The sequence below is a fragment of the Lynx rufus genome, unplaced genomic scaffold (assembly GCF_022079265.1).
Source record: "Lynx rufus isolate CCGP_SWC_20201006 ecotype Redwood Valley unplaced genomic scaffold, mLynRuf1.p SCAF_2, whole genome shotgun sequence".
In the NCBI taxonomy this organism is placed as follows: domain Eukaryota; kingdom Metazoa; phylum Chordata; class Mammalia; order Carnivora; family Felidae; genus Lynx; species Lynx rufus.
This window is the reverse complement of record NW_025814834.1, coordinates 51,256,384-51,400,562: the sequence shown is the minus strand read 5'-3', so window position 1 is coordinate 51,400,562 and position 144,179 is coordinate 51,256,384. Positions and strand designations below refer to the sequence as shown.

Sequence of the window (144,179 nt, the reverse complement as noted above, 5' to 3'; positions counted from 1 at the left end):
GGAAACCAATCACATATCAATGTGTCTCAGTCTCTAATGTGTCTCAGTCACTATACAATAGAACTGCAGTTGTATTGTTTTTAAATTTGCCCCCAAATTCATCTTTCTTTACATGGATAGAAAAGCACTCTAGAAAAACACAATGAAACAGGGTCCCAGCCTCCTGTAAACCATCCCTTAATTATCCCCTTGAAATTCTTATTACTTTAATCTATGTCCAACTTTAATTTATAGTAATATCGTAGCTGTGTGTGTGCATTTGGCAGGTAAAAAGCCAATACCATCTCTATTAATATAAAATCTTAGGATGCAAAGCCTAGAGCAAAATAAAAGTTGACACACAGTTCTGAATTTCATCACATTTATTAATCACAAAGTTTCATTCCTAGACCCATTTATACCCTACCCAACCCAGTCCCGTACACAAACTTGTCCATCATCTTTTCAGAATTGCCACTTCTCATCATAGTGAAATATGAAACAAATTCAGTGGTAGATTCAAAGGCATATACTCAAAGAAGTATCATTTTCACAACCACTTATACAAAACTCAAGAAGCCTGGTTTCCACGTACAGTGCTTCTTCTGTACATTCTTTTTTTTTTTTTAATGTTTATTTTTGAGAGAGAGCTAGTTGGGGAGGGGCAAAGAGAGAAAAACAAAGAATCCCAAGCAGGCTCTATGCAGTCAGCAAAGAGCCCGATGTGGGGCTTAAGCTTACAAACCGTGAGATCATGACCTGAGCAGAAATCAAGAGTCAGACGTTTAACCAACTGAGCCACCCAGCTGTTCCTTTCTGTACATTCTTGACAGCCTATTTTATCAAATGACGCTCAGTTAGGCCCAGGAATTATCTTCTCCTTCCAAAAAAAAAAAAACAAAAACCACTCATTAAAATGGTAATAGGTAGAAACGTGCTCAATCTATCACATCTGTCAATCTATCAATCTATCCTGAAAGCCAGGAACTTATATAACGGAAAAATACTAGAACCATTCCTTTAAAAGACAAGAATGAGACCAAGATAAACACCATCACTACTATTTCACAGCGTATTGGAAGTATTAGTTTTAATTCCATTAAGAAAGAAAAGGCATTTAGGGCATGTGAATTGGAAAATTCTCTCAATGCCTTCTCTTGCTTAATAACATAATTATATGATCTGTTATTATACATACTTGAAAATCCCAAGAAAATCAGTAGAAAAGCAACCACAAACAATAAAATAATTTATCATGGTAGCCAAATGTATAATTAATACACAGAAATTAACAGAATTAAAACAACAAACATTTAAATGATATAACGGAAAGTAAAATCTCATTTAGCATCGCTAAATATAAAATATAAAAATATAAAAAATAAAATAGTAGAAATATGCTTAAGAAATATAAAACTATCAGGGGTGTTTGGGTGGCACAGTCGGTTAGGCCAACCAACTTTGGCTCAGGTCATGATCTTGCAGTTCGTGGGTTCAAGCCCTGCGTCAGGCTCTGTGCTGACAGATCAGAGCCTGAAGCCTGCTTAGGATTCTGTGTTTCCCTCTCTCTCTGCCCCTACCCCGCTTGCGCTCTGTCTCTGTCTCTGTCTCTCTCTCTAAAATAAACATTTAAAAAAAAGAAATATAAAACCCTCTATGAGAAAAAATTGTCAAAACACTTCTGAAATAGATAAATAGAGACTTGAACAAATGGAAGGCATTTTCTGGAGATATTTCATGATGAGGAATGCTCAATATCAGAAACGTGTCAGTTCTCTTGGTATTGATTCATGAATTTAATGCAATTCCATTTAAATTATCAACATCTTTCTTCCTAGAGATCATGAAATTCATTCAAAAGTCCATATGAAAAAATAAGCAAGCAAAAATAGGACCAAAAAACCCCTAAAATATAAAAATTATGTGTGGGGCATGTGGGCATAAGGAGGAAGATTAGCTAACTCTACTAGATATTAAAATATTATCAAGACTCAGGGTGCCTGGGTGACTCAGTTGGTTAAGCATCTGACTTCAGCTCAGGTCATGATCTCATGGTTTGTGAGTTCAGTCCCCACCCCGAGCTCTCTGCTGACAGCCCAGAGCCTGGAACCTGCTTTGAATTCTGTGTCTCCCCCAATCTCGCCACCACCCTGCCTTCACTCTCTCTCTCTCTCTCAAAAATAAATAAACATGAAAAATTTTTTAATAAATAAAATATTATCAAACCTCAAAAATTAAAATAACATGGCATTGGCATATAAGTAGTTAGACTGACCATGAAACAAAATTGCATGTCAGAAATAGAAAAATTACATATACAAATTTAAAGATAAAAGCAATATTTCAAATAATCAGAAAATATGTGTGATCAGTTCTGCTGTAACAGAAAATATATGTTCCCAAAAATCTCCCCATTGTGCAAAATCTCAGAATAAAAAATTATAGGGCTTATGGTTCAACACTCAAAAACTTCATCAGTGACACATAAAAAAGATAGGAATTTAATTTTTAAAAATACAGCATAATTTTATACATGCTAAATGATTAAGAAATATGTACATACTGTAATAAAAATGGCACTCAACCTTGAAAAAGACCTGAAGTTTGCTTGTAGAAGTGCATTTGGGAAGGGTTGCAGCCTGTGACTCACTACGAGGTAGTAGAAAGAGAATTATCACAATTTATGATGTTTTACATCTTAAATACTTAAATAGCCTGTTTTTCTGCCTTTGAGACAGAGACCTTTCAAGAAGTGCATTTTTAATAGGTACTTGTTTCATCAAAACTGCAATGTCCACACTGTATAGCCTACTTCTTCATTGACATCTGTCTGTTTAAATGCTGGAAATTCTTTCATGGCTTTCTTGTTTGTTCTCTTAGCTTCGCCAAATAGCTTACGACTTTGAAACTATAGTCATTTTTCAAGTCACCAAACCAACAGTCTTAAAAAAAAAAAAAAGAAGTCACTTTTGCAGGATTTGGCAATGTCTGTTTAAGGCCTTATATATAGATTATGCTTTCTCTTTGATTGTGAGAAAAGTTGTTGACAACACGGTTTAGTCTTCAAACCATATTCCACAATCTTTCCATTTCTTCCATTTTGTTAAGATGTTGTTCTTACTGATCACACAGCACTTGAAATTGTTCCAGCCATAGATGCTTCTTTCATATTTGTGGAGTCTCTTCATTGTCAGCAATGTAAATTCCTTAATGCCTTTTGCTTGAATCACATACTTTCTCATTTCTTTGAAAATCATTACTATTTCAGGTTTTATAGTTTTCCTCTTCTCTGCACTGCTTGGCATTTTTGAACCATGATATTTACACATATTTGAGATGTGGAATGAGCGTTTTTTTTTTTTAACATAGAAAGTTTACAGGGGCACCGGGATGGCTCAGTCGGTTAAGCGTCCGACTTCAGCTCAGGTCATGATCTTGCTGTTCACGAGTTTGAGCCCCGCGTGCTGACAGCTCAGAACCTGGAACCTGCTTTGGATTCTGTGTCTCCCTCTCTCTCTGCCCCTCCCCTCCTCTCAGAAATAAATAAACATTAAAAAAATTTTTTTTTAAGTTTACAAATGTGTAAAGTAATAGCAAAACACAACCTTGTAGGATAAAACATATGGTGAACTGGAGTAGCTGGTAGATAGTTGAGGGTTTTCTGTGCATGCGCATTGTGTACTCCTTAATAGTGTAACTCAGATCGGCTGGGTAATTTTCTATGTGCATTTAGTATTTCCCATAGAAAAAAACTGTTCATTCGCAAATGAAAAACTTAGTATTATGTTCACACTGTTCCCTAATATATCAATTTCATTGGAACAACATGTGTCTTCAAGTCAAGTACTACAGTCAAACTAACTGCAATTTCTAAATACAGAAAAATAAAAACTGAGTCCACAAAGATAAACTCAAAATAGATCAAACATCTTAATTAAAAAAAAAATAAATAAACTATACAATTTTGGGGAGAAGACAAAGCTATGCTGACAGCTCAGAGCCTGGAGCCTGCTTTGGATCCTGTGTCTCCCACTCTCTCTGCCCCTCCCCTGTTCATTCTCTCTCTCTCTCTCTCTCTCTCTCTCTCTCTCTCTCTCTCTCTCTCTCTCAAAAATAAATAAACATTAAAAAAAATTTTTTAAGTCACATGGTCTATAGACTGGGCCAGCCAGGCACTCTGTGCATTATTCAAATTTTTAATTGTAACCAAAAAAGAGCAACCAGTGGAAAATAAATAAACAGGCAGAAAAGCTTGCAACTTTTCACTGACAAAGGGCTTAACCACCTTCTAGAGATTTGAAGAACAAGAAACAAAGAAACAAACAAGTAGAAAAATAGACAAAGACACAATCAGCATAGGGGTGCCTGGGTGGCTCAGTGGGTTTAAGCCTCTGACTTCAGCTCAGGTCACGACCTCATGACCCTTGGGTTCAGGCCCTGTGTGGGGCTCTGTGCTGACAGCTTAGAGCCTGGAGCCTGATTCAGATTCTGTGTCTCCCTTTCTCTCTGCCCTTCTGCTCACACTCTGTCTCTTTCTCTCAAAAATAAACATTAAAAATTTAAAAATAATTTTTAAAAAGACACAATCAGCATAGAAAAAGTGAACTAAATGAAATACAATTGGCCCTTAAACATATGAGAATATGCTGGACCTGATTCATAACAAAAAAAATGCAATTAAGATATCACCTCTTACTCTCAGATTGGTGAGCAAAGTGTGACAACACCTTCTATTAGTAAGGCTTTGAGCAAATTGCTGATAAGAATGAAAAATGGTACAAGACAGGATCATATTTACAATATTTTTTAATTACATATATTTTTAAATTATATGACAAGCCAAAACTATTTCTAAAACCTCATTGCAAAGATAAACTGGCAAAAAATTAAGACAAATGGTTTGATATACTCATATATATATATATATGTTACATATTAAATATTATATATTTGTTTTCTTTTCTTAAGTTTATTTATTTTGAGAGACAGAGAGTGAGCAAGGGAGGGCCAGAGACAGAGGGAGATAAAGAGAATCCCAAGGAAGCTCCAGCCTTTTAGCACAGAGCCCGATGTAGGGCTTAAAACCATGAACCCACATGAAATCATGACCTGAGCCTAAATCAAGAGTCAGATGCTTAACCAACTGAGCCACCCAGGTGCCCCTGTATCTTTTATTTTCTGATCAATATAGACTTCTAATTAAATATACGAGAAAAATAAACTATGTGGACATTTAAGCTAAACAATTCCAATGAAGAAAAACTCACTAGTTTATTTTTTATTCTGCTTTAAAGTAGACTACAAACCCAATCTGGAAACTCTTGTGTAAGTAATCACCCTCAAGGACTTCAAAGACAGGCTTTCCTGAAGAAGCGATCTTTATAGCTTTTTTAATGCAAAACATGTAATTTTTAATCCACCAGACAAATATAAAAATCATGATTTGTTAAATGACATACCAGAGAGCTTATATCTGTGTCCTTTATATTCACATAAAACCCAGAGAGAGAGAGAGAGAGACAGCAAAAATGTGTGTGTGTGTGTATATATATATATATATATATATATATATATATCTAGAAACTGTGTAAAACCTTGGCTATCAAACAGAGGCAGATGGTTGGCCTGGTTTCAAGGCTTAATGAAACTTACATACTAAAGAAATAGAACAATCCCTACTGGCTGTTTTTCCTCTTTGTGTTTGACAAAAAGGACATTTTCTACTTCTACATTTCACTTAAGTTTTGAGTAAATCAGTTAAGGAAATATTCATATGCTTTGTATAATATGTTTATGCAATACTCATCTCATATTCTCATTACTGAAGAAAATTATTTCATGGACTATTCTTTCCCTTAATTACTTCAATGGAAACAATACTGACTTTAGAGACAAATTTGGAATTAACATTTGGCTTAGCATTTGAAGAGCTGGGTCACCTTGTGCATGACAACGTCCCTGAAATTCAGTCTTCTCATCTATAAATTCTGAACATAGTGCTTGCTATTACTAAAATGCCTGTCAGAAGCTGGGGCCATGGAAGTCACTTCTTGAATGCTAACTCTTCTCCTGTCTGCCCATCCTCTGAATCTACCCTTCCCTTTCTCATTGAGGCCTCTGTGATTAGAGCATAGACTTACGGACTCACCATAAGCCAAAGTATTAGGTCAGTAAACTGATCTCCTGAAGTACTTTTGCCTTCTTGATGGTGCACTTTTCTCTCCATCTTTAGTATCCAGTATATTTTTCCTCCTCTCCACTTCCCTAACGGTGTAACTGTTGTAACTGGCAAATGAAGCTGAATATATTACCCCTGCCAAGATCATTTGCATTTTAATAAGACACAAAATCTATTCCATTAGTCATTAGAGCAATCTTAATCATTATATATCATATCATGATTCCGTACTACATAATGAACTTGATTTGAACCAATTTGAACTTGATTTAACTGGCCTTTGCAACCTGCTTTTCTAGAGGAACTGTGGAAGATTGTCCATATTCTTCCTTTATTTAGTCTTCTCTATACAAGTTTATGGACTGGAAAATTTTTTGAGTAGTCCAAAAGCTATCTGCAAACTGGGTGAGAAATGAGTTAAAATATACCCTCCAAATACGCTAGCAATACCAAAAAGAGGAAAACATCAGTTAATATAATTACACGGTGTTTCTTTAATCACCTAAGGTAATAATTTGCATTTATACATTTCCTAACGTTATACCATCTCTTGGGGCTCCTGAGTGGTTTAGTTGACTGAGTGTCTGACTCTTGATTTTGGCTCTGCTCATGATCTCACAGTTCATCAGCACAGACCTCACTTTGGGATTCTCTCTCTCTCTCCCTCTACTCCTTCTCCACTCATATTCTCTTTCTCAAAATAAATAAACAAACATTAAAAAAAACTATCTCTCAATGCTGAAAACCAAAAAAAGTCACTTTTTATTCTTTAATTTGTATTATTCTTTAATACATTGCTGAATTTAATTTGCTACTGTTTTATGATATTTTGTGTACATTCATATATATTCATATATATTTTGTTTGAATGATTCTTACTAGTATTCAGTATTAAGGTTGTCTTTGAAAAATTAATTGTGGTTATTTTGCATGCACACATGAACTAGTTTTTAATTTTATTAAAAACCCTGTGGTCTGAAATAGTTAATAATAGAGGAGTTATGTCCTTTGAAAGTCAGGTTGAATTCAGGTATAAAGCAATCTGGACCTGGTGACTTTTTATGATTATCTGTAAAAACCTTTCCCATTTCCTACACACTAATCAGTGCAAACATGTCTACCTCTTCTTGGGCCATTTCAGATAATTTATATTTTTCTAGATATCTATGACTATATCTTACCTAATCAGAGATTACTTATTAGTTTTTTCATAAATCCATTTTCCAGCTCTCTTTCAAAATTCCTTTCCTAGGGGGAAAAAGTAAAAGTCTTGTCATGTCATTGCCATTTATCCAACTCATCTGTTTCTGGACTGTGGCTTGGAACAGTTTTTAATATTGATGTTTCATTTTTTAATTGAGATAAAATTCACATTCCATAAAATTCATCCTTTTAAATTGTACAATTATGTGATATTTAGCAAATTCACAAGCTTACTCATCCATCACCACTATGTAATTCCAGAACATTTTCATCAGCCTAAAAAGAAACTCCATACTCATTAAAAGTCACTCCCCACTACCCTCGGCAGCTTCTTCCATTTCTAAGGATTTGCCTATAGTACACATTTCATCTAAATGGAATCCTACAATTTGTGCCCTTTTGTGTCAGGCTCCTTTTCACTAGGCATAAAGTTTTCAAGGTTTATCCATGTTATAGTATGTATCAGAACTTCTTTGTATGGCCCAAAAATATTCCATTGTATGAATATATCACATTTTATCATTCATTCATCAATTGGTAAGACTTTTGGATTGTTTCCACTTTGGGGCTACTATAATGAATGCTGCTATGAACTCTTGTGTATAAGATTGTGCATGTATGTATGTTCTCATCACTTTGAGGTATATCCCTAAGAGTGGAATTATGGGATGATATGGCAACGTTTTAACCTTTTGAGGAACCATTACGAAGTAACTGCATCTGTTTACATTCCCACCAGAAATGAGGGTTCTGATTTCCCTACAGCCTTGTCAACATTTGTTATTAATCTTTTTTGTTTCAGCCATCCAAGTGTATGTGAAGTGGTATCTCTGACTTTATTTGCATTGCCCTGATGGCTAATAATGTTGAGCAATTTTTTAATTGCTTGCTGACCATTTTGGATCTTCTTTGGAGTAATATCTTTGTTCACTCTTTAGTTGGGTTATTTGCCATTTCATTGTTGAGCTGTAACAGTTATTTATATATATTCTGGATACTAGACCCTTATCAGATATATTTTTTTCAAATACTTTCTCCCATTCTTGGTGTTGTCTGTTCATTTTCATTTTTTTTCTTTCTTTTCATTTATTTTATTTTACAGAGAAGAGTAGTCTGAATTGGGTTATGAGACTCTCAGCTGGGATACCTTATCTCAGCCATTGAACTCACTTTGCCAGGAGAAAGTCTGTTCCAAGCTCTGGCTTAAGGAGGCACCCTCTAGCACACCCGCCCCCCCCCCCCACCAAGGGCAGGGTTCATGGCATGTCTGTTCATCTTTTTTTTTTTAATATTTATTTATTTTTGAGAGAGAGAGTACACACATGTGCAGGGGAGGGCAAAAAGCAGAAGGAGACAGAATCTCAAGCAGGCTCCATGCTCAGCACGGAGACCAATGTGGGGCTGTGTCCCACAACCACAAGATCATCCCATGACCTAAGCCAAAACCAAGAGTCAGATGTTTAACCAATTGAGCCATCTAGGCACCCCTGTTCATCTTCTTGATAAGAGTCAAACTTTTTAATTTTTAAGAAGTCCAATTTATCTATTTTTATTCTTTTGTTGCCTCAGTTTTTGGTATTATATCCAAATATCTAGAAGACCATTTCCTAATATAAACTCACAAAGATTTATACCTGTATTTTCTTCTAAGAGTTATATATGTAACTTAGCTCTTGCATTTAGGACTTTGATCCATTCTGAGTTCATTTTTGGATATGGTGTGAGTAAGAGTCCAATTTCACTCTACTCTATGTGGGTATCTGGCTGTCCCAGCCCCTATTTAACTGTTTGGCACCTTCATTGAAAACCAATTGGCCATAAATGTATGAGTTTATTTCTGGACTCTCAGTTCTACTCCATTGATATATATGTCTATTTTTATATTGGTATCATACAATATAATGATACAATAGGCTCAAATGGATGCTGTGCATCTAGTGGGCTTATGTTGCACCTGAGGAACACTTAGCTTAGGGAATGCATTGCTTGTACAGCAACCAGTAAGCAAGCCTGATCTTTGTCTAGAGGAGAATGTATGTCACCTCCTCACATATTAGATGCATAAATAATCCATGGGAAATAACCCAGGTGAAAGAGCAGTCAGGGTCTTGCAGTGTGGGACCAAAAGATGAGAGATCTCTCCTAACAGGAGGAAGTCTCCTTACATAGAGTTGTGATTGCTATAGCTGTCCCGAAAGTTACAGATAGATTCATCACTTGAGAAATGCCAAAGGCCAAACTGACCCAAACCTCAATTCATCTGGTTTACCAAAAGGTCTGAAATTCCCACCATAAGAGTTGCTTCTCAATGGTAAGACATTACATATTTAAAAAGCCTCTATTAAAATGAGAATGGGAGAGCGGTGCGGTGAGATTCATGAAGACAATAGTGCTCAACAGCTCAATGAAAAGAATGTGGGCCTTGGGGTCTGGGTTTGAACATTGGCTCACTTGCTGCCTGGCTATGTGAACTTGAGAATTGCTTAACTTATCTGAATTTCCGTTTCCTTACCGACAAATAGGATTCCAATCCTTATAATATTCTTTTGAAGACTATTTGTAATAATTTGGGAAATTAAGGGATCCAGATCCTAGTTCCCTTTGTCACATTTCCACGAGGACACATGTTTTCTATACCCCTCCCTCGTCAGGACAGGAGGATTGGGTGACCTGATTGGTTTACAGAAAGGCCGTTCCCCATTGGTCCAAAGTAACCAAAAGACATTGCCATGTGGACAGGAGACTGCCTTTTGTCTTCTGGGGCTCTCCTGTTCTCTTACACAATGGGCACCTGTGTTTTTAATCTTTAAATAAGCAGGCCAAGAGAGCCTGCTTTCTCAACTCCAGCTTCTCACCTGTAAGCAAGTAGATAAGTGACAGTCCTATGGATTCCAAAGTCTAGGTTTGGAAGGAAACTGGAGGTGTTTCACACCTTTTAATCCAGCTTTACCAGTAACATGGCTAAAATCTGGAGCACTGTTATACTCAGGTCTCTGATACTATATTCTATTGACCACAACCATAAGGGGAAAAAAGATGAGGGGTAAATCGAGGCAACAAACCCTACCATGTAACTCCAACAATAATACATATAAAAATGGAAGCACTGTGCCTGGACCAAGAAGGCACTCAACAAATGCTAGTTTCCCTTTTTCTCCTTAAAGAATTTATCAAGTTGAAAATATGTTCTTTTCTGTTAAACTCCTCTACTGCATCAGAAGAGCAGCAAAGGTCAACATTTTCTCTTAGTAACAGTGGTGGTTATTATCAGTGACAGAATGCAACTTCCATATACAGGTCTTATATGCCCTGTTGCCATTCCTAAAATACAGCTTCTCAGAACTACCTTCAGGTGCCGGATATTAGAGATCTGATTGGGTTTTTATTAGGAGAAAGTTCTTTGCCCCCTACTGAAAATGTCTTGTGGGAGTATACTTTGACCCTAAATATACCTTGGACCCTAAAATTCAACTCTTAAGAATCTATCTTAAGGTAAGAAATATGAAGCAGCAAAGATTCTATGCAGAATGATACATCAGCATTATTTACATTAGCAAAGGGAAATCTAAAAACAAGTTTAAAAACTGAAAATAACCATTGGGTGACTGGTTAAATAACTTATGCTAAATCCATTTAGTAAAATATTATGCACTGCACTGTCATTAAATATATATTTATCAAGATTATAACATTAAAAATACTTATAGTATGATTTTAGAGTAAAAAGAATAAAACTATTTTTTCAATATTTTGGCAGATTTGTAAAAACTAAATGTGTTAATAGTTATTATGTTGGGATGGTAGGCATACAAGCAATTTTTCTTTTTCTACTCCTTTTTATGCCTATGTCTATCATGAAAAAAAATTTTCCCTTTAAAGCCCAGAGACATTTGCACACAGTGAGCAAAAGACACACCCCATCACTAAAATGAAGGGATACAACTGCTGGGCAATGACCTCATCTCCCCTTTAAGGTTGTTCTCGCTGTTCATTTCAAGCTGATTTCATCGCTAAATATACTCATGTGGGAGAACATGAGAACATAGTGTATTTGGCCCTGTGACCTCTAGTTCCAAAGGAACCTCTTCAGGCACTTGGCAATACTATCAACTAACAGGAGGACTAGGCAGTAATATATTGCAATTATTCTTAAATATTAAAAAACTGTATGTCTATTCCTGACATAGCCCATTATCAGTAAAAATGTTGGAATCTTGACCCCTGTTTGACTCAAATATCTGTGATTATTCATTTTTTTAAGAATTTTATTTATTTATTTATTTTGAGAGAGAGAGAGAGAGAGAAGGGGAGGGGCAGAAAGAGAGGGAGACAGATAATCCCTAGCAGGCTCCATACTCAGTGCAGAGCCTGACATGGAGCTCGAACTCACAAACTGTGAGATCATGACCTGAGCTGAAGTCAGATGCTTAACTGACTGAGCCATCCAGATGCCCTGATTATTAATTTTTAATTATAACTTGAGGATAAAGAGATAAGTGGTAATATTCAGGCTCCACAGCCCTCACCCTGAACCTCCCCAGAGGAACCCAGACCGGGAATTGTATTCATCAGGATAACTTATGCTTCTACATAAAACTCTGTACTACCCGCTACCCACACTACTATCCACAATCAGGAAGCAAGTCACTCTTTCTTTTCTCAGTAAGGAAATGGGTATGATCTGCTGATTGTTTCAGACTCACAATGTGCTGCATTTTGATACATATGCCAAATTTCAGGATTGAATTTTTCTTACTTTTTAGTTTCTGAAAACTGATTCCATCAGTTCCCTGAGGGGATAATAAAGTGCTGCTGCTTTGGATGAGTGTGATATATTTTACAAGAAACTGAATTAAAATCAAGAATACAGATGTACGTATGATTTTACACTGCATGATACTTATCTGACTTGAATGAATTCATCTTCAAAAAAGTAATGGAACCTAGGTGGTTTCTTAGATTAGAGTACTTTTTGATGACCGTTGCAGGTTCTTAAGAGATATTTCAGGGCACCTGGGTGGCTCGGTTGGTTGAGCATCTGATTCTCGATTTTGGTTCAGGTCATGATCCCAGGGTCATGGGATCAAGCCCCACCTCCATGCTCAGCATGCAGCTTGTTTGAGATTCTCTTTCTCCCCCTCTGCCCCCCCTCCTGCTCTCTTTCTCTCTTTCTCTCTCTCTCTCAAAAAAAACAAAAACAAAAGAGAGATTTTTACTAAGCTAAAATAGCATGAGGAAATACCATTCTCTGCTTAAGGAATGTTTCTATAGAAAGAACAAGTTTGTTTTTTCCTTTGTTACCATTGTGAATGTTTATTATGTACCAGTCCTTTTAAAAACATGGTCTTTTATAATTCTCAAAAGAATCTCTGACAGCATCATTATGACTATTTTACAGATAAGGAGAAAAGGAGTTAACTGATTTGTCCAGGACTAAAACGGCACACCTGGGATTCAAACCCAAGTCTGTCTCATTCTCCTGTGACCCTGCTTTTGATCACGGTGCTCAGGCTGCTGCTAGACTGCTGGTCATCTGATTCTGTGTCTCTCCTGAAAAAACAAACAGACAGACAAGACTTTATTCCTTTATTCTCCTAATTTCTCTTCTCATGAGGAAAACTACTTTTCTTTGCCGCTGTACTATCACTCCTCTTGTCAACGCAAGCACTTTTATAGTAGGTCATGTTTCCCAAAATATAAACATCAGTGGCTTACTCAGGTTGGCTGCAGTGTGAGGATACCTCACTCTTGTCCCTAAATGTCTCCAAAATACGACATATGAAACTTAGTTCTGGGGGACTTTCCCATTAAAAAAAAGTAATCCATGGAATGCATAGCCTCATTAGTTTTCACTAAAGGAAATATGTCTTTCCCGACACAAATACTGTGTTTACTTTCTGCCCGGTTTTAGTTATATGTTATTTCATCCTACACGTGAGGTATGTTCATCTTTTAAACCTGTGTCCAAATGACAAAGAGTACTAGATCTGTCTGACATTACCTATTCACTTTCAGTCTTCTGTGATTCGAGGCCATCTTCAAAGATATGACAGGAGATGCAATCTCCACGGTATGATCAAAGAACAGAACTTTTATGCCAGCAAAAGTAATTGACAGAGACAATACTATTAATACCAGTTTTAATCATTGTTTAGGAGGTTCCCTGCACTTTATGTTAACACTCATTTAAAGAATATAAATCAATAAAGAAATAAATAAAATCTAAGCAAGATAATTAAATTTGAGGCTCTAGATTCTAGATTTCTCTAAAGAAACCAATATAGAATTAAGATTAAAATTGTGAGAGAAACGTTAGCATGTGTGATGAATAATAATTTATTCCTATGAATATTTATTGGACATATACAATATGCAAAGCACAGTACTGCTTTTGGTGAGGGAGGCAAAGAAGAAACAGCAGGTTCTCTGGCCTTATGAGTTTGCACGCTAGCGGGGGAGGGGGAAAATGTGCACAGGAAGTTAAATGTGATACACATCATAAAATATGTACAACAGATTAATAAATGAGGTCAGAGAAAATAGACACTCATCTTATTTTTCATAATTATAAAAGCTATAAAAATATTTCTAAATAAGGAAATATAGAAGAAATTGATATTAAATCAGAAAATACTTTTATTTTTTTAATGTTTATTTTCTTTTTGAGAGAGAGAGATACAGAGTGTGAGCTGGAAAGGGGCAGAGAGAGGGAGACACAGAATCTGAAGCAGGCTCCAGGCTCTGAGCTGTCAGCACAGAGCCCGAGGCGGGGCTCCAACTCACAAGCCGCGAGATCATGACCTGAGCCAAAGTCGGACGCTTAACCAACTGAGCCACCCAGGTGCCCCAAATCAGAAAATACTTTTAAAAGTTATTTTCTTAATTTTTTAGATTTTTCTGAACTTATTTTCATATGCTATCTTAATCGCTTTTACTTGAATGAGTCTAAACTCTTTATTAGCGGTGTTGGAAAAACTGGACAGCAATGTGCAGAAGAATGAACCTGGACCGCTTTCTTATACCACACACAAAAATAAACTCAAAATGGATGAAAGACCTAAATGTAAGACAGAAAACCATCAAAATCCTAGAGGAGAAAACAGGCAACAACCTCTTAGACCTCAGCCGCAGCAACTTCTTACTTGACATGTCTCCAGAGGCAAGGGAAACAAAAGCAAAAATGAACTATTAGGACCTCATCAAGATAAAAAGCTTCTGCACAGTGAAGAAAACAATCAGCAAAATTAAAAGGCCACTGACAGAATGGGAGAAGATATTTGCAAATGAAATGCCAGATAGAGGGTTAGTATCCAAAGTCTATAAAGAACTTATCAAACTCAAGACCCAAAAAAACAAATAATCCAGTAAAGAAATGGGCAAAAGACATGAATATACACTTTTCCAAAGAAGATATCCAGATGGCTAACAGACACATGAAAAGATGCTCAACACCACTCATCAGCAGGGAAATACAAATCAAAACCACAATGAGATACCACTTCACACCAGTCAGAATGGCTAACATTAACAACTCAGGCAACAACAGATGCTGGCGAGGATGCAGAGAAAGAGGGTCTCCTTTGCACTGCCGGTGGGAATGCAAACTGTTGCAGCCACTCTGGAAAACAGTATGGGGGTTCCTCAAAAAATTAAAAATAGAACTACCCTATGACCCAGCGTTTGCACTACTAGATATTTATCCAAAGGATACAGGAATGCTGCTTCAAAGGAGCACATGCACCCCAATGTTTATAGCAGTGCTATCAACAGTAGCCAAAGTATGGAAAAAGCCCAAATGTCCATTGACTGATGAATGGATAAAGAAGATGTGATATATATATACAATGGAATATTGCTCAGCAATCAAAAAGAATGAAATCTTGCCATTTGCAATAGTGTGGGTACAACTAGAGTGTAGAGTGTATAACTAGAGTGTAGAGTGTATAACTAAGTGAAATAAGTCAGTCAGAGAAAGACAAATATCATATGAACTTCACTCATGTGGAATTTAAGATACAAAACAGATGAACATAAAGGAAGGGAAGCAAAAATAATATAAAACAGGGAGGGGAACAAACCATAAGAGACTCTTAAATATAGAGAACAGACTGAGGGTAGCTGGAGGGGTTTGGGCTTGGGGGGATGGGCTAAATGGGCAAGGGGCATTAAGGAGGACACTTGTTGGGATGAGTACTGGGTGCTATATGTAGGGAATAAATCACCAAATTCTATTCCTGAAATAATTATTACACTATATGTTAACTAACTTGGATATAAATTTTTTAAAATAGTAATAAAAAAAGAAATAAAAATATAAATAAATAAACAAACAAACAAACTATTGGCAACGTGGCTGGTGTTACTCCCCTACTACTGTTGATGTAACTGGTTTAAGTTAAAGTCTTTTCCTGCTGGAAAAAAAATGAGTAAATAGCAGCTAAAATATATCAGTTTGGATTTGTGTGAATTATTCACTCTTTTCCTTGTGATCTTTCAGATATAGGAAAGTCACACAAAGTACTTTCTCAAAGGATAACCATTACTTTTTAAGATTTTAAATTATAATGGCAAATAGAGATGAAAGTTAATGACATGAAACTGTTCATGTACTTTAAGTTGATTGTTAAAGCAGAACTGAACAACCAAATTGTTCTAAATAGACAATGAAAGCAAGATAGAATTTCCTTGAAGGGGAGGGTGTGGGGAAGTAATTCAAGATGTATATTTCACGTTATGTAAAAAATCCTACTTGGTACTTGATCTTTATTTCTAATAGCTCTTCAGTCTCCAGTGGCAATTTATTTTTAAGTTCCTCTTAGATTAATTCCAATTTACATTCTGGAAGAAACAGGCCTGTCTTCACTCATTAATTTTTTCAGCCCTTGAAAGGTCAGTGACTCTCCATGATAAAAGATCTCTGATTGCAATGGTTTTATGAGCAGAGGGAACAGTTAGAAATTCTGATTCTGATCAGAGAGCTGAAATGATCTGAGAGAAAAGAGAAAGAATCCTAAAACTGCTAAACAGAACTTAACTCTTAAGTTGGGTCAAATCTATGCCTCCATTCTACAAAAAAAAATGTATTTATTAAATGTCTATTATGTTCCAGATCTCCCTCATTGTAAAATCTAAAGGAAAAAAAAAAGGAATTGAAAGATACCTTTTGTTCACCCGGACTGGCAGGGAATCCTCACTCGGCAAACTATCTGTGCTGCCTTGAACAAATCATTTCCAAAGCTAGGTTTCTTCACCCATGAAATGAGTCAATTATGCAAAGCTCCAAACTGTAGGATTAAAAATAAAAAACAAAGTAGCTAATAGAATATCTAACATATTATAGACCATCCATAAATGGTAAGGTTCTAGCTCTGGTCAGTTCTTATTGCCTTGGTTACATGAATATAGGAGTTACAAGGAAAATGTTACCAGTTATAAAATCACAGTTCTTTGAAGCTCACCCTTTGTACTCTTATCTTCTCATACCTTTCAAGGAATTTTGCCTCTCAAGTCACCAAGTTACTGCAGGTATTCAGGACTCTAAATTCAGGATCTAAGGTAATTGACCTCACAGTGAATCTAGAATTGGGGGTGGATGGGGGCATAGAAAACATGAACTAGAAATGGAGTTGAAGTCATTAAAATGATTAAAGATGTTAGGCTAAAATTCAAGTGCACAATTCTCAGGATATAATGATAAAAGTAGGGAGTTTTCTTGGCAATTGGATCAATTAGTCATTCCCAAACATTTGTCTCAAGATCTTTTTACACCCTTAAAATTATTAAGGACTTCTAAAACTTTTTTTGTGTGTGTGTCCATTGTGTCTACTGATAGTTACCACATTAGAAATTAAACAGAAATTTAAAATATTTATTAATTCATTTTAAAAATAATAGATCCATTATGTATTAACATGTTTATGAAAACTTTCCCTAAAAAAAATTAATGAAGATGATAGTACTCTACATTTCTACAAGAGTTTTTAATGTCTGTCCCTTATAAATGAGAGCTAGATTTTCCTACCTGTTTCTACATTCAATCTACTGTGATATGATACATCACATAGCCTCCAGAAAACTTCACTGGACACTTGTAACAATGAGCAAAGCACATTAATATCCCACTGTTATAAAAATCATTTATATACAATTTAATCTTACTATTATTATGAGTGCAATTATAAATAATTAACATGTCATTATTATCATACAAATGGCTTTGACCTCCTTGGATATCTGGAAAGAATTTGGGGTCTCCAAGAGTCCCTAGGTCATACTTCATGTTCTGATGATTAATTGAAGTATTTAAAGAGTTTTTTTTCTCAGATATGTCCTAGATAATGTGGCAAACTGTAGTTTTCTTGCTTTTGCAACTGTCAAACTGATAAAGCAGAATAAAAATCAAATAAAAGTTTGTGTTTACTTTATGAATATAGAAAAAAATGAAACTCTCCAGTTATCTTTAGGACCAAATATCATGTATGATAATGTTTCAAACAGAAATTCTATATGAAGTCTTATTCCCTGGAAAGATATTTTTCCTTGGCAGCTCATTTTGCCTAATTATTAGTGGATGGCACCTTTCGCTGGCTCAGTGGCATTTTTACGAATTGAACAAAAACAATAATAATGAGACAGGAGGACAGGCAGAGTGACAGTATGTTTGCTGCCAAGAACTTGGTGACAATCTGCCCCTTAGCTTTGTAAATTTAAGAAAAAGTTATTCAACTAATTAACATTAATAATTAATGAAGGAAAAGGCATCAACGAGGACATTTTTACAAGGAGTAGATTAGGTCTTTGGGATGTAAATTAATCTTGATGAGGACTAAGTCTTCAAGTGAAAAATTTATGGCAGTAGACTTAAACAGTAATATTTAACTGCAGAATATTGCTGATTTCACTACTATGCTATAAAACTTTCTTATAAATGCAATAACTGCGCCAAAGTAATCACTGCTGTTGAGAAGAACAGATCAGATTTTTGTGCTCAGGCATGCCAACAGAATTTTTTAATTTAATACTAAGCTCTTGTTGAAAAGTCTATTCTAGAAACTGAAACTTTTCAGTGGAGAACAGGTAGAAACCTATATCACAATGTGAGAGGTCGGCTGTTAAGGTATGAAAAGTTCAAAAGATCTCATCACCAGGTCAGACACTTATACCTAGACAAACAGGAACAGTGGTTCAGTGTTTAAAAATCTCAAAGAGCCCTTCAGTGTCCACTCCCTTCCCTGAAATTCTATTCCCTCATTTAGGGACACAGGATTTTGTCCTATCTCTTTAGCATCCAGATTCAACATGGAGGATGGTCTTTTGCAGCATATTAGTGTGGCAGCTGAAGTTCTAACATTTTCATGTAATCTTAACTTTGAATGTATTAGTTTGGGCAAGAGGCACATTAAGTTCTGTTTGATGTTTTATAATGTTGAGGAAAGAAAAGGAAAGGAAAGGAAATGGTCTGGAAACACCATTTAGTAAAAAAAATTCTTTTAGGTATAAAATAAATTCATTGAGGGGTACCAGGGTGGCTCAGTCCGTTGAGCATCCAACTCTTGGTTTTGGCTCAAGTCATTATCTCCCAGTTGGTGAGTCAAGCCCTGCCGTCAGCAGGGAGCCTGCTTGGGATTCTCTCTCTCCCTCTCGCTCTGCCCCTCTCCTGCTCACGCTCATGCGTGCACATGTACGCTCTCTCTCTCTCTCAACCAATAAATGGATACATTTTTTAAAAATAAATAAATAAATTCATTGAGAAGGAGAGAGTCATTTAACTTGAAATTGGTTCTGAGTAACGCATTCCAAGGTAGACAAAGTAAGCTTTTCTGATTGAAAAAGACAATCAATGAAGCAACAAGGTTTTAAAAACAAACCAACAGGGGCGCCTGGGTGGCTCAGTCAGTTAAGCGTCCGACTTTGGCTCAGGTCATGATCTCGCCACCCGTGAGTTCGAGCCCCGTGTCGGGTTCTGTGCTGACAGCTCAGAGCCTGGAGCCTGTTTCAGATTCTGTGTCTCCCTCTCTCTCTCTGACCCTCCCCCGTTCATGCTCTGTCTCTCCCTGTCTCAAAAATAAATAAACATTAAAAAAAAATAAAAACAAACAAACAACAACAGCAACAACAAAACATATACCTGTGTTCTTTTCTTGTTTTCTTGTTCTGGGCACAGAATTTTAATGGGCACGCAGCAAGCAAAAGTTACAAAAAGAAGTTGTGGCTCAGGGCACGTGGGTGGCTCAGTAGATTGAGCGACCAACTCTGGATTTCAGATCAGGTCATGATTTCATGGTTCGAGAGATGGATTCCCACATTGGGCTCTGTGCTGACAGTGTGGAACCTGCTTGGGATTCTTTATTCCTCTCTCTCTGCCATTTCCCAGTGTGTGCGAGCACGCACTCTCTCAAAATAAATAAATAAACTTAAAAAAAGAAGGAAAAAGAAAAAGAAAGTGTGGTTCTCTCTTACTCACTGAGTCTGGTTAATTAAACAAACCAATTATATATTAGTACTATAAGAAAATCTGGGCCCTTGAAGCATTCCTATTTCACACTAGTAGTAACAAAGGGGTATGAAAGAGTAAGCAGGGTTTATAGTAGCAGAGATAAGAGAATTTAGACCCTCCTTAAAACAGAATGAGGAAACCCAAAGGTAAATTTGGAGGTGAAAAATAATAGCTGATGCATAACAACTATTATTTGTCAGGCTCTATTCCTAAGCACATCACTTCTGCCATGGTCTATTCACTTCTTCACAAAAATTCTTCCATATATACCCTAGTGTATTCTCCTTGTTACATCTAAATAACCCATAGGTCAAAGAAGTATTATAGGAGACATTAGAAAATATTTTGAACTGAATGAGAATAAAAACACAAGGTATCAAAATTTATGGGATAAAATAGTACTCAGAACTTAAAAGAGGAGGAAGGATCAAGATGATGACCCAGGAAGCTCCTGAACTTTGCTCCTCCCAGAAATGCACCAAAGTTACACACAGAAATTCCCTCTGAAAGAAATCCAGAAACTACTGACTGACTCCTGCATATTGTGCAAATGAGAGCATACCCACATCAAGATGGCTAGGAAAAGCTGAGACACATTCTCACCACAAACTCCACCCTGCCATGGCACCATATAAATAGGAGGGAACCCCCAGCTTCCAGCTTCTCCCTGAGAAGTGAAGAATTTTGGTCATACATCTAACACCCAACTTTAAGACTCCCATCCAAAGAACAAGACCCCAAGTTATCTGGCTTTTGAGGGCCAATAGGGCATGCATCATAAGACCCATGGGATGAAGGAAAGCAAAGAAGAAATTCTTAAAAGGTGCATGAACACTCACCACAGCTATCAGCCTCAGGGCTCAGTGCAGAGGGAGCAGGCAAAGGCACCCACTTCTCATGGCTTGCTCCAACCATAAAACAAGGCTGCCAGTATCTCTTTGGATGGAGCTTGTACAAATGTCTGGAGGCCCCCCCTTTCCCAGCTGCCTGAGGGATGGGACCTCAAATTGCTAGGCTCTGATAACCAACATGGCTTGCATTCATGAGTTCCACAGGACTGTAGCTAACAAAGAAACAGTTTTTAACAAGTGTGTACATGACCACTTGCCACAGCTCCCCTAAGGCTCAAAGCAGAGGGGGCAGGCAAAAACACCCATCCCCCAGTTGTTCCCTAAAATGGATCTAACTGCATACTTTACAAGCTGTTGCCTCAGGGTCCAGCTTCTACTTTGACATGCATCTAGGGACTGGCTGCTATCTTCCGTGGAGACTGGGGGAACTAGCGGACACATCACCCACCTTTACCATCCAGCTCATTCCAACAACAAAATCAAGTCCCTAGTATCTCCCTAGAAGGCATTTGTTTATATAACTAGCACCCCAACTTTTTTTTTTAATTTTTTTTTTCAACGTTTATTTATTTTTGGGACAGAGAGAGACAGAGCATGAACGGGGGAGGGGCAGAGAGAGAGGGAGACACAGAATTGGAAACAGGCTCCAGGCTCTGAGCGATCAGCCCAGAGCCCGACGCGGGGTTCGAACTCACGGACCGCGAGATCGTGACCTGGCTGAAGTCGGACGCTTAACCGACTGCGCCACCCAGGCGCCCCTAGCACCCCAACTTTTATAGCTGCAACCCAAAAGCCAGGCCACCAAATCACCTAGCCCTAATAGCCAACAGAACTTGCATTCACAAGTCCCATGTAACTATAGCAAAAAAATGAAGCAGTTTTTAATGGTGCAGAAGCAATTCCCACAGCTGTACACTTGGGGTCCAACAGACATAGATCATCTCAGGTAACATTCTTCTAATACATAGATCATTCTACAGGATAGATCATATGTGGGGCCACAAAACAGTTCTTAAAAATGTAAGAAGATTGAAAGCATATCAAGCATCTTTTTGAACCACAATGATACGAAACCAGCAATCAATTATAAGAAGAAAACTGAAAAATTTATAAATGTGTGGGGACTAAACAACATTCTCCTAATCAAGTAATGGATCAGAGAAGAAATTAAAAGAGAAATCAAAAAAGACCTTGAGACAAATAAAAAAGGAATCACAAGATACTAAAATTTATGGGATGATGAAAAGCAGTTCTAAGAGCAAAGTTCAGAGTTATAAATGCCTACATTATACCCACAAAAAAGATCTTAACCTAACTTTCCTCAAGGAGCTAGAAAAAAAAAAGCCCAAGATTAGTCAAAAGAAAAAAAATAACAAATACCAGAGCAGAAATAAATGAAATGGAGACTGAAAAGATCAATGGCTCTAAAAGCAGCTTTTTTGAAAAGATAAAGGAAATATATAAGCCTTTAGCTAGACTTGCCAAGAAAAATAACTTTATAAGTTATATTATAAATGTTATATTACATTATATTATATTAATAATATAGTAAGTTATATTATAAAGGAAATAAGTTATATTGTATTATACAATGTTAAGTTATTTTATAAAGGAAATAAGTTACATTATAAATGAAAGAAGAGACATTGCAACAGATAACACAAAAATACAAAGGTCATAAGAAATTACTGTGAAGAAATCATATGCCAACAAATCAAATAACCTAGAAGAAATGTATAGAATCACACTACCTACCAAAACAAACCCATGAACAAATAGAAAATCTAATCAGACCCATTACTAGTAAGAACGTCGTATCAGTAATCAAAAACCTCCCAACAACAACAAAAAAAGGTTGAGGACAACATGGCTTCACAGGTGAATCTACCAAACATTCTAAGAATTAACAATAATCTTTTACAAACTCTTCCAGAAAATTAAAGTGATGGGAACACTTCCAAATTCATTTTATGAGGCCATTATTAACCTCATACAAAAGCCAAACAAGGACACTACAAGAAAAGAAAACCACAGGCCAGTATCCCTGATGAACATAAAAGCAAAAATCCTTAAGAAAATATTAGCAAATCTAATTAAACAGTACATTAAAAGGATCATACACCATGATCAAGCGAGATTTTTCCTTGGGATGCATAGATGCTTCAACATATACAAATCAATAAATTTGATATGCCACATTAACGAAAGAGAAAAATCACATGCTCGCCTCAATAGATACCAACAAAGGACTTGGCAAAATTCTACATTTTTGTGTGGTAAAAACTCTCAAGAAACTGAGTGTTGAAGGAACACACAATAACATAAATAAAGGCCATATATGACAATCCATAGCTATTGTCATATTTAATGGTGAAATGCTGACAGCTTTTCCCTGAAAATCAGGAATAAAACAAGTTTGGCTACTCTCACCACTTTTATTTGGTATACTACCAGCAGTGCTAGCCTGAGCAATTGTGCAAGAAAAAGAAATAAAAGTCATCCAAATTTGAAAGGTAAAAGTAAAATCTGCAGATAGAAGTCTCTATTTGCAGATGACATAATATTATATATAGAAAACCCTAAAGACTCCATCGAAAAAAAAATGTTAGAACTAATAAATGAATTCAGCAAATTTTCAGAATATAGAATCAAGACATAAAAATCAGTTTATTTTTATATGCTAACAATGAGCTATCAGAAAGAGAAATTAAGAAAACCCATTTATAATTGAATTAAAAAGAATACAGTACTAAGGAATAAATTTAACCAAAGAGGTGAAAGGTCTGTATCCTGAGAAATATAAAACATTAAAAAAAGAAATTGAAGACACAAATCAATGGAAACATGTTCTGTGCTTATGGATTGGGAGAATTAATATTGTTAAAATGTCCATACTATCCAGGGGTCCCTGGGTGGCTCAGTCCGTTAAGGGTCTGACTCTTGTTTTCGGTTCAGGTCATGATCTCACAGTTCATGAGTTCAAGCCCCACATCAGACTCCATGCTGACAGTGCAGAGCCTGGTTAGGATTCTCTCTCTCCCTCTCTCTCTGCCCCTTCCCTGCTTGCTTGCTTTCTCTCTCTCTCAAAATAAATAAATTTTTTAAACAGCTTTAAGAAAGTGTTCATACTATCCAAAGTGATCTATAGATTCAATGTAATTCCTATCAAAATTCCAATGGCATTTTTAACAGAAATAGTAACAAAAAGACTTAAAATTTGTATGGAACCTCAAAAGACCCCAAATAACCAAAGCAATCTTGAGAAAGAACAGCAAAGCTGGATGCATTGCACGTCCTGATTTCAAACTACACTACAAAGCTATGGTAATTAAAACAGTAATGTGTTAGCATAAAAACAGACTCCTATTCAGTGGAACAGAATAGAGAACCCAGAAATAAATCCATGCATGTATGGTGAATTAATTTAGGACAAAGAAACAAAGAATATATAGTGAGGAAAGGACAGTCTCTTCAATAAGTGATATTGGGAAAACTGGACAGTGAAATGCAGAAGAATGAAACTGGGCCACTATCTTACATCATACCTCAAAATTAACTCAAAATGGATTAGACTTTAATTTAAGACCTGAAACTATAAGACTTACAGAAGAAAACATAAGTGGTAAGCTCCTTGACATCAATCATGGAAATTTTTTTTATTTGCCACTAAAAGTGAAGGCAACAAAAGCAAAAATAAACAAGTGGGACTACAGCAAATTAAAAAGCTTCTGTACAGCAAAGAGAACCATGAACAAAATGAAAAGACAGTCTACTGAAAGTGAGAAAATATTTGCGAACCACATCTCTGATAAGGGGTTAACATCTAAAGTATACAAGATACATAACTTACTAGCTAAAAAATAATAATAATACTAACCCAATAATGAAATGAGTAGGGGTGCCTGGGTGGCTCAGCTGGTTAAGCACATGACTCTTGATTTCAGCTCAGGTCATGATCTTGTGGTTCATGGGATCAAGGCTCACTTCAGGCTCTGTGCTGATAGCGCAGAGCCTACTTCGGATTTTCTCTCTCTCCCTCAGCCCTTCCCTTCTGTTCACACTCATTCTCTCTCTCTCTCTAAAAAATAAAAACAAAAAGTTAAAAAAAATTCATAAAATGGGCAAAAGACCTAAATAGACATTTTTCCAAAGAAGACATACAAATGGCCAACAGGTACATGAAAAGGTAATTGAAATCACTAATCATAAGGGAAATGCAAATCAAAACCACAATGTGATATCACCTCACTTTTGTTAGGACGTCTACTATGAAAAAGACAAGAAATAACAAGTGTTGGCAAAGATGTGGAGAGAAGGGAACCTTTTTGGTAGGAATATAAACTGAAACAGCCACTATGAAAAATGGTGTGGAGGCTCCTCAAAAAAATTAAAATAGAACTAATACGATCCCATTTCTGGATATATGAATATACAAAAGAAATAATTTTCTCCAAAAGATATACTCCCATGTTCATTTCAACATTATTTACAATAACCAAGGTATAGCAACAACCTGAGTGTCTGTCAATGGATGAATGGATAAGAAAATATCACATACACACAGACATACAAACACACAATGGAATATTATTTAGCCTTTTAAAAAAGGATATCCTGCCATTTGCAACAACATAGATGAACTTAGAGAACAGAGCATTATGCTAAGTGAAATAAGAATTTTTTTGAATCTTTCTTTTTCTTTTTCTACCCTTATATATTGGATATTTTGGGCTCCTCACAATGATGATCCCAGAACTCATCCCTACCATTTCTTATTCTTTCTAGGCCCAAAACATTCTAGATCTTATTTATTCAAGGCCCAACATAGTCCGGATGGAGCAGTACAAGACCTGCTTCCTCAAGAAATAGTGTGCACACAAAATGAGTTAGAAGAACTGCCAATTATTAGTGCAGAAACTGGCAAAATCCAAATAAAGTCTGTAGTAGAGTTAATGGTATAGTACCAATTTTTAAACATTAGATTCACAAATGTCCCATGATTATGGAAGGTGTAAATATTTGGGTAAACTAGGTGAAGAATATACAGGAACTCTCTGTACTATCGCTGTACCTTTTCTATAAATCAAAATTATTCCATTTTTTAAATTTCATAGAAAAATGTAAAAATTTTAAAAATAATAGAAGTTCCAATTCATATTGACCAGAGCCCAGGAAGCATGTAGAAAAATGAGTTCTATTTAAACCAAGAAGTCTAGAATATACTATTCAGTAGGGCCAAATTCACTGACATAAGTGCACTCACTTAAGGGTATCATGTCTAATATTTTGGCATCAGCACCTGTTAATAATCTGTTAGGTTAGCTAAATGAAGCCTAGATTAAATGATTTCTTGTAGTTAAAGAGGTCGAAATGTCAGAACTTTCCTGGAATACTATAGAGGAAGAAGTCTAAAGGCTCAGGAAAACGGATAAGTTGAAATGCATCTATGATATTCAGTCTACCCTGCCACTCCCAAACCATCCCTTCAGGAGGAACAAAAGAACATTAACTTAACCAAAGTATTAACAAATACATTGGGAGAGGGGCAGTAACATCCTTAAAGAGCTCTGTGTTAGCTATCCTCTATTGGGCAGAAATGATGGTGGAGAATATTGCAGTAGAAATGAGTTGCTGATTTCATTGAGAACAATAAGATCCCAAAACTGTAGAGCCCAGGTGATAGGGTTAAACTAGCAGGGATAGGAGGGTACAATTATTACAGAAATGGAATTAAAATAAAGTGTTTTGATCTTCAGTGATTGTAGCAATGGCTCATTGACTATAGGGTCCCAACAAATGTAAATGATAGGCAGCTATTTACTATTTAAGAGATATAGAAGAAAAACGTCTAGATATTCTGGACAGAAAAATAAGTTACCATAGTGGAGATTCACAGACTTCCTTAGCTCCCAGACTGAACCAACTCCCAGACTTCAAATGAGAGAGAGAGCCTTGCAACATGAGAACAGGAATATACTATGAATTTTCCCCCTTTAGCCTGCCCCAGGGGAACCAGTGCCCTTGTCCAGACTTACACTTCCCTTGGGAAAAGAAAACAAACCAGACCTTCTGGGAATTTTTAGACAGTAATTCTGAGTTTTTGTTGATCCCTAGCAACCCAAAATGCCACCATAATCTGCTAAGCACAGTAGGGTTCATAGAGTTTAGCCTGAGTCTAATAGTAAGTCTAAGAGGATGTAAAACCATCCTATGGTTACTTCCCTTGTCCTAGATTGTATAATATAAATATGCTTAGTAACAAGCAAAATCCCAGCATTGGTTCCTTGAGGGAAGGTAGAGCTTTTATGCTAGAAAGGGTCAAACTGAAGCATCTGAAACTGTTTGACACAGACACAAAGAAAGTAAACTAAAAGGAAAATTACACCTCAGGGTGAATTTCAAACATTAGTAGCACCACTGAAAGTCTGAGACATGCAGGACTGGTGATTCCTAACATATTCTCATTTAACTTGCCTTTTGGCCTAGGGCAAAAGTCATTGGTTCTTGGAGAATAAAATGATAATGCTAAAGAAAGTTACATTTTCAAATATATTTTCATAGCTGAAAAAAAAATCTAGCACAATCTTTGGCACCTGGTATGCAGTTAATAATTAACCTACTAAATGTTGGGTTTTTTAGTTACAGAAGAGAAAACGGAAACAATTTCCATGTACCTGGCACCACCAACAGCATCTCTATTACCTTATTCCAGGACTATGTTAAAACTCTTACTGTCATAATATGGTTTGGAGGGACTTTAGTCATTCCAATATCCTAAGACCATCATACAGATCCACTATATTGATTTGGAACAGATAAGCAGAATGTAACAAGTCCATACATATGCCAGAGAATAGGAGATAAACTTCAGGACCCTGCCATATTGGTAAGATTTCTAGAGGTCCAGTGGTCGAGGACATGATGGAATATCTCCTTTTTTTTTAAATTTATTTATTTATTTTGAGAGAGAAAGAGAGAGAGAGAGAGAGAGAGAATCCAAAGCAGACTCCACACCGTTAGCACGGAGCCCGATGTGGTGCTTGAACCCACGAACTGCGAGACCATGACCTGAGCTGGAACCAAAAGTTGGATGCTTATCCAACTGAATCACCCAGGCGCCCTGTAATATCTCTTTTAAAGTGGTATAATGGTATGAGTTGATATAAGTTATAATGGTATAAGTAGTGTAAGTGGCATAAAGGTATGGGTTGCTGCATCAACATGGAAGGAAAAGATTCAACATTGGGTGGTTTCTCAAATTTTGGAGGCAGTGTCTACAATATATAGATGTGTTACTTCAACTAATTTGCCAAGTAATTCATGAGACTGGCCAGTTTTTGATGGATCTGAATTAAGAAACAGTCTGAAATAAGTAGATCTAAGCTGTGATGCAAATGGTTCTTTCTCTTGAACCTTATGAGCAATAGATCTAAATGATACTGAAATGCCTGTGGCAGACTGAAATACTGTAAGGTGCTTCTAATATGCCCCACTAGGAAAATCACAGCCTAGGCCTTTAGAGTTTACATGGCAATGGTGTTCTTTCATAACAATTATCAACATAAAAGTAGTCCTCAGCTTTCTGCTAGACCCTGGAGGAGAGTGAATGCCTGACTGTGGGTTACCAAATGATTATGCAATTCAAACAGTTATAAGTTGTTATCTGACCCACCAAACCAGAAATCAATTTCTCTGGGATCTAGGACTTTCCCTATTGTCACCACACTCTCCCACCTTTCATGGAGCTAATAATAAGTACATGTATCATAAGAGTGATAACTGCAGTGACCACACAATAGAGTGTCTGCATAAGTGCGGAAGTGCAATGTCTGCATCTAGAAGTGCAATATAACAAGGGACAAGGTAGAGAGAGGGGCCACAACAGTGCATCTAGGTTGGTGTCTACCCACCCACTCACATAAGATGCAGTCTGGGCTTCTTAACTAATTGATCAAGTCAGGGTAGGAAAGAAAAGGAGAGATTGTGGGAAGTTGTATGTAGGCTGAGGTCCTGCACTGTATTTGTTCCACTCCAGATACTTCCATGTCCCAATTTTCTGGATTGCTAAAACATGGCTAAGAATGGATAAATCTTTGAGGAGATGTACTAGGGCAGATATAGCATTACGTAGGTGGTCCAGCCAGTCTACCAATGGCATGGTAAGCAACAGACTATTGAAATTTGTCTTTTTTAGGCACCTGTTCCAGCACTTTATTGCCACACACTCTGCAGATGATATGTGCATGCAATAGTCATAGGATCCTATGCTGGAAGGCCTAGCTTATTATTTTCTGGGCCATAAAGTGTAATCCATGTCTGATTGGAGGGTCTTTGGATAGCCCCAAAGTAAACTGTATTATACTCTCAATGCTTTAACGGTGTTATGTGAGCATCTGCAATTGCACAGCTTTAATAAATGAATCATCAGTCAAGTCTGGGATCATGGTGGGGTGGGATTGGTTAGCAGCTACCATTTGGCCCCTTTATCTAAATGCCATAAACACATAGCCTTCCAAGGAGTAACCTCATTATGGAGGCCAACCCAGAAATTCTGTTAGTTCACTTGGTCTGATTTAAGGTTATCGCTCACTTGGTCTGATTTAAGGTTATCACTTTCATGGAAGCAGGGAGCAGATGGGATGATACTAATGGCCACACACTTTAAACTTCCCCCTTTTCTTGCTCTACATAGTGACCTAAAAGCATTATCTATCTCATATTACATAGTGTTGACAGAACACTGTTTATGCTGGTTACATGACAACCTTCACTGCTCTAGTTATAGAAAGTGGATTAGAGAAATGGTCCATTTATTTGGTCTTACTGTATCTAAAATTCTTTGCACATTCCACCCACCAGAATATTCAACTAGTAGTTTCACCTGCAGTTCCGGATCACCCTTCTTCTGTGTCACATCTTATGCAACTCCCTCAAAGCCCTTAATAACAGCCATGGGATATTGGCAATCTTTGTCCCCAAATCTTGGCATTCTCAGCAAATTTATTATTTAAGAAACTTGAGACTTCAAAGGACTAGTTCTTGTAATGTTAGTAATTATCCTTCCCAATCCTTGAAACTAGTCATACTGCCCTATTTGGGCTTTTCCCATTTCTAGAGTAGGTCTTTGATCTGCAGACCTTGGTATGCTGGCCCAGATGCCCTGTTTTTTTGTGCCAACTGTTGAGTGAACAATGTCAAACAACCAGACATCAAACACACCAGGCCTGTGATAAAACTCCTGAGAAAGAAGCAGTAGCTGTTCAGGTCCTCCATTGCCTATCACATTCTGGGCAAGGACCCAGGGATTTAGAAGGCCACCCATCAGATTCAGAAAAGGCACCCTAGTCCTAGTGCTGTGGGGATTTTGATTGGGAAAACACTAGCCCCTCTCTGTCATGATCAGAGTTCTGGATCCCTGACTCCAAGTAGCTGACATTCTAGTAATACAAGTTAAATTTTTCAAAAAAAAAATTTTTTTTTTAAATAAAGAGTTAACAGGGCACCTGGGTGGCTCAGCCAGTTAAGTGACTGACCCTTGGTCTCGGCTCAGGTCATGATCTTGCAGTTTGTGAGTTCAAGCCCCACATCTGGGGCTCATGCTGGCAGTGCGGAGCCTGCTTAGGATTCTCTTTCTCTCCTTTCTCTTGCCCCTCCCCTTCTCGCTTGCACCCTTTCTCTCTCTCTGTCTCTCAAAAATAAAAGAGCTTTTAAAAATTCCTCCTGAAAGAAAGAAAGAAAGAATGAAAGAAAGAAAGAAAAAAAGAAAGGAATTAAAAAAATTTCTACCTGTGCCCACTCCCAGAAAATCAACTGTGTACATCTTGGGATGCACATAGCCCACTCTGCGTACACTCCTTAACTCCCCTTGCTATTACTATGCACTATACGATCTCCTTTGTGTTGACAAAGAAGGGAAAATGTGCTGCTGGGAGAATGGTGCCAATCGCTAATTTTCTGAATATGGCATCTTCTTCCATCTTAGCAAACTAGGGTCTTTCCTTGACACCTCGAAAATGCTCATTTCCTCACTCTACCTGTCTGGCAGAAGATGCTTCCACTATGCACTACTTGATTGGTTGAAGTAGAGTATTAGAGGAAGCTAGAAAAAAGTTATCATAGTAAACCTGAGATTTTCGTTCTTGGAAAGTCTTGCTTGGAAAGTTGGTCCTTGCCTGGTGTCTGGGAATTTGGCTGATAACTTCTGGAGGAGGGGGCGGGGCGGGGACACCTTTCCTGAATGGCTTGCTGTGGCTGAACTCTAAAAACAATGTAGTCTGTGCTGAAAATCTATTTTCCTTCTGGGGGTCTAGAATTTTGGTGCATGCTAAGCAAAGGATGCCTACATTCCCAGCTCCCAGTAAAAATTTTGGTTACTTAGTCTTTACTGAGCTTCCCTTGAACACAACCCTTTGCACATGTGGTCACAGCACTTTGCACGTGTTGCCACAACTCGCTGCTGGAGTTGTGTCCCCTATGTGACTCTACTGAGAGAAGACCCTTGGAAGCTTCCACCTGGTTTCCTCCAGACTCAACCTGTGAACCTCCTCTCTTTGCTGATTCTGCTTTGTTCCCTTACCCTGTATTAAATCGCAGCCATGAGTACAATTATATTCTTATTCCAAGGGGTCATTCTAGTGAAATGTCAAGCCTGGGGATGGTCTTGGGGACATCCCACACAGGGGACAACCTGCATAGCTACCCTAAATGCAGTGACTCAACCAAAAGACACCTATAAGCTCCCTCATTCCCATGTCCTTCTCTTCATTAGTTACAAACAGCCAGAGCCATTCTCACATTTTACAGTGTTTTTCCTTGTGCTTTACTCAGTGATTTCTTCTGTCGATACACATTTCAGGGATTCCTCAAAGTTTCTGGTCCAATGAAGAGGGCACTTGTTCTGCAACAATGATGTGGATTTTTTTTTTGAATAAACTTCTCTATTATCTCCAAAAACCTGGGATGTAGGTAGGCTGGCAGGCACACTTTATCAATTGATAATCTGATCTCCTGGCCCCCTATTATTTATCGAGTAAAATGGAAAGACAAAATATTTCCCATATTTGGGACTGTCAACCCATATTTGCTTTGTATTTGCTTTCATTTCAATTTAGCAAGTATTTATGTAGGAATTAGTGCCAAGAAAAACCATCATTTACAAAATACACATACATATGTGCGTTTGTGTGTGTGTGTGTATATATATATGTATATATATGTATATATATGTATATATGTATATATATATGTATATGTATATATATGTATATGTATATATATATATACACACACACACACATGTGTATGCGTGTGTACATTCCTGTCTGCTTTATTTTGACTTTTAGTTTAAGGGCTTAGTTACCACATAACTTTTTTTTAACACTAAAAACTGTAGTCTCAGAATAATTGAGATGTAGGGAAACAAGCATAAAAGAAAGGTTAACTACAGCTAAAGTTTGACCTACTTGTTGGAGACGAGAATATGAAATTATAATCATCACGGAAATATAAGCAACCACAAATTCAAATATTTTCAACACATATATCAAATACCAATTCCATTAGTGGATGCTGTAGGTGATTTTAAGATATCAATTATTGTGTCCTTACATATTTGATCTGGTCTAATAAGCTATTGCAATTTACCCCCAAAATGAAACACTTGTGACAGGTTATTATGTTGTTTTGAAAAAAATATATGGAAATAACACCTAATTTTAGCTTAAATAAATGCTGTCAAAAATATTTCAATTAATTGATTGTGGTGCTCCTTACAGACTCCAGATCTAGACCACCCAGGCTGAAATCCAACATCTACCACTTACTAACTGGGTCACGTTGGTCAAGTAGCTTAACCTCTTCTAGCCTCAGTTTCTTCATCTGTAAAATTGATGTAATAATTGCACTTACCTCACAGAATTGTTATGGCAATTAAATGTGTTAATACAAGTAAAGTGCTTGATAGAGTGTCTAGGACATATAAAGCACATGTAAGTTTTATTGTGATGATCATTATCATTTCACACTGGTTGGGAAGACAGGAAACATGGGTTATATTCTCATTTCATGCATTTACATTTCAGTGTCTTTGGCAAGTACTCATCAACTTTCCTGGGCCACAGTTTCCTCCCCTACAAATTTAAAGAATGCACTCCATCACCTTGAAGATTTTACCTGGTTCTGAAACTCCAAATTTATTCTGTATTTTTTTTTGAAATTAAGAAACACCCATATTGCACCCTCATTTGATTCTGAGCCATTAAGCCCCAACTTGAGTCTTTATAGAACTTATTGTTTATACCACTCATTTGATATTTATTTTTATATTATATTTCTACATGTGAATGTGTGTTCTACATGTCCCTCCCCTTTGGCCAGATGATAATGACTTTAGGAACAAAGGTCCATTCTTTCCTCTTTGCACATGATAAATATTGACTTTTCATTCCATCATAATGCATGCATTGAATAGGCACCAAGCACTGTTCTAGCTAGACCTTGAGGGAAAAAGTAAATAAAATCTAATTCCTGATCTGAAAGAATTCATTATAATAGACCAACCAATGAAACATAATTACTATATGGAATGATAAATGCAATAATAATGGATGAAATCCTCAAATATGCTTGAATGGCTCACAGAAAATTATTTTTTAGAAGAAACATGAACAGGTCTTAAAAGATGAGTAGCAATGCTCCAGATGGAATAAAAAAAAAAAAGAAATGAAAACAGTCCCCTTGTTATAACATATCTCACGCAGATATGATAGAACAAGGGTATCAAATTTTGATTTATTATACTGATGCTGGTAAGGCTTTGGTTTCCCTAAAGCAGGTGGACATCCCTGATGTCAATTATCTGAAGTAGAAATGTGTCTTCAAATGTCTTTCTCTTACCCTACCATGACCAATTCATCACCAAATTACATATATATACATATATATATGTATATATATGTATATATATACATACACACATATATATATATATCCTCTTACTTTTTTCTTGAATCTATTTATTTCTCTGCACCTGCACTAATTCTGTCATAGAATTTACGTTCTGTTTTTTAATTTGTAAATTCTTATTAAGGTATAATTGAAATATTAGTTTCAGATATGCAACATAACATTTATATATGTTGTGAAATGACCACCAAAATAAGTCTAATTAACATCCATCCCATACATAGTCACAGAATTTTTTCTTTTTTAAAAAATTTTTTTGAATATTTATTTTTGAGAGAGAGAGAGAGAGAGAGAGAGAGAGAGAGACAGAGCATGAGTGGGGGAGGGGCAGGAAAGAGGTATATACAGAATCTGAAGCAGGCTCCAGGCTCTGAGCTGTCAGCACAGAGCCCGACGCAGGGCTTGAACTCATGAGCCGTGAGATCATGACCTGAGCAGAAGTCGGACGCTCAACCAACTGAGCCACCCAGGCGCCCCAGAAATTTTCTTCTTATGGTGAGAACTTTTAGCATCTATTCTCTTAGTAACTTTCAAGTATGCATTACAATATTATTAACTACAGTCGCCATGCTGTACATTACATCCCTAGGACTTATTTATTTTATGACTGGAAGTTTGTACCTTTTGACTTTCTCCATCCATCCCACCCACCCCCTACTCCCAGCCTCTGGCAATCAACAATCTGCTCCCTGTATCTATAAGTTTGGTGTTCTGTGTGTGTGTGTGTGTGTGTGTGTGTTTTAGATTCCATATGTAAGTAAGGTCAAATAGTATTTGTCTTTTTCTTTATGTCCTTTTTCACTTAGCATAATGCCCTCAAAATCTATCCATGTTGTCACAAATGACAAGATTTCATTCTTTTTTATGGCTAAATAATATTGTTTTACATATATACTACATTCTCTTTATCCATTCATCTATCAATCAACATTTAGGTTGTTTCCATATCTTGGCTATTGTGAATAACACTGCAACGAACATGAGGGTGCATAGATCTTTTCTAATAAGTGTTTTCATTTTCTTAGGGTAAATACCCAGAAGTAGAATTGCTAGATCATACGGTAGTTGTATTTTTAATTTTTTGAGGAACTTCCATACCGTTTTTCATAGGGGCTGCACCAATTTATATTCTCATCAACAGTACAAGGGTTCCCTTTTCTCCACATCCTCACTAACACTTGTTATTTTTTTTCTCTTTTTGATAATAGTCATTCTGACTAGTATGAGGTGATATCCCATTGTGTTTTTGACTTGTATTTCCCTGATGATTAATGATGCTGGACACCTTTTCATATGCTTCTTGGCCACCAATATGTCTTCTTTAAAAAAATGTCTATTCAGATCCTCTTCCCATTTTAAAAAATTTTAATGTTTATTTTTGAGAGAGAGAGACGGAGTGCAAGCAGGGGAGGGGCAGAGAGAGAGGGAGACACAGAATCCAAAGCAGGCTCCAGGCTCTGAGCTGTCAGCCCAGAGCCCAACATGGGGCTATGAAACCTACCTACAAAACAAACCGTTGAGATCGTGACCTGAGCCTAAATTGGACACTCATCTGACTGAGTCACCCAGGTGCCCTACTCTGCCCATTTTTTAAATTAAATTGTTTGGGGTGTTTGCTATTGAGTTTATAGGTGTTTATATTTTTTGGATATCAACCCTTTATCAGATATATAACCTGCAAATATTTTTCTCCCATTCCAAAGGCTGTCTTTTCATTTAGTTGATGGTTTCCTTTGCTGTGTAAATTCTAGGTATCAGAATTCCCCAAGATTTTATGCTTGGCTCACAGCTTTTATTCTGCATACTTTCTCTGGGTACTCTTATTTATACTCATGGCTCCAACTACCACAGATTATTTGATAATTTCCTATTTTTTACTTCAGTCTAAATATTCCCCATGAGATTTAGGCCAGATATGTTTATTCGGACATAATCTAGGATCTTTGAAATAGATATATCCAAATCAGAACCCTTTATTTTTTCCCCCGATCCTCATTCAGTGCATGTATTCAGCTACCTAAACCAGAACTAACCTTAGATCCTTCCTCTCCTTTATTTCCCATATCCAAGCAATAACCATTTCTTGCCAAATTTACTTTCTCTAGCACTCACTCTTCTAATTGTTCTTCCTTTCTCATCTGGTTCCCTTTGTATTCACTTTCCAAAAGCTACCAGAACAATCTAAAATACAGCCTGAGTCCCTTACTTTAAAAGCTTTAAGGGGCTTCCTCATTACCAAAAAGATAGTCTATGTTCTCATCATAGCATAAAACCCACTGTGATCAGCTCCCTGCTTGATTCGCCAGTTTTCTATTTTGCTTTCCAATTTACTCTAAAGATTTTGTTGGTACACACACAGTGTGACATAATGATTAGCATCGCAGTCTTTGGAGTCAAGCTGCTTAAGTGTGAATCCCAGGTCTATCACATATTTACCTGTTTCCGCAATTGTGAAATGGATATAATTATAGTCAAAATAATATAAGAATATTTGGAGGACTGAATTAATACGTGTATACTTAGACTAGTTCCTACCACATATTTACTATTACATTAGGCTCTTCTAATATTTCTGCCTTTGTTCACCTCCTTCCTTCTCTTTCTTGCAATGTATTAGTTCAGCTAGGGATCCCATTCAGTCAGTTTTTTATAAGCTTACATTTGATTTACTACCCATGAAATTGTTACCAATTACAACGTATTTCATATTAGGGTTAATGTCTTAAGCAGGCATCCTCACAATGTTTTTTTTTTCTTTTGATGGTTGCAAATGTAGCTACTTCTACTGTTCTGTGTTCCGCAGATCAAAACTGAAGTTTTTGTACCAAACCACTTAAATGTAAAGGTGAGAGAGAGAAGTATGGATAACTCCCCAGTTTCTAGCGTGAATGACTAGGAAACCAGACAATACTGCTCAAATGTTTGTTCTAACACACACACAAATATTTTTATTTCTCCCAAGTTTCCTACTGACTCTTCAGCCCGCTAGATAAAGCTCCCCTTTATCCACAAAATTTCCCCTCTCTGCCACACCCACCCACCAACCCGAAAAACGCTCTATAGCTCTAATTTCCCTTTAAGAATATGGCCACTCGGAAATTGCACGCCTAAACCCGCCTCCCAGGTTTCCCTGTCACCATAGCAACGGTAGAAGGAAGGGGCGGGCTCCCTCAACCTACGTCCGGCCTGCCGCGTGCGCCAGCCGGTTTAATGCGGGGGCGCGGGCTTCTGGGCTTGAACAGGTTTTTCAGCTCCGGGTTGGACCCGGAGCCGGAGCCGGATTCAACGCTGATGGCCACGTCAACCTAAAGCTAAACCGCCCTCCCCACCCAGCTGCCGCCGCGCCCGCCGAGTTGCTGCGGGTGTTCCCAGGCCGCGTCCTCTCCGCCTTTCCCACAGTGCCCCGCGCCAGGCCCCGCCCCGGTTCGCCGTGGGGACCGGGGCGCGAGGAGCCGACTGGAACTGCAGCGCTCGTTGCTGCCGGTGCGGCTCGTCCTCCCCCATCCCGAGCGCGGCGGCCCGGCGGTCGGAGAGTGCGCGCTTTGTTCACGCGCGCACAGCTTGCGCTCGGCCGGGTGGGGTCCGCCGCCGGGAATTGAGGATGGGGGAGTAGCTGCAGGAGGCGACCCCGCTACACTGAGGTGGGCATGGGCCGGGGCCCGGGGCTCTGTAGGAGCCGGCGGCGGCCTGGGCCCTCCTGGAAGGGAGAGCGCAATGCCTGTGCACCTCAGTCTCCCCTCCCTTCCTCTTTGCCCCTGCGACGGGTTTTGTGTTCTCGCTCCCCATCTTTTTCTGATTATCTACATCATCACCCTTCTGACCTCGTCTCCTCACGTCTTGCTACAGTTTCTCTCACTTAAGCCGCAGTCACTCAGTCTCTTTTCACCCTAACCCGGCCGGAGACTTCACACACCAGCAGCACTTATTGGTCTCTTTCACGGGACTTCCCCAACTTTCCCCTCTCCCCGCATCATATTCTGGGGTGATGGCAGCCAGAAATCCTTCATACTGCCTTTACCTGCAGCTTCCACCTGTCCCCGAAGCTTGGCGGAGATCAAGTCAACCACACCCACGCTGACTGAGAACGACCGCTAGCAACACCACTTGTCCCATAGTGGTGTTGGAGAATGTGTTCTCTATTTTCCTCTAGTTTTTTAGTCTGATACTTGTTACTCTCCATCACTATGCTTTACAAAGTTATGTTTTGGTTGCATGAAACAAGTTAGAAATGAGCCAAAGACCGTTCGCAGGTAAGGAGAAGATTTAGACATTTAGGATTAAATGAAGAAAGGAGAAACAATGCTAAGAAGGTTAGATTTTTCAAAGTGTTTTGGTATCTTTTGTGATCTGATGAAGTGGAGATTATTGACCTACACAGGTGAGCATGTTAAAATAACTGGTTCCTTCTCCTTTTTTGTTTCCTTTTCATTTTTATTTATCTTAAATGTAAACTGCGATAAAATTACTGTTAACTTGTAGTTATTATTCGACTATTTATATAAAGTAGTCCCTACTTACATGTAGTGTAAGGACCTTTTGAGAAAATTCGGAACAAACCGGCCATACTAAGTATGTTGTCTAACAATGTAAATTCACTGCCCTTGTTGGAAGAGGTGTATGAAAAATACTCTTTGAAAGGACTCCCTAGTCCTTCCAAAGGAAATTTTCTACAAGTGAAATCTGATTAAAATGAAAACGATGTAGCCTTACAGTGGTAAAGAAGTGGCCAAAAAGGAAGTGGTTTTACAAAAGAGCTGTGCTTAATTAAGCTAGATAGAAAAGGAAGGAAACGTTTTTTTCCCCAGACTTGTGTTCTGGTGCTGATCAGAGCAAATCATTGAATTTGTTTTCAAAGTGTTCTAGCTAACTACAACCGCACACTACCCTTTACACTTACCTCCTATCTTGAGTGGTTTCACAAATCTGGCTACCTGGATATGGAAGCAGTGAAGGGGCCCCCAAAGAATAGAGCCTGGGCACTCACCCTGATTTGCCATCAAATGGAGCTTGTATTACTGGCCATGTTATTTAACAGCGTTATTGCTGGGTTTTTTTGTTTGTTTTTTTCAATGTATTTTTAACTACCTTGTTTCCTCTCTTTAGATTGACATTTTGGGAGGAAATTTCATGATGCTTGATTCGCCCTGGGAGTAATGTGAACAGAAGTTCTCAAACCTGCATATTCTATCAGTTGGAACCAGCGTGTATCTTAATGTTCACTTAAATCAGAACTTGTGTAAGAAAAAGAATGGGAGTCTGGTTAAATAAAAATGACTACGTCAGAGACTTGAAAAGGGTCATTCTGTGTTTTCTAATAGTGTATATGGCCGTTTTAGTGGGCACAGATCAGGATTTTTACAGTTTACTTGGAGTATCCAAAACTGCAAGCAGTAGAGAAATAAGACAAGCTTTTAAGAAATTGGCGTTGAAGCTACATCCTGATAAAAACCCGGTAGGTAGTTTTCTCTTTAAATACATCTGATTCATGTATTTCAGTGAAGTTTTGATACGTAGTTAAATTTTAAGTGCTCAAAATGCTTAAAAACAATCACATGTCAAAAGTCACAACTTAGCTTCTGTACTAAAAAACAGAAGCAGCAAAATATTCTGGTTGAGAACAGTGTGAAAGAATATTGATATCAAAAATGCAATTCCCTGTTAATTTGAAAACTGAGTTGTACCAGTTCCATTACAGATGTTAATTCCAAAACCAACGATAATGTCTATGGGGTAGTTGAAGTAGTTTTCTTAGTGAAGTAAGTTAAGAACAAGTATTTTATAACTGTAATAGGAAAATTATTCCCTTAGAACTTGGAAGTTTCTTGCTAAAAAATGGCAGTAATAACTAATAATAACATGCTTCAACTTGTACTGTTTTCTCCATGCACAAATCCCACACCAGAGTCAGAAATTATTACAAATGAAAGCTTAAGAGCAGCCAAATCCAGGTAATTCCAGGAATAAATATTTGATTATGTATTCAATTACGTCATCTTTCAAAACTAATTTAGTTTTAATACTTATGGTATTTTTTATAATGTATCTAATTATTTTAATGAGATTTAACTCCTCAAGGATTTGAAAGGTATGGTTTATAATTTTCTGTTTTCTATATAAAATGCCTAAAAGAGGGTTATTTTATTTTGATTGCATAAAGTTCAGCAGTAGAATCAATATTTCACTAAAACTTGTTAGTTGGTTATCTTTCCCTGGAGATTTACCTTCTATTATATTTAGAATTTATATTTTTTCATATTTTTCTTTAAAATTTCAGAAATATGATTTTTAAGTTTCCATATGAAAGATAGTAGACCTTTTACACCTAATTATTATTTAGAAGAAAGCATTCTTCAAAAACCAGTTCTGTGAAAGAGTAACGAATGAGGAACATTTCCAATCCAGTTTTGAGTTTTACTCTGATACTAGTCTCATTTAATCATTTGATGGATTGGGGGACATTTCTGTTTGTTTGTTTTTGGTTAATATGTTGATTTTGCTTCAAATAGAAAAATTACCTACAAATTTCTTTGTAATTGTTTTGGGATAAAAAATAATATTTACAAAATTAAAGGTTTCAAGGTTTTATTAGTTTTTCTCAATTGCATTTCATGTAAGGAATGACTTACATTGTAGGGCCATATCTTTCAGCTTTTTGAGGCCTCAATTCTCATTTCTCTGTTCTTTTCTTATTCTTTTTTTTTTTTTTTTGGAAGATTATAGTTCTTCAAAATACTTTCTAATTTCAATCCATAATAACCCATTTCATACTGTATTCTTCCTCCTTATTTTGCTGTCTGTTCTCCCAGAAATTTCAAGGTTAAATTAAAACTTCATAGCGGTTTTGGAGATACTTGATCACATATCTGAAACAACTATTATGTCTAATATTTTAATAGAATAACCCAAACGCACATAGTGATTTTTTAAAAATAAATAGAGCATATGAAGTACTCAAAGATGAAGATCTGCGGAAAAAGTATGACAAATATGGAGAAAAGGGACTTGCAGATAATCAAGAAGGTGGCCAATATGAAAGCTGGAATTATTATCGTTATGATTTTGGTAAGGTGATATGATACTCTGTGAAATTTTGTTTTTTATTTGAGTAAATTTAGAAAATTAATTTTGTTTCACCACTTAACATAGGCAGTTAATATGTGTCACCTTGACTGTTTAATGTAACATGGGAGCTGCGTTCAAAAGGAAAGTCAGGTGGTATGTAGATATTGTCTGCACAGATGTGAAGGTATTTTGGTTATGATCTTGTTAGATACTTTTAAAATAAGGATTGTAGTTTAATTAAAAAAAGAATATTTGCAGTAGATGTTAAATCCTAAAGCCTTTTGGTATTTTTAAAGCATCATATTTTCCAAGAAAATCTAAGTTTCCTTTAGAGGAAATCTAAGTTTCCTTTAAGTTTAATAGTGGTCAGTTCAGTAGAAATGCCATCCTTCTCTTGTGGAATCCTTATTAATAATAGGATTGACGTGTTGACAGGAATAAGAAATGAGGGAAGTGTGGAGGGAGGAAGCAAGTTGAAGAAATCAAGGGCAGGTAAAGTAAACACAGGTATCCAGCAAGGCTAGAGGGAGCATTTGCTTACCCGGTATTTCTCTTCGTTATTGATTAGCCTCAAATGCACACTAAGAACTGAGGTATGCTTTTATATTAGACTACATAAAATATTTTAAATTCATATCTGGAGTATTTGTTTCTCAAGACTGCCTTTTTTTTTTTCCTTCAAAATAGTATTTTCTAATATATCACTGCAGCTCAATAGTATATATCTGATATCAGTAGTCTACATTTCATGGGCTAAAATCTGGCCAGCCACCTGTTTTTGTAAGGTTTTAATTAATCATAGAATTATGAGAATATGATAATTAGAATAAAATTATGCTCATTTATTTGCATATTATCTGTGGCTTCTTTCACTTCAGGGGCAAAATTGAATAGTTGTGACAGAAACCATGTGTCCCACAAGGCCTGTTTAACTGGCCTCTGCAGAATAAGTTTACTGACACCTGGTTTATATCCATCACTAGTATTATTTTGGTATCTTATATAGAAACAAATTTTCTCACACTGGTTTTAATTACGATAAGTAATATTTATATTAACTAAGTTGGTCTTTGTCTCTATAAACATTCTAATAAGACTTTTAACAGTAGGAAATACTTTAGTGAACTATTTATTTAAAAAAAAACATAATCAGAAAAGGAAGTGACGTCTCTAGTTAACAGTAAGGTATCAGTGTCAATTTCCTAGATTTTGTTAAAACTACATAAGTCATCATTAGGGGAAGCTGAGTGAAGGGAACATGGAAGTCTGTGCTATTTTTACTACTTCCTGGTAGTCTATAATTATTGCAAAATAAAAAATTAAAAAATAATAATAGAAATTTTCTGTGGAGATGAAATTATGGGTATTGGGAACCCCCAAACATAGCTGCAACAGTCCATATCAGGAAACTAATTTTTTGTTTTTTATCATTCTTTAGATGCATTACCAGTGGTATTATTTACTCTTGGTCTTTCTGTTTATTGCACTTTCTTCAACTTTGACATTTAGTATAGTAATCTGATTTTTGGTGTTTAAAACAAGACCTAAGTAATCTGTTTTTATGTGGTAATTTATTTTTATGATAAACTGTTAATTTTATAATGTTTACTTTTAAATTAGGTATTTATGATGATGATCCTGAAATCATAACATTGGATAGAAGAGAGTTTGGTAAGTTTGTGGGCATATGATTTTCTAAAACTGGTCCAAGACCAGTCTCTTACCTAAAACTCTTGAGGACAGACATATTTGAAATGTAGAAAATTTTTTGATTGTGGTATTGTTTGAATGTGTTTGAATATGGTATTGTTAACTTTTTAAATATAATAGTTTTACTAGCAAAAATAGGTTTATTCAGGAATAGCAGAAAATTATAATTCAGGACACACAAGCTATGGCAAAACCAAAGGCCAGTCTAGCAAATAAAAGTAATGTTCTTTTATGGAGGAGGAGGAGGAGGAAGTAGTTCAGAGGGGTTGTTTTGAATGAAAGTCCATTAGAAAAGCAGGAATTCAAAGTGACGACAGTTTCTCATTAGCTGATTTGCAGGGGTAGTCAATTTCTTATAAAAATTCAGTGTACATCTTTTCCTGTTCTGACCTATAATTGATCATTTTTTCCTTTGATAATTCTTCTGTTAGGGTCTGCAGTTGATAGTTTTTCCTGTAATTGACATTGAGTCATGTGATTTCCACCTTTTCACTTTCCCAGTCCACTTTAGTGAGGTTTTCCTGAATTAATTTTTACATTTCCCCCTTTTGATCAAGATCTATTTCTGAAAGTATACCTAATCAAGAGTCAGTTATTTCATATTTAATGGTTTTGTTCCTCAATGCCAAGAAGGATCTTTCAGGAAGGTACATAGCAGTTAGAAACCACTTATGGCCTCATTTCATTAATGAGGAAGGCGAGGAAAGAGAACTCTCATGCACTTCTCATGTATAGTTCATATTTATAAAGATCGTAAACATTGGAGATCATTTCTTTATTGGGTACATGATTGTTACAAAAGATTGGCAGACAACAAAATACAAAACTTAAGATATATGCAAAACAAGAAGTAACAAAATTCTTGGTTCTAAACCAAGACCCAAGATCTGAAAGTAGCTAACTGAAAATATTTATTGGCATTTACTCCAACATCAGGGAGAAAAGTTCTCCCTGCAAAGTTATGGATGCCTTCTGGAAGTCCCCACTTAAAGTGGCCATGAAAGCAAAACGGTGAATACTGCAAAAGCACACTGAATTAACCAAGTGCATTTGGGAGGATACTGTGCAAGTATAAACATGAAGTAATAGCTAATGAACTTCTTGCAAAAAATAACAGAACCTCAAAAAAAAAATAGCAAAACCTGAAAAATGTATTAAAACAGTATTGTTATCTCAAAAGAACTGTTTGGAAACAAATGTTACCTAATAATACAGCCTGTAAGGTTGCAAATTGAGAGGCCATGAATTTAGATAAGAGTTTTAGAGTCAGATAATAAATCAAATGAAAGAAAGACTTGTGGATTCCAAAGCTTCTAATCCTTCAGAAAAAGCAGCTAAAGAATTAATGTGATCACAGAATCATGATGAGGGTGTTTCTGAAAGGCCATAATCAGAAGAGATTTTCCCCTTTTTGCAGAGGTTTGGGAAGTGCAGGCAGTCTTCCCTTCTCTCTCACATACAAAGAGAAAAAAGGGAAGTTGGGTGTCCAAAAGCGAGGGACTTCATCAGGTTTTATTTTGTTTTTTTTAAGTCCTAAAAGCTGTGCTTGGAGTTTCCAAATAATAGAGTCAGGTTTGTCTTTTTTTTTTTTTTTTTTTTTTTTTTTTTTTTTGGTAAAGCATATAGAGGTTGAGCTATAAGAGAGAAGTTTGGAATCCAGTTTCAACATTGGCTAGTCAGTCCAAGAAAACGTTGTAATTAAATATTAGTTTTATATTTGAGGGAAGTCAGGATGCAATGAAGCCTCCCAGAATCCAAATGTAGCCCTTATTCTGAAATCAGGTTTTGTTCCCTGGTTTTGTTTGTCTACACCCTAAGTGTAGAACCTGAGTTTGAGCAAACTGCATTTTTTCTTTGGAGACTTTATGTCCATGTCCAAAAGTTTTAAGGGGTAGGTATTGTCTTCCTGTGAAGAGGTTTGAGAAGGGCAGCAGAGAAGCAAATGTAACAAAGTAGAACCTGAGAAAACTATGTCATCCAAATCAGCTTTTAAGGTTTGGAAAAAATGAGAAGGACTCTCTGTGACACCTTAGAGCATTATTGTTCAGGTATATTTCTGTTCTTCCAGAATACAAACAAAAATAAATTGGCTACCCTTACCAACTGGAATACTAAAAGTGTACTATATAGATAGTAGTGAAACATTTGCTTGTGTGGGAATAGATATCTGTAGCCTATGGGGGTTAGGAACAACAGGGTGCCAAGTGATAAAAATGTTATTTATTGCTTGGAGGTCCTGAACAAACCTCCTTTCTTGGCCATTTAGTTTTCTCATAGGTAAAATAAGGATGTCATGGGCACTAGTGCAGGGAATAATGAGACCCTGAGCCTTGTAATCTTCTGTGTGGGCTGGATGCCTTGAAGGACTTCTTTAAGGTATTCATTAATTCTGGGGAGGGGGTTGAGGGATCTGTTTGAATCTTGATGGGAGATGCACTGTAGATTCTGCCAGTATCAGTGGAAGATCTTGCACATAAAGAGGATGGTAGCTGATCCAATAGGAACAAATGATCATTGTCCCCAGGCTCCGCTGTGGTACCATCAGATCTAATAAAAGATGTTGAAGGGTCGTTTAACTTACCTGATTGGGTATTTTAATTACCAGTGTCAAATTGTAAAATTATTTCCCCCTTTTGGGAGAAAGGAATTCTGGCATAATATTTTCTAAGAAATCTCAGCCTGATAACTGAATGGGGTGGCAGAACTAAGGAGAAAAAAGTGTGTACTCCTTAAAGGGCCTAGACAAAAGGGGATAGGATGATAGATAGGAACCTGCAGAGGTTGATTCAAGACCCCCACTGTTTGAATTGTTTTAGTATGCTGAAGCAGGTCTATTTCATAGCAGTGAGATGGAGCTTCCAGACTGTAGCTCTGGTGTCAAGGACAGAGAGAAATGCATTCCCAATCTGGAGAGTCATTTCCCCAACCTGATTAAGTGGGAAGATTGGGAAGACCACTTGTAGTTCCTTGGAGTCCCATCATTGGGAATTAGGAGGACATTGGAAAGGCTGGCTAGAGGGCTGAAGATGTCTGAAGCATTTAAGAGGGTAACAATCTTTTTTCCAATGTCCTGGCTCTTTGCAGTAATAGAAAGTAGGAGATTTTTGGTTTTGCTTAGGGGCTTTCATTTGCTGGAGTTGAAAATTAAGAATTTTAGCAGTCTTTCAGGTAATTTGTCTAGGGTGCAAGCAGGCTGGTTTGCCAAATTAAATCTAGAGTGGACATAGTTTCACATTCATCTTGGTTCTTTTAATTAAAAGAGAAAGACCCCAGTTCAGCCTGCTAATAAACATAAATGCTACCTGTGTGGATTCAACATCTACAGCAAGATCAGAATTTTCTTTAAAGACAGTTTGAATGATTGTAATAGTCATGAATAGATTCATCAGGCTTTTGTGCAAGCCTAAATTTAGTTCCAATCAACAGGCCTAGGAAAGGCCACTGTAATTTCTCCGTGGAGGTTTCCAACCAAGTGTTCTAATGTCTTGCCAAAAGTTAGGGATCTGTTTGTGTGATTGAATCCCTTTCAGGATGTTTCCACTGGGCTAGTTTCTCCACTCCTTGGCCTGGCCCAGTTCATCTACAAGCATGTAGACTAACTGATATATATCTGAGAAGCCAGGTTGGTAAGTTTGAATAACTGCTAAAATCTTCAGCAAATCTATGGGGGTCCTCAGTCACTTTAGGAAACTCTTTAACTATGGCTTGTGAATTCAGCCTTAGTCCAGGGAACAGAAGAAATTTGGGGGTTATTTGGATCCTCAGAAGTCTCTAATGGGGCAGATTTTAAAAGGTTTAGGAGAGGAGAGAGCTGGGAGAGATTCTGAGGAAGAGGAGTTCAGTGAGAGAATTTGAATGAGGAAACCAAGGGTATAGAAGAGGTGAGGCATGAGGGAGGATGATGGCAATGGAGTTGGGCCTGAGCAGGAGGGGGGCTGCCAGGAGTCTTGAGACCAGATGGGTTGGGGAAGGGAGGCCTTGGAACCCTTTTGTCTTTTTTTTAGTTGTTTGCCTCAGTTATTGTAGAAATTATATTTTATAGAGGCAATTTTAGGTTCCTGATAACGTTTGGATGCTTCCAAATGCCAATCCATGTAGACATCTCATTCAGTTTTGACAGTTGTAGAGCCATGTCTATCCAATTTAGTTTTGAGAAAAGTTGGTTTAAGGAAATCAAAAGTTCACTGTAATGGCCATTGAAGTTCTAAATTATGTTTAGTTAAGTGGGTCCATTTAGTTAGAAATAGGCATGAGGAAGGGCCGTAGTTTTAAACATAAAACCGGCTGGGGTCCTAGAAGTGGAGGTGCCCTAGAAAAACATTTTGATGACTGGGATCCCATTTCTTAGAGGTTTTTTTTCTAAGGCAAAAAGAAAAATTCCAATAGACACAGCCTGATTCCATAAGGAATCAGACTGAAGACCAGCACAGTTCCAACAGGAACAGTCCAGTTCCAGAAAAGAGGTGACCGAAGGCTAGCACTTTCCCAACAAAAACAGTTTCTATAGAAATGGTGTGTCACAAAAAGGAGTTGAGCCAAAGGTCGACACAGTTCCAACAGGAGCGGTCTGGTTCTAAAAAGGAGTTGGACCAAAGGCCAAACAAGTACTCTTAAGGACAAAGCCTTGAAACAAATCCTGAATAAAGCATGGAGAGCTTAGAACACAGAGAACAGAACTTGAAATCCAGGAAAAAAGTTAACCTCAAACTCCAGGTTTGTAAGGAAGCAGTATGCTCAGTTGGCTCTGTGGATACCTGCACTTGTTTGCTCGCCAGTCTCCTGGTTGTTGGGGGTCCTGTCTGGATCCCATGGCTGATCACCAAGCAATATTAATGTAACATTAAAATAGTTGTTTTACTAGCAAAAGAATGGGTTTATTGAGGAATAGCAGAGAACTGCATTTTGGGATATGCAAGCTAGGGCAAGATTGTAGGCAAGGTCCAAATAAACAGGAGAAGAACATTATTTTATGGAGAAGGAGGAAGTTGGGAGGGGTTCTGAATGAAAATCCATTGGAGGAAAGCAAGAGTTCAGGGTAATGACAGTTTCTCGCGGGCTGATATGTAGAAATAGTCAATTTCTTATAGGAAATTCAAATACATCTTTTCTTGTTGAGGCCTATAATTGATGATTCTTTTCTGTTGATGATGATTCTGTTGGGGTCTGTAATTGACAATTCTTCCTGTAATTGATGCTGAGAGGTATGGCTCCTCATTCTAGTCTCTGACTCCAGTGAAGTTACCCTTTAATAATTTTCACAGTATAGGGGCACCTGGGTGGCTTAGTCAGTTAAGCATCCCACTTCGATTCAGGTCATGATCTCGCAGTTTGTGGATTCTGAGCTGACAGCTGAGCCTGCCTCAGATCCTGTGTCTCCCTGTCTCTCTGCCTGTCCCCTACTCGCACTCTGTCTCAGAAATGAATACATGTTAAAACAGATTTTTAATTTTTTTAAATAATAATTTTCACAGAATACACCATGTATCAAATAATGTTCTTTGCAGAATGTGGGGCAGTATACTTTTTTAAGACAGTGTTTTAATTTATTTGAGAGAGAGAGGGACATGCGCATGCAGAGAAGGAGCAGAGAGAGAGAGAGAGGGAGAGAGAGAATCTCAAGCAGGCCACTTGCTGTCAGCACAGAGCCTGACACAGGGCTCCATATCAGAAACGTGAGATCATGACCTGAGCCGAGATAAACCGACTCAGCCACCTAGGCATTCCTAAAACGTTATAATTTCTGCCAAGAAATGCTTAAGTATGTATACTAAAAAAAAAAAGTAAAAGTAATACATAGCCCCAGATCAGGTCAGGACAGGTTTGGAAGCCCGGGGAGCTTGCTGCGAACTTGCAAACTTCCAGTTTGGGAGCTTTTGGATTGCAGAGTTAGGGGTAACTTTGTGGTTATTTTGGAAGCAGATTTCTTTTGACTTTGATTTATGTGAAAATGGATACAAAAATACAGTTCTATTGCAGTTTTCCATTGCATTTTAGAAAATTTTAAATACTGGATTAGTCTTACACTTTTCAAAGTTTGTACAAGTATAATGAAATAGGTTTACTCTTTTCTATTTTGATCAGTATATTTTATTTCAAATTTCAATTGTTTTGTTTTATAATCTCTAATTTATAAATGAAAAATAGCACCTAGCTGCAATAAATGTATGTGTATGTTTCTCACATACATCATTATAAAAATATATATTATAGTTACTTGATTTTGAACAGTTTCTCCTGACCAAGAATTTTATTCTTATTTTTTACATCCTGTCGGTAAGCTCCAGCCTACACAGAGCTATCTAGTACATCACTTTGTCCATAGACTCAACACATGAACGCTTGAACAAGTTCTGAGTGGAATGAATAGAAAACGTACCTTCCATCCAAAGGAGACTGAAGAAACTTTGATTATTTTAGATTGTTGGTAGACAGAACTGATAGTATGAGCTGCGTGTAGTTGTAGGAACCTATAGCCTTCCTGTATGGTTATTATTATCAGTCATCTGTTAGTCTGCCAGTGAGTGTTTTGTGGACCAATGGGGCAGAAAACTGGATTTGGAGATATAGTTGGAGGCACTGAACAGAACTTGCAAGCTAACGAGCCCACCCAGGAAGGGGAGACTTCCCTGATGTACACTGTATATGGGTTCAAACTTTTTTCAGTGTGTCACTATGGAACAGTTAAGAACTGCTAATATTTCATATAGAACCCCAAGGAGTAGCTAAAAATACAGCCACAAAACCTTAGAGGTAGGTTTTCAAAAGCAATAAATAATACTGATAGGTTCAGTGTGTAGTTGTTGCCATTGCATCTCATGTCTGATACTACTTTGTGTGTTACTGGGGTGAGACTAGCTGGTCCTGAGTGAAGTTTTAGTTGAAGAAGCTGAGGTGAGGTGGCAAGAGAGTAGTATCAATTTGTACTTGTATAAATACCACATTAGCCTTCTTGGTTGTGGGTCTCTTTCTATTACCAGTCATTTCTATTCGTTTGGGTTACTCAGGCTTGTCTTTTGTATAACTAATCACACGTATAATTACAAAGATATTTTAAAGTTATGTATGTTCTGTCTCTTGAGAGGAGTTACGCTATCTTCTAGGGTGAGGTCACTAACAATCTCAGATCAGCTTTATCCAAGCAGGGACTGTGATTGAAAAGCTGAGCTTTTTGGACTTTGAGAGGACTGGTCACTTTCCAGTTCATCGTTATTCACAGGACCCTTTCTTCTATGTGTCCACTCCCATTTTTGTCCCTCTAGCCTCCTGAATGTATTGAAAACTCTGCTCAGTATCTTGCCTATCAACTACCTTTTCTAACATTGGCTCTGTGATTTCCACCTCCTCCCATACTTTGGCCCCCTAATTCTTTACTACATTGGTAATTCTCTGATGCTTTCAACAGAAATCTTTTATATTTTGTCCAATTTTGCAGTTGTATTGGGAGAGTCAGTCCAAATTACATAGTTCACTTTTATCAGGAGTGAACTCCAGAATGCTTAACTATAGTACAGAAGAGAAAATGTGTTTAATAAACTTACTTTGAAAGCTTTAAAAATGTTCTTCTTCCCCTTGAACATGGTGCATATTATCTTTTTATATGTCACAGAAGAATATGATATCTGTCATGATAAGCAGGTTCTAGACAGTATCTGCAGGAGCAGAGGACATCTTGCACTTATACTAGTCATTCTGAGTAGTGCCTACACAGTATAGGCATCCTTCGGAAGAAATGCTTCAAGAAATGACTTTTTTCCTTTTTCTTCTTTTTTTACATCCCCATCATTTCCTAATAAAGAGAAATCTAGGATTTTGTTCAATTAGAGTTTGTCAGAAAACTTTTCTTTGGAGAGTAGTTAGTGTTATTTTCAGGGTCTTCTTATCATGAACCAGACATACTTACGCTAGTTAACACAAGGTATAAGGGCATCTAGCAAAACTTTCCATTCAGTGTGTTGGAAATGATGCAAAGCACAGCCCATAAAGGGTGAATTTCTGAATATTCTGGGCCTTGTTTGCTAGAGTAGGTGCAATAACTGGATCCTTAGTTAGGTTTTGAAGAATCTCAGGAATGTGGGCTATACTGGATTGCTTCTTGCTTCTCATCGATGTAGGCTTTTTTTTTTTTTTTTTTTTTGGAACCCTTTTCCTTGGACCAAGAATGATGAAATTCTAGCATTGGAAACAATTACACAAACTTCCTTTAACTAATATAATACATTTTCTACCTTTTTTCCATAATATATCAGGGAGTGAATTATTCCTCAGTCAATAAAATGAATCAATGAAAAATTAAATATCCTCTAAAAGGCTTCATTCTGAGGGACAAAAATTGTGGCAAAGTTTTTTTTTTTTAAAGTGTAGTGTCATAGAGCTGTTGTTGTTTCAAAAGAGTGCTGTCTGCCAGCAGGCCCTGTGCTGCCTCTTTCTGAGTTGTTACAACAAAGTCCTGTCAACTAATATGTGGTCATATTAGAATGTTTTGTAGGTAAGTAGAAGAGAATGATATTAAAATACTGCTATAATTAGTGAGCAAAAGTTCCTATTCCAGGCAATTAATATTTATCATATTTAATCCTCACAACAGTCCTCGATATTACTAGTTTTATTTTCAGAAATTACAAACTGCATTTCAGGAAGAAAACATATGCTTAAGTTCAGCTAATAGGTATTTGTGGTATATTTTATTTTAATTATCTATGTTGATTGTTTATCCTTGAGGTGCTCCTTTGTGATGGAGAATTATACATCCCACTCGGTAGAACTCAGGTGTGACTATATGACTTGCTTTAGCTGATGAAATGTGAACAGACGTGATGGATGTCACTTCTGGCCAGAAGTTTTTGTTTGTTTGTTTGTTTGTTTTAATTTTTTTTAACATTTATTTTTGAGACAGAGACAGAGCATGAACGGGGGAGAGTCAGAGAGAGGGAGACACAGAATCTGAAACAGGCTCCAGGCTCTGAGCTGTCAGCACAGAGCTCGACACGGGGCTCGAACTCACAGACCGCGAGATCATGACCCGAGCCGAAGTCGGCCGCTTAACCGACTGAGCCACCCAGGTGCCCCCTGGGCAGAAGCTTTAAAAGCTAGCATGTGTTCACCATTTTGCTCTGTCGTGAGAAATAAGAATGTTCAAAATAGAGCCTTCTCCCTGCCAGGGGTCAGCGGTGAAATGATTTGGAAGAGCGTTGCAGCCAACTTAGTATAAGATTGTGATAGATGGTAGAATAAACCTTTATTGTCAGCCCATGACATAATTGGAATCATCTGTTTTCTGTAGCTTAACCTTTCCTGACTGACACAGTACAAGACAAGACATGCGCTCAAATTCATGTCAAAGCCCATGCTTGTGCTACTCTTTTTTTTTTTTTTTTAAGGGAAATAAACCTATTAGCCTAAGAGTTATTCATCAATGTTTTCTTATTGACCTATACCCTATACTTTAGTTTTCTCTTTGTAATTTATGCTTTTCACTCTTAGATCTATCTCTGTTATCTCTTCTCTTTGTGACCTCATCCTATTTTGACATTTTTCTGGGCCACAAAGTTATTAGCTGTGTCACGTTTTAAAATATACTTGTTTTATTCTATGTTGCTGGGTTTTTGGAAAAACATCCCATTGAGCTTTAATAACATGGCATTAAGAATATTTTTAATCTTAGTCAACAAGAGTGGGAACCGAGCAAACATGATAGAAGTGCTCTATGAAAACGAAGTACCAAATAGACATTTTTTCCCTCTGAACAAGGTTTTGTGTCAAATGCCATTCAGATTTGTTATATGTCATATTTTTATTGAAGACTTACAACAGTCCTATTTTGTCTAATCATTACTTTATCTTTTCATATATAAATACCCACCTCATTAGTTATTTATAGCTAATGAAATAATCCCATTTCTGTTAAAGTTTGCACTAAGTTTATTTAAATTTCACCTAAATTATTACCAGTTGGGGGCCTAAGTCAGGGTGGCAATTATTTCAACCACTTAGAGTGGTCTGTTGGTCATACTTTCTAAACATTGCCATGGAACAACTTATCCTAAATTACACACTTTACCTGTAATATACAGATTAACTTTTTTTTCCATAGGTCCATGTGTCTTAAAATTGAAGGTAAACATTGAATCTTGTGCGTTTCTATCTAACCTAAATTAGTTATGCATATTTAAAATAGTATGTTTGAGTGGTGCCTGGGTGGCTCAGTCACTTAGGCATCTGACTTTGGCTCATGTCATAATCTTGCGGTCTCTGAGTTCAAGCCCTGCATGGGGCTCTGCTGACAACTCAGAGCCTGGAGCCTGCTTTGGATTCTGTGTCTCCCTCTCTCTCTGCCGCTCCTGCACTCACATTCTGTGTCTCTCTCAAAAATAAATAGTAAAATAATAATAAATAAAATGGTATGTTTATTTTGGTATCTTACTATTATTACATAATTTATGAAACTTACTTAAAATTACTAATAACTGATTTTGATAATGGAATTATACAGAAACACTTATACCAAAAGCAAATTGTCTTTGCCTTTTTACCTTGAATGTTAGAGTGCATCCTTACAGGGTTAAAAAAGTTTTTGTTTATTTTTTGAGTATAGTTGACACAGAGTGTTACATTAGTTTCAGGTATACAACAAAGTGATTCAACAACTCTGTATGATGCTGCTCTCACCACAAGTGTAGCTACCACCTGTCACTGTGTAACTCTATTACAACACTGTTGACTATATTCTCTACAACTGTCTTTTATTCCTGTGACTTATTCCATAACTGGGAGCCTGTATCTCCCACTTCCCTTCACCCATTTTGCCCTTTGCTCACACCTTCCTTCCCACTGGAAACCGTCTGTTTGTACTTATATGTCTGATTCTGCTGTTTGTTTATTCATTTGTTTTGTTTTTTAGATTTCACATAAAAGTGAAATCCTATGGTGTTTGTTTTTCTGATTTATTACAGTTAGCGTAATACCCTCTAGGTTCATCCATATTGTCATAAATGGCAGGATCTCCTTTTTAATGTTTATTTTTGAGAGAGAGACAAAGTAAGCAGGGGAGGGGCGGAGAGAGAGGGAGACACAGAATCCAAAGCAGGCTCCAGGCTCTGAGCCATCAGCACAGAGCCCAATGTGGGTCTTGAACTCACGGACTGCAAGATCACGACCTGAGCCGAAGTAGGATGCTTGACTGAGCCACTCAGGCACCCCCATGTACACCACATTTTTAAATCCATTAATCTGTCAATGGATACTTGGGCTGCTTCCACATCTTGGCTGTTACAAATAATGCTGCAATAACCAAAAAGATGCATGTTATCTTTCAAATAAGTGTGTTTGTTTTCTTTAGGTAAATACCCAGTAGTGAAATTACCAGATCATATGGTACTTCTGTTTTTAATTTTTTGAGGATCCCCTCTGCACCAATTTACATTCTCATCAACAGTCCACCAGTGTTCCTTTTCCCCATGTCCTTACCAACATTTGTTATTTTTTGTCTTCTTGATTCTAGCTGTTCTGACAGGTGTAAAGTGATATCTTATAATGGTTTTGATTTGCTTTTCTCTGATGATTAGTGATTTTCATATGGCTAATGGCCATCTGTCTGTCTTCTTTGGAAAAACATCTGTTCAGATTCTCTGCACATTTTTAATCAGATTGTGTGCTTTTTTGGTGTTGAGTTGGATAAGCTTTTTATATATTGTAGATATTAATCCCTTATCAGATATATCATTTGTGAATATCTCCTCCCATTCTGGAGGTTGCTTCTTTTGTTGATGGTTTCTTTGCTATGCAAAAGCTTTTTATTCAGATGTAATCCCAGTAGTTTATTTTTGCTTTTGTTTCCTTGGCTTTGGGAGACATATGTAGAACAGTGTTGCTACAGCCAGTGTCCAAAGAAATTACTGCCTGTGTTCTCTAAGAGTTTGCATCGGTCATTTTATAGATTGTAATGCATAATGTGTTGTTGGCTGGATATCATGTGGTATTCAGATCCATTAGCTTAACAAATACATATTTGTTTTAAATTGTTAAAAACCTTGATCTAATACTTTTTAATAATACAGTTTTCCAAGGTAAATGACTTAAGGGCAAAGTTTAAATTTAATCCCCACAGTCCTACTATATTGTGTAGTTCTCGTCTTTCATCCCCTCAGAATTTGAAGTAGCTGTTGGAATTGACTGACACAGGTATTTAAGCTATGCTGCAGATAGTAGATGAACTTCAGTCCCCATCTCTCACTGTTTCTCTTCTTCATCTCTCTCATCCACACAAACTCCTGGATGAGGTTTGGCTGCTGATGCCTTGTGCCACCTCTTTTCACAGTTTCACGGTGACAAGTGTCCTGAAGCTCAGGGTCGCTCTTTATTCAAGTATGTGCTTAAAAGTTTTTTTTTTAAGGTATTGTCAGTTTGATAGCTGATATACAGCTGACCCTTGAATAATGAGGAGGTTGGGGGAACTGAGCCCCCTGCCTCTGCAGTTGAAAATCCAAATAAAACTTTTGACTCTCCCAAAACTTATTAAGAGATTTCTGTTGATAGAAACCTTACCAATAACATAACAGTTAACATATATTTTTCATATATGTTATGTATTATATATTTATAGTAAATGAGAATAAATTATTAAAATCATAAGAGCAAATACATTTATAGTAGTATACTGTATCAGAAAAATACACATATAAGTGGACTACACAGTTCAGATCCATGTTGGTCAGGGGTCAACTGTAGTCTGTTCTCTTTTTATAGAAAAACTTGTATAGAAAATGACAAAGGCAGTATGAAAGATATAGGCCTGCCTTTTTCATTCTGATCTTAACAAAACTTTAAAGTATGTAGAAACCCTTAATAAATAATTCTAAGTTGTTTTGGTTTTTTATACTTTAGATGCTGCTGTTAATTCTGGAGAACTGTGGTTTGTGAACTTTTACTCCCCAGGATGTTCACACTGCCATGATTTAGCTCCCACAGTATGTATTTTTTACATCCTGATTATTAAAGTTTTATTACTTCTAATCTGTTGAGTGCTTTTTTAATGTATGAGGATTTTTTTCTATTAATAGTAATGATAACTATCAATTATCAAATACTGCATACTTGTATGATTTTAAAACACTAATAATACATAATAAATAAATAAATAAATAAATAAATAAATAAATAAATAAAAATACTCTCCTTTAAAAATGTATAGCTTGGAGAGTGTTCAAGCAAAGACAGATTATCTTATCAGAGAAATACTTGTTCATTTTTTCTCATAGTGGAGAGACTTTGCTAAAGAAGTAGATGGATTACTTCGAATCGGTGCTGTTAACTGTGGCGATGATAGAATGCTTTGCCGAATGAAAGGAGTCAACAGTTATCCCAGCCTCTTCATTTTTAGGTCTGGAATGGTAAGGGGTAAAGTTGGCATTTTTTTCATTTGGAACCTTAATGATAAAAATACTAGTGAAAAACCAGTATGTCGTTTTGTAGAATGTTTTGGTTTTTAAATCCTATTTTAGGTGCCATCTACCTAGGCTCTAGTCATAGTAAACATTTTGGATTATGTTATGAATACATTCAATGCCATTACTTTGACCTTTTTTACTTCAAAATTAAATGTTTGCCATCAGTTTCTGTCTTAACACAATTTAACCATTATAAATGTTGTATACTCTTGAGAGTGCTTATTGTATATAAAATAATATACAATTAAAAGTATTCAGTAATACTTTCAGTGAATTTTTAGTATATGTGCTGCCGAAGCGAGCACTACTTTCAGTGAATTTTTAAAAGAAATAGTAAAAGATGCTTCTCTTTTTACAAAAAAAAAAAAAATAGGCCGCAGTGAAATATCATGGTGACAGATCAAAGGAAAGTTTGGTGAATTTTGCCATGCAGCATGTTAGAAGCACAGTGACAGAATTATGGACAGGTAATTTTATTTTCTTCATTTGTTTTATTTTCAAGGATACTTTGAAAATGGTATTTTAAGTTTTCTCCAGTAACAGGGTTAACATTTTGGTCATATTGAAATTTTAACGTATCTTTTCCATGTTTTTTAGAAGGGAATTTTGTTATTCTGACCTCTGCTAAATAATTGGCATTTAACAAATGAATCTTATTTGTATAGAACAAACAGTTAAGATGTGGGAAATGAATATGATGTGATGTGAGGTGAAACAACTTTCAAAGTAGAACTGAATGTCTAGTTAACGAAGTGTTTTATTGTTCTCATAAGTGTACTGCATCAGGCCATCACTTCCTGCCCATCCAGTGTAATTTTAAAGTTTAAAAACTCTTACTTCTAATCTTAGACTTCTGACTTATCAAGTGACTTTAGGTGGATTATTTAACTACTCTGTGCTACCCATGAAATGGTAGTATTCACATCTAGTAAGGTGTTTATGTCATTCATTAAATACAAGTTACGTCTTGGAAACCGTGTTAAATGTTAGAGCTGCAGTAATAAAATATATAATCCCTGCTTCAAGGGCCTCATTATTTTAGCAAGCAAGGCGTGAGTAAAACCATTAAAATGCAATGTAGTAACTACTATGATAGAGGCAATCTTAGAGAAACATGAAGAACATAAAAGAACTCAGATGTGGAAAAGAGGAAGGGTTAGAAGAGACTTCTTAAATGAAGTCAGACCCAACCTGTCATGAAAATGAAACCTTTAAAGATCACTGTGAACTGGGTAAACTGGCAGTGCTTCATCATGAATCTGACAAAAAGATGGGCAGTGAGTGGAGTGGCCTGGGGGGAGACATGGCTAGCTGAACGGGCAGACAAAGCTCAGACCACAGGGGCCTTGGTTGCCAGTTTTAGTTTCTTTCTTAATGAAATGATGAATTTAGATTTTATGTGATGAAAACAATGGAGAGTTAGTGTAGGAATTTGACATGCTTCAAGAGGATTTTTATGAATTCCGGAATTCAAAAAATAGGTAATTTGCTTTATTTTCTTTTAAGGAAATTTTGTTCACTCCATAGAAACTGCTTTTGCTGCTGGTGTTGGCTGGCTGATCACTTTTTGTTCCAAAGGAGGAGGTAATTTTATTTGTTACTTTGTTATGTTGAAGAAATCATAACACTTAATTTTTAGGTGGCAATATTTTTTTCTTCAGTTTTATTGAGATGTAATTGCCTTATAACATTGTGTAACTTACGGGTATACAACCTATTGATATACTACGTATATTGCAAAATGATTACCACCATAGCATTAGCTAACATCTCCAACCTGTCACATAAGGACAATTTCTGTTTCATGACAAGAACATTTAAAATCTACTTTCTTAGCAATTTTTGAGTGTATAATATAGTAGTATTAGTTATAATCACGATGCTCTACATCACGTTCCCAGAACTTGTTAATCTTATAACAGGAAGCTTGTACCCTTTGACTAGGTGTCAGTCTTAAGTATGCTGCGATAATTGATTATTCAGTACTTCAAACTATAATATATATCTGAGCATAATTTTTTATTTAATGAATATCTACCTTTTTTTGTTATTTTACACTTGTTATAAAATTATTAATTTGTTAAAGTTTCATTTATAACTTTGTTTGGTGGACAAGTTTTCCAGCTTAATTACACTCATTATAATTATACCTTCAGATAGCCACAGATGTGTTTGGCAGTTTGCAAAAATGATTAGTCATTGGGACGCCTGGGTGGCTTAGTTGATTAACCTTCCATCTTCGGCTCAGCTCATGATCTTGTAGTTCGTGAATTCAAGCCCCACATCGGGGCCCTGTTCTGACAGTGTGGAGCCTGCTTTGGGTCCTCTGTCTCCCTTTCTGTCTGCCCCTCCCCCACTTGTAGTTGTTGACAGATGTAACCCTCCCCAAATAATAATTTTTTGGTATTATGGACTTTTCTTCATACTTAACATATAAAAAACGTATATATGTTTGCCTTATAAAATTATATATTTGAAGATGATAACTTTCCATTTCTAGGAACCTTTCCACCAGTAAATTAACTTGAAAATTCAGTACCCCATGTACCAAACCACAAACTCCATTCAAACAATGAGATTGGCCCAGTGTTACAAAATTCATTAACATGTTTTTATACGTTTAATCCTAACATGGGTCTTTAACCCAAACTTTACCTATCAGCTTTATACTGTTCTGTTGCAAATGAATTGCCTTGCAGCTAAAATGAATCACTCACCCTATCCTGTAAGACCCATGTTAGGAAGGTATTGCCTTCAAGCAAAAATAACCCTTAGTCTAACAGTGAGGGATTTTGTTCCATTTTGGCCTAATGCACAAATTTCTGTTCATTCCACATATTAAGAAAACTTAAACTTTCTGATATTCTTTTACTTTTCATCCCAGGTAAATTGATTTTACGTGTCTTTATAGGCTCTGTGGTGCTACAGTTTCCTTCTAAATCTGTCTCATTGTATCCCAATATTCATATTTTAAGAGCTTCCGTGAAAATGAAGACAAAGTTATTTTAAGATTGTATAATATTTTAGGAAGGAAAGCTTCTATATTCGTTCTGTGAGATTAGCATTATCCTGATACCAAAACCAAAAGACCCTACAGAAGAAGAGAACTACAGGCCAATCTCTCTGATAAACATAGATGCAAAAATCTTCAACAAAATATTAGCAAATCGAGTCCAACAGTACACTAAAAAAAAAACATTCACCATGATCAAGTGGGATTTATTCCTGGGATGCAAGAGTGGTTCAACATTAGCAAATCAATCAGTGTGATACATTACATCAGCAAGAGAAAAGATAAAGATATGATCATTTCAGTAGGTACATAAAAAGCATTTCACAAAGTACAACATCCATTCATGATAAAAACTCTCAACAAAGTAGGTTTAGAAGGAACATACCTTAACATAATAAAGGTCATATACAAAAAACCTACAGCTAACATTACACTCAATGATGACAAACTGAGAGCTTTTCCTCTAAGATCAGGGACAAGACAAGGATGTCGCCTCACCACTTTTATTCAACATACTAGTAGAAGTCATAGCCACAGCAGTCAGACAAGAAAAAGAGATGAAAGGCATCCACATCGGTAAGAAAGAAGTAAAACTTTCAGTTTGCAGATGATATGATACTATATATAGAAAACCCTAAAGACTCCACCAAAAAACTATTAGAACTGATCAATAAATTCAGTAAGTCACAGGATACAAAATTAGTATACAGAAATCTGTTGCATTTTTATACACTAATAATGAAGCCACAGAAAGAGAAATTAAGAATTTAGAATTGCACCAAAAAAAAAAATATATATATACCTAAGAATAATCTCAACTAAGGAGGAGGGAACTAAGTTTAGTTCCCTCAACTAAGGGAAGACCTGTACTCTGAAAACTATAAAACACTGATAAAAGAAACTGAAGATGATACAAGCAAATGGAAAGATATTCCATGCACATGGATTATAAGAACAAATGTTGTTAAAATCTCCTATGCTATCCAAATCAATCTGCAAATTTAATGCAATCCCTCTCAAAATACCAACAGCATTTTTCACAGAAGTAGAACACATAATCCTAAAGTTTGTATGGAACCACAAAAGACCCCAAATAGCCAAAGCAATATTGAAAAAGAACAAAACTGGAGGTATCACAATCCCAGATTTCAGGCTATACTGCAAAGCTGTAATAATCAGAACAATGTAGTATTGGCACCAAAAAAGACACATAGGTCAATGGAACAGAATAGAGAACCCAGAAATAAACCCATGCTTATATGCTCAGTCTGTGACAAAGGAGGCAAGAATATACATGGGAAAAAGACAGTCCCTTCAACAAATAGTGTTGAGAAAACCACTTTAGTACACCATGATAAACACTAATTGTTTAATCCCTATATTGTACACCTGAAATTAACACTGTGTGTTAACTACTGTAATTAAAATTAAATAAATAAAAGACTTATATTTTAAAGGTTCTTTATGTTAGTTTTTATCGTATAGATTTGTGACATTTTAGTTCCCCAAAATCATGAGATCTCTTCGATAAAGGGGATTGTTGATAGGAGCAGATTTGAGAGTAAGATCCAAAAGCGATTCTCTTTAACTAGAAACCTTGGGAAATTAACAGGAGAGAATGGAAAAATGTGTGAGAGTGCGTATTGCACGTGTGTGCTTGTGTGTGTGTATATGCACATGTGTAGTATGAAACTTAGTAAATGTGTCATTCTTACCATTGGAGTCCAGTCAGTTGCCTTAGAATCAACATGGTAGTTTGTGGAAGGAAAGTCAAAAGGAAGTATAGACTTAATAAAGCTAAAATTATGTCATAATTTTTTTTTCCTCCCTAGATTGTTTAACTTCACAGACACGACTCAGGCTCAGTGGCATGTTGGTAAGCATCAGCTATTTTGCAAAACTATATGGCCATGTTAAGAAAGACATTTAAAAATTGATTCCAAATATTTCTTTGTAGTTTCTTGAACATTTAACTCCCTTATTTATAAATTTTGTTTTTTGATAAGTGTATTCATAGCTATAAAACTTCTCTTCCTAACTAGAATTTTGGTGCTTTTATTCACTTCAAATATTCTGTAATTTAGTTATGAATTCTTCTTTAAACAAAGGAGTTTATATTTAGTGTTCGTATCATCTCCAAATTGTATTTTGTACTGTTATGTTTTGTTATTTTGTTGCATATTTAGCTCTCATCATGCTATGGTTGAGGACATAATATGTGTGTTGTTGATACTGTAACACTACTGAAGTTCCCTTTGCTGCCTGGGAGTTTGTCAGTTAGGAAATTTGTGAAAGATCTCTGTGTGCTCAATATGTTTTCTGTGTATATTAGGTATAATTTTTTTATCTATTAGACCAACTTTATTAATCATGTTACTCCAATCTGCATCATTTATATTCCAAGTAAACTTTTTTGAAAGTTTTAAATTTAAAGTACAAAAGTTGGGGCTTTCTGAATAAAGCTAAATCCCTCGAACTTTCTCTTTTACTTACACGCGACCTATTTTTTGTTGCTTTCCATTGTAGGATGGTCTTGTTAACATAGGATGGATGGACTGTGCCACCCAGGACAACCTTTGTAAAAGTTTGGATATTACGACAAGTACTACTGCCTATTTTCCTCCTGGCGCCACATTAAATAACAAAGAGAAAAGCAGTGTTTTGGTATGAATTACTTTAATTTCTTTACATATAGGTGAGCACACACATTCAAACATAATACACCATTTTGTAAACAAGGAAACGAGTCCATTTATAATGTTATTTAGAACAAATATTTAACTTTTGGGATTCTGTTTAATGGTAAATCTACTTATAAGGATTATTTTTTACAATGGTATCAACCATTAAAACTTACAGCCCAAAAGTGTGGAAAACATTCTTAGGTTGTATGAATTTTCATTGGTTTTCATCTAAGTGTGTATTTTCTAATGTTAAAATATAGATCATTTGTAGGTTTGGCTCTGAGTCAGTATCTGTTTTTTTTAAAGCACCCTGTTAGATTTTCTGGTATACACTTCGTATGGAGATCACCAGTATGGTTCACCTCCCTAATTTTATGAATGAGGAGACCAAGGTTCAAGCTAGTTATCAAGAAGCTGAGATAAATAATGGGATATTGGATAGATCCCTAAAGAACCTCAAAAGAAAATAATAAAAGACAAACTTTCATAAGTTTATGTCTCTGTATTTTAATTCTGCTTTTTTGATGTTGACAAAAATAACATATTCATTACTGAAATTCATTAATGGGTATAGAAATGTATACAGGCTGGGCACCTGGCTGGCTCAGTCAGTGGAGCATGTGACTCTTGATCTCAGGGCTGTGACTTCAAGCCCTACGTTGCATGTAGAAATTACTTAAAAATAGTATCTTTAAAAAAAAAATGTATAAAGACAGATGGAAAATTCACTAAAACCAAATCACCCACAGACAAGCACCATCAAATCTTGATAAATACTCTTCCAGATCTCTACTTACATATACCTGAATTATGACTTCTTGCTGACAACTCTCCAGTTTTATCTGTGGCCCAGACCTCTGGCCTCCACTCCAGATATATATATATCCTACTGCCTGAATTATTCCACATCTCCCCTGGGATATGAATTGATGTCTCAAACTTAGATGGCTATAACTATACTCCTAGTATTCTCCCATAAATCTGCTCTACCCACAGTTTTCCCAATCTCAGTTGATAAAAACCCCATCCAGTATCATTCAGGCCAAATACTTTGGAGTCCTTCTCAATTCTTATTTTTCTCATATTCTGTAACCTATGTCAGGAGAATCTGTGGCTCTTTAAAATCTTTCTAAAATCCACTCCCACTGCTATTAGAGCATTTATCACCTTATAATATACACTAATATCTTACCTTTTTATTTTTATTTTTCTCCCACGATACATTTTTAAATTTGGATGTTTTTACTGTTATATGTCAAATCCCTAGAAGATTATCTGGCATGTAAGTGGACAATATATATAATGTCTATGCTATGTGCTAGAGATATATATACATATCAACAATCCCTAAGTAGCAATCCATTGACTAAATGTGACCTACTTAATCAGTGCTCTCTTGATATTTAAGTTACCTACTGTTTCATGATTATAAGCAGTGTTGTAATGAACAATGTTTGTTCATCTTTGTGCACTTCTTCAATTACCTATTTAGATGAAATAGCCATGGCAATTTTAATTTTGTTTTGCCAGATTTCCCCTACAGAAAATTTCTATTTATACTGTGCCACAGTGTATGAGCATGCCTCTTCCCTTAACATAGGCTCTTGCCTTCAGTACCACAGTCTCATGTTTTAGTGAGATCTTTCTGCTTTTTGATATAAAACTGCAAGCTCAGATGCAACCCTAGGAGACATACATCAGTGATTCTGGAAATACTGTAATACTGTAGTAACAGAGAGTGATGAATTAAATAGTCTTTGTCTCTCTTAAAAGCATTCAAGTTTTTAAAAAAGTAAAATGTCTTGTGGTCTGTCTCAAAGTGAATTGATTGAGAAAACATATGGTCTATGAGAAAACATATGGTCTAACATAAACATCTTGTTGGTTATCTCTTTAAATACCGTTCCGTTTTCACTATTGGCAAATCTTGCCTTATGTATTCTAGCAACAGTGTTTTCTGCTTGGTGGTTTGTTTTGTTGGCCTCTGAGTTTATTTACTTGTATTACATATGTAGTTTATATCTTCTTTAAACACTCTCCTTCCCAGGTAAATTTCAGTTATAGTACTTGACATCCATCTTTTCCCCCTTTCCTAACCCGTATATTCAGCAAACATTTATTTACTGAGTCCTTATTGTTAACAAAATTGTACTGGGTAATTGGGTAGAAAATTCACTTAATTTGATAAATGTCCACACAGTATAGCGAGTCACTACAGTATGGCCCCCATTGTTTTAAGATGTGTTATTTATAACAATGTTTTACACCATTCATATCCTAATGTAATTCTAAAACCCAAAATGCCATTATCAAAGGTAATTTTGTGGTTATCTGCCATTTAAAAGTACCCAGTATTTGTTTGCATTCCATCAATAATGAAAAAAATTCAGTTTGTAATAAACTGATTTATTGTGCAGTGACTGTAATATACTAGGTAATATTAAATTATTAATTTTGTGTCCTCGAACACATATTGGGAAATAATCCCAAAAACAAGTTTGTAACTTTGCATTAGATATAAAGAGGACTTTGGGTGCTATAATTAGGTTATTTTGAGGCAGACAGAGTTATTGTCCCAACTGATTTAGTGTGTTCTGTAATTGAGAAAATGGTCACCAAATGACACTTTTTAAAAGTGATTTATGTGTATATTTTATAGGAGACATGTTCTGTGTATAATGAATAAAGAACTTTTTTAAGAGGGAGGGGAGGGAGGAAGGAAGAAATTCAGAGGTTAGACAATATCCTTTATAAATGTAAGTACCACGTTTTACTCTACAACAAACAGGTTTATAACGAGATTCTAGTGGATTAGTCACTTACATATTTATATAAGCTGCTATAGGAGTATTTTTAGTAAAACCTTCCTAATAAATGTGACTGATGTCAATGAACTATAGTACCATGGCATGAAAGGTTTGTTTGGGCCTTGTAAGCCCTTTGGTAACAGAAAATATTTCATATAGATCTTTAACAATATGCTAAAAATCTAAGAAAAGAAAAACAAGCTTTAAGGAAAGAAACTTAGAAAAAACCATTTTCTATTATGTTGTACTCGTCATTTCTATCCAAATGGTTACTCCCATGTTGAGCACAGTTAAGCTCTGAACACCATGGTAGTTCCAACAAGTTTGTACTGGAGTTTCAGATCTTTCAAGTACTACTTGAGTTGTAAAGTTTATAAAGCATTGGCCTTCCACAAGACATGATGAGCGTTAAAATTAATCTGAACATGATACAGTTTTTCCCCAGTAATTCAGAGGTTACTCCACGTTATCATGAAGATTATTATAGAATGCGCACCACAATTAACAGAAAATTCCATATAATGTAATTTTACATCAGTGTTTTTAAGAAACAGCCCAGTTACACAGCTTTTTAATAATTGGCAAACTATGGTACACTTTTTTAAAAATACAACATTTAGAATAAATAGCTTAAAAACTTTTTAACTTTTGTGATCTTTTTTTTAAAGAGTTCTCTGTAAAAAAGGACACTAAAATAAATGGGTGTTGATTAAAAAGATTACAGTATAATTCTTTTATTTTAGTTCCTTCATTCACTGGATGCTAAAGAAATATATTTGGAAATAATGCATAATCTTCCAGATTTTGAACTACTTTCGGCAAATACACTAGAGGTAATATTTCTATTAATAATGATAAATGGTAGTAAATGTTGGTAGCATTTCACATGTTAACATTTTGAAATCAGCATTTGTCTCATTCATCACTAGACAGAAAGTAGCAGTTTCAAAGGATTTCATATACATATCCGTTATTCTATATTAAACTCTAATTGCTGGAGTTGCAACTTCATGGTGGGTGTAGAGTTCAGGAAAACTTAACCAGTCCTGAATGACGTCTTTCAGCAGGAGTGTCAGAAAAGTCAAGATTTTTTATCACAAAGCAGCTGTGGATCTGTTTTGGAATTTTATGTTCTTGCTTATAGAACTATTTATATTGTTCACTGAGAGTTAAGCAGCTTTAGCAATACTCAGTTTGCAGTAGAATCAACTTTTTTTTTTCTATTTCTTGATCCCAGAGCCTTCCAAGTCGTATCCCTACCAAACTGCTAAGCCTAAAAACAGTTTACTTCCCTACCCCCAAATTTTTAGCTATGTATCATTAAAATTAGATACATTTTTTGGTACAATTGTCTGCTTTAAGATTTTATAACTTAGTGATTTTTATCTTCTTTAATAGAAGATTGATTTACATTGCATTGTTGCAAAGAAATACACAATAAAATGGGTCTGAATTTTAGACAGTATTTTGAAGTAATGGGTAGGTGGCTAAAATTTAGGTCAAAGAAATAAAGATTAGAACCCTTAGAATTTCTTGACTCTGACATTATTTTTCACTTTTTCCCCCCTTTTTATCACTTCTAAGGATCGATTGGCTCATCATCGGTGGCTCTTATTTTTTAATTTTGGAAAACATGAAAATTCAAACGATCCTGAGTTGAAGAAACTAAAAACTCTACTTAAAAGTGAACATATTCAAGTAAGGAAAATGTATTCTGCCTAGCCTTCTGCTAGTGTGCTTTCCTACTAATTTAATATATAAAGTTATATTTTAAGGAACGTAAAAATGTTTATTTGAGATTCTAGGTTAAGAAACTCCTAAATGCTTTTGTTCTTCTTTTGTAGTTTTGTTTTTCTGTTAAAAACCAACAGCGATATCTAAAAGCAGTTAACTTTCATTTCTCTTGGATAGTTGGCATGTGATATATCTGTATCAGAAAATTTTTCTGAAATGCATACTATAGAAGAATGTCTTCTCCTTTTTACAATTCTTGTTTCTTGGGGCATCAGAGGGGCTCAGTCGGCTAAGCATCTGACTCTTGATTTCTGCTCAGGTCGTGATCTCATGGTTCAGGAATTCGGGCCCCGTGTCAGGCTCTGCACTAGCACAGAGCCTGCCTAGGATCCTCTCCCTTGCTTTCTGCCCCTCCCCCTCTCATGCACGCATGCACTCTCTCAAAATAAATAAACATTTTTAAAAAATAAAGTAAAATTTGTATTTCTTTAATTTGTAATTATAGTTTAAAAATTAGGATATATAAAGAACAAAATGAATTAAAACAAATATTTAAAAATTACCCATATTCTCACTACTATTAATGGCTCTCCTAAAAAATTTACTGTGTAACCTCTCAGACTTTTTCTACATATGTTGTAGTATGTGGGCATAGGGATATATGTGCACATACATACTTATTGTAATGGCCATTGTGATAGACATACATGTAAATTTATATATGAACTTTTTAAATAAAAATGGATTCACTATTACAGTAGTCCCTCCTTTATCTGCAGGAGATATGTTCTAAGATCCTGAGTGGATGCCTGAAACCACAGAGAGTACCAAACCCTGTGTATATTATGTTTTTTCCTATACATACATACCTATAATAAAGTTTCATTCATAAATTAGGTGCAGTAAGAGATTAACAATAATAATAAAATGGATAATTAAAATAAAAGTTATGTGAATATGGGCTCTCTCAAAATATCTTACTGTACTGTATTCTCGTGAATTGATATGAAACCGTAAAATGCTTACATGATGAAATGAAGTGAGGTGAATAATGTAAGCACCATGGTGTGTTGTTAAGTTACTCCCGACCTGACAGTGCTTTAGAAGAGAATCCTGTGTTCTGGACTACAGTTGGACAAATGGAAACTGAAACGACAGAAAGTAAAACCACTGATAAGTGAGGAACTACTATATTCTCCTTTGTAGAATTTTCCATTTGACGATATCATGTAGTTTCTTAAATGCCTTATAAGGCCCCTTATGCTTTTCTTATTATGCATATGTATATATATATGTGTGTGTATGTATGTGTGTATATATATATATATATATATATATATATATATGAATTTAGCCTTTAGGGATGGTGATCAATATATATTATTAAATATATATGATGATAAATATATTTAGATATTTAATCTATGCTAACTAGATGATAAATATATTTAAATATATATGATGATACAGATATTTGATGATAAATATAGATGATGAATATAGATATGATAATAAATATCTATATTTATCTTCATATAGATACCATCATCCCTAAAGACTAGGTAGTATTTCACTATATGATTACACCATAATTGTTTAACAGATCCATCTTATGTTTTTTCTATTTTATGTCAAAAATACATACTGTAAAAATGCAGTATGAGGAATTTTCTTAATCAAGATTTTTTTTTTTAATTGTCCTCATTACCAGTGTCCTCCATAATGTTTATATCGTTTTGTATTCTTACTGGCAACGTGTAAGTAGCCATTTCTCCACACCTGTGCCAATCATGATAGTATCATTTTTTGTAATCACCATTCTTATAGGCCAAAAGTGATATATTAATAATATTCATTTTCATTTATTTGCTTTCTAGTGAGGTTGAAAAAATCTTTTGTGATTATTAACAAATCATAATTTTTCTATTTTCTCTCTGTCTCTGGCCTGTTTTCTTTCTTCTGAAAGGAGATTTATCTTTTTATTTCTTAGTGGATCCTCTAAAATCTTGCAAATATTTTTTCATGGTTTATCATTTGCCTGTTAGTATTCTTTATGCAATTTTCTTTCACACTGTATGAAATTGTCAACCTTTTTCTTATTTCTGCTTTTGAGGTCTTAAAAAGTTTTCTATCTCTCCCACTCCAAGATTATATAAGTGTCTTCTGCATTATTAGAAGAGTGGATGTCTTAAGCAACTTCATGTTTTCTAGAATATTTTCTCTCAAGTTTTTGAACTCTCTAGGAGGCTTTGTTTTTCCTTCACTAAACTTAGTTTCAGTGTTCAATGTAAATTATTTCTATCTCTTATTTTCATGGCCAGTTAACTTCTGTTTAGAAACTGTTAGAGCAATGGCATTTCTTTATGAATATTTAAAAAATGAATATATAAGATTTTGTTTTCATCAAATTAAATTTTCTCCTTTAGGTTGGCAAGTTTGACTGTTCCTCTGCACCAGACATCTGTAGTAATCTCTATGTGTTTCAGCCATGTCTAGCAGTATTTAAAGGACAAGGAACCAAAGAATATGAAATTCATCATGGTAAGAAGGGAAAAATGATAAAAATGTGTATGTATTTTCGAATAATTTTTTATTTGTACTTTCTACCTCTTTAATTATTTTTTAACTGAAATGTAGTTGACACACAGTATTGCATTACTTTCCGGTATACAACAGTGATTCCACAACTATGTACATTATGCTGTGCTCACCACAAGTGTAGTTCTCATCTGTCACTGTATGGTGGTATTAATAATACCTTTGACTATATTCCCTGCTCTGTACTCCATGACTTACTTAATTCCAGAGCTGGAAGTCTAGCCCCCACTCCAATTCACCCATCCCTCCAATTATCTCCCCTCTGGTAATCACCAGTTCTTTGTGTCTATGAGTCTGTTTCTACTTTGTTTTGTTTTTTAGATTCCACAAAAGTAAAATCATATGGTATTTGTCTTCTCAAACTTATTTCACTTAGCATCATTCATTTTAGGTTCATCTGTGTTGTCACAAATGGCAAGATCTCCTTCTTTTTCATCGATTAGTAATCATATTCCATTTGTGTGTGTGTTGTCTGTGTGTATATACACATCCTCTTACCCATCTATTGATGTACACTTGTGTTGCTTCCATATCTTGGCTATTGTAAATAATGCTGCAATGAGCATGGGGTGCATATATCTTTTCAAATTAGTGTTTTTGTTTTCTCTGGGTAAATAACAGTAGAATTACTGGATTGTATGGCATTTTTATTTCTAATTTTTTGAGGAACCTCTATACTGTTTTCCACCTCTATACTGTTTGCCTACCAGTTCTTTTTTCTCCACATCCTTGCCAACTCTATTTCTTGCTTTTTGGTATTAGTTGTTCTGACAGGTGTAAGGTGATATCTCATCATGGTTTGGATTTGCTTTCTCTGATGATTAATGATGTTGAGCATCATTTCATTGGTTTGTTGTCCATTTATGTATGTGTCTTCTTTGGAAAAATGTCTCTTCAGGTCCTCTGCCCATTTTTAATTGGATTGTGTGTGTGTGTGTTTAGAGTTGTAGGAGTTCTTTATATATTCTGGATATTAACCCTTTATTAAGTACGTTATTTGAAAATATCTTCTCCCATTCAGTAGCTTGGCTTTTTTTTTTTTTTTCTTTTTATTCCTTCACTGTGCAAAAGCTTTTTATTTTGGTGTAGTCCTAATAGTTTTTGCTTTTGTTTTTCTTGCATAGTAGACAGGTCTAGAAAAATTGTTGCTAAGGTAATGTTGGAGATTACGACTTATGTTTCCTTCTAGGACTTCCATGGTTTCCGGTTTCCCATTTAGGTCTTTGATCCATTTTGAACTTATTTTTGTGTATGGTACAAGAGAGTGGTTGAGTTTTATTCTTTTGCATGTAGCTGTCCAGTTTTCCCAGCACCACTTACTGAGGAAACTTGTCTTTTCTCCATTGTATATTCTTACCTCCTTTGTCAGAGATTGACCATACAAGCATGGGTTTATTTCTGGGCTCTCTATTCTGTTTCTTTGAACTAAGTGTCTGTTTTTGTGCCAGTATCATACTGCTTTGTTTACTGCAGCTTTGTAGTGTATCTTGAAATGAGGGACCATGATACCTCTAGCTTTGTTCTTCTTTCTCAAGATTGCTTTGGCTCTTTGGGGTCTTTTGTGGTTCTTTTTACCTTGCTTTGTATAAACGTACTCACTATAAATAACTTTGCTTTTGTTAGTAAACAGGTTTCTTTTGGAGAAAGATATTTTGAATTATATTTAGTTGCTTTATTCTCTTTACTCTTCTTTTTAAAATTATTCACTTTTGGGTGTCTGGGTGTCTCAGTCGGGTAAGCTTCCGACTTCGGCTCAGGCCATGATCTGACAGCTTGTGGGTTCAAGCTCCGTGTCGGACGCTGTGCTGACAGCTCAGAGCCTGGAGCCTGCTTCAGATTCTGTCTCTATCTCTCTCTCTGCTCCTCCCCCACTCATGCTCTCTCTCTCTCTCGCACACGCACATGTGCTCTATCTCTCAAAAATAAACATTAAAAAAATAAAATAATTCACTTTTTTCTGCTATTTTAGTGTTTGAGCAAGAATGCTGGTGACATATCAGGTTAGTGCAGACTTTAAGGGTCTTGTGAACAAAAGTAAACAACACCTATAGTTTTCGTTTCTAGTGTGCCAAATGTAGCATCTCAACTATGGGCATTTTTCAGATTTTTCTTCCACTAAACTACTAAATATTTCTATGACTACTTTATCTCTCTCTGTCTCCTCATTTGGCCTGATTCTTCATGTTTGTTTTTGTGTTTTAGGTAGATCAGTTACATCTGGTCTAGAAGGAGTGCCCTTCTGTAGAGAGTGTCTTGTTGGGCCCAGAAGCCCAATCCCTCCTGGCCAGCAGAGCCAGGTATTCAAGGGGGGCGTCCGCTGTGTGGCTGCGTGTGCCCTTCTGTTGGGCTGAGCCACATTTGCTGCGGGTATGCTGGTGGACTAGGTGAGAGACCCAGCCGTAGCTGCTGTGGTCATACTTATGGGGGGACGGTTAGCTCCTGGCACAGCTGGCTTCAAGACTTAGTTCCTTGCTGGCTGTCAACCAAAAGCCTCAGTTCCTTATCACTTGGATCTCTCTGTAGGGCTGCTCACAGAATGACAGCTGGCTTCTCCCAGAATAATGATCAGAGAGAGATACACAGACGTAACAGCAATATCTATTATGTAATCTAATGTCAGACAGGACACACCATCATATCCACCATTTGTTGTACCCTGTTACAACAATGGTGTGAATACATGAGGTAATATTCACTGAGGACTGCCTTGGAGACTGGCTACCACCAGAGCTAAGTATGGGTTACACTTAGGAGGAACAATCTTCTGAGGTAAGAGAAAGCAATCTCTTTGTCAAGATCTAAAGTGTAAGTAATGGTTGACCAAATGAAGAGTAGCAAGCATGTTCCAAGCACAGGAACCAGCACAAGTTCTCTTAGACTCTGAGATAAGAGAGAGCCTCATCCATTCTTAGAAAGGAGGATTTCAAGATGGAATTTTGAGTGTTTGAAAGGATTGAGACTTGAGGCTGGAGAAGGCCTCAGAGTTCCAAATTCTGTGTATCATCTGTCAGGCAAAGGAATTTGGACTTTATCCTGAGGGCAAAGCAAATGCTCTCAGATTTATGCAGACATATGATTTAACTAGTGTTACGTTTTAGGAAAGCAACTGGCCACCTAGAATGGATAGAAGCACAATTAGAGGAAGGGAAGGCAGATAGAAACCTGATACAGTCATTCATCTAAGAGAAGACGGCTGCCTTATCTAAATAATAGTAATGTGGTTGAAGGGACTTGGACCAACCTTTAAATACAAAGTCAGTATTTATATATAAAGTCAGTATAACTTGACAATTGTTTAGATGTGGGGAAGTAAGAGAAAGAAGCCCAAGTTTCTGACATTCACTTGGCAATTGAGTGACTGTACCATTGAGTGAAGAAGAGAACACTGAGGGGAGGAGTTGATAGGGAGTAGACATCACCAATCTGTAGCTGAATGTAGGCCTAGGCCTCAGGAGAGGAATTTGGGCTGAAAAAGGTAGATGTAAATAATCATCATATCAACGATAGTTGAAGCCTTCAGTGAGAATGAGCTTGTGGAAGAGTGAGTAGAGAGACAAGATCAGGGCCCTAAGGATGATCAAAGATAGAGGAATGTGTAAACCAGTTCAAGAAGCTGCAGCTACAGAGTAAGAAAAAAGCAGGAGAATGTGGTATCATTTATAATTGTATTTAAATAATTGTGAAAATATTTCTTCTGTGCTGTGAATTCTCTGAGGATTGTATCTTTATTCTTGCATGCCCTATGACATTTAAAACAAGGATGACACATAATAGGTATTTGACTTAATATTGCCAATTAAGTGAATAAGTCAAAGGGCACATGGGAAAATGGACCAAGTGCTAATTGAGAAAATCATTATTTGTCAAACCAAAGAGTATATTCTTTAGGCAATAGTAAATCATCAAAGTCCTTTCAGCAAGGAACAGTGTAATCAGACAAATGTTTTTGTAAATTAACTGTGGTAGCAATGAAAAAATGGATTAGTTACGAAAGATAGTACGCAAAGACCAGCTTGGTTATTGTAATAGGCAAGACAGAATTTAGGCACTAGTCTAATTGGTCTTGGTCCATGGTACACCAGCAAAGAAAGAAGGCGAGTATCACTCTGGGAAATCTTAGGCACCTGGTGGATGATTATGCCAATGCCAACATAGGGAAGGTGAGAAAAGGAGCAAGTTTGGGGGGGAATAACTCCGATTTTAATATATTTTAAATGTTTACATGACATCCAAGTAAATATCTTCAATGGGCAGTTGGTAATACAGGTTTTGAATTCATAAGGGAGGTTGAGTTGGAAGAAACACGTTTAGTAATTAGGCAACAGTAATAGCTCGGGTAAGCATAAAGAACACAAATAGGGGCACCTGGGTGGCCCAGTCGGTTAAGCATCTGACTTCAGCTCAGGTCATGATCTCACAGTTTGTGAGTTCAAGCCTCACGTTGGGCTCTGTGCTGATAGCTCAGACCCTGCTTCGGATTGGGTCTCCCTCTTTCTCTGCCTCTCCCCCACTTGCGTTCTGTCTCTCTCTCTCTCAAAAATATATAAACATTAAAAAAAAATTTTTTTTTAAAGAACACAACAAATATTGCAATGAAGTGATTACTCTGCCTTTGAGGATGAAACCTCACCAAAATCAATTTGGCAATAAGTTTATCTTCCTTTCTTTAATATTTTAAGTCTAAAAACTTTGAAATGTTTCTATGGATAGAAAGGCAGTACGTGAATTTTAATTTTTTTCTTATTCGCTTTCAAAGGAAAGAAGATTCTATATGATATACTTGCCTTTGCCAAAGAAAGTGTTAATTCTCATGTTACCACACTTGGACCTCAAAATTTTCCTGCCAATGACAAGGAACCATGGCTTGTTGATTTTTTTGCACCAGTAAGTTATTTTTATCTGTCAAATGTCAGTGTTTCAAATTTTCTCTTGTCACAGCAAAAAGACATTTGCTATATAATCTTGAACACTAGAATTGTGTTACTCAATTTTGGGCACTATCACATATTGCTTCTATGAGAGCAGGGTTGTACTTGCCCCTCTAGGGATAAAATATACACACACACATACACACACACGATTTACAACTAAGTATGATTTATCTAGCATATATTGATTGTTGCAGAAATGTGGCTTTTTGTTTCATTTAGCTCAGCGCTTATGAATATTTTTTTCTTCCGTAGTGGTGTCCACCATGTCGAGCTTTGTTGCCAGAGTTACGAAAAGCATCAAAGCATCTTTATGGTCAGCTCAAGTTTGGTACACTAGATTGTACGGTTCACGAGGGACTCTGTAACATGGTAAGGCTAAGTATTAAATAGTTATTCTAATCAACATTTTTATAAAATAGTTTTTAAGTTAGACTGACAAAAGCTCTCTTTCAAGTGTATATCTACATTTAGAAGAGTAACATTATTTGAACAAATAATTTCAACAAAATATAAAATTATGATTGGATTAAAACATGAGTAGACAACATAATTGAGTGAATGTAGACATGGTCTTATTTATCAAACTTGGGAAAATATTGTTTATTTGATAAAATACATGGTCATTCAAGTATTTAAAATCTTTATAATTTTTGATGTAATATCACTTTTGGCAGTCTATAGTTTTATTCTAGGTTTTCTTCATAATTCTCTTCTAAGTGTAGTTAGTAGCTAGAAATTTTAAATTTTTTTTTTTTTTTCAACGTTTATTTATTTTTGGGACAGAGAGAGACAGAGCATGAACGGGGGAGGGGCAGAGAGAGAGGGAGACACAGAATCGGAAACAGGCTCCAGGCTCTGAGCCATCAGCCGAGAGCCCGACGCGGGGCTCGAACTCACGGACCGCGAGATCGTGACCTGGCTGAAGTCGGACGCTTAACCGACTGCGCCACCCAGGCGCCCCAGTAGCTAGAAATTTTAAAAATGAACAAGCTTTTTGAAACTTTTGTATACATAAAAATATGTTCTTAGGTTAATTAATATTCATTCTTCATTCCAAGAATAACTAGAAATTATATACCTCATGATGAAAGTATATAATACCACTTATAAAACATACTTGGAACAAGTATATGAAACCTAAATCAAATCAAGCTGTGACATCAGTGTTAAGGAAATCTAATGATAGAGGAACATGTTAAGTGACACCATGGGCATGAACTCTTCAAGTCCCAGCACGTAGAGGATTTTACAGGACAAACACCTAATTTATTGGACAGATGACATTGAAAAGCAGAAGAGATTAAAGAGACTCAAAAGACATATCCTTCAAATGAAGTGTTTAGGTCTTCTTGTTTGGATGCTGCTCAAACCAAGTGCAAAAAAATGAGCAAGCAATAATTGGGGAAATTTGAACACTGACAGGGTATCTGATATATCAGGAATTGTTCATTTTTAGATATTAAAATGACAGTGTAGTTGCATTTCAGGGAAAGTCCTTATATTTTAAATAGACTGAAATATGGATGAAATGATAAATCATCTGGAATTTGCTTTAGAATAATCTTGGTGTAGGGGTAGAGTTGGAAGGGAGAATAGATGAAATAAGTGTGGTGAGCAGATGATTGTAGCTACAAGAGTACTTGAGAACTTATTGCTCTCTGATTTTTTGTGCATTTTAAATATTTTATAAGAGGAAACTTTTTTAAAAAGATAGAAGAAGAGAAAAGAGGGAAAGGGAAGGGAAAAGAAAACAATAGGTTTTAAAAACATAGTAGAAGTTAATGTAGGGTGAAATCTTTATGGCATCTGTGTGAGGAGTAATCTCAGTCCACACACACAGGTAAAAATTAATGTGAATGATTTTAACTATATTAAATGTTAAAACTATTACCAAAGAAAAAGACACTATGAAGTTAAGACAACAGACTATTTGTAGTACATGTAACTGATAAAGCATTAGTGCCAGAATATTTCAAGGCTACAAATCAATTTTTTTAAATAGACAAAATAAGAAAGTTTGTAGACTTTTTTTTTAGAAAAAATTCCAGCATAAAAAATGTTGCATTTCACTAGTCATCAGGAAAGTACAAATTACAGCAATCCATCAAATATACAAAAATTTAGAAATCTGACATTACAAGTATGTTGATAAATTATCCAGTCACACAATGTAATATCATAGAGCATTTAAACTAGGTCTATCTTTACCAGCATGGGTAAGTCTCAAGAATACAATGTAAGGTGACAAAAACAAGTGCATAATAGCTTACAGAGTATGACAGAATTACAGAAAATTTTTAAGTGCTCAAACGTTTTACTATACTGCCCAGGGATACATAAACATACCGCAAAGGAGGAAAACATCAGTAGAATGGACATATACTTATTTGAGGACATCGATTGCTCCTACTTTCATGAAGGAAAGCAAATAGGATCAAGAAAAAAGACCTTCTAGTAATACCAGTGTGATAAAGAAGTTAATCTTCCTTAAATATAGAGAAGGGGATGTGTGGGTATTTGTTAGATGATTTCTCTCTTCATTCTGTTTGAAATTTAACTGAACTATTTGAATGTCTTATATGTGACTTTGAAAAGATGTTAAGCAAGATACAAACTTAACGTGATAAACAATAATTATCTTAATTTGAATTCTTCTAGTTTTTCTTTTTATCTAAACTATTAAATATTTTTTAGATAATTGAGTAAAATGTAAGGATTTAAAACTGTGGTGTCAAATTCACCTGCAGTAGAGGCCAGGGGTCATTACTCACTAATGAGTAATTAGTTGTTGTGGAGAATAGACTAGAAACTACATGTTTAAGTGCTAAAAAGATTCCCAACACATGCTAATTAATCACTAAGTAGATTAACAAAACAACAATTATATCTGAGTTATTTGAATTTACACTCATTTTACAAATTTTGATAAATATTTCCATTGTTTTTCCTAAAATTATTTTTGAATCCTAGTCAATTTCAGAAAATTCCAATTTTCTACTGAGTGCTTATCAACTTTAAGGATGCAAAGTTTAGCTATAGTAAATTCACAAGATAGCCTTGTTAACTTTTAGAAAAGTTAAAACTTCGAAGAAATGCTTCCTGGGCCAGTGTTGATGTTACTCTGAGGAGGAACTTACAGTATTTTGTACTATAAAAACTACCTTGAATGATGAATAAAAGATGACCATATTCTTAGGAAATGAGTCACAATTCCTTAAAATATGGTTGTATACACATTATATCCTTGCTCCTTTGCTTCCTTTATTTTCTTCTAGACAAATTGGAGTATTATGGTTTCAAAAAGACTCAAGCCAGAGATTAGCCTGCTCTTTACAGCCTTATCCTCTTGGTTCAGGAGTCAAAAGGGCCCACACTCATAATTAGCCTTGCTCACTTTTCAGTGTTTCATTGCCCGTGGATTCTGTGGCTAATGGAGTAGCTATAAAAAGGGTAATTTATCAGTGCAACTGTAAATCCATTTTCTTTGCCAAATTTGGCCAGGCTAAAATTTTGCAATAACCCAGCAATTTAGCAATGGACTTTTTAAATGTTGTTACTTAAAAGCAAGCTGGTTATGAATTTGAAACCAATAGGTAAAATGCATAAAATCTTTCATTTGTATTCTCATTCCTAACAGTATAACATTCAGGCTTATCCAACAACAGTGGTATTCAACCAGTCCAACGTTCATGAATATGAAGGACATCACTCTGCTGAACAGATCTTGGAATTCATAGAGGTATTTTAAATTAATTTAATTTATAGTATTGTCAATTGTAGAGGTAATTTAAATCATTATTTTGAAACAGCGAGCAAGTGAGGGAGGGGCAGAGAAGAAGAGAAAGAATCCCAAGCAGGCCCCATGCTGTCATGGCAGAGCCTGAGGCAGGGCTTGATCTCTTGAACCATGAGGTCATGACCTGGGCCAAGATCAAGAGTTGGACATTTAACCAACTGAGCCACCCAGGGGCCCCTAAATTTTTTTTAAATAGTTTTTCATTTTGTGCTGTATTATTTATTATTATTTCCCCAGTGAAGCTAACACTTTTGTTAATATTACCCCATCATTGTAGACTAAAGCTTTGTTAAAACAGTATTTGGAGCAAGTGAGCTGTTAGGGAAGTTGTGCAGTATATCCATTCAGACTGTCAGGAAAATAGAATAGTAGGCTTTTCAGTAATAATTAGAGGGTTATTTCCAAACCACTCATTGGTTCTAGAATAGAACTATATGGCCTTTGTAGACATCTAGGCACCTCTAAGCTTTTTGTCCCATCTCCTATCACCTTAAATACAGTTGCCTCTTTTCCCTACCTAAGATGATTTTAATGGTACATAATAGTAAGAAAATATACCTTGATTTCAGAAGATTAATGGGCAAAGTCTAAATTAATTAGGAATCATTTGTCCTTTTTAAAATAATTCACTTTAGATTGTATTTTAAATATAAATAAGTATATTTTGATTCTTCAGAAACAGGAATTTTGGGGGGCTTCTGTGTGTCTCGGTTGAGCATCCGACTCTTGATCTCAGCTCAGGTCATGATCCCAGGGTTGTGGGATCGGGCCCCGTGTTGGTCTCCACGCTGAGCATAGAGACTTCTTAGGATTCTGGCTCTCCCTCTGCCCCTCTCCCCCACTTGTGCTCTCTCTAAAATTAAGAACAGAAACAAAAATAAGCCAGGAACTTTTCTAAGTGATAACAGTTTGCCAAGAATGTATCAATACCTTTTTATATCAGTTATAATGAAAGTTAAATTCTCTTTAGGATCTTATGAATCCTTCAGTGATCTCCCTGACACCCACCACTTTCAGTGAACTAGTTAAACAAAGAAAACATGATGAAGTCTGGATGGTTGATTTCTACTCTCCATGGTGTCATCCATGTCAAGTTCTAATGCCAGAGTGGAAAAGAATGGCCCGGGTATAGTACAGTAGTTTATTTAAATCTTAACATTTAGCATTAATGTGTATTTAACAGAATTGTTTTAAAACGGAGATGAACCTACCTCTAGATTATCACTCTCAATAGCTTTAATTACACCACTTAGATTTCAACTGTTTCTGTCTGATAGGTGAATGGTATAGAATAATCTACCCTTACTTTTTCCTGTGTCACTTGTTTGGTATGTATCTGACCAAATTTCTGCCAAAGTCAACCCAAAGATCCCTTTATTTTCTATTAAAATTTTTCTGCTCCTTTATTTTTAGAGCTTAACAATACAGTTTCTTCACAATATTGTGGGACTTAAAAAATAGCTTTGATCAGTAAAACATTTGGAATTTTAAGATTTCCTACAAATAGACATAGTGTTATAAATCATGAAAGATTGAGGAAAAGTTATTTCAATATGAGAATGGAAAATGAAATCAACTTTTATATTTCTAAGAAAAAATGAACAAACGGAAGAGTTAAAAGTGATTTCTAGTATTTAACATTTAAGATAATACAATTTTGTGCTCTTCTCAGTAAAATTTTTAAATTCAGGCATGAGTCAGTGTGCTGCAATGCATGTCTCTATTTGAAAAATAACTCTTTGAAATACCATTGCAGAGGTCTTCATTAGCTCCTGGTTTCTAACACTTAAGTTTTAGAAATACTTCATTTCCCCCCATAAGGTACAAAATCTGTTATTTAATCTGCAGTAATTGTAGTAAGGTCTTAACTGCAACATTACATTTTCAGTTCATTACTATATATATTCTGTTATGTTTTAAACCCTTACCCATTTTTATTTGGTGAAAATCACTGGTAAATAATATAAGAACCATCTCAAAATGATGATTTTTCTATTGTAAACATAGTTATGGAGGTAGTTTTATTGTAATCACTTTGATCTATTTTATCTCTCCTTTTTCTCTTTTATAGACATTAACTGGACTGATCAATGTAGGCAGTATAGACTGCCAACAGTATCATTCTTTTTGTGCCCAAGAAAATGTTCGGAGATACCCTGAGATAAGATTTTTTCCCCAAAAATCAAATAAAGCTTTTCAGTATCAGTAAGTGTTGCCTAAAATTTAAAGACATTTATTATAACCACTTATTTAGACAGTTAAAATTTAAAAGTTATCTTAGAGGCTTCGCCAGAAGAGCATGTAACTCTTGATCTTGGGGTCATGACTTCAAGCCCCATGTTGGGTGTAGAGATAAATAACTTTTTTTTTTAAAGCTTATTTATTTGTTTATCTTAACTAAATAAAAGTTAACCCAACAAACATTTTTGGGGAGTCCACCATGTTTTAAGATAGTGTGCTAAGGAGAACCTCAGAAGATGAAAAAAAAAGAATTGAACAGTCCCAATGTTCATGAAGCTGGCACTCCAGTATAGAGGAAGACAAAGAGAGGAAGCACTAACATTTATTAAGTCAGTGTTTGGTTTCAGGTACTGTACTTGATCCTTTGCTCACATTATTTCCACTGGTCCTCACATATACCCTGAGAAATAAGAATTACTACCCTTTCCTACTATTACAGATGAGTAAACTGATCCACAGACCTTCATTAACTTTCCCAAGTCACACTGCTGCTTGGGGTTTCAGCCCAGGTCTGTGTCAGTGCCCATACTTGTTTCTACAACACCACATGGTATTTGAGGTAGACAACTCTAGTGCAAGGCAGAATATAAGGAATATTCTTTGAAAAGTAAAAACAGACCATGAATTTCAAAGAAGGAAAGGATCACAACTATGAGAGGAAATCACGAAAGGCTGCATTTATGAGGTGGCTTTTGACATGGGTCTTAAAAAGTACGTAGGAATTTGATAGACATAATAACCAGAGTAAATGTTCAGAAACTGAAGTCTCAGACATTTTGAGTTTCACCATTCCCGTGCTCCTATAGGAGATGTCCAGCAGGCAGCTAAACATTTAGGACTACCTGGAGCACAAAAAAACATCAAGACTAGAGAAAAATGTATTTGAGAAGCTATGTAAGCAGCGTTTGTAGCTAGGTGTAACTGAGAAGAGAGATGCTAAGTAGTCAAACTTTTAAACTGCTGCAATGAGATTGTTTTCTGAACATATCCAATAATAGAAAATAGTATTTACAACTTTCATATTTGCTCTTCTTTCAGTAGTTACAATGGTTGGAATAGAGATGCTTATTCCCTGAGGATTTGGGGTCTAGGGTGAGTAATTAAAAATATGCATCATTGCATAAAATAGATTCAGTGCTGTTTACCTTCGTCTTATGTCTGCAGTTAAATTTACTGTAAGTTTTTTAAGGCTCTCACATTTTAAACTACTTAGTAAAGAATTATAATTTACCAAGATAGGGTTGTGCTTTATAGTCATTCTTTGAAGTCAGTTTTAACTTAGAAACTTTTGCTATATTTTAGATGTTTTCCTTGGTTTCATATAATGAAAAGTAATTTTGATCCCTTGCCACAGATTTTTACCTCAAGCATCCATAGATCTAACGCCTCAGACTTTCAATGAAAAAGTTATACAAGGGAAAAATCACTGGGTGGTTGATTTCTATGCTCCTTGGTGTGGACCTTGCCAAAATTTTGCTCCAGAGTTTGAGCTTTTGGCTAGGGTAAGTCTTGTCTATCTATATAAGTAAGTTGTAGTTACATGCATGTTTTAAAAATTAGATTATTTAAAAATTAGATAAAATAATTAGGTAAAGGTATATATGATTCTTTTTTTCTAAGAAGTTTCCTGTGAATTTTTTAAAAATCCCATTTCATTTCTATGAGTATCATCTTTGTGGTAGATTTCTTCCTTCTTTATTAATACTTTTGGCTAACATCTCTATCTTGATGGATGACATCATCTAACCATTAGAGACAACTCATTTCTCTTGCTTATTCCCTATTTCCTTCCTCCACCATTACTCTGCTGCCCACCAGCCCATCACTAGATCCGGTCCTGCCTCTTAAGTGCCTTTCAAATCTGTCATCTCCTCGTCATGCCCTCTGCTAGCCTTTCTCTTCAAGCCCTCTTCATCTCTTCCAGACTTCTCATGTGTGCCTTTTAATGAGTCTCACATTGCCAGTCTGCCTTATTCAGTTCTGCCCTGCTGATCTTTCTTTTTTTTTTTTTTTTAATTTTTTTTTTCAACGTTTATTTATTTTTGGGACAGAGAGAGACAGAGCATGAACGGGGGAGGGGCAGAGAGAGAGGGAGACACAGAATCGGAAGCAGGCTCCAGGCTCTGAGCCATCAGCCCAGAGCCTGACGCAGGGCTCGAACTCACGGACCGCGAGATCGTGACCTGGCTGAAGTCGGACGCTTAACCGACTGCGCCACCCAGGCGCCCCTGCCCTGCTGATCTTTCTAAAATACTGCCTTCTCTGGCTTCCCGTTAGCCAAGTTTCTTGACTTACAACCTTGATTGCAGGTCTCTGGTGGGACCCTTCCTACCTCTTCAGCTTTATCTTTGTCACCACCCCACACCTCACAGTTCAGACACAGCAAAATACTCCAGGTTTGCTGAGCAGATACTGTTCCCTCTCTCTAAAATGCCTTTTCGTTATTAGTCATCTGGATCTTTCTCTCCTTATCCTACAAAATCCAGCTACATTGGCACTTCTGTATTCTCTGTCCTTCTCAGTGTCACTTTGATGTCTTGTACTCCATTTGGTGTACTTACACAGTGAATAAATATTTAGATATCTATCTCCTCCATAAGACTGGAGCTTCTTGAGGGCAAGGTACAGGTCTTATCTGAGTCTAACTCAGGAAATGCTTATAAAATTTAACTGAATGCATAAACAGAATACAGTCTAATTTTTTCTTGTTTCTGTCCCCATCATCCTGTTAATGACCTAATCCAGATTGTTTGCATTCTTGCTTCAGGGAGCTTTGCCTGGGCTACAAAACACTCACTTAGAATGAGAAAGCTCCAGTTTCACCAGTCTGAAGCAAAGGCTGACAATCCTAACCCATCAGGATTTTTTAGCAAAGGGACTTAAAAGCTCCTAGGTGTCATGAAAGATTATTTGTTATTGGATCATCCTTCAAATAAGTTCTTCATCTTTCCTGCTTAATTGATCTTCTTTTCCTCTTGTGCTTCCTTTTTCTCCAGTAATTCTAACAAAATGTTTTCATTCCCTTGTATACTGAAAAACTTAGCTTAGTTATATATTTTATAACACACCTATATCTTGGATATGCCAGAAAGTTATTAAATATGAAAAAGATCATTCAACAAATCCTAAGCACTAGGTGAGAAGCATTACGGTAAGTACTAGAGCTATAGAAATTGAAAGACAAAAGTTACATGTCTGAGGTTTTATTCTAGTGGGAAGATAACATGCAAATAAATACATTTAATACAGCAGGATCATTGCTCTAGTGAAATGAGAGGGGAGCAAGGACATGGGAGGAAGAAAGAATCTTGCCAGGAAAAGACAAAAGGCTCCACCGAAAACTTGGGATTTGAGATGAGAATTACAACATGACCAGGAGTCTGGCACATGACCAGGAGTTTGGCTAGAGAGGACAGTATTTGCAGAGATGCAGGGATGCAAGAGAGTGGTGCATGTTCGGTCAACTTCACTGTTGGTCCAGACTATCAGAGTGTAAAGACAGAAGGGGAATGGCAAAAACTCAGGCTTAGTAAATAATTGAGGAGGAGAAGGTTTGGTCCTCTTTCTTTGTGATTTCATATTGTTCAGAATAAGTTCTGTATAAGCACTAGGGAAAAACTATTGGATATGGTAGGATCCATTTTACATTTTAGAAAGAGCACTTTGGATGGAACTGTACACAGGCCAGCAAGGCCAGAGAACGATATGAGAGCACCAGAAACAATATGGTGTTCCTTTATAAGCAATTGAAGATACAAGTCAACTAATGTTAAAGATAAACATTTTGTAAATTTCTCTGACCTTCAGTATAAGTGTGTTTCTGCATGCAGCTTTGCTGCTGCCCTAACCCCTCTTGAGTAAGCCGGCATTGGCCACAAAACTAGAGGCAGCAAAGGTATTTTAATTGTCCTGAAGTGAGAGATGTTATCTGAACCGGGATGAAGGTAATGGTGATAGAAAGAATGGGACAAATGTAAAAGAGATAAGAGAATAGGACTTAATGTCCAATTAATTATGGTAAGTGTGACAGAGAAAGAAGTCTAAGATGGCCCTAGTTCCTGGCTTGAATGAGGGAATAGTAGGACAGAAGGAAGAGTAGGTAAAGGGAAAGGACCTGTGTTAGAAATCATCTGCGCAGGATGCTTGTTTAGTTGAACCAGGCCAGTACATAGGTGAGTGTGAAATCAGGGGAGGTTGGGCTGAGCAGCACATCTCGGCACATTTATATATAAAATCTCCCTTGGGAGATTGCTCACAGTGAAAAAAGTGTTCACCATAGATGCAACTGTGATTAAATACTATAATTTGAGAGGCAGGTGTAGAAAGAGGTCCCAATGCTAGAAATGAGATAGTACAGCCTGAAGAGTAAGAAAGCCAAGAGAGAATAGCGATAGATGCCAAGAAAGAAAAAAGAAAGGCATGTTTAGCGATGTCAGGTACCCATTAAGATTGAAAAGTGTCCATTCAGTTTGGTCAAGTAGTCACTGCAGAACTTACAGCAGTTTCAGTGGAGGGAGCAGTAAAAACAGAAGCTAGACTAAAATCTGTTGATAAATGAGATGATGAGGGAGGAAAAGCAATGAAAGACTAACCTCAAAAAGAGAAGCAAGGAGGTAGCTAGAGGAACCAGTACAATTAAGAAAAGAATCCTGTTTTGACCACATGCACATACCCCAAAGAGCATGTAAGACACCTGACAGAGAGGAACTGGAGAATGTAGGTGTCGACGGCCTTCTGCAAAATGAAGAGTGTTACCTCAGCAGGTGAGACCAGAGAATGGGAGAAGGCGTTTGACAGAATCGGGAGTTTGTGGTGTGATGGACAAGGTATGGGGACCAGGAAGGAGTTTTTCTTGATAAGAGCCACTAAAAAATTTGGAAGCAATCTTATTATTATGGAAAGGATTAAAACTTAAGTTTTTGAAATAAGTCTTTATTATTACAAAGATGTGAAAATTTTAGTATCATGTTGCCTTGTGGTTGCCAAAATAGTTTATGCCACAGTGAATGGCAAACCCCACTTCTCTCTTTTCAGATGATTAAAGGAAAAGTGAAAGCTGGAAAAGTAGACTGTCAGGCTTATGCTCAAACATGCCAGAAAGCTGGTATCAGAGCCTATCCAACTGTTAAATTTTATCCCTACGAAAAAGCAAAGGTATGTATTTGGCGTTCCCGTATGTGCCTTTCTTTTAGCAGACCCAGTTGAAAAGGTTTGTTACTAGTGTGAAGGTTTTCATTAGCTTCTCCTCCCTTTGTCATGTTTTATTTTATTGCATATTACTGAAGCTTCTTTTCACATATACATCAAGTGATTTTCAAAGGTTTTTCTGTCTCAAAGTTGATATGATCCACTCCTTAAAATTTTTATACTAGTGAATTACAGAAACTACTAAAGACACATAGCAGGATACTAGAGTAGTTTTTTCTGAGTGGAGAAGTCAACATAATTATATTCTGTGAAGTTCTATATTTTCTACTTTTATACAATTAACATATTACCTTTATTATTATTTTTTCCAGGAAAGGAAAAAATTAAAAGAATACTATCATAGTTTTGAAGTAGACTAATACCTGAACATTTGTCTTGAGGAATATTTATTAGTGGTTTAGACTGCAAAATAAAAGTTGGGTCCATGGCTTGATCACAACTCCCTTCTTTGGGCCACTGACAATATGCTTTTTTTTTTTCCCCAAAAAGAAAATTAGACATTTACCAATGGATCTTAAAACTCAGGCGATAACCTCTACTATCATTTATATAAATGCATATATCTTTCAACCACTGTAATTGCTAACTGAAAATACTCATGACTTTTGCTATCTTCCTGAGTAAAAGAATGATATTTTTGACAATAGAATTGTAATTAAATAAATAAGGATTTGCCATGTATTCATGTTTTATGGTAAAACATTTCAAATAAATATATTTTTTGAGAAGGAATATCAGCTTAACATGTATTGGAAATTATATTTTAAAATAGAGTTAAAGAAATTAGATGGATTTTAGAATTGTCAACTAGATGTTTCAGTGAAGGACTTTGATTGGTCCAAGAGGCTAATTCTGTCTTAAGAACAGGCTAGGGTAAACATCTCAGTGAGAGTAAAGGAGCTTATATCAGGATCTGAATTCACTTCATCCCTTTGGAATCACTAGCTCTGCTTTCTAATTCTCAGAATAGCTGAGAAATGGGTAGCATAAGTAGGGGTCTCAGGTAGAATGATGTAAGCAAAGTATCAGTATAATGAGCAGTCACAGCTTCTATCTGGCCATAGAAGGAGCTCTTTGAAAAGATGATGTTACCATGTGTCTAGAGGAGCCCCGAGGACATTAGACACCAAAATATCCCTGTACAAACCGAGACAGGTGGCATCCAGAAGACCAGACCAGATTTGAAAACCAAAGCAGAATAGTGATTGCAGTTAACAGCAGTACAAACCAGGTGGGCAGGTACACACAAAAGCAAGATCTTAACAGATAGTGTGGAGTTCCCACTAGGAAGCAGGAAGCAAATGACTCCAGATCCAAAGTAAAGCTTGATATATTGACCTGCCCCCTTCACTGCTTTTCAGCCACCTTCCTACTGTGGGCAGATGAAAACCAGGAGATACACATTACTTTCTAGTGTTGTAGTTGGTCAGGATTTTAACTGTGCCAATGACATATGTATAAGATTAGAATGATTTGAGTCCTCTGGGGGATGGCTTTTCTTTATATTTTAGTTGTTTTGAATTAGATTAGATTAGTTAGAGCTGGCAATGCATTTTTTCCAAGGAAATACTTTAAATGTGTTCATAACAGTATCATATTTAAGTAAATTATGAGTTAACTGCTTTGTAGCATTATTTCCTTGAAGAAATTTGAGTTTTAAACATTTAGAACTTTAAGGAATAATCAAGTTTCTTAGATGCAAATGTCATGTTTTGATTAGACACCTAAAAGATTATAAGAAGAATGTTTTTTATTTTAGAGAAACATTTGGGGAGAGCAAATAGATACCAGAGATGCAAAAGAGATTGCTACCTTAATATATGAAAAATTGAAAAATCTTCAAAATCATGGAAAGAGAGATAAGGTAAGGACTAAATCTAGAGCTGACTTCAGCCAGCTTTATACTGTACCTTATATTTATCAATAAACAGGTACAATGGAAGCTTCAAAAAATAGTAAAGTTGAAGTTTCTTAATTCAAAAATAGGACAATCAGAATGTAACCTCTGTATATTGAAAAGTGCAGAAATTTGCACAAGTACAACCATTTAAAACATAGTGAACTATGGCCATAAATTATTTAGATTTTGTTAAAATGTAAATAAAGTATTGACTTGTTAGGAATAAATACACTGGAGCCTCGTAACATACTTTGCATAGCAGATTTTCTTTTGGTATAGTCAGGATGTATCAGAACCCATACTCATTTCAGCCCCTCCTAGAATTTTATCAGTCAAACAGTGCAACCTCTGCTATTCTTTGGAAGAAGTGTTCATTTTTTCTTTTTTAAGTCATTGTCATTCTAGGACATACAAACAGACCAAAGAGTCCGTGAATGCTGGAATGCTTTCTGAGTGGAACTTAATAAAATCACATAGAAGTTTCTTGGATTGTTTCCCTATAAGGTGAAAGAACAACAAAAGAACCAGCGCATATTCTGGAGAGGGCTAGAGATGTCTGGCTTTATAGAACCATATTAGAACTGCACACTCCAGTATAAAAAGCCTTACATCCTATATCAAGGGTTACATTTTATCCAAATCTAAAAGATAGGAAAGAGATGGTTACAATTATTTCCTTGGGTTTAGGGAACAAAAATGTTTTTCTGGTGTTTTGATTTATTTTCACTTCCTCAAGAGGTTTTAAAGTGTGACTTTTATCTTAAGTTAAACATTTGAGGGGCACCTGGGTGGCTCAGTCAGTTGAGCGTCCAGCTTTGGCTCAGGTCATGATTTCACAGTCTGTGAGTTCGAGCCCCGCGTCAGGCTCTGTGCTGACAGCTCAGAACCTGGAGCCTGCTTCAGATTCTGTGTCCCCCTCTTTTTCTGCCCCTCCCCCACTCATGCTCTGTCTCTCTGTCTCAGAAATAAACATTAAAAAAATTTAAAAAACAAAAAAAAAAAGCATTTGAAACAGAAAATGTTATTAGTCATAGCCAGAATATCAGAATTGAAATTCAGTTTAGAAAGGTACCAAAATATGACTGTAAAACTGTAATTGATAGTATCTGCATGAGCAGGTAAGAACTAAGAGATATCCCTTTTCCTTTCCATTGTTACATTTAGGCAAGGTATATTTCATATGGTGATCCATTAAATATTTTTTAAAAGATAAAGTACTATAAACTAACATTTTAATGTAAATTCATACTTTTTTCTTTCAATCACTTTTACATTATTGTAGGATGAACTTTAATGATGATGAAGATGAAGAAAAAAGAGAAAAGGAATTCTAACAAATGACATCAAGAAGACCTCTTTAGGACGTTGCTGCATTCTGGGTCAGAATAAATGAACATTGGAATTGTAATTGCACTGTCTGAATTCTGTACAACATTGGTATAAATGAAAGGTCTGCAAGCTTTTTCTGTAAAAGGCCAGATCGTAAATATTTTAAGTTTTGTAGACCATGTACAGTTGTCACATATTCCTTTGTTTGCTTTGTTTACAACCCTTTAAAAAGTTAAAAATTGTTCTTAGCTCAGGGCCATGCACAAACAGGCCAGGCCACATTGAGTCCATGGGCCATAGATTGCTGACCCCTGGAAATGATAGTAAAACTGGCTGGCTCAAACAGCAGCCTGCTCTGTCATGTACATATATGTCTGGGATCCATTCCCTCAAGTTTTGTGGCTGGCCTGAAAAGAAAAACTTGGCATTTAGTTACCTGTTTTAAAGATTGTGTGAAATGGATTCTGACCATAGTTTCTTTAAAAAAAAAACACATGATGTGGCAAGCAGATACCCTATTTTCATGCTGTATTATAGTGAAGAGATTTTCTTTTTTCTTTCTAAAGGTTGAAGAACTGATTTTAATTTTTCACAATTGAGAAAAAATTTTTAACAATAAATCCAATAGATTTCTACAGCATCTAGAAATACCTGAGGAAAACAATATTTATAGCTATTAACTGGGCACTGTAGAGTATCCCAAATATATCAGTATTTAGAGTTCTATATTTTAAAGATCTATGTTCATTTATTTTCTGAATTGCTTTCATAAATGTTTTCCCTGTGATAGCAGTTGACTTTTGAAGCATTGTTCTAATATTTATGGTTTTGCCTTTTGAACTTTGTTTTGATGTAGATCCTCTATTTGCCTTCCCCATAGTTGAGGTTTTTCACTCTTGTCTGATTTGTTACTCAGATACAAAAAGTGTGCAGGCTTGTTTCACTATGACTCATAATGACATTGTGGTTATTCCAATTGTTAGTTTGCTGCTGGAGGCTGCTGTTTCCAGATAAATATTGTCATAACTGAACTTATTTTTTTAAGAAAATCAATTATATAAATCTAAGGATGGGATCTTTTAATTTCTCGGTTGTTCAGACTAAAAGAATCCAAGAAGTTTTTGCTCGCATTTTCACAAAACATTGTCAGTAAAGTGCAGTAATTTAGTTACAGTTGAGAGTTTATGGAATGGTAAAAATTCTGATCAAAAGAGGTCAGTGAATTAAACAACAGTTTTCTCAAACTTACTAGGATTCTACTTTATTATATTGGAAGCGTTTTATTTTTTTTAATGTTACTTTATCTCCTTCCCCAATATTTCCTCATAATTTTATCACTGTAATTTCTACAAAAACATTTTATTTTCAAAAAAAATTTTTTTTTCTTTTTTCAACGTTTATTTTTGGGACAGAGAGAGACAGAATATGAACGGGGGAGGGGCAGAGAGAGAGGGAGACACAGAATCGGAAACAGGCTCCAGGCTCTGAGCAGTCAGCACAGAGCCCGATGTGGGGCTCGAACTCCCGGACCGCGAGATCGTGACCTGGCTGAAGTCGGACGCTTAACCGACTGCGCCACCCAGGCGCCCCCAGATTTTATTTTCAAATCTAACCCAATCCCTCATATTCTCTCCTACTTTGCTTCAGTTGTATCCTTGGAGTCCTAACCTTGGATTCCACATCATATACGTGGGCAGTTTCAGAACACCCACCACTTCTAACCTTAATTCAACCTTTCTGAATTATGATCAGTAATGGCAAGTGTCTTTCACTTATTAAATTTTCACTGCCTAGAAATCTTTCAAAATTGGCTTGCTTCTATAAGAATGTCAAAATCGAAGACCTAAAGAAGTCTTGGTAAATATTTATTGAATTAATGTACCAATTATTTGAATACCACTGTGCTGGACAGTGAAGCATATGTAGAAGGAATCCAAGGGATGGTCCCTGTCTCCCGTGTGTCTATAATTCACAGTTCTGACAGTGAACCCATAAACAGGTTTAAAGGTACCTAAACTACTACCCATACATATAATTCCAGACTTACTAAGAAACATTTTAGGCAGTAAAAAAAAAAAAAAAAATTAGTAAACAATATATATCCTGTAACTTGGTCTAAGTATGTGCCTGTGGAATTGGCTCTAAAGCCAGGGCTGCTGGTAGTCATGTTAAATAGTATATATATATCCTACAGTATCCATCAGGAGGCTATTGTCTACAGTCATCTCAGTGTCGAAAAAGCTGGCAGAATTAAAGGTTTTAACAGCCATGTAAGTAGAGCACTCTGAAGAGTGCCTGATAAAACATGCCCTTTCTCTCAGAAACACCATTTTTGTGTACAGCTGGCCTTGGGTATCACAGCACCATATCTGGCACACCAGGGAGTATTCTATCAGGCATCTGTACTTGGAAATTAGATACATTTAAATATGTGACTATAGGAAATTTGGAGTTTGTGTTTTTTACATTAATGTGCTTATTCCAATTACCCAAATTTTATTTAAGGTCTTTTATATCGTTTTTACTTAAAGTATATGATTAAGATAAAAAAATGAGATTATTTTTATATGGTAAAAGTTTTCCTTAAATTTTTGCATTTTCTAACAGTATTCAAAGCAGGCATTTTCTTAGGTACAGTTATCAGAATTGCTGTGTTGTTTCCCATGGGACACATTTACATTTATGTAAGTCTTTAATGAGGTAATATTTTTAAGCCATTTTAAGAGAATTTTTGTATAATTAGTCCACAGGTTTACCAAACTCAGGTAAATGTCTTAAATTAGACCTATTTGGTCCATCCTAACTGTTAAATAGTACAAAGTTTAAATTAACAAAGTGCATTTTAAATTTTCTATAGTGATTCCTATAAGTGATTCTGAAGATGAAAAGGAAATGATCTTTGTAGTAATATGCTACTTCCACATATACTGAAACTTTTTTTTTTTATTTTAACGTTTATTTATTTTTGAGACAGAGACAGAGCATGAACAGGGGAGGGACAGAGAGAGAGGGAGACACAGAACCTGAAACAGGCTCCAGGCTCTGAGCTGCCAGCACAGAGTCTGACGCGGGGCTCGAACTCACGGACCGCGAGATCATGACCTGAGCCGGAGTTGGACGCTTAACCAACTGAGCCACCCAGGCACCCCATATACTGAAACTTTTAAATACACCCAGATTCCTCTGGTGAATACCTTATTTTCAGTAAGAGTAATGACAGGTCAACCACCACACTAAATAGAACTGTATTATCATATCTAAAAATGTTAGTAATTCACAACTTGAGTCTCTTTTATATTTAACAGTAGATTTGCACTTAGATTCATATCCTGTCACCCAGTCCCCTTGTTAGGAAGGAGTTGGATCCATTTTGTGAAAGGTGATTAACCCAAAGTACAGCTAGAGGCTGATGCCAGACTAGCTGATATGGTATCTTGATCAGTTCATTGCATTGTCTGATCACTTGATCATTGTTTAGTACCTGCTGTCCTCTTCAAAAAAGATCAAAAGACCTATTCAAAAAGATCTGTGCTAATGTCTATGAAAAATTTTTCCATGTTAATTACTGATAGAGAACTCTTCATTAACTGCTATTCCAAACATTTTATGTGAGGAGGTAAAATACTAAAATATATGTATCGGTTCCAACAGAAGGTAGTGAGATAGGCTCCTGAATTCACCTTCTCCCATGGACACACTGAACATACAGATATGTACAAAACTATTCCCTCTGAAAGAAATCCAGACACCAGCCAAGTGACTCTTACACATCAGGTAAATGAGAACACACACACACACACACACACACACACTGGAGTGAGCAAGAGAAGCTATGGCACAATCTCATCATTAACCCCATCCCCTGGTGCAATATCACAACAAGGAGGAAACTTTAAGACTGCCAACCAAGAACACCCAGAAAACTGTCCTTCAGAATTAAAAGTGAGAGTCTTCCAGATAAGCAAAAGCTGAAGGAAGTCATCACCATTAGACAAGCCTTACAAGGAATATTAATGGGACTCAAACTGAAATGAAAAGGCATTAGTCAATACAAAACGTGAAAATATAAATCTCACTGGCCAAAGTATATACTTAAAATCACTGTACTCTAATGTGATGCTGGTGGTTCCATCATTTATAAATCTAGTATAAAGTTTGAAAGACAAAGGTTGTAAAACTATAATTGTTCATACTAAAAAGACTTAAATTTGGACATCAAATAAAGGAGTAAAAGGGTAGTTTTTGTAGGAGGGTAAAATTTGTTAGCATCAGACTGATATATATAAAGATGTTCTATGTAAGACTCATGGTGCTCACACAGCAGAACCTGTAATAGATGCACAAAAGTTAACGAGAATAGAATAAAATGAATCTCTACACTCACAAGACAGCAAGAGAGCAAGAACAAGAGAACTATAAAACAGCCAGAGAACAAATAAGAATGATAGTAAGGCCTTCCCCATCAATAATTAAATATAAATGAATTCTCCATTCAAAATACATAGAATAGCTGGATGGATTAAAAAAACAAGACCCAATGATCTGCTTGCCTACTAGAAACACTACAGCTCTAAGGACACACATTAGCTCAGAAGTGAAGAGAAGGAAGAAGTTACCAGTGGAAACCAAAAGCTGATCTAGCTATGCTTATTAGACAAAATATACTTGAAGAGAAAGATTGTAATAAGTGACAAGCTCATTATATAATGATAAAGGGATCAACCCAACAATTACGCACCTAAATTAGGAGCAACTAAATATATAAAGCAAATGTTAAGACTTAAAGGTAGAAATAGCAATAATAGGGTATATCTCCCCATTTTCATCAGTAGATAGGTCATCTAGACAGAAAATCAAAAAGAAAACAGACCACATGAATAGACATTTGCAAATGAACAGGGAACATTTTCCAGTATAGATCATATGTTAGGCTATAAAACAAATATTAATAAATTTAAGAAGTTTTCAATCGTATCAAGTATCTTTTCTGATGGTGTAAAATACAAGGGAAAAAAAAACGAGAAAAATGATGTATGTGTGAAGACTAAACATGCTACTGAACTATCAATTGGTCAAACAAAATACCTGGAGACAAGTGAAAATACAACCTACCAAATCTTAGGGGATGCAACAAAAGCAGTTCCAGTGTAAGTTTATAGTGGTCAAAAACCTACATTAAGAAAAAGGAACAATCTGAGAGGGGAAGATGACAACAGAGTAGCAGTCCCCTCAGCTCACCATGTCCCATGAACACAATGACATAGCTATCATATGTCGTTAAACACCCCAGAAATCAATCTGAAGACTGATAATGCTCCACAACTAAAGGTAGAAAAGAGGCCACATAAAAGAAGGTAGGAAGTGTGGAGATTCAGCTTGGGAGAGAAATGGATTGTGGCTGTTGCAGTAAGGAGGGAGCCAGAGTCCCAGGGAAGGGCAAGAGACTAACACACAGGGAAAACTAATCCCCATAGCAATTGGCTTGGAATGTGAGAAGGCCTGAATTTCATGAGTTCTTACAACCAATGGGACTTAAAGCCTGGAGTGTTAAAGGTTAGTGTGTTTGGTTCTGGGAAAGCTTGGAGGACATTGGGACTACTTCCCGGAGGAAAGGAAGGACAAACAGCCTATGGACATACAGTGTGGAAACAGCGATCTAATGAGAACACGGGGCACATAATAGGGAGGTTAGTTTATCTTTGACCATGCGGCAAAGAGGCAGCCTTCACAGAGAGACCTCTCCAGGAATAAAGGAGCTGGTAGAGCCATTTCCTTCACTCACCACTCAGCATAAGCACAGGGCTACCTGTGGGAACCAGTGCAGTACCCAGGGAACTTGTTCCCTAACTTGCTTACACCAAGCCCTGTCTCCTGCACCCTAGTGGAAACACCCTTCCCAGTCATACTTGTCTGAGTCCCAGCATGGTGGGGATCTCCCCCAAGAAGGCTGGCCCAAACCCCTGCCAATGCCACACTCCCAACACAAATTTGCCAAGGCCTTGGTTCCAGTGGCAGTGGTGACATTTCCTATTTCACAAATAGACCAGAGCACACCTAGTTAAAATACACCACATTTGGGCCAGGGACCAAACACAACCTACAACAGACAGGCAGAGCCTCTGCAGATGGCTGGCCTGGAGGATAAAGCAGTCAGGACACAACAGCAGAGCACAGACAACACACACTGCAGACATTCCCAGGAGCAGCAGGTCCTGGGGAACAAGGGATACTACAATACAGGGCACTACAGGACCTCTCCTTCATTAGGCCATTACCCTCAAGAAGAGGAGACATAGCTGACTTTCATTACACAGGGAAACAGGCACAGAAACACAAAATGTGAAGACAGAGGAATTTTTCCACATGAAAAAAAAACAGGACAAGGCTATGACTGAGATCTAAGTGAATCAGATGCAAGTAACGTGCCTGATGGGGAGTGTAAAACAATGATTATTATAAGGATACTACCCAGACTTGAGAAAAGAGTGGAGACTATCAGTGAGACCATTAACACAGAGACACAAATAACATAGCAGAGATAAAGGGCTCTATAGACAAAATGAGAATCATACTTTGTGGAAAGTGTTAAAGAAGCAGAATGAATCAAGCTAGAAGACAAATAATGGAAAGTAATCAGGCTGAACCAAAGAGAAAAAAAAAAGAATTATGCAAAAGAAGAATAGACTTAAGGAACTCAGTGACTCCATCAAATGTAATAGCATTCATGTTGTAGGAGTCCCAAAGAAGAAGGAAGAGAAAAGGGGACAATTTAAAGAAATAATAGCTCAAAACTTCCCTAATCTGGGGAAGGAAACAGATATCCAGACCAACAAGCACAGAGAACCCCCAACAAAATCAGCAGAAGCAGATCCATATAGACATATGACTTATATCCATAAGACATATAATGGCAAAATATGGTTATAAAGAAAAAAATAATAAAGTCAGCAAGACAAGACAGCTGCATACAAAGGAAACCCCATAAAGTTATGAACAGCTGTTTCAGCAGAAATTTTCCAAGCCAGAAAGGAGCATCATGATATATTCAAAGTGTGGAATGGGAAAAACGTGCAGCCAAGATTATCCAGCAAAGCTATCATTTAAGAATAGAAGGAGAGACAAAGAATTTCCAGACAAACAAAAATTAAAGAAGTTCATGACCACTAAACCAGCCCTGCAAGAAATATAAAAGGGGACTCTTTGAGTGGAAAGAAAAGACCAAAAATCACAGTAAATCAAAAGCAGTAAAAATGAATATAAATTAAAAACTACCACAAGAACCAATAATTCCACTTCTGGGTATTTATCTGAAGGAAACAAAAACACTAACTAGAAAATATATTTGTACGTCCTTTGAAGCATTATTTATAATAGCACAAGACATGGAAACAAACGAAGTGTTCCCTGATGGATGAATGGGTAAAGAAAATGTAGTGTGTGTGTGTGTGTGTATACTACATTTTATATATATGTGTAGTATATACATATATATGTATATACTACATTATATATGTGTGTGTATACACACATATATATACGTATATATATGTCTACATATATATACGTATACATATATATATGTGTGTGTGTGTGTATACACACATATATATATGTATACGTATGTAGACATATATATACGTATATATATGTGTGTATACACACACACACACATATATATACACAAAATGGAATATTATTCAACCACAATAAAAGGGGAAATCTTGTCATCCTATTTGATGGGATAGACCTTGAGGACATTATGCTAAGTAAAATACGTTAGACATAAAAAGACAAATACCTATTAAGGAGGGCATTTACTATGAGCTCTGGGTGTTGTATATAAGTCATGAATCACTGAATTCTACTTGTGAAACCAATACTGCACTGCATGTTAACTAAAACTTAAGTTCAAAAAAATGGTAAAAAAAGGAAAATACCCTATCATCTCATTCTATGTGAAATTAAAAAACAAACTTGGTGACATTAGCATCATGGCAATGTGAGTCTTTCCTTGTTTTTCTCTCTCCTATGATTTACAACTAATCTGACATCCATAACTGAACAAAAGCACCTATACAAAGCATTCCAGGATATCTAGGAGATCCATCCATCTATGCATCTTATGTGGGTGACTTTGGACCTTGGAGGAGGCTTGGGGTGCCTGGATGGCTCAGATGGTTAAGTGTCTGACTTCATGTCAGGTCATGATCTCACCGTTGGTATGTTCGAGCACCACATCAGGCTCTCTGCTGTCGGTGCAGAGCCCACTTCAGATCTTCTGTCTCCCTCTCTCTCTGCCCCTCTTCCACTTGTGCACACACACTCATGCTCTCTCTCTCAAAAATAAATAAACATCAAAAAAGAAATAAAGAAAAAGGGAAAACGAGCAACGGAGAAACAAAATAGCCAAGAGGCAAAAGGCAGTAGCAAATCCTTACTATCAACAACCACCGTAGGTATGATTAGACTGAACTCACCAGTAAAAAAGGCACACAGTGGATAGATGGGTAAAAAAGTAAGACCCAAGTATAGACTGTCTACAGAAGACTTATTTCAACTCTAAAAACACGTAGATTCAAAGTGATGGGCTGGAAGGTGACATTCAAAGCAAGCAGAAATAAAACAAATAAACAAACTGCGTTAGCCATAATTTTACTGGACAAAATAGACTTCAAGCCAAAAATGGTAATGAGACAACGGTCATTATGTAATGATAAAGGGATCAATACATCAAAAAGATACAACAATTATAAATATATTTGCTCCCAACACCTGAGCACTGAAATATATTAAGGTAATACTAACAGATCTTAAAGGACAAATAGACAACAATACATTAATAGTAGAGGACTTCAATACCCCACTATCAGCAATGGATAGACCTTTTGCAGATAGAAAAGTCAACAAGGAAACATTGGAATGGAATAATGTGTGAGAACATTCCATCCAATAGCATCAGAATACAAATTCTTCTCAAGTACACATACAACATTCTTCAGGATGGATAATATGATAGGACACAAAACAAATCCTAGCAAATGTAAGAAGACTGGAATAACGCCAACTTTCTTTTCTGACCAGGAGTGGTATGAAATTGGAAATCAACAAGAGCAAAGCGAGAAAATCTACAAATATGTGGAAATTAAACAGTGCACTTTTACACAACCAATGGGTCAAAGATGAAATCAAAGAGAAATAAATATTTATCTTGAAAAAAATGAAAATGGAAATACAACATATCAAATTTTGTAAGATGAAGTGAAAGCAGTTCTGAAAAAAGAGTTTATAGCAATAAACACATATATTAAAAAATTAGAACCGAAATAAATGACCTAACTTTACACCTTCAGGAACAAACAAAAAAAAAAAGAACAAACTAAGGCTAGCAGAAGGAAGGAAATCACAAAGATCAAAGCAGACATAAATGAAATAGAGACCAGAAAAACAAAAGAAAGAATCAATGAAACTAAGACCTGTTTTTTCAAAAAGGTAAACAAATTCCGGGCACCTGGGTGGCTCAGTCAGCTAAGTATCCGACTTCAGCTCAGGTCATGATCTCACAGTTCATGAATTTGAGCCCTGCATCGGGCTCTGTGCTGACAGCTGGGAGCCTGGAGCCTCCTTCGGATTCTGTCTCCCTCTCTCTGCCCCTCCCTTGCTCACACTCTGTCTCTCTGTGTCTCTGTGTCTCTCAAAAATAAATAAATGTTAAAAAAAAATTTTTTTAAGATAAATTTGACAAGACTTTAGTTAGATTAAGAAAAAAATAAGTCTCGAGAGAATGGTCAACATGGCAGAGAAGTAGGGGGACCTGAAGTTCCCTTGTCTCTCAAACACAGCAGTGTTGAGGCCAGAGGACTTGGAATTCCAAGAGTCTGCGCTGCAGAGTGACAGAGACATCTCCAAGAGCCCACGGGGACAACCTGGCAGGCCATAGGTGCATGACTGCGAACTGGGAGAGATAAAATAGGCAGCATAGGCACGGAGGGCAGAAATTAGAAAGACAAATTAGGAGAGACAAAAAGAAAAGAAACAGAGGCTGTGGAAGTGTAGGAATGTATTTGGACAAGAGAAAAACCCTGGACCCGGGATCAGAAGAAACGGAGAAAGATCCAGTTTCTAACTGTGGGGCTTTCTCCAGACTGGGGCCGGCTGCCCTGTTCACGTGCCTGGGGAGAAGGGGAGCCAGACCCTGGCTTGGTAACTAGCTCAGAGGTACAGCTCGTAGTCAGAAAAAGCAATCCCCTCCTTTGAGTGCTGTGGGAGGAAGGTATATAGCTGGTCCAAGGACAAAGCCTGCCTTCACCCGCCAGCCAGAGGTCCTCCATCAGAGGCATGGGGCAGCACTGCCCCAGAACTGCGGCCTTCAGAGCAGGATCCTTTAAAACAATTCGGGTGGGGGGGGGGAGTTGAATCCCAGCCAAGCGCCAGGGAGGCACGGGAGTCGTTGGAGCGGGACAAACCACCTCGTTTCCGCCCTTGTGGCGCTGTGAGGAGCCAGAGGCCTTTAGTCGGCAGGCCAGAGTGGCTCTACCTTCGAACTAGGGTGCGTGGAGCGGGATCCTTTCAGACATCAGGGTTTGAATCCCAGCAGAGTGCCTGAGAGGCAGCAGACTGTAGAATGAAGAAAAAAAAAATGACCTGTTCGAGGGTGCAGCACTGTGAGGACCGCCTGAACGGAGTGGTTTGGGACACCCGGTCCAGGGAGGAGAGACTGGGGTGTCACCATTTTTCTCCCCATCACCAACAAGGTGGAGCTTCAGGGAACAGACAAGGGGCTACAGTACAGGCGGGACCAGCCTATACCAAACCACGCCCCTCCAAGCCTGGTAACCCTATATCCACCAGAGCAAGATTGAGGCTCACCAACCAGACAGCCCCACTTTAGACCAGCACAGCCACCGGTTCCAAGGCACCCAGCAAATTTTGCATTTTCTGATTTAATTCTTGATCAGTTCTTATATATCTATATCTATATATATATATATATATATATATATATATATATATTTTTTTTTTTTTTTTTCTTTTTCTTCCTTTTCTTCCTCTTATTTCTTCCCTCCTCTAGTCTGGTTATTCTGGTTGTCGGTTTGTTCAAGCAGACATATTTAGTCTATTCTCTTTATACCTGTTATGTATCTCCTTCTTTTTTTCCCTGTCTCTGGATTAAGTTGTATAGTTTCTCTGCCTTGTCAATTTTATTTTATTTTATTTTATTTTATTTTATTTTTTCCCCACCCCTGTCATTTCTCTCTTTGAATGGATTAAGGCCTTTTCCTCTACCACTGCCCCCCATTTTCTTATTTAATTTTTTTTCCAGGGATACTTCAATGAACAAATCAAAACACACCTGGTAGAGGGTCCAAACCACCACTACGAGTAGGGTGATAAAGCAACCAGAGTCCCAACAACAAAGAGTATGTAACATACTCCAAAAACACCTCCTGAAGGGCCAGACCCTGGACAGTGTATGACCCCTCTTTAATATAGTAGTGCTTACAGGTGCATTATATTAAGCTTTTAAAGCACATAAGGAACAGAAACAGAAACACATAACAAACTTTTAAAACATAAAAGGGATAGAAAACTAGCCAAAATGATGAAACAGAAGAATTCTCCTCAAAAGAAATTCCAGGAAGAAATGACAGCTAAAGAATTGATCAAAACAGATATAAACAATATAATGGAACAAGAATTTAGAATACTAGTTATATGATTAATTGCTGGGCTTGAAAAAAAGCATAGAAAACAGCAGAGAATCTATTGCTGCAGAGATCAAGGAACTAAAAAATAGTAATGACAAATTAAGAAATGTTGTACATGAGGTACAAAATAAACTAGATGTGGTGACAGTGAGGATGGAAGAGGTAGAGGGGAGAATAAGTGAAATAGAAGATAAAACTATGGAAAATAATGAAGCTGAGAAAAACAGATAAAAAAGTACTACACCATGAGGGGAGAATTAGAGAACTAAGTGAGTCAATGAAACATAATAATATCCGTATCAAAGGAGTTCCAGAAGAAGAAGAGAGAGAGAAAGGGGTAGAAGTTTTACTTGAACAAATTATAGCTGAGAATTTCCCCAATCTGGGGATGGAAGCAGGCATCCAAATCCAGGAGGCACAGAGAACTCCCTTCAGAAGTGACAGGAATAGGTCTTTGCCACGACATATCATAGTGAAACTGGAAAAATACAAAGATAAAGAGAGAATTCTGAAAGCAGCTAGGGATAAACGGGCCTTAACCTACAAGGGTAGACACCTAAGGGTAGTAGCAGACCTGTCCACTGAAGGTTGGCAGGCCAGAAGGGAGTGGCAGGAGATATTCAATGTGCTCAATAGGAAAAATATGCAGTCAAGAAACCTTTATCCAGCAAGGCTGTCCTTCAGAATAGAAGGAGAGATAAAGGCTTTCCCAAACAAAAACTGAAGGAGTTCATGACCACCAAACCAGCCCTGCAAGAGATCCTAAGGGGGACCCTGTGAGTCAAATGCTGCAAAGACCAGAAAGTACCAGAGACATTCCACAATCATGAAACCTACAGATAACACAATTACTCTAAACCCATATCTTTCAATAATAATGCTGAATGTAAATGGACTAAATGCTCCAATAAAAAGACACAAGCTATCAGAATGGATAAAAAAACAAAGACCCATCCATCTGCTGTCTACAAGAGTCTCATTTTAGACCTGAAGACACCTTCAGATTGAAAGTGAGGAGATGGAGATCTGTCATGCCACTGGAAGTCAAAAGAAAGCTGGAGAGTCCATACTTATATCAGGAAAACTAGATTTTAAACTAAAGATTGTAATAAGAGATGAAGAAGGGCATTATATCATAATTACGGGGTCTATCAATCGAGAAGAGCTAACAATTATAAATGTTTATGCACCCAATTTGAAAGTCCCCAAATATATAAAACAATCACAAACATAAGCAATCTTATTGGTAAGAATGTAGTAATTACAGGGGACTTTAATACTCCACTACAACAAGAAACAAATCACCTAAGCAGAAAATCAATAAAGAAACAATGGCCCTGAATGATACACTGGACCAGATGGACTTGACGGATATATTCAGAGCTTTTCATCCTAAAGCAGCAGAATATACATTCTTCTCAAATACACATGGAACATTTTCCAAGATAGACCAGATACTGGGTCACAAAACAGGCCTCAATAAATATAAAAGAATTGAGATCATACCATGCACATTTTCAGATCACAATGTTATGAAACTTGAAATCAACCACAGGAAAAAGTTTGGAAAACCTCCAAATGCATGGAGGTTAAAGAACATCCCACTAAAGAATGAATGGGTCAACCAGGCAATTAACGAAGAAGTTAAAAAATATATAGAAGCAAATGAAAATGAAAACACGACAGTCCAAACCCTTTGGGATGCAGCAAAGGCAGACCTTAGAGGAAAATACATTCCAATCCAGGCCTATCTCAAGAAAAAAGAAAAATCCCAAATACAAAATCTAATAGCACACCTAAAGAAACTAGAAGCAGAACAGCAAAGAAACCCCAAGGCCAGCAGCAGAAGAAAAATAATAAAGATTAGAGCAGAAATAAACAATATAGAATCCAAAAAAAAACCCCATAGTAGAACAGATCAGTGAAACTAAGAGCTGTTTTTGAAAAAAACAAACAAAATTGATAAACTCTTCGCCAGACTTCTCAAAAAGAAAAGAGAGAGGGCACAAATAGATAAAAACATAAATGAAAAAGACATATCACAACCAACACCACAGAAATACAAACAATTATCAGAGAATACTATGAAAAATTAAATGCCAACAAACTGGACAACCTGGAAGAAATGGACAAATTCCCAGACACACACACACTACCAAAACTCAAACAGGAAGAAATGGAAAATTTGAACAGACACATAACTAGCAAAGAAATTAAGTCAGTTATCAAAAATCTCCGAACAAATAAGAGTCATAAGCCAGATGGCTTCCCAGGGGAATTCTACCAGACATTTAAAGCAGAGTTAATACCTATCCTTCTCAAGCTGTTCCAAAAAATAGAAACATAATGAAAGCTTCTGGACTCATCCTATGAAGCCAGCATTACCTTGATTCCCAAACCAGAGACCCCACAAGAAAGATGAATTACAGGCCAATATCCCTAATGAACATGGGTGCAAAAATTCTCAACAAGATACTAGCAAATCAAATTCAACAACATATTAAAAGAATTATTCACCATGATCAAGTGGGATTCATTCCTGGGCTGCAGGGCTGGGTCAATATTCGCAAAGCAATCAATGTGATACATCACATTAATAAAAGAAAGGATAAGAACCATATGATGCAATAGATGCATCAATAGATGCAGAAAAAGCATTTGACAAAGTACAGCATCTTTCTTAATAAAAACCCTCAAGAAAGTCGGGATAGAAGGAACATACCTTAACGTCATAAAAGCCATATATGAGAAGTCCACAGGTAATATCATTCTCAGTGGGGAAAAACTGAGAGCTTTCCCCCTGAGACCAGGAACACAACAGGGATGTCCACTTTCACCACTATCGTTTAACATAGTGTTGGAAGTCCTAGCCTCAGCAATCAGACAACAAAATGAAATAAAATGCATCCAAATTGGCAAAGAATAAGTCAAATTTTCAGTTTTCACCGACAACATAATACTCTACATGGAAAACCTGAAAGAGTCCACTAAAAAGCTGCTAGAACTGACCCATGAATTCAACAAAGTCACAGGATACATCAATGCACATAAATTGGTTGCATTTCTATACACCAATAATGAAGCAACAGAAAGAGAAATCAAGAAATCGATCCCATTTACAATTGCACCAAGAACCATAAAATATGTAGGAATAAATCTAACCAAAGATGTAAAAGCTCTGTATGCTGAAAACTATACAAAACTTATGAAGAAAATTAAAGAAGACACAAGGAAATGGAAAAACATTCCATGCTCATGGATTGAAAGAACAAATATTGTTAAAATATCAATACTACCCAAAGCAATCTACACATTCAATGCAATCCCAATCAAAATTGCACTGGCACTCTTCTCAAAGCTATAAAACACAATCCTAAAATTTGTATGGAACCATAAAAGACTCCACATACCCAGATTAATATTGAAAAAGAAAATCAAATCAGGAGGCATCACAATCCAAGATTTTAGCCTCTACTACAAAGACATCATCAAGACAGTATTGTATTGGCACAAACATAGACACATAGACCAATGGAATAGAATAGAATAGAAAACCCAGGATTGGACTCACAAATGTATAGCCAACTAATCTTTGGCAAAGCAGGAAAGAGTATCCAATGGAAAAAAGTCAGTTTCTTTAGCAAATGTTGCTGGGAAAACTGGACAGCAACATGCAGAAGAATGAAACTATACCCTTTCTTACACCATACACAAAAATAAACTCAAAGTGGCTGAAAGACCTAAATGTGAGACAGGAAACCATCAAAACCCTAGAGAAGAAAGCAGGCAACAACCTCAGTGACCTCAGCCACAGCAATTTCTTGCTCAACACTTCTCCAAAGGCAAGGGAAATAAAAGCAAAAACAAACTATTGGGACCTCATCAAGATAAAAATCTTCTGCACTGCAAAGGAAACAGTCAACAAAACTAAAAGGCAACCGACCGAATGGGAAAAGATATTTGCAAGTGACATATCAGGTAAAGAATTAATAACCGAAATCTATAAAGAACTCACTAAACTCCACATCTGAAAAACAAATAATCGAGTGAAGAAATGGGAAGAAGGCATCCAGATGGCCAACAGGCACATGAAAAGATGCTCAACACCACTCATAATCAGGGAAATACAAATCAAAACCACATTGAGATATCACACCAGTCCGAGTTGCTAAAATGAACAACTCAGGAAACAACAGATGCTGGCGAGGATGTGGAGAAATGGGAACCCTCTTGCACTGTTGGTGGGAATGCAAACTGGTGCAGCCACTCTGGAAAACAGTGTGGAGGTTCCTCAACAAATTAAAAATAGACCTACCCTATGACCCAGCAGTAGCACTGCTAGGAATTTATCCAAAAGGTACAGGAGGGCTGATTCATAGGGGCACATGTACCCCAATGTTTATAGTAGCACTTTCAACAATAGCCAAATTATGGAAAGAGTCTAAATGTCCATCAACTGATGAATGGATAAAGAAGATGTAGTTTATATATTCAATGGAATACTACTTGACAATGAGAAAGAATGAAATCCTGCCATTTGCAACCATGTGGATAGAACTGGAGGGTATTATGCTAAGTAAAATAAGTCAGTCAGAGAAGGATAGATATCTATGTTTTCACTCATATGTGGAAATTGAGAAACTTAGCAGAAGACCATGGGGGAAGGGAAGGAGAAAAATAGTTATAAACAGAGAGGGAGGGAGGCAAACCATAAGACACTCTAAGTACAGAGGAAACTGAGGGTTGATGGCGGTAGGGTGGGGGAGAGGGGAAAATGGGTGATGGGCATTGAGGAGGACACTTGTTGGTATGAGCACTGGGTGTTGTATGTAAGCGATGAACCATGGGAATTTACCTCCAAAACCAAGAGCACACTGTATACACTGTATGTTAGCCAACTTGACAACAAATTATACTAAAAAAATAAAGTAAAATAAAATAAAATAAAGACAAAAAAAGAAAGAATTTGACTCAACTATAATTAGAAATTAAAGAGGAGACATTACAACTGATACAACAGAAATATGTAGGGTCATACAAAACTATTACAAACAATTACATGCCAACAAATGAGATAACCTAGAACTACATACATTTCTAGAAATAAGCAACTTACCAAGACTGAATCCTGAAGAAAAAGAAATTTAGAACAGACCCATGATTAAAGAGGTTAAATCAGTAATCAAAAACCCAACACAGTGGCACCTGCATGGCTCAGTTGGTTGAGTGTCTGATTCTTGATTTTGGCTCAGGTCATGGGATCCCAGGGTCATGGGATCAAGCCCCACCCACATCGGTCTCTGCTTGAGCATGGAGAATGCTTAAGATTCTCTCTTTTTCTCCCTCTGCCCCTTACCCTTCCTCACACTCTCTCTCTAAAATAAAAAAAAATCTATTAAAATTTAAAAAAAATTAAAAACCCAACTCCAGGATCAGTTTCACAAGGGAACTCTACCAAACATTTAAAGATGAATTAATACCAATCCTTCTCAAACTCTTCCAAAATACTGAGTTGGTGAGAACACTCCCAAACTCATTCTATGAAGCCAGCATTAGCCTGATACCAAAACCAGATAAGAACACCACAAGAAAAAAAAAAAAACCCACTATACTATAGACCACTATTTCCAATGAATATACATGCAAAAATTCTTAACAAAATATTAGTAAACTGAATTCAAGAACACATTAAAAGGAGTATACACCATGACCAAGTGGAATTTATCTCTGAGATGCAAGAATGGTTCAACATACACAAATCAATAAATATAATAGATCACATCAATAAAATAAATGACAAAAATCATAATCATCTCAATAGACACAGAAAAGGCATTTGACAAAATACAACATTCTGTCATGATAAAAACTCTTAAAAGACTGGGTATACAAAAAATATACATCAACATAATAAACTCCATATTTGACACACAGCTAACATTATATTCAATGGAAAAAAATTAAAAACTTTTCCTCTCAGATCCAGAACAAGGTCAGGATTCCCACTCCCACAATTCTATTTACTATAGTCCTGGAAGTTCTAGCTAGAGCAACTAGACAACATAAAGAAATAAAAGGCATCCAAGTTAGAAAGGAAGACATAAAATTATTATTATTTGCTGATGATATGTGTTATATATAGAAAATTCCAAAGAGTAAAAAAACTGCTGAAAAAAAGTAACAATTTCAGTAAAGTTGCAGGATACAAAATCAACATACAGAAATTAATTGCATTCCTGTACACTAATGATGAATCATCTTTAAAAAAATCCATTTATGATATAAAATACTTATGAATAAATTCAACCCAAGAAGTGAAAGATCTGTACAATGAAAACTACCGGACTTTGCTGGAAAAAATGGAAGACAGCACAACAAATGGAAAGATATCCTATGTTCATGGATTGAAAGGATAAATATTGTTACAATATCCATACTACCTAAAGCCATCTATAGATCCCATGCAATACTCATCAAAATACCAAATGCATTCTTTACAGAAATAGAAGAAACAATCATAAAATTTGTGTGGAACCACAAAAGATCCCATATAGTCAAAGCAATCCTGAGAAAAAAAGAACAAAGCCAGAAGAATTCTGCTTCTTGATTTCAAATTATATTACAAAGTCATGGTAACAAAAACAGTATTGTACTGCCACAAAAGCAAACATATAGACCAAAGGAACAGAAAAGAAAGCCCAGAATTAAATTCTGACATATAGAGTCAACTAATATTTGACAAGGTAGCCAGGAGCTCGATGAATAAAGGATAACGTCTTCAACAAGTGGTACTGGGAAAAATGGAGAAACACATGCAGAACGATGAAATTGGACCTCTATCTCACACCACTCATAAAAATTAAATCAAAATGGATCAAAGACTTAGACATAAGATCTGATGCCATACAACATAGGGAAGAAGCTCCTCATTCTTGCCCTTAATGATGGTTTTTTTTTTGGACATGACACCAAAAGCACAAACAACAAAAGCAAAAACCAATAAATGGACTACATCAAACCTACAAGCTTCTGCACAGCAAAAGAAACAACAAAATGAAAAGACAACCTAGAGAATGGCACAAAAATGTTGCAAACCATATATAGGATAAGGGGTTAATATCCAAAATATAAAGAACTCAACTTTTAAAAAATTCAATTAAAAATGGGCAGAACTAAGTGGAAATTTTTCCAAAGATGACATCAAAGGGGCAAGAGACATGTGAAAAGATTCTCAACATCACTAATCACCAAGGAAATGCACAATGAGATATCACCTCACATCTGCTAGAATGACTGTCATCAAGATAAGGGAAAACAGGCGCTGGTAAGGATGTGGTTAATAGGGAACACCTATACACTGTTTCAAGAATATAAATTTGTCCAACCATTATGGAAAACAATAAGGAGATTCTCCAAAAAATGAAATATATATCTACCATATCGTCTAGCAATTTCATATCTGGGTATGTACTGAAGGAAATGAGGATTTCAAAAAGATGTATGCATTCCTCTGTTATTGCAGCATTATTCACAGTAGTCAAGATATGAGGGCAACCTAAGTGCCTGTCGACAGATAAATGGACCAAACGCTGTGGTGTATGTACACAATGGATTATCACTCATTCATGAGAAAGAAGGATATCCTGCCATTTGCAACAACATAGATGGAACTTGAGCACATTATGGCAAGTGAGATAAGTCAGATAGAGAAAGACAAGTAATATGTGATTGTCACTTAAATGTGTGTAATGTAAAAAGGTCTGTAAAAAGGAACCTGTAAAAAAGCAGAGTAAACTGGTGGATCAGGTGGTGGGAGGTGGGGGAAGAAGACTGATGTCATTTAAAGGTACAAACTTCTAACAGGTACTAAACAAGGTATAGAGATCTAATGCATAGTAAGGTAAATATAGACAATATTGTACTATAATAATGTAATATATATCATTACACTGTCAGTAATATTACAATATACAAATGTATCAAAGTAACACATTTAAATTTATGCAAATGTCATATATCAAATTGATGCGATTAGGAAAAAAAGAAAATCTTAGATACATAGAACAGATTGGTAGTTGCTAGAGGCAGGGTGCAGGGAAGAGGGGGTTGAAATGGGTGGATGTGGTCAAAAGGTACAAACTTCCAGTTATAAAATAAATAAGTCCTGGTGTTGTAATGTACAGCATGGTGACTGTAGTTAACCATACTGCATTGCCTATTTGAAAGTTGCTGAAAGTAAATCTTAAAAGTCCTCATCATAAGAGAAAAAGTTCAACTGTGTATGGTGATAGGTATTAACTGGACTTATGATGATCACTTCACAACACACATATATCAAATCATTATGATGCACACCTAAAACTGATACAATGTTATATGTCATTATATCTCATTTTTTAATGAGTTCATGCTGGGTTTTGGAAGATATCAAATCAGTATTCAAAAAACTCAAATCCTTTGTGGCCATATTACAAAACGATAAAACTCTGGGCAATAAAAACATGGTTCTGAGGCCAGTTAACCTGCAAAGAGACCCACCTATGCATTGAAGTATCTGTTGCAGGTCTTTGGATAAAGTATTTGGCTCTGACACTATATATGTATTTTATATATATATATATATATATGTAATATATGTGTATGTGGGTGTGTATGTGTATCAGGAGCCATCACCAATGGAGGCAGTAACACAAGAAAATAAGACAATTTATCCTACATGTGTTAAAATGACTAACTAGTTAATTTATAAAACACCTATGTTCTCTTTCTCTAGTTACCATGAAAATTATAAAGGTAAAGTCTGTACCATCTTTCCGTTGTTTCTGAGTAAATTTAGACTTCTGTTAACTAGTCTCCAGCTTACTCTCCTTAGTTCTGTATTTTAAACATCCTTTCCTTTCTATTTTGCTATAGGATTGAAAAACTTTTTAATGATTTATAAACTTCATATGTAAATTTATATAATAAAATGTCCAGGTTTAGAACAGGAACATCTCATGTAGTTTACTAAAAAAAAACTGAGGATATTAATATGTCAACTATACTGTTGTTTTTAAAAATACCTCAGCAATTTTTTCTCCCTAGGATAGTCACAAAAGAACACAAGACTCAATAATAGGATATATCAAAAGTCTAAATCTAAATCACCATATTAGGGCTTTGTAAAGTTAATTCAATTCTGTTAAACATAAAAAGCTCAAAACACAAAGAAAGAAAACCTATTTTACAATAAACATTGAGTAAATTTTGAATTTATTTTATTGATAAATTTTGTATAAAGTTAGAAAAAATCTATGGCACAAAAACAGACACATAGACCAATGGAATAGAATAGAGACTCCAGAATTGGACCCACAAAAGTATGGCCAACTAATCTTTGACAAAACAGGAAAGAATATCCAATGGAAAAAAGACAGTCTCTTTAACAAATGGTGCTGGGAAAACTGGACAGCAACATGCAGAAGAATGAAACTAGACCACTTTCTTACACCATTCACAAAAATTAACTCAAAATGGATGAAAGACCTGAATGTGAGACAGGAAACCATCAAAACCCTAGAGGAGAAAGCAGGAAAAAACCTCTCTGGCCTCAGCCGCAGCAATTTCTTACTTGATACATCCCCAAAGGCAATGCAATTAAAAGCAAAAATGAACTATTGGGACCTCATCAAGATAAAATGTTTCTGCATGGCAAAGGAAACAACCAACAAAACTAAAAGACAACCAACAGAATGGGAAAAGATATTTGCAAAAGACATATCAGACAAAGGGCTAGTATCCAAAATCTATAAAGAGCTCACCAAACTCCACACCTGAAAAACAAATAACCCAGTGAAGAAATGGGCAGAAGACATGAATAGACACTTCTCTAAAGAAGACATCCAGATGGCCAACAGGCACAGGAACAGATGCTCAACGTCGCTCCTCATCAGGGAAATACAAATCAAAAGACACTCAGATACCACCTCATGCCAGTCAGAGGGGCCAAAATGAACAAATCAGGAGACTATAGATGCTGGAGAGGATGTGGAGAAACGGGAACCCTCTTGCACTGTTGGTGGGAATGCAAATTGGTGCAGCCACTCTGGAAAACAGTGTGGAGGTTCCTCACAAAATTAAAAATAGATCTACGCTATGACTCAGCAATAGCACTGCTAGGAATTTACCCAAGGGATACAGGAGTGCTGATGCATAGGGGCACTTGTACCCCAATGTTTATTGCAGCACTCTCAACAGTAGCCAAATTACGGAAACAGCCTAAATGTCCATCAACTGACGAATGGATAAAGAAATTGTGGTTTAGGGGCGCCTGGGTGGCGCAGTCGGTTGAGCGTCCGACTTCAGCCAGGTCACGATCTCGCGGTCCGTGAGTTCGAGCCCCGCGTCAGGCTCTGGGCTGATGGCTCAGAGCCTGGAGCCTGTTTCCGATTCTGTGTCTCCCTCTCTCTCTGCCCCTCCCCCGTTCATGCTCTGTCTCTCTCTGTCCCAAAAGTAAATAAACGTTGAAAAAAAAAATTAAAAAAAAAAAAGAAATTGTGGTTTATATACACAATGGAATACTACTTGGCAATGAGAAAGAATGAAATATGGCCTTTTGTGGCAATGTGGATGGAACTGGAGAGTGTTATGCTAAGTGAAATAAATCATACAGAGAAAGACAGATACCATATGTTTTCACTCATATGTGGATCCTGAGAAACTTAACAGAAGACCATGGGGGAGGGGAAGGAAAAAAAAAGTTAGAGAGGGAGGGAGCCAAACCATAAGAGACTCTTAAGGACTGAGAATTAACTGAGGGTTGATGGGGGGTGGGAAGGAGGGGAAAGTGGGTGATGGGCATTGGGGAGGGCACCTGTTGGGATGAGCACTGGGTGTTGTATGGAAACCAATTTGACAATAAATTTCATATTAAAAAAATAAAAAATAAAAAAATAAAGTTAGAAAAAATCTAAATGATAAAAAATTTCTTCCATCTCCCCCCCCCCATCCCATAATTTACAATTATCTTCTCTGAGGATAAGCCAGGGCTTTCTTATGTCCTCCTCTGTTTTTAGAACTTAACACACAAAGTGTATACTCTAATTAACAACCACAAGTGTTGTACAATATTGTTAAATCTGTTTAAAATTAATTTGTCAGCAATTCAATTGTGTTAAGAATTGTTGGCCAGAGGTTATAAATATTTTAATGCCTAAAAGTTGTAGGTGATTGTCTGTATGTTTAATTCACAACCCTTATAATACTTAGGGAGTATTGCAGTAGATATAATCGACACTTTTTAGAAGTTAGTGCTTTCTATTGTATATTTAAGTTAGCTTTACCTATCAAAAAAGCAATTATTCCTTCAATGGGCATTTTCTCAATTGATTTTTATGACTTCATAATTTTTTTCTCTGTAGAAGTCCATTTGATAAATGTCCCTAAAAGATTTTAGTGAAAAGCAACATCAGGCACCAGCAGATGGCAGTGAAAAATAAGCAGAGACATAGAAGATAATTCATTACTCCTAGAAAATGCTGTTTCTACCTTAGAAGTGAATGAGACTTACACAGCCCAATTTGCCTTTGTTTTTCACTATCAAGATCCTGAATATCAGTCATGTACATTTGACCATAAGAAATTGCAAAGAAACTAACACTGTAATTTGAATCCCAAAATGTATAGTCTAGTATAGCAAACAAGCCAAAAATAAGTAAATGAATGAATGATATGAAAGAATAAATTCAAGAAGGTCTTACAGGCACATATACTACTGTAGACAGATAAACATATGGACCTATATTAGGCCTGATTGGATTCCCAGTCACAAAAATGGTGCCTGGATAACTAAGTGTACATGGATTACTTTTAAGAAGCCATAAAACATTTATTAAATTATACTGATAATACCTCATTTTTTAAATATTCAAAATTCTCCTCAGAGATTTTGGTTTTCTACTACTACTACAATTTATGAAACATGAGGCCCACTGTTTGAATAAAAAGAGCTCTCTGGTCAAACAAATGGGTTTCCTACAGTCTAGCCCTGGTTCAACTACTTAGTAACTCTAAGTTTGGACAAACTGCTTATCTCATCTCTCCATATCCTGATAAACTCATATGCTAAATGGCAAAAAACAACAACAACAACAAAAAAACCCAAAAAACAAAACTAGTTAATCAAGTAGTCATGTAGATAAAATGAGACAACATGTCTTTTTAAGAAAAACTTATGCAAGCAACAAAAATCAGGAATGTGAGGATTTTGCAGGATAAACAACATAGTTTCTTTTTTGCGCGGCAGTAGAGTGGAGCGGGGTGGGGGAAGGTAGGAAACAGATCACATACACGCAGGAGTGGGAAGGGGCAGAGGGGCAGGGAGAGAGAGATTCTTAAGCAGGTTCCATGCCCAGCACAGAGCCAAACAGGTAGCTCAATCTCAAGATCATGAGATCATGACCTGAGCCACAATGGAGAGTTAGAAGGTTAACCCACTGAGCCACCCAGGAGCCTCGATAAGTTTTCTTAATGGGAAAAAAAAGAAAAAGGTAAGAAAAAAAGGAGGAAAGAGGTGCCTGGGTGGCTCTGGGTGGTTGAATGTCCAACTTTAGCTCAGGTCATGATCTTATCGTTCTCAAGTTCAAGCCCCGCATCAGGCTCCGCGCTGACAGCTCAGAGCCTGGAGCCTGTTTCAGATATTGTGTCTCCTTCTCTCTCTCTCTCTCTGTCTCTCTGCCCATCCCCTGCTTGCTCTCTTTCTCACTCTCGAAAATAAACATTAAAGGGGCGCCTGGGTGGCTCAATCAGTTAAGCGTCCGACTTCGGCTCAGGTCATGATCTCGCGGTCCATGAGTTCCAGCCCCGGGTTGGGCTCTGTGCTGACCGCTCAGAGCCTGGAGCCTGTTTCAGATTCTGTGTCTCCCTCTCTCTCTGACCTTCCCCTATTCATGCTCTGTCTCTCTCTGTCTCAAAAATAAATAAACATTAAAAAAGATTTTTTTTGAAAGAAATAAACACTAAAAAAAATTTTTTTAAGAAAAAAAGAGGACAGAGTAACTTCTACATTAAAAGAGAAATTAAAGAGAGACACTTTTGAGTCGTATCAGTCAAAGGCAATGTGTGGACTTTATGTGGATTTTGACTTGAAGAAACAGACCACAAAAAATTTATGAAACATTTGAGAATATTTAGAACACTGACAGGATATTTGATATTAACCAAATATTATTTGGGAAGAGGGAATAATGGTGTTCAGGTGTGCCAACAATATTTACAAAATAACAATGTCTGGAATTTGTTTAAAATAATCCCTGACCAGATTACCTGGGTGGCTCAGTTGGTTGAGTGTCAGACTCTTGATTTTGGATCAGGTCATGATCTCATGGTTTGTGAGTTTGAACCCCATGTCAGGCTCTGCGCTGACAGTGCAAAGCCTGCTTGGGATTCTCTCCCTCTCTCTCTCTCTCTCTCTCTCTCTCTCTCTCTCTCTCTGCCCCTCTCTCACTTGTTCTCTCTCTCTCTCTCAAACTAAATAAACAAACTTTAAAATAAAATAAAATATGAGGCACCTGGGTGGCTCAGTCCGTTAAGCGGGCAACTTCGCCTCAGGTCATGATCTCACAGTTCGAGTTCAAGCCCTGTGTCGGTCAGGTTCTGTGCTGACAGCTCAGAGCCCAGAACCTGCTTCAGATCTCTCTCTGCTCATCCCCTCCTCATGCCCTTTCTCTCAAAAATAAGTTTTAAAAAAATTTATTTTAATTTAAAATAAAATAATCCCTAACTGGGACATTGAAGGGAGGTGATGTAGAGGAGGGAAAAAATTATAATCCAGGGATTGGAGGTGGTTGTTAACACCTCTTGAAACAAGATTGACTGTATCCTAAGTATTGGAGCTGAATAATGGATAAATAGGGGTTGATTATGTAATTCTATTTTTTCTATTTGAAAGTTTCCATAATAAAGCTTAATGACTAAGGTTAGCTTTTAAAAGGCAAAGTGTTGTCTTTATAACTAAGATGTTATTGAAATTTTATGCAGAACTCCAAATGACAAATTTATAATCATCTGTTTGCCAGGTAAATCAGTGTATTAGGAGAGGTAGGAAAATTACAGAATAAAAATGGAATTGGTTGGCACTAAGTAGGACTACTTTGGAAGAGAGTATGTACAATTTATTTTCCTTTCATTACTCTCTCCCAATTTGGAACCTGAGAGCCATTTCACTATTTAGAGCCTATGTAATTGGCTCCAGCTATCAGAATGCCTGAAAATTATGATCCTGTTTCCTCCTCAGGTCATAAGACTGAATTCTCCAACAGAATTAACTAGAGATTTTCCAGTCAACCCACACTAACAAAACTAAAGACTGATTATACACAAAGGTTCACCATCCTCTGCACGGGCAATCTAACTGAATCTGCCTGAAAAGGCAGGGCACACCATGGTCCTAAAGTAACCATTCCTCCTGTTCCCAAGGACCATTTCTTTGGCTGGCAGCACCTAGCACTTGTCCTTGATGGATATACCACAGCATCCTGGATGGATACCACGGCTTCAAAGAGCCACCATCAGTGGTTGCTCATCTCAGGGATGCTTTGTCCTAATCTAAATTGCTCTTTCCTGTCCTGGATCAATCAGTCTCTTTCTCTCTCTGCAGCTCAACACCTTTGTGTTATTATCACAGTACTGCTTCTATATGAAAACTTGTATTTCTAAGAAACAAGGCTTTCCTTTAAACAGCTCTTTAAGAGACTTTTGTGAATTGTACAGATGATTCTGAAGACTAATGAATAATAATGCTTATTTAAGAAACATGGTACACCACAGGCACTATAGATACAACAGTACATAGTTATATAATTAATGACTGAAATGGACTCGCATGGATTCTGATCTGTAATATACACCCCTTGCCCCTTTAATTCCTTTCTGTGTTCCAAGGCAGAGCACAGACCTTCCTCTGGCGTTGAATGTGCTTCCATAATCCTTAGAATGTACAGTCTTCCTACCCTCTCCCTGTGTTAATGAGTACAGCCCATTATTCCTCTTGATGTTACCTGAATTCAATCCTCCAGAGAACCTAGGAACAACGCTCAAGATTTCTTTCATATCCCAGTGTGAGGTACAGATGCACCTATACACATTGGGCCCAGAGACATTCTTAGGTAAGCCATAGTGCCCCAAGTTGGAGGCACAAACTCAGTTCTATAAGTTTAATAGTGATCAAGGAGGAAATTCCTTTGGTTTGAGAGGAGAAAATTGAGAAGGATTCAAACACCTAATGTTTGCTATAATATCGTTTTCAGATTTCACAACAGTCTGTGAATAATTATTTTTAGTTACTATGAAGTTCTCTTCATAGTGCCACTCAAATCAGGAGATGAGAGCTCCAATGGAAATAGTGGGAATGAAAGGGTCGGAATGAGGAGCAGGTCTGCAATAGGGACCAGGGGTTTGGAAGAATTAGTGATAGTGGTAATTCGATAATGTTCACCTGTCTCATTTTGCAATACAAAATATTAAACAGGGGTGGTAGCTGATGCACATGGTAAAGTTCCAGCCAAAAAAGAATTATCTTTAAAAAAATCTTTTTCATTAAAAAAACTATTAGCTGGAATCAGCTAGAGAACATATTCACCTAAACACCAGCCTCAGCCTAACCCCTCAGTATTCCTAGAACTGTGAGTCCTACTTCTAAATCAGACACTTTGTGTCTATATACTTGGCTACATTAGGTATCTCATATAAATGGAATCATACACTATTTGTGCTTTTGTGACTGGCTTATTTCACTTAGCGTGTCTTCAAGATTCATCCATATTGTAGTGTGTATCAAAGTTTTTATTTCCTTTCTTTCATTTTAGAGAAAGAGAGCAAAGTCAGGGAGAGGGGCAGAGGGAGAGAGCCACTCCACAAGAGCATGGAGGCTGACATAGGGCTTGATCCCGTGACTTGAGACAAAAATCAGAGTTGGACGCTCAATCAAATGAGCCACCCAGGTGCCCCACAGAGTTTTCTTTCTTTTTTAAGGCTAAATAATATTCAATTATATTTATGTACCTCATTTTGTTTTTCCTTTTATCCATTAAGGGAAACTTAGATTGCTTCTACCTTTTGGCTATTGTCAATAATGCTGCTATAAACATGAGTATACAAATATCTCTGATGCCCTGATTTCAGTTCTTTTGGATATAAACCTAGAATTGGAATTGCTGGATCATATGGTAATTCTATTGTTAGTTTTTTGAGGAATCTCATAATGTTTTCTATGGTAGCTGCCCCATTTTACATTCCCACCAACAGTTCACAAGTATTCCAATTTCTGTAAATCCTCACTTACCCTTGCTATTTTCTGTCTCATACCAGCCCCCTCATGAATGTGAGGTGATACTCTGTGGTTTTGATTTGCACATTTACAGCTTTTTAATTATTACTTTTTCATACCAAAATATTTTATGGGAAGTTAGCTAAATTATATTTTCATTCTTGCTTCATAGTATTGTCCCACTTGGATCCCTTTTACATCCTTCACCTCATCCTTGAAATAGAAACTCCATCTTCCTTTATGAAGTCTTTATTGACTTCCTTATTCTATATTGATTTCTAAATTTCTAAAAATATTTCACTCTCTACCACATAGCTTTGTTTTTGTTTATAAGAAAGCATTAGCTTTTATTCAGCCCTGTGTTATTCTCCAATTATTCCATATGTCGTCTTCCAAGATAGTTAGGTCTTCAAGAGCAAAAGAAATTTGTTTTATACTTATAACCTTCAAGAGCCACTGAAATACTTTCGGGTACTAAATACTTGGTAGCTTGTTCACTTAATTTGCATGACTTCCTGCATGTGAAATTTGAAAAGTTTGCAATGTAAATACTTTGGCTTTATAGACCTGAATATTTACATGCATTTAAATCTGGTATATAAAATGGCAAAAGTAAAAGCCATTATTTAATGAAGCATATTTTCCCTTCTCTCAGGTTACAACAGTAATAATTATACTTTCCAGCACCAAATATCAAATAACCTTAGTTGCTTAATATATCAGTTACACTGCCTGCTAATATGATTTGTTTCTTGACATTGCCTTTATTTTCTACTTCTTCCAATTAATCATATTCATTTCCCTCCTGTCTCTTTCTACCCTTGTTCATTATTCTAGTATTTAAACTTCTATTCTAGTCTTTAAACTTTATGATTTGTTTTAAAGTAAATATTTTTAACATTCTTTCTTTGGGATAAAGTATAAACTCTATAAATCCACTGGATAAATACCCACACACAGATCTACCTTACATGAAATGAGTTCTGTCAGAAGAGGCCAATTCATCCATGATGGGATCAAGCCATAAAAACTGAATCCAAGTAGTAATTCTCCAATTAAAGAAACTCCACAGCCTAGTTTTCAGTCCTACTGAATCATAATTTTTTGGCGACAAAAGCTGGAATGCTTTGGTGTGAATAAGCCTTAACATAAAAAATCTTCCCCCAACCTCCAGAGTTAGCATTTAAGAGAGAAATGTGTTCAGGTGGCCATTTATACACAGTATTTTTCAATACTATTTTGCCCAAGTTAGTATCTAATGAGTTGCAATCCAGTGAAATTTTAAAGACACATAAACATCTTGAATGTTCAGCCCAGCTAGAAGCCAATGTGTATCCCGACACTATGTTGGGGTAAACAGATTTGCCCATGATGATTTTATACCTGTTAGCAGAACCAGGTATATAACTGGTTTTTATTCCAACTTGATTTTATTCCATGTCTTATATTCAAGACACTATTCAAACTGGCCTCTCCAATGAAATTTTTCTCAACAAGTGAAACCTGGCACCAATAATGACTATAGTTGACCCCTGAACAATGAAGGATCCAGGGACACCAACTCCCCCCGACCCCAGTCAGAAAAAAAAAAAAAAAAAAATCAATGAATATGGGGCCTCACAGTTGGGGAATTGAGCCCTGTGTCCAGCTCTGTGCTGGGTGTGAAGCCTGCTTAATATTCTCTCTCTCTCTCTCTCTCTCTCTCTCTCTCTCTCTCTCTCTCCCCCTGCCCCTCTCCCTCATATTCTTTCTCTCTAAAAAAAAAAAAAAAGAAAAAGAAAAAAGAAAAATCTTTGAATAACCTTTGTTTACTAACTTTACTAATAGCCTACTGTTGACCAGAAGCCTTACTGATAAATAGCCAATTAACACATTTTCTATGTTATATGTATTAATATACTGTATTCTTACAATAAATCTAGAGAAAAGAAAATTTTATTTAAAAAATCAGAAGGAAAATATATTTACAGTGCTGTACTTTGTTTACTGAAAACTATACATTATTTTTCCTCTCATTTCTTTTCTGATTAATAAATCAGCATCCAGGCATACAAATTGTATGCAGTGTTTCAAGACATTCCAATGTAATATATATAAGACAATTTAAAAACAGGAATTTAATCGTTATAACTAAGCAATAAGATTTCTAGTTAGAATTTTTAGTATCACATTTTAATTAATTCTAACACGGGTATAGAACAGATGTTTAAAAGTCAAAAGTGCACTTTAAGAGTGAATGTTTAAAGTGTTTTAAATTATATTTTGCATTTGCAAAGTGTAGAAGGCACAAATTTTAAATTTGATATCAATACTCCTAAACGATATTCTAGAGAATCAGAAAATTAGATTCAAACATTTACCTTGTAAGTTTAGGCCTGTTTATTTGTCTGTTTCCCTGACCTAGACTAGATGAAACTTGAACACCAAGACTGTATCTTGTTCATTTTTTATGACATGGGCTCAGCACTCAATATTTATTTGGAGATTAAATGAATAAAAGAAAAATAGGTGTAGAAGTCCACTTATAAGCAATCTTCACAAATATACATAAATTATCAATGAACAATTGTTCTTCAAAGTCTGCTATAATCTTTCATAGTTTTCACTATAATTAAATGCACTAACTGAAGTATATTGTTTACTGAACTAACTAAAATTATACTAGTGTGCTTAGTGATCTTTGTAAGGGGGGTTTAGAGGGTATGGAACAGGAGAAAAGTTTAAAGTCCAAAAAAAACGTAAAGGACCTATTCAATTTTATTTCCTAAAAAACTTTTCATTAGGGCTGTTCTCAACCTTGGTAGAGTTGATTGGTTTCTTCGATAGCTTCCTATTTGGCACTTCAAGTTAATATCTGAAAAAGTCCCATCTAATGGATTGTTTCACCTATCTCATTTCTTGAAAGAACAATTCCTTGCACCCACAGATTGTAGGCCAATTGGCTTATAGCAGTCTATTTAAAATGCATCCCAGTTTCTTTCTTGATAAATTGCAGGCCTGTAATTGCAAAGTGAGTAGATGCTAGGTTCAACTCTTCCACTAACAGAACACTGTGATCCTTTTTGTCACCTTTCCTTTGGCCTGCCTGAATAGATGTCATTTATGAGCCAGCTGCATGAGGTCAACATGAACCCATATTGTTCAACAAAAATTCACTGAGCACTTAAATGAGACTAGGCTTTGTTCTATGTATTTCAGGTAGTAAATTAGATTTCTTGACCTCATGAGGATTTGATTCTAGCAGCAAGAGACAGACAATAAAGTCCTAGCAGAAGGAAATGTTATGGCATATTAGAAGGAGATAGGTTATGGAATAAAGAAAAAAGCAGGACGGGGAAGAGGAATCAAGTGTGCAGGGGCAGCAGCAAGAGAGTATCAGTATTAAACAGGGTAGGCAGGGTAGGTCTCCTGGAGAAAAGGACATCAATGGAGGTGAAAAACATAGCCACAGGGATATTTGCTGCTGGAAAATATCCAAAGTAAGAATAGCCAAAGAAGAGGCTCCAAAAATGCTTGGCAAGTTCAAGTTCACAGTAGCCTCCCACAGAGTGGAGCGACCTAGTTGGAGAATGATAGGAGTTGAGGAGAAACTGAGAGTAAAAAGGCAGATCACAGAGGGCTCTGCAGGTCATTTTAAACTTTTACTCAAAGTGAAATTGTCAAATTCTAGAACCAAACAGAAGATCCTAAAATCTTCTGAAGAAACACACACACACACACACACACACACACACACACACACACAGCTACCTTCAGAAGAACAAGAATCCGAATGTAATTAGAACTCTGGATATGTTGGGAAACTGTGGAAGGAGGCCTTTCAAAGTTCTGAGAAGAAATTTTTAAATCTAAAATTCCATACACGCTTACCCAGGCACAAATAGCAGGCAGACAATGAAGATTTTTTTTCTTAGGTGGCTAGTTAACAGTATGCCTCCACTGAATGAAGTCTTAAACAAAGATACATAAAATCCAGTTAACAATGGCTCTAACTCAATAGAGCAATGAAGCACAATCACAGGACAATAATGGAGCAAGAAAGACTAAAAATGATCCAGGTTGGATTGGAGCCAGAAAGACAGGACCTGGGAAAGAAGTCTCTTAGTAATAAGGAGGAAGTACTGGGGCACCTCTGTATCTGTAGGCTTGAGAAAAACTTGGGTACATAGGAAATAAATGTGGAATTGAAGAATGCCCTCAGACTCTCCTCTAAGTGATGATGCCAGTAAACCTACAGAGTAAGAAAATCTAATTCTAGCCTACCACTTGGCTTTTCAGTGGGCTGTTTTTTTTATAAAGCAAATAAATTTTTCATAAAAATGCAAATACTGTTATTGACTTTCAGCTTAACAATATAAAATATACATTGGCTTGGATAAAGGGAAAGGACTAATGTCCTTACCTTCCAGAGAGAAGGGAGACTTTGTAGTTCAGGGATTGCAAAGTCACATAGCCCAGTAGGTGAAATAAGTGAGGGCTGTTAGTACATGCCCTATCTAAATGGGGCAGCAGTTTCTCAGCTCCAAAATATTATGGGCATGTAGAAACCGAGACCTAGAGATTTCAATTTCCCAAGAAAAGTGAGAGTCTGGATTTTTATGAAAAATGTTTCAAATGTTGTCAACTACTTTAAAATATTACAAAATATTAGGGTGCCTGGGTGGTTCAATCAGTTGGGTATCTGACTTTTGATCTCAGGGTCGTGAGTTCAAGCCCTCTGTTGGGGAGTTCCTCTGCATGGAGCCTGCTTAAAAACAAGTAAAATTTAAAAAGCATTAAAAAATATTATAAAGGTCAAACAATGCCAGATCCAACCTGGGGTTTCCAGTTTGTGACACTGCTACAGCAGAGAGCAAAAAAAGGTGTTTGAAGGTAATACTTGACCAGTGGAGAAGCTGAACCAGCATCAGCAGCTTTGGAACACTATAGGGCCATCTACTGAAATCAAGCTAGGGGATCTGTCTTAAGGCTGCAATGACACTGCAAGCATACTATTTGTGTCTACTTCAGGAGGAGTCTAGGGGAAATTACAAAAGATAACATTCCTTCTAGGTCAGAGAGCAGTGATAAGACTGTAGAAGAAAGGAGGAGGAAGAAAAGAGGTGTTGGGTGTGCTAAATCCTCACCTATTGTAAGAGAAATCAAATGTCAATGTCTAAATTAATGTATTTTAAAGCGCCATAAGCATACTAAGTATCTGAGGATGAATTACAATAGGGAAGTTAATTAAAAAGTATGTCACAGCAGGGGCACTCAAGTGGCTCAGGTGGTTAGGCATCCACCTCTTGGTTTCCGCTCAGGTCATGATGTCACAACTCATGAGTTCGAACCCCACATTGGGCTCTACACTGACAGTGTGGAGCCTGCTTGGGATTCTTTCTCTCTCCTCCTCTCTCTGCCCCTCTCTTGCTTGCTCTGTCTCTCTCAAAGTAAATAAACATAAAACAATGTGTTTCGCAGCATATACCAAAACTACTTTTGCATTTGTCTTCTGCCCAGCAACCCTACTCCTAGAAAATCTACACTGAAGATATGCACAAATTTTGTCACTACAGCATTATTTGTAATTTCAAAATACTATAAACAACCTAAATACTCACATATAGGAAACCGAATTTATAAACTATAGTGTATACTCAATAGAGCACTAGTTGGCTGTGAAAAAAATTTGTTTTTTTTTAAAAGGAAGATTTATAATAAGCTGATATGGGGTGATTTCTAGGATATATTATAAAGACAACAATGCAAACTTCAAAAGATTATCTGTATTATGTTACCTTTGTCTAAGAAAGACAAGGAATTAAGAATATACATGTTTATTTTTGCAAAAAGAAACACAAGAAGGATAAATGAGAAATTAAGGTAATTGGAGACCTAAATGAGGTATGGTAGAATGGGGTAGAATGGATAGAGGAGACAGTAACCTTCTCCGAGTATACCTTTTTGTACTTTTGAAATCATGTTAATGTTCCACATGTTCAAAAAATAGAATTGTCTAAGATGAAATGAAAACCCTCAAAATTAATACAAATATAAATGAACCCAAATATACTTCAAATAAACTACATAACTGAATTGAAGGAGAAGGGAGAACAAATCCTAGAAACTTTTTTTTTAAGTTTATTTATTTTGAGGGTGGCAGGAGGGAGAGATAGAGGGAGAGAAAGAATCCAAAGCAGGCTCCACACTGTCAGCACAGAGCCCAACATGAAGCTCAAACTCACCAACTGTGAGATCATGACCTGAACCAAAACCAAGAGTGGGATACTTAACCAACTGAGTCACCCAGGCACTCCTGTAGGAACTTTAAAAAATTGATTCAACTATACAGTCTAGGGGAAATGCAAATAAATCTTGAACTATTTTTAACTGGTTTGTTTTAGGTAGTGATATGGATGTAGCCATTCTTAAATAATTCTTTGTATTTGGTAGGAATGAGCAAATGAGTTCACATGTTAATGTTATTGAGAGACAAGATTCTCACTATGGAAGAAGGGAAGCTAAAATATGGAATGAGTGAAGTCAAGAAAAAACCCTGTGGGGTTGGATTGGAATTAGGTACATGGGTGGATAGATAGGCAATTGGATAGATTAACTAGATTATCTAGGTTGGTATACTGGAGTTCACTTCTACTGGCTCATGAAAGTCAATCGTCCATTTCTTTGCACAGACACATTTAGTGATTTCATAATGGTAGCTTGAAACCACCCACAGTGGGAGTGATTATACCTTGAAAATTGGCAAATGCTAAAAATCAAGGCTTTCCATCCCTACCTGCCCCTCCCCCACTGGGTAGTTATTAAACTTTCCAGTTCATTAATAAATGATAGATGAATAGGTTTCCTAGCTCTATCTCCTTAAAAGGCCTAGAAGCAATTACATGCTAGTGGAAATAAGAACATGTACTGTTCAGATCTTAGTTTCTAAATATCATTCTCCACTTAGAAAAATGACTAATTTCAGGGCTGCAACAGGAAAGTTACATGGTAAGCCTAGAACATCTTTCTGTGACAAAGTAAGGAGTGATCAAAAAATGATGGGGGCCAGGCACCTGGGTGGCTCAGTAGGTTAAGCATCCAACTTCAGCCCAGGTCATGATCTCACAGCTAGTGAGTTCAAGCCTCACGTTGGGCTCTGTGCTGACAGCTCAGAGCCCGGAGCCTGCTTCAGATTCTGTGTCTCCCTCTCTCTCTGCCCCCACCCCTGCTTTCTCTCTCTCAAAAAAATTAATGAACAAAAATTTTTTTTTAAAAATGATGAGGGCCTTTCTCATAAGGACACATAAGGTAGCTTGAGAGGTCACACCCTGTCCAAATCTGGAGCATCAGTTGGGGCATCAGTATAAGGACAGTAATGAATTTTAACTCACTGAAAACATAAGAAATCCATGAAAGAAAAGGGAGGAGAAAGGGAGAGTGTGCACATGAAAGAGTGAGAGAGAGACATCAGCAGGCTCTTAGAATAGAATATGAACTAATAAATGTAGAAGGAGTGCTCATAAAATCAACACACACACACACACACACACACACGCACACTTGAGAGAGAGAGAGCAAGCGTGAACAGAGCAAAGGGGCAGGGGATGCGGGGTGGGGAGGGTGTGGGGAGAGAGAATCCTAAGCAGACTCCATGCTCAGCACAGAGCCTGACATAGGGCTCAATCCCACAACCCTAGGATCATGACCTTAGCCAAAATCAAGAGTCAGATGTTCAACCAACTGAGCCCCCCAGGAGACCCTAAAACCAACATTTTCAGGAAGTAATCATCAAGGGATACTAAATCCAGGGGGAAATTTGATGAAGAGCAGGACAATTTCCAGGGTCTCAAAGTCTTTCCCCACAGATTCCTTATTAGTTCCAAGGAAGAAAAGAGGAACTATGAAGTGGAAAGAATCGGCCACATGTTGATGAGTTGATATTATGAATGTAGAGCAGAGAAATAAAGTATGCCTCCAGACAGGATGCTCTGAGAAGGAAATATTACTTTTATAGTATTCCAGCTGAATACATATAACCTAAATCTAAAAAAAGAAATCAGAGAAATTTAGATTGAAAAACATTCAAAAACCTCAGTATCAAGGAAAATATTTGAAAAGACACTTAACCAAAAAGATATATATATATATATATATACACATATATATACATATATATAAAAAGACATATACAGACATATATATAAAAAGATATATATATATGACAAACACACAAAATTAACTCAATGTCATTAGTTATTAGGACAATGCTTAAAACCACAATGAGATATTTCTATGCACTTAACTAAAATTAAAGAGACTAACCATTTAGAGGCACCTGGGTGGCTCAGTTGGTTGAATGTCTTGATTTTGGCTCACGTTGTGATCCTAGGGTCATGAGATCAAGTCCCATGTCAGGCTCTGAGTTCAGTGTGGAGCCTGCTTAAGATTCTCTCTCTCTCTCTCTCTCTCTCTCTCTCTCTCTCTCTCTCTCTCTTTCTTAAAAAAAAGGAAAAGAAAAGAAAAAGTAATAACCATTTAAGGTTAGCTAGAAGTTGGAGGATCTGGAACACTTCTATAACGCTGTTGGAATGTAAAATATTTCAATCACTTAGGAAAAGTTTGGCAGTTTCTTAAGAAGTCAAACATATACCTACCATGTAATCCACATATTTCCTTGTACACCTAGAAGGGAAATATGTCCACACAAGACTTGTACATAAATGTTCATAGCTTTATATGTAACTGCAAAAACCTGCAAACAATCCAAATGTCCAACAACAGGAGAATGGGTAAACAATCTATGCTAATATGCAAAGAAGTATTTCTCAACAATAAAAACAAAATATTGATACATGCATAAACATGTATGATTCTCAAAATAATTATGCTGGAAGAAAACAGCATACACTTCATCATTCCATTCATATAAAAGACTAAAAATATAAATAGCAGAAAACTTATCACTAGTTGTACGGAAAATGGGAAACAGTGGATGGCTGGAGGAAGAAATTACAATGGACATATGGAAACTTGTATACATATTTCAAAACTTACCAAGTCATACAATTTATATACAGTTAGTTGTGTGGCAATTTTATCTCAATAAAGTTTTTTAAAGTAATGTAAAAATAAGTGTTAACACTGTGAAAGAGAAAGGCTGAGGAATTATTTCAGAAAAACAGGTTAAGAAGAATAACAAATAAATACAATTTAATCTTGCACTAAAAGAGAACAAATGTTCTAAGGGACATTGCTGGGACAATTGATGAAACTGGAATATAAACTATAAATTAAATAAAATATTAAAGAGTGACTTTTTTTTTTCTTAATGTTTATTTATTTTTTTTTATTTTTTTTTTTTGAAATTTAAAATATGAATGTTGCACATTTTATTTTTTTTTATTTTTTTTTATATGAAGTTTATTGACAAATTGGTTTCCATACAACACCCAGTGCTCATCCCAAAAGGTGCCCTCCTCAATACCCATCACCCACCCGCCCCTCCCTCCCACCCCCCATCAACCCTCAGTTTGTTCTCAGGTTTTAACAGTCTCTTATGCTTTGGCTCTCTCCCACTCTAACGTCCTTTTTTTTTTTTTTTTTTTTTTTTCTCCTTCCCCTCCCCCATGGGTTCCTGTTAAGTTTCTCAGGATCCACATAAGAGTGAAACCATATGGTATCTGTCTTTCTCTGTATGGCTTATTTCACTTAGCATCACACTCTCCAGTTCCATCCACGTTGCTACAAAAGGCCATATTTCATTTTTTCTCATTGCCACGTAGTATTCCATTGTGTATATAAACCACAATTTCTTTATCCATTCATCAGTTGATGGACATTTAGGCTCTTTCCATAATTTGGCTATTGTTGAGAGTGCTGCTATGAACATTGGGGTACAAGTGCCCCTATGCATCAGTACTCCTGTATCCCTTGGGTAGATTCCTAGCAGTGCTATTGCTGGGTCATAGGGTAGGTCTATTTTTAATTTTCTGAGGAACCTCCACACTGCTTTCCAGAGCGGCTGCACCAATTTGCATTCCCACCAACAGTGCAAGAGGGTTCCCGTTTCTCCACATCCTCTCCAGCATCTATAGTCTCCTGATTTGTTCATTTTGGCCACTCTGACTGGCGTGAGGTGATACCTGAGTGTGGTTTTGATTTGTATTTCCCTGATAAGGAGCGACGCTGAACATCTTTTCATGTGCCTGTTGGCCATCTGGATGTCTTCTTTAGAGAAGTGTCTATTCATGTTTTCTGCCCATTTCTTCACTGGGTTATTTGTTTTTCGGGTGTGGAGTTTGGTGAGCTCTTTATAGATTTTAGATACTAGACCTTTGTCCGATATGTCATTTGCAAATATCTTTTCCCATTCCGTTGGTTGCCTTTTAGTTTTGTTGGTTGTTTCCTTTGATGTGCAGAAGCTTTTTATCTTCATAAGGTCCCAGTAATTCACTTTTGCTTTTAATTCCCTTGCCTTTGGGGATGTGTCGAGTAAGAAATTGCTACGGCTGAGGTCAGAGAGGTCTTTTCCTGCTTTCTCCTCTAAGGTTCTGATGGTTTCCTGTCTCACATTTAGGTCCTTTATCCATTTTGAGTTTATTTTTGTAAATGGTGTGAGAAAGTGGTCTAGTTTCAACCTTCTGCATGTTGCTGTCCAGTTCTCCCAGCACCATTTGTTAAAGAGGCTGTCTTTTTTCCATTGGATGTTCTTTCCTGCTTTGTCAAAGATGAGTTGGCCATATGTTTGTGGGTCTAGTTCTGGGGTTTCTATTCTATTCCATTGGTCTGTGTGTCTGTTTTTGTGCCAATACCATGCTGTCTTGATGATGACAGCTTTGTAGTAGAGGCTAAAGTCTGGGATTGTGATGCCTCCTGCTTTGGTCTTCTTCTTCAAAATTCCTTTGGCTATTCGGGGCCTTTTGTGGTTCCATATGAATTTTAGGATTGCTTGTTCTAGTTTCGAGAAGAATGCTGGTGCAATTTTGATTGGGATTGCATTGAATGTGTAGATAGCTTTGGGTAGTATTGACATTTTGACAATATTTATTTTTCCAATCCATGAGCAGGGAATGTCTTTCCATTTCTTTAAATCTTCTTCAATTACCTTCATAAGCTTTCTATAGTTTTCAGCATACAGATCCTTTACATCTTTGGTTAGATTTATTCCTAGGTATTTTATGCTTCTTGGTGCAATTGTGAATGGGATCAGTTTCTTTATTTGTCTTTCTGTTGCTTCATTGTTAGTGTATAAGAATGCAACTGATTTCTGTACATTGATTTTGTATCCTGCAACTTTGCTGAATTCATGTATCAGTTCTAGCAGACTTTTGGTGGAGTCTATCGGATTTTCCATGTATAATATCATGTCATCTGCAAAAAGCGAAAGCTTGACTTCATCTTTGCCAATTTTGATGCCTTTGATTTCCTTTTGTTGTCTGATTGCTGATGCTAGAACTTCCAGCACTATGTTAAACAACAACGGTGAGAGTGGGCAAAAGAGTGACTTTTTATGTGGATTGTGGTTATGTAAAAGAATATTCAACTTGCGGTTAGAATACACATACTACAGTATTTAAGGGTAAAAGGCTACAATCCACAAAACTACACTCAAGTGGTTCAAAAATTAATGTCTATCTTTATCAATTTCCATATTTGTATGTAAAGTGGGAAAATTATCAAGCAAATGTAGCAAAACATGAAAAACTGGTGAATCTGCGTAAAACGTAAAAAAAAAAAATTCAGTGGCCATGTCTGGTAAGACAAGAAAGGAAAGGACTGGTATAAAGGATTACTGTTTTTTTGGTTAAGCTTCTTTACACTATTTTATTATTAAAATGCTGATATATTTATTACTTTGGTTTTATTTTTATTTTTTATTTTATAAATTTAATTTCTGTATGAAGAAGATTCATGCATTGAAAATGTCTTCATTTGGAATCCCTTTATCTTATTGGATTGTCACTTACTTTTAGCCATACTTTTTCTATTTACATTGTTATTGAAATTTGTTATTTAACATACAGTGTAATATTAGTTTCAGATGTGTAATATAGTGATGCAACACTTCCATACAATACCCAGTGCTCATCACCACAAGTATACTCCTTCATTCCCATCACCTATTTCACCCATTCCCCTACTGCTTTCCCCTCTGATAACCATCAGTTTGTTCTCTATAGTTAAGAGTCTGTTTCTGGGTTTTCCTCTTTTTTCCCCTTCTATATTCATTTTTTTTTGTTTGTTTCTTGAATTCTACATATGAATGAATTCATATGGTATTTGTCTTACTGAGTGAATTATTTCTCTTAGCATAATACTCTCTAGCTCCAACCATGTCATTGCAAATGGCAAGATTTCATTCTTTTTTATGGCTGAGTAATATTCCAGTGTGTGTGTGTGTGTGTGTGTGTGTGTGTGCAAATCTTCTTTCTCCATTCATCAGTTGATGAACACTTGGGCTCTTTCCATAATTTGGCTATCGTTGATAATGTTGCTATAAACATTAGGATACATGTATCCCTTCAAATTAGTATTTTTTAATCCTTTGGGTATGTACCTAGTAGTGCAATTGCTGGGTCATAGGGTAGTTCTTTTCTTAACTTTTGAAGAACCTCCATACTGTTTTCCAGAGTAACTATACCAGTTTTCATTCCCACCAACAGTGTAAGAGGGTTCACCTTTCTCCACATTCTCACTAACATCTGCTGTTTCCTGTGCTAATTTTAGCCATTTTGCTGGTATGAGGTGACATCTTATTATAGTTTTGATTTGTATTTCCCTAATAAATGATGTTGAGCATTTTTTCATGTGCTTTTTTGACCATCTATCGATATTCTTTGGGAAAATGCCTATTCATGTCTCTATCAATTTTAAATTGGATTATTTTTTGAGTGTTGAGTTTGATAAGTTCTTTATAGGTTTTGGATACTAACCCTTTATTAAATATGTTGTTTGCAAATGTCTCCTCCCATTCCATCAGTTTTCTTTTAGTTTTGTTGATTGTTTCCCTCACTGTGTGAAAGCTTTTTATCCCAGTAGTATATTTTTCCTTTATTTCCTTTGCCTCAAGAGACGTATCTAGTAAGAAGTTGCTACAGCCAATGTTGAAGAAGTTACTGCCTGCATTCTCCTCTAGGATTTTGATGATTTCTTGTCTCACGTTTAGGTCTTTCATCCATTTTGAATTTGTTTTTGTGTATGGTGTAAGAAAGGGGGCCAGTTTCATTCTCTAGCATGTTGCTGTCCAGTTTTCCCAATACCATTTTTTGAAGAGATTTTTCCCATTGGAGATTCTTCCCTGCTTTGTTGAAGATTAATTTACGTATACTCTCAGGTTTGTTACTGGGTTTTCTATTCTGTTCCACTGATCTATTTGTCTATTTTCGTGTCAGTACCATACTTTCTTGATCACTACAACTTTGTAGTATAAATCAAAATCCGTAATTGTGATGCCTCCAGCTTCACTTTTCTTAAGATTGCTTTGACTATTCAGAATCTTTTGTGGTTCCATACAAATTCTTGGATTGTCTGTTTTAGCTCTGTTAAAAATGCTGTTGGTATTTTGATTTGGGTAGTATAGACATTTTAATAATATTTGTTGTTCTGATTTATGAGCATGAAATGTCTTTTTTAATTTCTTTATTAAAATTTTTTAAAATATCTGTTTATATTTGAAGAAGAGAGAGATAGGAGTGTGAGTAGGGGAAGTGCAGAGAGAGAGAGATTGAGAATCTGAATCAGACTCCAGGCTAGGAGTTGTCAGCACTGAGCTTGATGCAGGGCTCAAATCCACAAGCCATGAGATCATGACCTGAGCTGAAGTCAGATGCTCAACCGACCGAGCCACCCAGGTGCGCCTCTCTTTCCTTTCTTTATGTCATCTTTAGTTTCTTTCATCAGTGCTTTACAGTTTTCAGGGTACAGATCTTTCAGTTCTTTGGTTAGGTTTATTCCTAGGTATCTTATAATTGTTGGTACAATTGTAAATGGGATCAATTCCTTGATTTTTCTTCCTGCTACTTCATTATTGGTAAGAAATGCAACAGATTTCTGTATATTGATTTTGCATCCTGTGACTTTACTGAATTCGTGTATCAGTTCATCATGGATGTTGGTCCATAGGTCTCTCTCTTTTTTTTTTTTTTTTGGTTTTTACTTCTTTTTATTTATTTATTATTTTTTATTTTTTAAAATTTACATCCAAACTAGTTAGCATATAGTGCAACAATGATTTCAGGAGTAGATTCCTTAGTGCCCTGTACCCATTTAGCCCATCCCCCCTCCCACAACCCCTCCAGCAACCCTCAGTTTGTTCTCCATATTCATGAGTCTCTTCTGTTTTGTCCCCCTCCCTGTTTTTATATTATTTTTGTTTCCCTTCCCTTATGTTCATCTGTTTTGTCACTTAAAGTCCTCATATGAGTGGAGTCATATGATTTTTGTCTTTCTCTGACTAATTTCACTTAGGATAATAGCCTCCAGTTCCAACCGTGTAGTTGCAAATGGCAAGATTTCATTCTTTTTGATTGCTAAGTAATACTCCATTGTATATATATACCACATCTTCTTTATCCATTCATCCATCGAGGGACATTGGGGCTCTTTCCATACTTTGGCTATTGTTGATAGTGCTGCTATAAACATGGGGGTGCATGTATCCCTTCGAAACAGCACACCTGTATCATGTGGATAAATGCCTAGTAGTGCAATTGCTGGGTCATAGGGTAGTTCTATTTTTAGTTTTGTCAGGAACCTCCATACTGTTTTCCAGAATGGCTGCACCAGCTTGCATTGCCACCAACAATGCAAAAGAGATCCTCTTTCTCTGCATCCTCGCCAACATCTGTTGTTGCCTGAGTTGTTAATGTTAACCATTCTGACAGGTGTGAGGTGGTATCTCATTGTGGTTTTGACTTGTATTTCCCTGATGATGAATGATGTTGAGCATTTTTTCCTGTGTTGGTTGGCCATCTGGATGTCTTCCTTGGAGAAGTGTCTATTCGTGTCTTTCGCCCATTTCTTCACTGGATTATTTGGTTTTTGGGTGTTGAGTTTGATAAGTTCTTTATAGATTTTGGATACTAACCCTTTATCTGATATGTCATTTGCAAATATCTTCTCCCATTCTGTTGGTTGCATAGGTCTCTTTTTAAGTGGAGTCTTTGTCTAGCTTTGCTGATAATGCTATCCTCATAGAATGAATTTGGAAGTTTTCCTTTTCTATTTTTTGGAATAGTTTGAGAACAATAGGTATTAACTCTTCTTTAAATGCTTGGTAGAATTGACCTGTGAAGCCATCTGGTCCTGGACTTTTGTTTGTTGGGAGATTTTTTATTACTAATTCAATTTCCTTGCTGGTTATAAGTCGTTTCAAGTTTTCTATGTTTTCATGTTTCAGTTTTGGTAGTTTATATGCTTTTTGGAATTTACCCATTTCTTCCATGTTGTCCCATTTATTGGCAAATAGTTTTTCATAATATTGTGTTATAATGGTTACTTCTGCTGTGTTGGTTGTTATTTCTCCTCCCTCTGTTGTGATTTTATTTATTGGGTCCTTTCTCTTTTCTTTTTGATGGGTCTGGCTAAGGGTTAATTTGTTTTATTGATTTTTTCAAAGAACCAGTTCCTGGTTTCATTGATCTGTTCTATTAGTTGTTTTAGTTTCTATATCATTTATTTCTGCTCTAATCTTTATTATTTCCCTTCTTCAACTGGCTTCAGGCTTTGTTAGTTCTTTTTTTAGCTCCTTTAGATGTAAAGTTAGGGTTGTTTTTTTTTTTTTGAGATTTGTCTTGATTCTTGAGGGAGACCTATATTGCTAGTTATTTCCCTCTTAGGACCACTTTTGCTGCACCCCAAAGGTTTTGGACCATTGTGTTTTTATTTTCATTTGTTTCCATGTATTTTTTTATTTCCTCTTTGATTCCTGGTTGACTCATTCATTCTTTTTTTTTTTAACGTTTATTTATTTTTGAGACAGAGACAGAGCATGAACGGGGGAGGGTCAGAGAGAGAGAGGGAGACACAGAATCTGAAACAGGCTCCAGGCTCTGAGCTGTCAGCACAGAGCCCGACGCGGGGCTTGAACTCACAAACCATGAGATCATGACCTGAGCCGAAGTCAGATGCTTAACCGACTGAGCCACCCAGGCACCCCATCATTATTTAGTAGCATGTTGTTTAATCTCTTTATTTGTGGTCTTTCCATTTTTTTTTTCCTATGGATGACTTCAAGTTTCATAGTGTTATGATCAGAAAATATGCATGGTACAATCTCAATCTTTTTGTACTTGTTAAAGCCTGATTTGTGACCTAGTATGTGATCTGTTCTAGTGAATGTCCCATATGCACTTGAAAAGAATATATATTCTGCTGTCTTAGGATGTAATGTTCTGAATATATCTATTAAGTCCATCTGGTGCAGTGTGTCATTCAAAGCCATTGTTTCCTTGTTGATTTTCTGCTTAGATGATTTGTTCATTACGGTAAGTGTGGTGTTAATAACACAAAAATAGTAGGGGACATTATCAATTAGTTCCTTTATGTTTGTTATTAATTGTTCTATATATTTAGGTGCTTTCATGTTGGGGACATAAATATTCACATTTGTTAGATATTTTTGTTGTATAGTCCCTTTATTAAAATATAGTGCCCTTCCTCATCTCTTGGCACTGTCTGGTTGAGACACTTTTTTTTTCAGTCTTTGGTTTAAAATCTAGTTTGTCTAATGTAAGTGTGGCTACTCTGGCTTTCTTTTGACATCAATTTTCATGATAAATGTTTCTCCCTCCCTTCACTTGGAATCTTCAGGTGTCTTTAGGTTTAAAATAAGTCTCAGGTAGGCAGCATTAGATGGGCTTTTTTTAAATCTATTGACACTTTATGTCTTTTGATTGGAGCATTTAGTCTATTTACACTCAGAGTAATTATTGAAAGTTATGTATTTAGTGCCATTTATTACTTGTTTTGTCATTGTTTCTGGAGATTTTTCTCTGTTCTTTTGTCCCTTTTGGACTTTCCTTTCTACTCAAAAAGTGCCCTTTAATAATTCTTGCAGGGCTCGTTTAGTGGTCATAAACTCCTTTAGTTTTTGTTTGTCTGGGAAATTCTTTATCTTTCCTTCTATTCTGAATGATAGTCTTACTGGATAGAGTATTCTTGACTGCATATTTTTCCCAGGTAGCACATTGAATATGTGCCACTCCCTTCTTACTTGCCAAGTTCTTGTGGATAGACCTGCAGCTAGCCTTATGGATCTTCCCTCGTAAGTTAGGGACTTCTTTTGTCTTGCTGCTTTTAGTCTGTTTATTTTATTGCCGTATTTTGCAAATTCAGTTACAATGTATCTTGCTCTCAGCCTGCTTTTGTTGGTTTTAATGGGAGGTCTCTGTGCCTCCTGGATTTGGATGTCTACTTCCTTCCCCAGATTAGCAAAGTTCTCAGCTAAAGCTTTCTTAGCAAAGTTTTCTTCTCCCAGAAAGAGGAGAGAGAGAAAGAGGCAGAAAACTTGTTTGAAGAAATAATAGCTGAAAACTTCCCTCACCAGAGGAAGAAAACACATTTCCACGTCCAGGAAGCACAGGGAGTACTAAACAAGATGCACCCAAAGAAATCCACACCAAGACATATTATAATTTAAATATCAAAAATTAAAGATAGAGAATTTTGAAAGCCACAAGAGAAAAGCAACTTGTTACATATAAGGGATTTCCCCATATGACTCTCAGCTGATTTTTCAAGAGAAATTTTGCAGGCCAGAAGGCAGTGGCATGATATATTCAAAGTGCTGAAAGGGAAAACTTACAACCAAGAATACAGTACCTGATGAGGTTATTATTAAGACCTGAAGGAGAGATAAAGAGTTTCCCGGACAAGCAAAAGCTAAATGAGGGTATCACCACTAAACCAGCTTTACAAAAAAAAAAAAAAAAAATATTAAAAAGAGTTCTTTAAATGGATAAAAGGTCACAACTAAAAATAAGAAAATACGTGGAAGAGTGGCACCTGGGTGGTTTAGTCAGTTAAGCATCGGACTCTTGCTTTCAGCTCAGGTGATGATCTCCTGCTTCATGGGTTCAAGCCCCATGTCAAGCTCTGCACTGACAGTGCAGAACCTGCTTTGGATTCTTTCTCTCTCCCTCTTTCTGCGCCTCCCCTGCATGCTCTCTCTCTTTCCCTTTCTCTCTAAATAAATAAATATTCTTAAAAAATAAAAAGAAAATATATGAAAGAAAAATCTCAATGGTAAATGCAAACCTACTGAAAAGGTAACAGGTCAACATTTATAAGGGTAGTATAAGGATTACAAAGACAAAAGAAGTATAATAAACTTTATCTACAATAATTAGTTAAAAGATATAAAATATGACATCAAAAACATAAAATGTGTGTCGGGGGTAAAAAATGTAATGTTTTTAGAATGCATCCAAACTAGAGAGCCACCAACTTAAAATAGACTTCTATACATATAGGTTGTTATATATGAACTTCACAGAAACCACAAACCTGTGGTTTGATACACAAAACCTGTAATAGATACATAAAAAATGAAAAGAATCCAAACATTAAAGAAAGTTACCAAATCACAAGAGAACAAAAGAAGAGAGAAGAGCTATACAAGTTAGAACACAATTAACAAAATGGCAATAAATGCATACCTGTCAATGATTACTTTAAACGTAAATAGGCAAAATTCTCCAAACAAAAGACTGAGTGCCTGATGGATGAAAAAAAAAAAAAAAGTCAATGTATATGCGGCCTACAGGAGACTCATTTAAGATCTAAAGACACACATTGACTGAAAGTAAAGGGATAGAAAAAGATAGTCTATGAAAATAGAAGTAAAAAGAAAGCTGGGGTAGTAATATATAATATAAAATCAACTTTAAAACAAAGACTGTAACAAGATAAAGAAGAGAATTACATAATGATAAAGGAATCAATCCAGCAAGAAGATAAAACTTGTAAATATTTATGCACCCACCATAGGACACCTAAATATATAAAGCAAATATTCACAGTTGCAAAGGGAGAAATTGACAGTAATACAATAATAGGGAACTTTAACACCCCACTTGCATCAATGGAGAAATTATCCAGGCAGAATATGAATAAGAAAGTATTGGCTTTGAATGGCACATTAGACCAGATGGGCTTAAAAGAAATATACAGAAAATTCCATCTGAAAGCAGCATTTTTCTCAAATGCACATGAAACATGCTCCAAGATAAATCACATGTTGAGGCACAAAACAAGTCTCAATAAATTTAAGAAGATTGAAATCATATCAAGCATCTTTTCTGACCACAACACTATGAAACTAGAAATCAATTTATAAGAAGAAAGCTGGAAAATAAAAAGAAACACATGCAGACTAAACAACATGGAATTAAATAACCAATGGGCCAATGAAGAAATCAAAAAAGGAACAAAGAAAGTACCTTGAGACAAATTAAAATGAAAACAGAATCCTCCAAAATCTATGGGATGCAGTAAAAGCAGTTTAAAGAAGGAAGTTTATAGCAACAGACACCTACATGAAAAGAGAAGAAAAATCTCAAATAAACAATCTAAACTTACACCTGAAGGAACTAGAAAAAGAAGAGCAAAGCACAAAGTTAGTATAAGAAAATAATAAAGATCAGAGTAGAGGGCACCTGGGTGGCTCAGTTGGTTTGAGGCTGTTTGACTTTGGCTCAGGTCGTGATCTCATACTTCGTGAGTTCAAGCCCTACACTGGGCCATCTGCTGTCAATGCAGAGCCCACTTCAGATTCTCTGTCCCTCTCTCTCTCTCTGCCATTCCCCTGCCAATGCTCTCTTTCTCTCTCAAAAATAAACAAACACTAAAAAAAAAAAAAGATCAGAGTAGAAATAAATAAAATAGAAATCAATGAAACTAAAAGCTCATTTTTTGAAAAGATAAAATTGTAAACCTTTAGCAAGACTCCCCAAGGAAAATAAAGACCCCAAATAAATAAAATCAGATATTAAAGAAGGGAAGTTACAAATGAAACCAGAGAAATGCAAAGGATCATGAAAGACTACTATGAACAATTACATGCCAATGAATTGAACAACCTAGAAAAAAATGTATGAGTTCCTGGTAACATAAAATCTTCCAAGACTGAATCAAGAAGAAATGGAAAATGTGAACAGACTAATCACTAGTAATGAAATTGAATCAATAAGCAAAAAAGTCCCAAGAAACAAAAGTCCAGTACCAGATGGCTCCAGGACCAGATGGCTTCACAGGTCAATTCTACCAAACATTTAAAGAATAATACCTATCCTTGTCAAACTATTTCACAATATTGATAAGGAACTAATGCTTCTGATTCATTCTATGGGGCCAGAATTACCCTGACACCTAAACTAGCCAAAAACACTATAGAAAAAGAAAATTTGAGCCCAGTATCCCTTATTAACATAATGTAAAAATCTTCAACAAAATATTAGTAAACCAAATTCAACAATACATTAAAATAATCATAAACCATGATCAAGTGGAATTTATTCCAGAGATGCAAGGATGGTTTAATATCTGGAAATCAATCAACATGATACACCACATTAACAAAATGAAGGATATAAATCATATCATCTCAGTAGATGTAGAAAAAGTATTTGACAAAGTACAACATCCATTCATGAAAAAATCTCAATACATTGGGTATACAATATACCTCAACATAGTAAAGTCAATGAATGAGAAACCCATAGTTAACATACTCAACAGTGAAAAGTTGAAAGTTTTGCTCCTAAGATCAGGAAAAAGATAGGGATTGTCTTACCATTTTTATTAAACTTAGTATTAGAAGTCCTAGACACACAAATTAGGCAAGTAATAGAAATAAAGGGTATCCAAATTGGAATAGAAGAAGTAAAAGTATCACTATTCATGGGGTACCTGCATGGTTCAGTTGGTTAAGCATCTGACTTCAGCTCAGGTCATGATCTCATGGCCCTTGAGTTTGATCCCCATGTCAGGCTCTGTGCTGATAGCTCGGAACCTGGAGCTCCTTCCGATTCTGTGTTTCCCTCTCTCCTTGCCCCTCTGTCTCTTTCTCTCTCAAAAATAAACATTAAAAAAATTTTTTTAAGTGTCACTATTCACAAATGACATGATACTATATATAAAAAACCTTAAAGCCTCCACCCAAGACTATTAGAATAAGTGAATTCAGTAAAGTTCCAGGATATTAAATCAATATACAGAAATCTATTGCATACCTACAACCTAATAACAATCTATCAAGAGAAATTCAGAAAATAATCACAATTACAATTGCATCAAAAAGAAGAAAATACCTAGAAATAAATTTAAACCAGGAAGTGAAAGACATGTACTCTGAAAACTATGAGATTGATGAAAAGATACAAATAAATGAAATGCTTGGTCATGGATTGGAAGAATTAATATTGCTAAAATGTCTGTACTACTCAAAGCAATCTACATATTCATTGCAATTCTTATCAAAATACCAATGACGTTTTTCACAAAACTAGAACAAATAATCGTAAAATTTGTATGGAACCACAAAAGACTTTAAAGAGCCAAAGCAACTGAAAGAAGAACAAAGCTAAAGATATCATGCGCCCAGATTTTAAACTATACTACAAAGCAACAGTAATAAAAACAGTATGGTACTGGCACAAAAATAGATACATAAGTCAATGGAACAGAATAGAGAACCCAGAAATAAACCTTTGCTTCTACAGTCAATTAATCTACAACAAAGGAGGCAAGAATATAGAATGGGAAAAAGACAGTCTATTTAATAAACAGTGTTGGAAAAGCTGGACAGCAACATGCAAAAGAATGAAACTGGACCACTTTTTTACACCATACACAAAAGTAAACTCAAAATGGATTAAAGATTTAATTACCTGAAACAATAAAATTCCTGAAAGAAAATATATGTAGTAAGCTCTTTGACATTGGTCTTTGCAATATTTTTTTGGATAGGTCTCCTCAGACAAGGATAAAAAAGTAAGATAAGCAAATGAAACTACACCAAACTAAAAACTTTGCCCAGTCAAGGAAACCATCAATAAAATCAAAAGGCAACCTACAGAATGGGAAAAGATATTTGCAAATGATGTATCCAATGAGGGGTTAACATCCAAAATATGTAAAGAACTCCTAAAACTCAGCACCAACAACAAACAAAAAACCAAGCAATTCCATTTTTAAAAATGGCAGAGGAACTGAATAGACATTTTTTTTTCCAAAGATGCACAGATGGCAAATAGGCACATTAAAAGGTGCTCAACATCACTTGTCTTCAAGGAAATGCAAATCAAAACTACAATGAGTTATCACCTCATACCTGTCAGAATGGCTAGTATCACAAAGACAAGAAATACTGAGCACTGGCAAGGATGTGGAGAATAGGAACCCTCCTGCACTGTTGGTGGGAATGTAAACTGGCATAGCCACTGTGGAAAACAGTGTGAGGCTTCCCCTAAAAACAAAAAATGGAAATACCATACAATCCATCAATTCTACTTCTAGGGATTTATCCAAAGAAAATGAAAACACTAATTCAAAAATGTATATGCACCCCCATGTTAATTGCAAGATTATTTACTATAGCCAAGATATGGAAGCAACCTAAATGCCCAACAACAGATGAATAAAGATGTGGTATATGCACACAGCAGAATATTACTCAGCCATAAAAAAAGAGTGCAATCTTGTCACTTTGACAACATGGATGGACCTAGAAGGTATTATGCTAAGCGGATTAAGTGAGACAGAGAAAGACAAATATCCTATGATTTCACTTATATGTGGAGTGTGAAAAACAAACGAACAAACAAACAGAAACAGAATCATAGATACAGAGAAGTGTATGGTTGCCAGAGGACAGTAGGATAGGGGATGACAAAATAAGTGGAGAGGAGATGCAGTCTTCCAGCTATGAAATAACTATGACATGGGGATGTAATATACAGCATAAGGAATATAGGGAATATAGTGAGCAATAGTCAATAACATAACAATATTGTAATATGATGATAGTAACCAGACTTGCTGTGGTGACCATCGTATACTACACAAAGATATGAAATCACTATGCTGCATACCTAACACTAACGCAATAATGTATGTCAATGGTTCTTCAATAAAACTTTTTTTCAAGAATTCCAGATTGAAATTCTCTATGAGGAAATTTTTGATCTCCACAAAGTCACTCTGGCTCTAATATTTTGGGGGTGGTCAAGGCCTCAGATTCTATTCCTTTGAATCTGGTCCTGTGCAGACTGGGTGGCCCTTTATTTCAACAGTATTCTTGCATGTCCCCAGCTTTTACCAAAAAATCTTTTCCTCACCCAACTCTGTTGGCTGGTAAATCTCCACACTTAACCAGCAGCACAGAAGAGCTGCAGTCAGGTCCTGGTCAGGAAATAACCTCCAACTCACTACCACTCGAAATTTTACAAAAGTTCAATTGAGAGAAATAATAATTATGGACAGTGGCCTGCAGGATCTACGGTCCATTCTTCCCTCTAAATAGTCTAAAATGTTTTCCTAAATTAAGCCAGACCAGCAGAGCTCCACAAACCTGACCACATCTTCTGAAATCCGCACCCCTGTAGAATTGCTTTTTACTGAACTTGGCTTTGGTGTTAGTTATACATTATGACACAGTGAAGGATGTTGTAAGAAACAGCCCTATGAAAATATGACAGCCTTTCTGGAGAATAGTGTCCACTTCATTACATAGTGACTTTTTTGTGAGAATTTGTAAGAGAATTTTCTTCCTGGTCTCCCAACCAGAAATAATTATGCTACCCTTGAGCAACTAGCTTGTTTTTATCTCCTAAACACTGTGAATCATGTAACTGACCATTTTTCCTTCTCGATCTTGTCTGCCAAAAATCTTAGAGGTAAATTTGTGGTTGGTCTCTAGCAGGACTGCAGGATCTTACAATTTCTACTTTGTGTATTATCTTCACTTGCAGCTTCATTGTTAAATCAGGAAAGTATTGTGGAGCCAGAATGGCTGAGTTTGAGCTCCAGAGCTCTACCACTTATTACCTGTATAGTCTCCATCACTTCTGTGTGCCTCAGTTACTTCATCCATAAAATGGAGAGAATAATAGTACCAATCATGTGGGGTTTCCTTTATACTGGTTTCCTCTTTCACCAATTTAAAATTTTTATTGTATGTAAGCCTTTTTAAATGCTTCCTTGAACAAAGCTGGGTGTAAACAAAAGCAGATGAACACAAAATGCCAACATGTATGTAGCAATTAAGAATCAATTACAAGTAATCAATATGAAAGTATTAATTTTTATAAAAATAAACTTACACGGTAACCATAGTATGGATTAGCATCTAAGTAGGCTTGAACCTGGCACGTCAACCTTTTAGAAGCTACTAGAAGTATGATCATGTTCTGATTTGCTCCTAATTACAATTTGTCCTGATGAGTTTGTGAGAAAAGATTCACCCTTTCTACCACCTAACTGTTCAAAGACTGCCACTGGGAAACTGCATGAAACTCTTAATCAGTACATAAGCCAGTAGGAGAAGGATTTCTTTGCTTTATCCTTGATGAGTGAATGTCTGGGCCTCTAAAGGAGCATCCCTCTGATTTCTCAGCACCGCTGATGTGCATTACGCAAAGTCTATTTCTCGTCTACTTTTTTCCTCTCACTCTGTCTCTGATGATAGCTATTGGGAACACTAGCCTTGGGCTTTGCCCAGAGATTATCAAAAGGATCCCTTGCTGTGCAAAAATACTTTCTTGAAACTATCAGTTGCTACGAATTAGAGCTTTGTTCCTTTGGCTAACTCACAGCAAGGTTTCTCCTACTATGATGAAAGCAACCCCCAGAAGAGGCCTTATATTAAGTTGTCTCAAGCACCTTGAGGTAACTATTGCATTTTAACTAAAAACAGGTTTTAATAAAAGAAGGGAGTTAATAAATATTTACTCAGCACCCACTTTGGGCTCTGAAGGCATTGGATGCACACTATTGCAGTATTCCCTCATAGAGCATGTTAATGAAGGGAAACAAGGAATAAACAATGTACCAGATGATAAAGGCAAAAAGAAATCAAAGCTGGAGAAGGGGAGAGAGGGATGAGGCTGTGAGGGATGGAGGGACACTACTTAGGGTAGTTGGGAAGGCCTCACTGATGAGAGAAGAGAGATCACAAGAGGCCTGTGGTGAGGGTTGGATTACAACTAAGGAGAGGAAGGAAGAACCACCCAGAGAGTAGGAGCTCTGGAGTTAACTTTGCTGGTTGCTGAACAGCAACCAAGTTCTGAGTCCTAATCTTGGCTATCAATTCCCCACCCTGCTTAACCTCATCTTTCAGATGAAGGTAGTAATGTTTGTCCTGTCTGTACCTCAGAGCTACTGATGTTTGAGTTAATGTTAGGAGATTATTTTGAACCCTACAGGCAAGAAACATTAGGAAGCACAAGGTGTAATTACAGGTTTTTTCCACTGTATTTCTCTGTTTCTCTCAGTTCTGTATTATGATGATGATGATGATGATGACGACGACGACAAACAAACAAACAGAACTGGTGGCCTAACCCTCTCCCCTCTCTGTCAGTCAACCTTACAGGTTAGTTTATACATTCTTCATCTATCAAGGACAGTCCTGAGATTGTCCTCTATACTTTTGGTCAAGGTCCACATAAAACTAAGAAGAAAATGTTCTGTAGTTTAAGTTAAACAAACTCTCTCAGTCAGTTACTGCTGGACCCAGTGTGGAAGGGTTAATGCTTACTAGGAAAGTTCCCTTAGAGACTCTGTATTCTCAGAAAAGCAAAAGAACACAGCATGTCACCAAGTCCTTGGTAGGCAAAAGAGCTATGTAAACAACAGCTGTGGCAGCACCTTGTTTAATGTGTCAACTGTTCTAGAGAGCCAGACAGAACCTTACAAGACATAATTTTTTGGGTTTGTGCAATTCAGTTACACTATTTTCAAAGTCCTCAGATTGTATTCTAACTTCTTCTCACTTTCTCTTTTAACAGCACAATGGGATAAAGCTGGAGGAAACAGGATGACAAAAAAATTTTATGAAAATTTTGTTAAGTACTGATATTGACTGGAAACATCAAATGTTCATGAAAATATTTGTAATTCCAGTCTTTAAATACTTATAATGAAATTTAAAGACAAGTTTTTTTGATTGAAATTGCCAAACATATACCAAGAGAAAGGAAATAATGTATTGAGTCCTCAGGTACCCATCACACAGCTTTACCAATTTTCAACCCATTATCTGTGTGTTTCATCTATGCCTCAACCCAATTGCCTGTACTTCCTGAATTACTTTAAGCAACCCCCATCACTTCACACTTCATCAGTAAATACAGTCAATTCTCTCTTTTCTGTGTAGTTTTTTTTTCTATAAATTCATCACATTGTATTACCTAGTACTGAACTATTCTTCCCAGGGGAACATAGGATTAGGTTCCTGAGAGCCTCAGGTCACATTTTTGACAACTGGTCAATATATGACCTTATTTTAGGTGTATTTTCTCTGCACAGTACATCACAGCTTCCTTGTGCTTCAGAGCACTAGACAGCACCTTAACACTATGTTTGGAGGCCATTTGAAACAGCAAAATAACTAAAAACACTTAAATGTGAAAAACATGGCACTAAATAGACAATGAGGACACTTCTTTATGGTATGAGAACTGAAACAACAAGGCAGTGAACCACCTTGTTCAACGACAGCTGGAAATATGTGCATCAGGCGTCTCTAATTTTGTGCTACTCGGCACATGTCTGGGAGTGACCATGGAACCATGATGAATATTGATATTGGGTTTACAAACCCATTTTAGTGAGTGGGCAAATACATAAATATGAATCCACAAATAATGAATCAACTATATTTGACATGTATTTCATGTAAGGAGTCCTTTTCATTAATATAACCACAATACCTTTTTTTTTTACCTAGCAATTAAAAAAACCCAGTATTTTTAAAGACATTTGTCATTCATTAATAATATTCATTCAGTAATGACATTCATTCAAAATGATATTCAAAATTTTTGATGGCAATTCAATAACATCACTCATTAACTCTAACATTTATTAAACACTTAACATGCTTTAATAATGGCTGAGACTTAAATTTGTTAAAGACAAAGTTATGGCAATAATTAAATATTCTATAGGTTGTCTACAAGAAACTCACTTTATTATTCCTCTCCCCTCTTTGAGATAGTGGGGTTTTTTTCCTTTGGATATATACCCATAAATGGGACTACTGGGTCATAAAGTAGTTTTATTTGTAACTTTTGTAGAAAACTCCATACAGTTTTTCCACAGTGGCTACACTAATTCACATTCTGACCAACACTGCACATCCTTTTCTCTTTTCTTTTTTTTTCTAATTTTTCTTAATGTTTATTTATTTTTTGAGAGACAGAGAGAGACAGAGCGTGAGCAGGGGAGGGGTAGAGAGAGAAAGGGAGTCACAGAATCTGGCACAGGCTCCAGGCTCTGAACTGTCAGCACACAGCCCAATGCAGGGCTCAAACCCACAAACTGTGAGATCATGACCTGAGCTAAAGTCGGATGCTTAACTGACTGAGCCACCCAGACACCCCCCTTTTCTCCACATCCTGAACACTTGTTCTTTTTGTTTGTTTTTTCATTTTATTGGGATATAATTGACACACTGCACTATAGAAATTTAAGATATACATCATAATGACTTGACTGGACAAGAAACCCACTTTTTTTTATTTTAATGTTTACTTATTTTTGAGACAGAGAGAGACAGAGCATGAACGGGGGAGGTTCAGAGAGAGAGGGAGACACAGAATCTGAAACAGGCTCCAGGCTCTGAGCGGTCAGCACAGAGTCCGACACGGGGCTCGAACTCATGGACCGCAAGATCATGACCTGAGCCGAAGTCGGATGCTTAACCGACTGAGCCACCCAGGCACCCCAAGAAACCCACTTTAAAGAGTTTATGTTTAAGTAATCCCTACACTCAACTTGGGGTTCAAACTTACAACCCTGAGATTGAGAGTAACATGCTCTATTGACTGAGCCAGCTAAGTGCACAA

At 36.4% G+C, this 144,179-nt stretch overlaps 1 protein-coding gene across 3 annotated transcripts; it reads left to right on the top strand.

Moving 5' to 3' along the window:
* Positions 1-36,890: 36,890 nt before the first annotated feature.
* Positions 36,891-89,369, top strand: DNAJC10 (DnaJ heat shock protein family (Hsp40) member C10). 3 transcript variants are annotated; one of them, XM_047084107.1, is made up of 23 exons: positions 36,891-37,311; positions 38,774-39,122; positions 40,567-40,732; positions 42,353-42,403; positions 55,322-55,404; positions 55,696-55,827; positions 56,258-56,351; positions 57,412-57,468; positions 60,730-60,773; positions 61,424-61,561; positions 65,132-65,221; positions 65,973-66,086; positions 68,549-68,663; positions 73,477-73,604; positions 73,904-74,020; positions 77,289-77,390; positions 78,418-78,573; positions 79,519-79,652; positions 80,727-80,780; positions 81,043-81,190; positions 84,723-84,842; positions 86,656-86,760; positions 88,079-89,369. In XM_047084107.1, exons 2-23 carry the CDS (start codon positions 38,919-38,921, stop codon positions 88,088-88,090), a joined length of 2,364 nt encoding a protein of 787 aa, XP_046940063.1. In that variant the 5' UTR covers positions 36,891-37,311; positions 38,774-38,918; the 3' UTR covers positions 88,091-89,369. The 3 variants fall into 3 exon arrangements, with proteins under 3 accessions (XP_046940063.1, XP_046940061.1, XP_046940062.1); XM_047084105.1 differs by having other exon boundaries at positions 57,391-57,468; XM_047084106.1 differs by lacking the exon at positions 36,891-37,311 and adding an exon at positions 37,339-38,048 and having other exon boundaries at positions 57,391-57,468.
* The last annotated feature ends 54,810 nt before the right edge of the window (positions 89,370-144,179 follow it).

Excerpts from the sequence above, each read along its gene's own strand:
- DNAJC10 (XM_047084105.1), top strand. The coding sequence starts at position 38,919 with ATGGGAGTCTGGTTAAATAAAAATGACTACGTCAGAGACTTGAAAAGG. Across the intron at positions 80,781-81,042 it reads CTGAGGATTTGGGGTCTAGG|ATTTTTACCTCAAGCATCCA; the intron begins GTGAGTAATTAA and ends CCCTTGCCACAG. Across the intron at positions 84,843-86,655 it reads ATCCCTACGAAAAAGCAAAG|AGAAACATTTGGGGAGAGCA; the intron begins GTATGTATTTGG and ends TTTTTATTTTAG.